The following is a 121,896-nucleotide window of genomic DNA, read 5'->3' as shown; positions in this document are numbered from 1 at the left end:
GGATGTAGCTGTAAAGAGACCTAGCTAGCTCGTTTCCGGATCTCCGAAGAGGCGGTAGGCTCTTTTCCGTATGGTAGCAAGACTGTCGCCTACCGGAGCCAGTGAAACCGGTTTCCCTCCGGGAAAGAAGCCGAGACTACTTTCCGTACAGTAGCATGGTGGCCGCCAGCGGGGGAGGCCATAGCATCACGCCCGGGGGGAAGAGGCCGCCGTAAAGGAGGCGCCGCTTCCTCTTCTTACTTCTCCCGCCTCCCACCGGCTGTCGTAAAAGGGTGAATGGAGAGCGAGTTGTTGGGGGTAGAAAGGGAGGACAGGGGGCGCGGAGTCAGAGTGGCGCAGCAAGTGGCTGCAGGTGGCGACGGTGGCGGGGGGTGGGGAGTGAGGTAGTGCAAGGGTCGCGGAGGAGGAGGCTGAGAGGGTCAAAAGAAAAACTAAAGCTGCAGTCTGGCCTACTGGCCCGGGGGCCCCCGAGCCCCCGCCCGGGGAGATGGACCTCAACCGGATCATCCAGGCGCTGAAAGGCACCATCGACCCGAAGCTGCGGATTGCAGCTGAGAATGAACTCAACCAGGTAAGGAGCAGGCCTGCGGCGCCCCCCGCCGGCTCGCCGGACTCTCCCTCCTCGGCGCCCCTGATCTCCACCCCCACCCGGGCCCCGGGCCCCGGGCCCCAGACCCCGACGCGTCTCTCGGCCGGTTCCACCCTCGCCCCAGTCCCCGCCCCGGGGTCCAGTGGCGCCGCACTCTCCGGATCTTTTTTCAACGGCTCACGCACCTGTTGGCCACCTTTGCATCTTTTCATGTCGTTTTCCTTCCCCAGTGCAGTTTGTTCAGACTGCCTGGTCCGCAAAAAGAAGCTTTAGCAAGCTTTGCTAGTGTTTTCGAGATGTGATTTCTTTTCCTTAAGTACGCTGACTTGGTGGGAAAATTCACTTAAAATTCAAATCTGAGTTCAGCTTTTCTGCAGACCCAGCTCTTTTTAGGTGTTGCTGTGGGAAACCCTGACTATCGCCTGCTTCTGTGGGGTTGGCAGGACCGTTTAGACACTGATTGGCAGAGTTTTGTTGGAGCGTTGGAGAAATGCTGTCGGGAGAGTGCTCTGGGAAGAACAGGCAATTTTTATGGTGTTAGTGCTTTGCGAAAGACTCGCCGAGTAGTAAGTGTAGGGACTTCTTATAAACGGTAAAATGTGTGAGACTTTCTTTCATTCCCCATCCTCTATTCTTACTAACTAGCCTTGACCATGTTCCAGCGATACTACCGACATTTCCAAATTTAATGATCCCAAACTCTAGCTTGTATTTTACTCCTCACCTGTAAGAATGAATCAGAGACCTCTCACTAAAAAGTACGAATTAAGGTCCACCCCCGGGATAGATTGACAGCTGTCTGAGGTTGCAGTAATCCTTAAAATGTAAAAGAATATACCTAAATTAGTGGTTCTCAAAGTGTTGCTCAGGATGAGCAACATCAACATCGTTTGGGAACTTGTTAGAAATGCAAATTATGGGGCTTCACTCTAGACTTAAAGAATTAGAAACTCTGGGGATGGGGCCCAGTTATGTTTTAATTAGCTAGCTAGGTGATTCTGTGCTTCCTAAAGTGTGAGAACGACTGTCCTAAGTATATGTTTCTGTAGGAGTTCACTTAGGTTTTCCCTGGTTGGAGTTGACTTTAAAGTGCAAATATCCATTGTGAATCTCTGAGAGGGATTATTTTAATGGGAAATCTGGGTGGAGTAAGTGTGAATCCAGGATTTCCAAGAGATAAGAGGGAGAGTGAAAACACTGACTCTGGAGGGAAGGTTGAGTTGAACTGAAGCCCAAAGGGAATGCATTGGTGCTTCAAAGAGAAAAGGATTCTCATTCAGAATAGGGGAAAATTAAAGTCAGTACCTGTCCCAGGCTTTGCAGGGTAAAAGTACTATATGTTGCTTGGCTAGAAGAGTAGTAATCCAGGCATTGGTTAGGAGGAACAAAGCAAGAGCTGAACTTGCATTCTACCAGTATGAACAGGGGAGTTAGCCTCTTTCTCTTCACAATGAGGCCAGATGTTATACTGATAGTGTTGACAGGGATTATGTCTTTGCTATCATGTTGTACTACCCTGCCTCTGTTAGCCTACCCTTGCTTTGTTTCTGAGTCATCAGTATATAAGTGCAGTTGAATTTATAGAAGTGGAAAAGGTAGGTAGGAAAGCCTACAGAACTGCAAGAGACATTTAGGATCCAATTCTACCCTTTTCTTCGTGGTATTTCAATCCAAATCCATTCCAACCTCACTCTGCCCTGCCCCATATCCACCCAACTAATCACAGACCACGATTTCCTCTGCAACTTCTAAAAGTAGCTTATTGCTATGTCACTCATTTAGCATTTATATTTAGTATAATGCTTTGGATTGTAATATGCTCTAAGTATTTTTTTGAATTATAAGTAGAAGACCAAAGTATAATGTCATATAACCTTTTAATAAAACATGGTTTTAATGTTGGATTTTGTATGTTTATCCTTTACCACCACTGTAACCTCCTTTTTTGTTGAATAAACAGGTGGGTAATCTACCATAAATGATTACGGTCCAGCTCATTTAATATTTTAGTCTAGGTCCCCCCACGATAAATATTCTCTGCATAGGAAATAGGGGCAGTTTCTATAGTGTACTGATTGATTTGTCAGTTGCCATTTAGAAGAGTAAGCAGTTTCAAAACATAATGGCCTGTGTTCCAAAGGATAAATTCTTTTGCACCTAGATTTTTTTTTTTTTCCGGTACGCGGGCCTCTCACTGCTGTGGCCTCTACCGTTGCGGGAGCACAGGCTCCGGACGCGCAGGCTCAGCGACCGTGGCTCACGGGCCCAGGTGCTTCGCGGCATGTGGGATCTTCCCGGACCGGGGCACTAACCCGTGTCCGCTGCATCAGCAGGCGGACTCTCAACCACTGCGCCACCAGGGAAGCCCCAAAGGATAAATTCTTATTTGGAACTATATTTTTCTGTAGCCAACATCTTTCTGTTACCAGTGACTGGCTCCTTGACTGCTATATCCAATATTGTTTCTCTGGAAAAATGTGTTTTCAGTTTTATTGAAGGATATTGAGAATGGATCCTGTACACATTCATCATTGTCTTTAAACCCAGCAGTCCCTTTAGTAGCAGCATAGGGAAGTAGGAATGGGTAGATATCTTTTTCCAGTAACTCATCCAGAAAGATGTCTTCTTTTAATAAATCATGGCCTCAAAAGGGAAATCAAGATATTTACTTTCATTGCCACACTTTGGAATCTCTCCTTTTCCATGCATCTGTATGTATCATTTTTATTGCCCTTTAAGAGAGTTTGCTTCTGTGAATAACATATTTATCGGGTTATTTGCAGGCACTACTACAAGACTCTGCTCTCATGGACCTTACCTTCTAGTGGGGGATACAGAAAAGTAAATAATACAATTTTAGGTTATAAGTGCTATAGAGAGTAAAGCCCTAGAGAGAGTGTTGGAATGTGTAAGTAGGGTGATCAGTCTCTGAAGAATGGCATTGAGCGGAGACCTAGATATTGTGAAGAAGTGAACCAGATGAACTGGGAGAGGAAGAAAGGGAAGAGCAAATTCAGTAAAGGCCTTCAACTTGGTGTGTTGGAGGACTGGAAAAGTTAATGTTGAGGGAGCAACGAGGCAGAGTGGGAAAACATCAGGTTTTGCTTTAAATGAATTCTCATAAAATGCAGAATTTAGCTAAGCAAGAAAGCTTTATTTTCAGAAACTGTATTTTCAGAAAACTTCACAGGTATGAACCAAAATCCTCAAGAAATCATTGAGAGATAGTATTATTATTATCTTTTAGAAACTTGAAGCCCAGGGTAGAAAATTGGATAAATATTTGTAAGGAAAGTAGTATGAGAATATATCTGAATTTACCACTGAATGTTTTAGCTGGTCAGATTAATGTTGATTGAATCAAGGCTGAAAGAAGACAAAAAGTTGCAGAAGTTCTCTGAAATGTCAAACAGTTGTAAAAAGAGGAGTTCCAAAATGTGTACAGTGGCAACAGTGTTGAAATAAAGTCTCCACTATAACTACTTCCAAATAAGTAGTATTAATCTAAGTGTAAAGGTTATTTTGTACTTATGTATAATAAGTAAACTATGTAGATTAGAACTAAACAATATATATGTTTCAATCATTGATTCACTACAGGATCTTACAGTATCTCAAAAGTTATAAACGTGAGTTGTTTTACAAGAATATAAATGTAGAAGGTGAGACTGAGCTAAATCTGTTTTAATTTTGACTCCTGTAAACTGCTATTAAAAGAAATCTGTTTTCTTAAAAACTACTTTAAATTTCTGGTGGTTTCAATTTACTTTATATACAACAGATTTAAGATTTTGAGGTTTATACAGGATGAAAGGAAGAGCAATTATAAGATAATTTAAAATTTTACTGAAGGATATGGAAAGACTTGGAAAGCATAATGTTCCTGGATGGAAAGAAGCAATGTTTTAAAGATGCCAGTTTTCTCCAAATTTTTGGTCATTTATCTTTTTTTTTTTTCATATGTATTTATTTGGTTGCACCGGGTCTTAGGTGTGGCAGGCGGGCTCCTTAGTTGCGGCACACAGGCTCCTTAGTTGTGGCATGTGAACTCTTAGTTGCAACATGCGTGTGGGATCTAATTCTCTGACCAGGGATCGAACCCCGGCCCCCTGCATTGGGAGCGTGGAGTCTTAACCACTGTGCCACCAGGGAAGTCCCTGAACATTTATCTTAATAAATGCTATTACATATAATAGGAAAGGTGATAAATTTAAAAAATGGAGTGGTATGCATAAACCTAGTGGTGTACTGAAAGGGATGCACCATAGATCCAGGCTCCTGGGAGGAGGTAAGCAGAAAAGACTCTGCGTCATGGTCTGGCTTTAGCCTCACTGAGTATGAGTCTTTTCTGGGAATGTCAGTCGGCAAGGCCAAGTGTAAGCTCTGGGAATGTGGCAGGCCTGTACTAGACAGGTACTAGGTCCAGGTACTAGACATCTGGAGGGTATATGATCAGAAGGAATAGGCTGCTCTCTCTTTTTTTTTTTTTTTTGCTTCTAAAGTTACCATGGCCAAACTCAGGAATAGGTCAAAGTAGAACATGTCTATGGGGAGAAATGGCCCAGGCAGCAGGCAGTTCATCAGCACAGGCTCACTTGGGCATTGTTAAATTTAAAAGCTGCTCTGGCAGGGAAGAGATATGGGAACATATATATATGTATAACTGATTCACTTTGTTATAAAGCAGAAACTAACACATCATTGTAAAGCAATTATACTCCAATAAAGATGTAAAAACAAACAAAAAAGATGACTAGAACATAATCAGTACTCAATAAAATTTGTTGAACAGGTAAAAAAAAAAAAAAAAAAGATGCTCTGGCAACAGAGAGCAGCTGGTGACGACAGCTCTCAACACTGTCTTGTGAAGCACACTGTTCCAGTCTGGACTGGTTCCTCTCTATAGCTCATGCACAGCCATTGTCCGTTTTCTGTGTCGGATCTCTTGTTTTCTGTAGCCCATGTTTTCCTGTTTGTCAAAAATACCGTAAACAAAATTGAAGCACAAATAAGCTGGAAACAAACACTTGCAATGTATAAGTCAAATAAAAATTTGAGATTAAATTCATAAAATAGCTCCTAGAATTTATTAAGAATAAAACAAATATTCCATTTACAAAAGGGTGAGGGGATAAAGGAATTTGTAGAAGAAAACAAATAGCCAACAAACAGGAAAAAAATTCAAGCTAGAATAAATGTAATTTAAAATATGAATAAGGTTTAAAAGTTTTGAAGGAATGATAATGCTAATCCCTATATTAGATATATAAACACACATATTCTACTCTTGGGAGTGTAAATTCCTACACCCTTTCTGGAGAGCATTTTGACAATATATGTCCAAAAAGCATAAAATTGTTCTTACTCATTTATTCATCAATTTATTCTAAGTAAATTTTTCTGACTTGGAGTATTTTAGTAATCTTCATTTGGCTTTGGAGAGTTTCTCTCACTGTAAAAGTTTTTCTTTTATTTGGACAGTAATGTATTCAGAAACAGGTGCTAACAGTTATTCATTTATATTGCCCTATTTTTTTATAAAATATTTCTTTGTAATTTCAGTCTTACAAGATTATCAATTTTGCCCCCAGTTTACTTCGGATTATACTCTCTGACCATGTGGAATTCCCAGTACGCCAGGCAGGTGAGTTGGTTTTTTTTTAATCCTTTATAAGTTTATTTATGCGTAAAAGTAGGACTAGTGTTTTATTTCATTTCTAAATATCTGCTTTCTTTGAAAACATAGGAAACACACATGAAGTATTTCTAATGGTTTAAAATCTCACTCTCTTTTTCCCTGGAAATTTAGAGGTCCATACTGAGCTCTTAAATCTACCATAGCTTTTTCTTTCCTCTTCTCCCTTCTAGCTTCTAGCTACAGTTCCTTTTCTCTGTAACCTTGCCATTTTTCCCTCTTAGCTTTCCCAGTTTTAATAGCTTTATCTCCCTAATTTTTAATGATTCCTGGTGGCCTTGCCTTTGGGCCCATAGATTAAGACCGTGAATTTGTATATATTAATTTGGTTCCATTCATGCATCAGATCATGGAGATAAGGTTTGCACAGGTGTTCTTAACCACATGATTGGGGAGCAGGACTTTTGTTATAAACATGAAACTTACTTTTGAGTCTGTGGGATCTTAGGGTAGTTCCCTGATGTGTATTATTCTTCTTTTTGCTTTTTTAATGAACTGGTAGTTAGAACCCAGAAGGTTAAAAAATGGAGAAAGTCTTAGAGTGTAATGAGTCCTGGAAAGAGAATAATTTCATGATAAAAGGGGTAAAATGATAATACCTAATTTAAAAATATGTAATTGAAGAGACTTAAAGAATTACGTGATATGTACTAATAAATAATTTAGGCAATATAGAAAAATAGAAACAAAAATGTAGAAAAAAATTACCTGACATTCATCACTCAGAAATAACCATCATTAACATTGGGTGAACGTTAGTCTTTGCATGTGTTCAGGTAGAAGGATAGATGAACAATATAGAAATGGGATTATACTATACATACTGATAAAAGTATTTAGTTCTACTTGAACATAACAGAATAAAAATGTAGGGAATCATTAAGTTTTGGAAAAATATGATTTTCTAAATGATCCATTTGTGGTTAAGAAAAAACCTATGGAAAAACATTCACGGTGGAATTATTTTTTATTTTAATAAGATTTATAAGGCTTCTATGTAAGTTTTTTGAAACCACAATTCTCAATTTAATCTTTGTTTTATAAAATAGGGCTGTTTTGAAACCACATTTTGCTAAGTGAAACCTATTTTAATAACCTAAGTGTTTATAGGGCCATTGTGAATTTCCCATAAAGCTTTGTAGAAACATTTTTAAAGATCTTAAAGCAATTTATTAAATTAATATGTCTTCTTTATATGACATATAAACATTACAAAAATACAGTTTATATTATTAGATTCCTCTTAATCCCACCCCCAAAGATACCTACCGTCAACTTTGGTGCATGGTTCTCTAATTCTTTTTTTTCTGTAGATAGGTTGGTTTTAAAAAGTAACAAAAATCTGTTTGTATTACACATGCTATTTTATAATTCCCTTTGTTTTCATTTAACCTAATACCCTTGGGGCATCATTCCATGTCAGTACATATACTTCATTCTTTGTAACAGTTATTCAATATTTCTTTGAATTAGAACTGCCATAGTTTATTTAAGCAATCTGATATTAGTGGACATTTCCTTTATTGTCCCTTTTTGTGGGTTTTTTTTTTTTTTTTTTGGTACGCGGGCCTCTCACTGCTGTGGTCTCTCCTGTTGTGGAGCACAGGCTCCGGATGCGCAGACTCAGCGGCCATGGCTCACGGGCCCAGTCGCTCCACGGCATGTGGGATCTTCCCGGACCGGGGCATGAACCCGTGTCCCCTACATCGGCAGGCGGACTCTCAACCACTGCGCCACCAGGGAAGCCCCTTTTTTGTGGTTTTTGATAGAGGCAATGCTGAAATGAACATCCTTGGACACATATCTCTGGATGCTCATGTGGATAGTTTCACAGGATAAATTTTAACAAATGGAAGTACTAGGTCAATGATATTAACAATATTAACATTTAGAATTTTGAATCTTATCACCAAGTTGCATTTACTTGCTTTTTCTATCAACAGTGCATTAGAATGCTGGGTTCCCCATGTCCTCACCAACTGTATACAACTTTAAATCTTAATAACTTAGGTAATTAAGTTTTGATATAAAATGTAAGTAGCATTTAAAGGCAATTTTTTCTTCATAGTTTATGTAGATTTCAAATCTGTTAGCCACATGACAGGGTTTGTCTTGGTGGGTGATCATGTCCTAATTTATTAGGACAACTTTCTACTTTAGAGCCTCCATTTTATTAGACAGTCTGAAATATACTGTGTAGACTTCTACATTATCACCTAAATTTAAGTGCCATTAATAAATTTTCTGTTCTATTTAATCTATTATTAAAATACAAAAGCTCCAAGAATCTGATGGTGACACCCAGACAGATAATTTATCATTTTAGCATGACATTTAAAGAAGAATGATATGATCTTTGATTAAAAAATATCAGCCTATATAAAAAATTATGCTCATATTAAGTGGAAATACTTAGTTCTGCAAAATATTCAGTGCTTGATTATTTTGTTTGTGGGAAATTCTAAAATATTCTTGCTATTATCAAGCAAGCTCATTAGTGAATGTCCTTTATTACCTTACTGTGAAGAAATAGGAAATAAATGTAATATTTTGATATTGGCAAGCCAAACAAAATAAATTTGGATGTTTGCTCCACTGTTTTCCTTTTGATTGGTAAGCTTAATAGCATTATTAAGGTTAACCTCAGTGTTCCAGAATACAAAACCTAGAAATAAGCAGAAAGTTGCCTCTGATCAGTCCAGAAGCACTTCAAGAAGCTCTTTTGTTAAAACTAATGTGTCTTATTTGTAGGATACTCAGAATCTATTTAATCTTGTTTTAGATATATAATATATACACTTTGTTACCTTATTTCCTAGCCTTTAACAGGTTAAAGTAATAACAAGGGAGAGAAGGAGAGAGGGGCTACCAAATTACTATGAAAAATGGAAAAGCTTAAAAACATCAACTTAGAAAAGCACAGCATTCTGCTTCACAGAGTTTAACGGCATCCTTTCCCCTTTGAGGTTATGGAACCCAGTTGATCTGTGTAGTGGTGGCTCTGGGTCCAGAGGATAGAGTGTGTGTGATGATTTATTGTGTTTGAGAAGGGGAGAAGCGTTTGTATGTTTTAAAACTAATTTCAAACTTAAGATGCTTGAAATTATGAGTGGATTCTGCAGAAAAGCAAATTTTAATACTTAATTTCTTCATGAATGAATTTAGATATTTGTATTTTCTTAGCTCTGGCAAATGTTAGATACTTGAATTAAATGATTAAAGGGAGATTTTTAGATTATTGGTACAGTTTCAGTTATTTTTGGTATATTTCCTTCATTATCTTTAGTAATCCATGATTATCGATGAGAGTAATTAATATTCTCTTTTCAAATTATTCATTAAGTTCAATTTTATTTTAACTAATTGCAGATTTATTCCAACATATACAAATTTGTCAGTGTGCCTTTTATATAGGCCATCTCTTGTGGTGTCCCATAATAAAAATATTTTTTAGTTATAAAATTAATAGCATTTAATGACTGAATTATGAGTAAGTCCATGATTTTACCATGTCTGTATCTTTGCTGTCTGAAAGTTGTTTTTTATTGTCAAGACTAGTTCTATAGGGATTAAAACGGTGTGTATAATATATTGATTTTTTGATTTTTCTTTTTGCAAAGATTAATCTCATGAAATCAGTCTGAACTGCTGACAGGTTGGACCATATTCTTAGATCATTTATTCATTTTTGTCAACAGTTTATGTATTTTTATTGCTGATGACTATAATATTAAAAAATAAATATACTGGGATAAACGATGGTACTTAGTCCAGAGACTGTGTGGTCTGAATTAAAAAAAGACATATAGACACATTTTCTCTCTCCCTCCCTCCCTCCCTCCCTCCCTCCCTCCCTCCCTCCCTTTCACTCTCTCAAATAATTTTTGTTTTTATCCTAAAAAATGGAAATCCTAGGTGAAATTGTCTTTTTCAGACCTGTGTTGAATCAAAACTAATGAAAGAAGACCTTGTAGGATGTCAGGTTTATAATTTCATTGGGTTTCTGTTGTATTACAGCCAATGTAGAACATATTGGTTTATTCTCTGTGGTATAATGCTTTTACGAGCCAATTTAGTTTGTTAAAATTGAGATGAAGGGAGGATTGGGTGGAGGGGAGAAGGGAGAGGAGAACTTAAGGGAAGAAAGTTATAATGCTTTGCAGATCACCTTTCTTTATTCATATATATTATGTATATGTAAGAATATGACACTATAAGTAAGTATTAATTTACATTCAGTGCTCAGCTGGGATGGTTAGAAAACTTAACACCCCCTATCAAAATTCTGTAGCAGTATGTTAGCTTCTTTTAGAAGTCTTTTGTTAAATGTTGATGATTAAAAAGAATAGGAACAGAATCATTGATTATGTGTTTTGATAGAAATAAACAGGTAAGAAATTTCCTGAGATTTTTCAAAAATATTTGAAAGCTGATGTCCTTTTCTTTATTGTTATATTTACAAGTGGTAAATATTTCAAAAGGGTTAGATAAAAATTACCAATACTATAGGTATTTCAAAATAGTAGTGCGGGATAATAGCCAGTGAAAAAAAAACAACAAAAAAAGCAGTCTCCATGAAGGACTGTAGAATTTCATGTGTTGTCAGTTCAGTATTAGGCATTATGAACAGTATGACTCTTATGGTCTCAAAGTACTTAGTAGAGTTTCATTTAGACCATCTTGTGTTTAGTCTAAGGATGCATACTTGAGTTCCTGGATCATTTTTCTGTCATGTAAACTCTGGAAGCTTGATTTAATGACATGTTTTCTGCTTAGACTTGCTTTACTAGCTAAAGAGAAACTTTCAATTCTTATCCATTTTCCCTTCCCCACTTGGCTATTTATAACTGTAAGATTTTCCATTTTTGCTGGGTATCATGTTTAGCATTGAAGGGTTTAGCCTTTCATACTCTGTAAAGCTGAATGAAAGCCATCTTTTTGATACTGCTACTTCAGCATTTTTTTTTCTCTGACTTAGCTGCCATTTACTTGAAGAACATGGTGACCCAGTACTGGCCGGACCGAGAACCTCCACCAGGAGAAGCAATATTTCCATTTAACATTCATGAAAACGATCGCCAGCAAATACGTGATAATATTGTGGAAGGAATAATTCGGTCTCCAGATTTAGTGAGGTACATTATACTGTTTCTATATGCTTAGTAGGAAGCCCAAAATATATGAATGGGGGAGGTTGGATTTAATCATCAGCCTCAAGTTTGTTTTTTAAAAGAGATAAAGTAATGAAGATGGGCACTCAAAGAATACAGTTTTAGTTACTTGTTTTTGCATTTGTAATTCTTTGCCTCAAAATATTTTGGAAAAAAAATTTAGTTTCTATAAGTTGCCACAAAAAGAGTGGAGGCAAAAATCTAACGAAAATTGTTGTATAGATCCTTGCTATGTGAATAACCTATGTTCTTAGTTATGAGCTCTTGACTTTTTACTATCTGCTTTTCTTTTCCCTGATACAGGGAAATTGACTTCTGGGGGTTTTAACCTACCAGTTTTTGTAACACTTTACCTATCTTTTTGTTTGTTTTTATGAACTGAGCTTCTTTTCCTTTGAAGAAGACAGGATAGAGAAAATATAAACTAGAAGAATTGTCTCTGGTTTTTCAAATTTAGATTAGATGCTATAAAGCAGCACTGTCCAATAGAACTTTCTGCAGTGATGGAAATGTTTTATATCCACACTGTCTGATATTTAGCCATGTGGCATAGAAGCCAACTGAGTACTTGAAATGTGGCTAGTGTAACTGAGGAACCGAATTTTTAATTTAATTTTGATTAAATTATGGTGTGTGCATGTAGCTGGTACCTGCCCTTAGTGGATAGCAGAGGTGTAGGTCAAAAAAATTATGCAATCTTAAAAGAGGAGAAACAAATACTTTTCACCATGAGCAAGTGATTAGGTTGCTTTTGAAAATGTGGGAGGGAAATAGATGAAATTGAGGTAGGGGAATGAAATCATTTAACTTCAAGAGATTAGATGTAACCTATCCCTGAGTGTATAATGTACATTGGCATAAGCAGAAGAAAGGGAAGAAAGTGTGAGGATAACAGTGAGGAAGGTGGACAAACATTGAACACCTCTTTGTGCAGTTGTTTGGGTAAGAAGAGAAAATAGGGGTATTGATGAAAGAAAATCATCATTCTCATTGGTTGCCCAAATGCCATCTGGCACTGGCTTCCCTGTGGTACCATCATGTGTCCATTTCTTGTCAAAATCTTCACATTTTCAAATCTCTCTGAATCTTGCAAGCAATGCTTCTACACTTTAATATATGAAAGGATGGCTGTTCATAAACATCCTTTGCTTGGCTTGGAATTGAGAAAGGATTAAGAGGGTCAACCTAGGGGCTTCCCTGGTGGTGCAGTGGTTGAGAGTCCGCCTGCCGATGCAGGGGACACGGGTTCGTGCCCCGGTCCGGGAAGATCCCACATGCCGCGGAGTGGCTGGGCCCGTGAGCCATGGCCGCTGAGCCTGCGTGTCCAGAGCCTATGCTCCGCAATGGGAGAGGCCACAACAGAGAGGCCCGTGTACTGCCAAAAAAAAAAAAAAAAAAAAAAAAAAGAGGGTCAACCTGAAGATGAAATTAAAAAAATGAAAAGTTTCAGTTTTATTGAATACAAATATGACCTATTTGTTGTTTAGAACAGCTGCTGGTGGCACAAGAGGTTATCTTTATCTTTATTATGAGACAGTTCTTTGTGGCTTTGCTTCTTTTATGTCCTGAAGGCTTAACTGTAACTACTCTTTTTTTCTTTTTGGTACGCGGGCCTCTCACTGTTGTGGCCTCTCTCGTTGCGGAGCACAGGCTCCAGACGCGCAGGCTCAGCGGCCATGGCTCACGGGCCCAGCCGCTCCGCGGCATGTGGGATCTTCCTGGACTGGGGCACGAACCTGCGTCCCCTGCATCAGCAGGCAGACTCTTAACCACTGCGCCACCAGGGAAGCCCTGTAACTACTCTTAAAGAAATATTCTCAAAGTTTATAAGAGTATTGCAAAGGATCTTTTGCGATTATATTTGGAAAAGATCCTTTGCAAGGAAAAGGCATTATTTGTTTGTTTCATTTCAGTGAAATCAAGTTATTGGCTGTTGAACTGAACACATATCTTTTTCTTGGCGCTGTGGAATCCTAATTTAGCTAGATTCACTCTCCATTCATTTGCAAGTGACCATGTAAGGACATACTAATAGTTGGTAGAAGAGAAATTTTTTTCCCCTCACTTTCTTTTCAATCCCAATTATAGTTGTATCCAATTGAGGAAGTGATTACTGACCTAAGTGTTATGAGATCACATCTTTCATAGCTTCACTTTGCAATTTCATTAAAGAGGTTTCTTCTTCTTTTTTTAATGTCTTTCCTGTTGCTTTTTTCTTTATTTCTTTGGAAATAGTTCTTAGCATTCCTCTTCAGGAATTACCATCTAATGCTTGTTACTTCATACAAAAATTAGGATCTCAGGAAGCTGTGATAGGTGCAAAATACTGTGTGACTGGGAACTGATGATGAATGGTTCCAGGCTTTGGCTCACAGAGATGTTTCCCACTGTTATGTAGGCCTCCATTTTACTTACTTTGACCATTTTTAGGCTAAGTTTGTCCAGTTGAAATGATAAAATACTTTTTTGGTTTTGTCTCCCCATTAGGATATAATAACCAAAATACAAAATATAACAAGCTGGGAAATTTTACAGAGCTGGGCTGGATTCATTGTCTTTTTCTTGGAAAATTTTTTATGAATTTATTTTAAGTTTTTTTTTTTTTTATGGTGTGGACCATTTTTAAAGTCTTTACTGAATTTGTTACAATATTGCCTCTGTTTTACGTTTTGGTGTTTTGGCCACAGGGCATGTGGGATCTTAGCTCCCTGACCAGGGATCAAACCCACAACCCCTGCACTGGAAGGTGAAGTCTTAACCACTGGACCACCAGGGAAGTCCCGGAATTTATTTTTAAATTCTTTATAGGACTTTATAGGTTTTTCTTTATAGGACTGCTCTTTTTCCCTCCACCCCAGATAAATATCTATATAATGTAAGTAAATAGGAATCAGATTGTTTTTAATGTACAATATTAGAGGTCTTTGAAGCCTGATATTTATAACTACTTAGATTTTGGACTTTTTTCCCCCCACTTTATAGAGTCCAGTTAACAATGTGTCTCCGTGCCATCATTAAATACGATTTCCCTGGTCACTGGCCAGCGGTAGTCGACAAGATAGACTATTACTTGCAATCACAGAGCAGTGGAAGCTGGCTTGGCAGTTTATTATGTCTGTATCAACTGGTGAAGACATATGAGTAAGTTGATTTCTATTGGCTGAAGATACCAGCCTCCTGTTACTTAGAAGAATTACATTGCATAGAGGGGTCTGCTATGGGTGTTCTACAGAATCAGGTTAGATTGGGAAATGTTGGATTAAACACAGTTAAACATGTTTATTTACTACAGTTTTTCAAAGAATCTTTAATCTGCTAATGTACTAATCTCTAAGTTAGTGCTTCTCAAACTTATTTGTTAGTTTCAGAGGACCATTTATTAACAGTTTTCCTTGGAAATTTTAACATTTATATTTAAGTAAGCACATCATTAAGTAAACATTTACCTTTTTGGATGCAAGGTAGAAAATGTTCAAGTTTCTTTGCTAGTGACTTTCTTTTCTATAAAAGTTGCTTGGGAGGTGTGGGACTAGTGTCACATTTAATAGCATTGCTTTCTAGCTTCTAAGGGGATTGCTGCTTCTGCATGCAAAGTCCTGTAGTCTTCCTTCTAAAATGATTTTTAGAGTATATTTTAGATTTATACCTGTTAAAATGACCTAAGAGCACCTAAATTTGTGAACTGTTTCAACTTCTCAAAGTAGGGTGGTAGATGGACAAATGTTTTTTCCACCACATCATTTGTTACATAATAGGAATGTCTATTTGAACTGTTTATCAACTTGTATTTTATAGCAAGAATTGTGGTATGTGAAAACTAATTTAAGTACTAGAAAAATTCATGTAGGAAAGTTGCAGAACTGTCTTGGATTTTTTTGAACTAGTCTAAATCTTTCTAGAAAGATTTTAGGTATTCTGCCTAAAACAGGGATATGCTTTTTCAAAGTTCCTTTCAAGTTTATTCTAGCAATCCAAACAGAAAAATGTAAGCTAGTGTTTGGAATGTTATAGCTTTATATAGTTTAAAAATATTATTTTTCATTCATTGTTTATAGCTCTTTTGTGGGGGGGGAGAAATTATTGTTCTCTCTTTTTGTCTTTGCTCATGTAGATATAAGAAAGCAGAGGAAAGAGAACCTCTTATAGCAGCAATGCAAATATTTCTGCCTCGTATTCAGCAACAAATCATGCAGCTCCTTTCTGATTCCTCACATTATTCTGTATTAATACAGAAGCAGATCCTGAAAATCTTTTATGCACTTGTGCAGGTAAGTTTCTATAGCAGAAGACAAATATTGTATTTCTGCCTGGTACATAGAAAGTGCTCAGTAAGTGTCAGTTATTGTTAAAAATTACATATTGTATATTCTCACATGTATTTCTTTAAAAAAATCCTTATGAGAGAACAGACTTTGAGAGGTCAACTTAATTGTCCAAGGTTATCTGAGTGGCAGAGCTGAGATTCAGTGTCCATATGCCTTTCACCCCCAGTGTCTGAAGTCTGGGTATGGAAGAAACAATGTAGTTAACTTCCCTGAAACCTGATAATTTGACTAATCTGTCCATAGCATTCTGCCTGTAGATTAGTTATGATTATAGGAGAAGAGGAAGGAAAAGAAGAAAGTTCCTTTTTTTTTTTTTTTTTTGCGGTACGTTGGCCTCTCACTGTTGTGGCCACTCCCGTTGCGGAGCACAGGCTCCTGACGTGCAGGCTCAGCAGCCATGGCTCACGGGCACAGCCGCTCCACGGCATGTGGGATCTTCCCGGACCGGGGCACGAACCCGTGTCCCCTGCATCGGCAGGCGGACTCTCAACCACTGCACCACCAGGGAAGCCCTGAGAGTTCCTTTTTTTAATTGGGAAATCATATTGATGGTAGTTTCTTTGCATTTGACCCATTTAAAGCTAACAAACAAGATTGAGTGCCTCATTTACCTTCATTTAAAATACTTCCTTTTTCTTACCTGAAAGCTATAAAGAACATTAATATGGAATGTTTTAAATATAAAAATATTTAAAATTTAATCCTCAATAGACTTGGGTAAGTTATTTCGATCTGGGTGGAGAAGAATAATTGTTGTCAGTTTAAACTGTTTGATGTTGAATGGATTAAGGCTTTATTTCATGCTTTCTAGTTAAATTAGTCACGGCAAGAGGGTAGTTTCATCAGGCTGGAGAGCCAAGATAGTTTGGTTTTGTTCTTGGCTTCTCTCTGACTTAAGTATTTTCATACTGTTCTAGAATATTTCACTTGAATAAAGATTTATATTTTTAGCCTCATCTTTTAAACTTTTAATAGAGATAGTCCAAGGCAGATTTTCCTTGTTTTTTTAGCTTAGCCTTTTTTGGGGGAGACAGAAAGGGAAAGGAGGCACATCTGAGAAAAGAGAAGAAACTAGACTACTAGGAAAACATTCCTTCATCCTCTTTTTTCTTTTTTTTAAAGTAATAAGGTAGGAAGATGTATGGTGCTTTTGTTTTTGTTTTTCTGTTCAGAAATCTTCCTCAGGAGAATCACTTTTTGGCAAATATTTTTTATTCAGTGAGATGTTTTGCCATTAGATATAGTAATATCCCATTTATTCGGAGCCAGACTTCCCTTTCCCCATTGGGAGAAGCATAGCCAGGAATCAGTAAGTGAGACAGAGGCTGACGAAATAGTGTTCTTAAAACCTCTACTTCTACTTGGTTTGCTAAGAGAACAAAAATCTAAAATTTTTTTCTCAACATGTATGTGCTAAAAACCTAAAAAACCAGAAAAAAACCCTCATCATTTTAAACCATTTTAGTAATCTATTATGTGCTAATACAGTAATATTCTTTAGTGGGAAATCCTGGAAGCAAAAATTTAGAAGGCTTTAGGAGGCACAGTTACAGTGTTTATGGAAGTAAAAAGTGATTGTCTAACAATTTGGGATGAGGCAAAAAAATTTATGTTTTAGAAAGTATGACGCAATGAAATTGATTTTGTCTAAGCATTTATTAAATATTGTGTACAGGACTGTTGAATATTCCATACATATTTCAGAACTCGTTTGTCCAGAAGTGAACTCATTGTTACTTTCCCCCAGCCCTTAGCCTGCTCCTCCTATGTTCCCCATCGTAAAGCCAACTGACTCCCCACTGCATTTAGAACAAAGTGTTAACTTTTTCCCATGGCCTATAAAACCCTTCATCTCTTGCCTCATCTTATACCATACTTAGCTTTAGCTTTGTTCTTTGCATTCCAGCCATATGGAAATTCTTTCAGCTTCATGAGCAGGTCATGTCCTCTGTCACTTCTGAGCCTTTAAGGCACTGTGTTTCTGCCTGGAGCATTCTCCTTTCCCTTTATGCCCTGGTCAATTTGTGCTCCTCCAGGTCTTGGCTTGCATATCACTTCTTCCAGGAAGTTGTCTCTGATAGTAGCAGACTGCATTAGGTGGTCCTCACGGGTGCCCTTATCAACATTATACTGCTTTTATCTGTACTATTTATCATACCATATTGTAATTCCTTGTTTAAATGTGTTCCCCCTCACCCCCCCAACTAGACTGTGAGCTTTACTTAACATTATGTCCTTAGTGTGTAGTAGGTTTTGGACTGCATGGATGCAGAGGTGCTATGCCTCATCTTCTGTAGCTCAAGGTGTAGTAGGGGTGGGGTTGCACACTGTAATACAGTGGACTGTGATTTCATGCCACAGTGTAGAGGAAAGTAATTGAAAAAATGTTTCTTGAATGTTTCATGATGTAAAGATTTTCATTAAAGTCATTAAAATGAGTTTCCACCACAAAAAAAGATAATTATGGGAGGAGAAATTAAGGAAACACCCCTATTTACAATTGCATCAAAAAGAGTAAAATACCTAGGAATAAACTTAACCAAGGAGGTAAAAAACCTATACTCTGAAAACTATAAAACATTGATGAAGGAATTTAAAAACAATACAAAGAAATGGAAAGATATTCTGTGTTCTTGGGTTGGAATAATTAATATTGTAAAAATGTTCATACTACCTAAAGCAATCTATAGATTTAATGCAATCTCTATCAAAATACTGATGACATTTTTCATAGAACTAGAACAAATAATTTACAAAAGACCCTAATTTGCCAAAGCAATCTTGAGAAAAAAGAACAAACCTGGAGGTTTCATGCTCCCTGACTTCAGACTATACTACAGAGACACAGTAATCAAAACAGCATGGTACTGGCACAAAAACAAGCATATAGATCAATGGAACGGAACAGAGAGCTCAGAAATACACCCACACACCTATGGTCAATTAATCCATGACAAAGGAGGCAAGAATATACAATGGAGAAAAGACAGGCTCTTCAGTAAGTGGTGCTGGGAAAACTGGACAGCTACATGTAAATGAATGAGATTAGAACACTTCCTCACAGCATATACAAAAATAAACTGAAAATGGATTAAGACTTGGAAACCATAAAACTCCTAGAAAAGAAAATAGGGAGAAAACTCTTTGACATAAAGCATAGCAATTGTTTTTTGATCTGTCTCCTAAGGCAAGGAAATAAAAGCAGAAATAAACAAGTGGGACCTAATTAAACTTAAAAGCTTTTGCACAGCAGAGGAAATCATTGACAAAACGAAAAAGACAACCTACTAAATGGGAGAAAATATTTGCAAAGGATATGACTAATAAGGGGTTAATATCCAAAATATATAAACAGCTCATACAACTCAATATCAAAAAAACAACCCAATTAAAAAATGGGCAGGAGACCTGAATAGACATTTATCCAAAGAAGACATACAGGTGGCCAACAGGCACATGAAAAGATGCTGAACATCACTAATTATCAGAGAAATGCAAATCAAAACCACTGGATACCACCTCATACTGGTCAGAATAGCTATCATCAAAAAGTCTACAAATAACAAATGTTGGCAAGGATGTGGAGAAAAGGGAATCCTTGTACATGTTGGTGGGAATGTAAATTGGTACAGCCATTATGGAAAGCAGTATGGAGGTTCCTGAAAAAACTAAAAACAGAACCACCACATGATCCAGCAATTCTCCTGCTAGGTGTATATCTAGAAAAAAATGAAAACACTAATTTGAAAAGATACATGCACCCCAGTGTTCATAGTGGTATTATTTACAGTAGACAAAATAAGGGAGCAACCTAAGTGTCCATCGATAGATGAATAGATAAAGAGGTGGTGTATGTATCTACATATACAGAATGGAATATTACTCAGCCATAAAAAAGAATGAAATTCTGCCATTTGCAACAATGTGGATGGACTTAGTGAAATAAGTCAGACAAAGAAAGACAAATACTCTTATCACTTATATGTGCAATCTAAAAAAATAAAACAAATGAATGTATATAACAAAACAAACAGATTTACAGTTATAGAGAACAAACTAATGGTTAACAGTGAGGAGAGGGAGGTGGGGAGGGTTGAGATAGGGGTATGGGATTAGGAGACACTAACTGCTATGTATAAAATAAATAAGTAACAAGTATGTATTGTACAGCACAGGGAAATATAGCCATTATTTTGTAATAACTTTGAATGGAGTATAGTCTATAAAAATGCTGAATCACTCATATGCCCGAAACTAATATAATATTTTAAATGAACTATACTTCAAAAATAAAAAGATAATTTTATGAGGTAATGGAAGTATTGACTAACCTTATTGTGATAGTAATTTCATAATGTATATGTGTATCAAATCGTCTTGTTCTATACCTTAAACATACATAGTATTATATATCAATTATATCTCAATAAAGGTGGAAAAATGAAAAGTTTGACACACAAAGGGGTAAATGGTAAAAAATCACTTATCTAGAATCTCATGCTGAACAAATGATGCCTTACTGTATTATTATAACTTTTTACTTAAAAAAGTAGCTTAGGGACTTCCATGGCAGTCCAGTGGTTAAGGCTCCACACTCTGAATACAGGGGGCACAGGTTCGATCCCTGGTCAAGGAACTAAGACCCCTTGTGCTGCACAGTGCGGCCAAAAAAAAAAAAGCCTAGAGAAATAATTCATGGCATGTATATTTTCTAGATTTAAAATATTTAATTTACATACATATGTTTATAGAGCTGTTTTAAGTTAAATTTTAGGTTGAACCACCTGAAATTACTAATTTCACGGTCAGGTGTTAACCGTTTCATATATTTCAACCTTTCAGTATAGATGAATTGCTGATTTTTTAGAGGGGAGGAATTATTGTCTGATGTTGTTGTCCTTTGTTTTCAGTATGCATTGCCTCTTCAGCTGGTGAATAACCAAACCATGACAGCGTGGATGGAGATCTTCCGAACTATTATTGACAGGACTGTTCCACCTGTAAGAAAGGGCTTCTGTTCCTAAGAAGAATGGGGAAAACTTGGGTTTGGGTTATTTGTGGTAGATTGATTTATTATACCAGCCTGCTATTTAGAAAAAAAAAATTACTACTGTAATAAAAGTAATTAATGATACATACTCATTTTTAGAAAGTTCAGATAAAATTAATAAAATAATAACTAATCCTACTAAAAATAACCATTTTTAAAACTTGGTATTTATTCCTCTTGTCTTTTTTTCTCTACATTTATATACAACCATATTTTTTTTCTTTCTACAAAAAATATTACAGAATCTTTATAGGAAGAAGTGATTAAAAAGGGTATGCTGACAAAATCTTATTAAAAAGTAATTTAAAAGGGTATACAGAAAAAGGAGCATTAATGAAATTTGTTAGGAGGAGCAATCATATTTTATATTTGTAAAAATGGTATAGATAGGTACTGTTTTGAAGTTCATTTTTCACTTAAAATCTATTGTAAATATTTTGTATGATTTTGAAGTTTTTTACATTGTGTCATTTTTGTTGAATGCTTCATTTGCTAGATATTTAGGTTGTTTTAGTTTTTTAGTGTTTTAACTATAAGGATGTAGTTAAATTTTTATGCACATACATGATTATTTTGTTTGGATAACCTCTTAGCAGTGTTTAAGGCTTTGACAGATCTTTAATTAATTAGTTAATCAATTAATTGAAGTATAGATATACAATATTAGTTTCAGGTGTACAGCGTAGTGATTCAGTATTTTTATAGGTTATACTCCATTAAAAGTTATTAGAATGTAATAGCTATAATTCCCTGTGCAAGACTTTGACAGACCTTGCAAATGGCTTTCCAGAAACAGTGCACTGGCTTATACTTTAATAAGCAGTGACTGAGAATGTCTGTTTTGTTAAATTCTAAGTTTGCCGGTTTGATAGGTGAAAGATGGTGTCTCATTTTTATCTGTAGTTACAGTGATACTATATTTCATCTATCAGATTAACTCAAATAATCAAATTAACTAAATTAAAATATATCAAATATTTAAAATTTTGAGCTTGTCTCCAAATGGGCAGTATTCCTTCCTTTGCCCATATCTTGGGACAAATTATGTTGAGGTTTAGTTTATACCCATAAATGCACAGAACTTAGTGAACAGTTCAGTGAATTCTGACAAACATACGCTTGTGTTACTATCACCCAGATCAAGATATAGAAATTTTCTGGCATCTCAGAGAGTTTCCTTGAGGGATATGGTATTTTGTGTTTTCTTTTCTACTTATTTGGGCCTTTTAATGATAGAAGATAAAACAACAGCACTGGTTGGTTGAAATTTGCTTTGCTTGTTTAATTCCTACCTAGCAATCTATAAAGTAAGAATTTGCATTTGTTTGGCAGTCTGAATTCACATTTAATTTTACTTAATTTGTATCAATATTTATTCTGCCTTTGTTAGTCACACAAACCTTTTCATTATGTGGGAATTTTATCTGGGTGTTTTTGTCCTCCTAGGAGACTCTGCAGATTGACGAGGATGATAGACCAGAATTAGTCTGGTGGAAGTGTAAGAAGTGGGCATTACACATTGTAGCTCGTCTCTTTGAACGGTAATTCTGGTTATTAGATTTACAATCTATGGTTGGTATTTCAGTATTGGATATAATAAAATTGAATAGGTCCCTTGATGCTCTACAGTATATGATTATTTTTCTTTAGAGCAGCAGAGGGCAAAAAGTCACCCTCTGCTTTGTTTTAAAGCAGGCTTAACTGTGATCACTGGCTTTGAGATCATAGTAAGGTGAACAGTCTTCTCTGGATCTTTCTATTCTCTGTAAAAAGGATCGAGAAATGATATTTCTGTCTGAAATTTTAAGTATGGCCTGGAGTCTAAGTACAGCTTGTCATAATTTCATTTTGGGGCTTGTGAAAAAAAGGTAAAATGTTAGTTTCTGTCCCAATAGAATACATCTTTCAACAAGTATTTAAACTGGTGAGCATGCTTTGTTTCTAAAATTTGCAGTATTTAAACATTTCTCTTTGTATTTTAAGATATGGAAGCCCAGGAAATGTCACAAAAGAATACTTTGAATTTTCCGAATTCTTTTTGAAAACTTATGCAGTGGGAATTCAGCAGGTAATAAACTTACATTTTTTAAATAGAAGGGTGGTTACTACTGAAAGTAGTTAAGTCACTTCTATCCATTTAATAGTAGTTTACAAACATGTTAATACATATTTATAGGGGGATGAAATGGCAGCTCTGGGAATCTAATACAGTGCAGTCAGTTTTAGAACCAAGTGTCCTAGGGTAGCTACTGCAAGAATGTCCCTTCTAGACTCCTAGATGCTGGACTGAAACCTTTCAAGTCTGTTGATTGATACTTGTGTAGCAGTTGCCAGTATTAGATCAGGTTCTTCAGTTAACTTCCTGATCTCACATGAGTTTCTTACCCTCTATTTGTTGGAGCCCCACCTCTTTGTTCTAAGCTTTTATATCAGAAGATTTAGGTAATAGGAATTGATCTATTTCAAGAGGAGTTGAGCTCAGAAGTTAAGACTTTCAGCTGAGAAGTTACACATATTTGTGGAAGTTTGGGAACCATTCTGTACAGTGAAAATTAGGAGTTCTTGAGAAATAATCCAAGTTGATATTAATATTTACAAACTACAAAGGATAGATGGGCGTGAAGACTATCTGTATTGCCATTTGAATCATGAAATTTTTGTTTCTATTTCAACAAGTGAAATTCAGTAGTGATTGAGCATTGGCTGTGTCAGGGCTATATTAAGGAAGCAAAGATTAATCAGACATAGTAAAAGGCTTTCATGATACAAAGGGTGTTTCTAGATTTTTATAAATCTATGCAGATTAGTCTTCTTTACTGTCAGTGATAGAAAGTTCAAGCCTGTCATCTTAGATGGAATACTTCCTTTTATGGATTATCATTTTGACTAGTATCATTTTTTGGATTATCATTTCTAAAAATTACCTTGCAACAATTCAGGAAAGCTATGGCTATAATTTTCTCACAGATTATTTTGTTGGCCCATGAGAAAGTCTGTGGGGAAAATTGGTGAGTGATGAATAAAATTATATATTCAGCCATTCATTTTGGATACTAGGATAATCAGGGAGCTGGTTAGCTCTGTCTTCTGCTCTTTCCACTGCTGTTAAACCCCAGTAAGCATCCTAAAGTTGATGCCCTCTTCTGGTGTGTTCAGTAGAGGTTTTCCAGTGTCACATAAACATGTATGTACACACACATTTAAATTTCATGCTGTTGCATCCATGTCATAAACTGTTTGAACCTTGGTCATTTAAAGTATATATTCCTGATATTTTAAAACTTTTTTTTTTTAATCAAAAACTGTTCTCTTCTTTACTATTGTGTCTCATCTGCGACCACCTCTACTTTGTGTGAACAGCAACTGTATTAGGAAGAACTGTGTTTAGTAGCATCCATTTTTAGCCTGCATTGCAGAAGGAGTTTCTAGGTGATAGTAGGACTTCTGACAAATTTTATAAACCTGAACTTTATATAACTTGAACTGAATTCATGTTCTGAATTTATAAATTCTGTACATGTTTTAAAAGAACCCCTTTTACTTATTCAGCAGTTCAGTGATAAGCTTGCTGTAGTGAAGGGCTCTGGAGATCAGGAATTGGAAGACTTGGACTGTGTTGTAGTGCAGCCTCTGACTGCGTGTCCTTGGGTCCTCACAGCTGCTTTGGGCATGGTTCTTTCCTTAGAAACAATCTTTTTTTAAAAATCAATATTAAAAAAAATAACTTCTCAGTTTTGTGGTATTTCTACAAAGACTTTCCGTGGTCTGAGATTATAAAATAAAAATTTTCCACACTCTTTTTTAGTTACTATGTGGTTTCATTTTTTGTTGCTGTTGAAATATTTCCCTATCTGGAATTTATTTAGGTGTGAAGTTTAGTTAGGGAGCCACCTTAATTTTTTTCAGAGGGCTAGTCAGCTGTCCCAGTACTGTTTTTTGGATAACTTACCGTTTCTCTTCCAGTTGAAATGCACCTTTATCAAATATTAAAATATGTTTATGGTGTCTCTTGCTCTATGGATGTTTTCAGTGTTCACTTAGTCAAATCTGTTACTATTTGACAGGAGTCTTAATTTATTTGAAGAGCTAGTATGTGGAAGAGCGTATAGACTTATTTTGAGTAGTTCCACAGGTTAGAAGCAGGATAAATGGCTGAAAATCACAGTGAGACACCCCTCAGTTCAATATCGCAAGGACCTATCTAAGAATTAAAACAGCTTGTGTGCTGTCTCACAAAATATTTACTTCTCTAAAAATCTGTTAATTTTTATCTCTTGACTTCTGCGTTGGTTTTATGTCATGCCTAAAATGCACATCCTGTTAACTTTAAAATTGTTTATGTTTTCCTATGTTTTCTCTTCCTATTTTCCTGTAGGTACTACTAAAAATTTTAGACCAGTATAGGCAGAAAGAGTATATAGCTCCCCGTGTTCTTCAGCAAGCATTCAACTATCTCAACCAAGGCGTTGTTCATTCTGTAACCTGGAAGCAGATGAAGCCGCACATACAGGTTAGTGTCAGGGAGCAGCTCTCAGAAATCATTCTCTGGTTAAATTTTCTGGACAGGGTAAGTGTTAACTAATCCCATATTTTATATTTAATATGTTTTTGTTTCCATTAATAATTTCGAATGAATGCAGTCTTATATCTGATATGAAGGACCTGGAAATTTAAGTATTTGAGAAGAGTGAAGTTTTCAAGCTGTGTGAATTGGAAGACTTGGATTTAGTTAATCTTGCTTGGAATCTTATTTAGCCTCTGTTTCTCCTCTGTTAGGTCAGATAATATTTTTCTCCCCTTCTTACCTAAAGGTTGCTAGGATCAAATGAGGTATTTTGTATGATAGCATTTTGAAAACAGTCCCCAGGGCTCTACTAAGTTAGTGTTATTTTGCAGGAAATGCAGCCTGATACATGACCATTTTCTTTTGTGGGTATGAGCAAACAAGGTTTTTATTTCTTTTTGGATTGTTAAATACTATAAAAGAGTTAAAGTTTTCAGTTTTTATATCAATTGTGTACTTAAAGGTAGAATCAGCATTTTATTAAAGAATAAATCAGAATGAAAAATTATGGACCATTAATAAATAAATTAATATTTACATACAGATAATTTTGGGTAATTCAAAGATGTTAGGAACGGGATTTTTTCCTCTCAAACTATGAATTCTTAAATTCTGTAATCTCTAAGATGGTATCTAAAAAGTAAAGCAATTCTTTTACTTTGTCTTTGGTGTCTAGGATAGAATTTGTTTAGTGTTATCTTATTATAGGTCTTACAGATATTAGATCTTTTGCATTGTTTTCTGTGGACATTTTAATAATGTTTGCCTAATTCCCTTGATCAAATAGTGATTGGTTCTTTGCAATTAATAAAGATACAGATTTCATTTTATTTTACTGTGTGCCTGTAAAGTAAGGGTGAACTGTGATAGCATTTTTTTCTACTTGATGCCTTTGGCCTTATTTTTACATGGCTGTAATGTAGGAGTAAGAAAACTCTGATTATTAGGCTGAATTTTTTTCTCTTAGAATTACTTAATTTGGAAGAAGTGATAAGAGATAATTTTGTTCTTACATATGTAATTGTTAGAGCACGGAAGGGCTTGGTAGAGCATTAGCGGCAGTGAACATAGAGGCTGTTAGATGTGATTTTTTTTTTCCCCCCACTGAAGCCTGCGCTTGTAGGGTAGGAAATTAAGTTGTTGAAAATGGAAAAAGAAGAAAATGTTAATGTTGTTGAAATATTGACATTTAGGATCAAAATGGAAATGTAAAAATGTTCACAATAAGTAATATAATAGTAAATATAACCTTGGTTTGATATTTATTTCTCTTAAAGAATCAAGGTATGTTTAGGTATGTTTAATATTGATAGTAAAACTTTTATCCCCGCTCTTGCTTCAAAGAATAGCATTCATCTCTTTCTCTGTACCTTTAATCAATTGTGGTTTAAAAACAATCTTATGGGCTTCCCTGGTGGCGCAGTGGTTGAGAGTCCGCCTGCCGATGCAGGGGACACGGGTTCGTGCCCCGGTCTGGGAAGATCCCACATGCCACGGAGTGGCTGGGCCCGTGAGCCATGGCCGCTGAGCCTGCGCGTCCGGAGCCTGTGCTCCGCAGCGGGAGAGGCCCGCGTACCACAAAAAACAAAAACAAAAAACAATCTTATGTTTAACTTCTTCTGCCCCCACCTCTACCCCTTACCCCCAAGGCTTTTGCTTTCCTTCTTTCACTTTTGCCAACGCAAACTTGACAGAAAGATTAATATAACAGTTTGGAAAACTAACTTCAGGAAGGCTTTCATTATTTGTGTTCCCCAAATGTGAATAGTCTATACCCATTTGTTGTTTTGTTTTTTTCTCTTGTTAGAATATCTCTGAAGATGTGATTTTTTCTGTGATGTGTTATAAAGATGAAGATGAAGAGCTGTGGCAGGAAGATCCATATGAGTATATAAGGATGAAATTTGGTAATGGAGATGATTTTAGTCCTCATCAGTTCCTGGCTACGTAAAGTAATAGAACTAAATTTATACTTTTAAGCAGATTTTACTACTTTGTTAAATTCCCAGAGTTCTGCTTTTCACGATAAACTCTGAAACTCGTGAGAGTTTGATGTTCTGTTGAACCGATGGACTTGAGATGAAAAGCTGCTTTATTTGTCCATCCCTCTCATGGGTGCTGAAGCAGTCATGGAACCATCTATGTATAACTCTTTCTGTTGTGATGCTGATCTGCAGGGACCATTCCTTTCTGTGCCTTTTGGGATACCTATTTGTAGATTGGGTTGTTCTCAGTCTGGGAGATCCTTTGCATTTCTGCATATTTTAGGAGCACCCCAATTTAGTTTGCATCCTTAACCTAGGGACTGAGTATTCCACAGGGGAATGAGATTACTTCTGATGACCCCACTGTGTGGCCCAGTTCTCTGTGGGTCCTTTTAGCCTTGGATCTTCCAGGAAGCTGTTGAATTGTGTAGGTTGCCTCAGTTCATTCCCTTTTGTCACCAGTTTGAATTAAGCACTTCCTGGAGTACTCAGGCACTTAGCATAGGAAGATGTTATTTGTGTACCTCTGTTCCTCCCATGGTGAAGATGCTATCTGAGGGCAGGGACTTTATCTTACTTGCTTTATTTTGTATTCTCCATCCCTTCTACACCCCTACATTCCTCTGCAAGTTCTTGGCCCTAGTCTGTCTTCAGTGAATGTTGAAACAAATAATTGATAAGACTCGCACTGCCCAAGGCATGCTGAAGGTACTGTGACCACAGTGCTTTCCCCTTGTTGGGCCATATGTCTCTAGTTACTTGAGTTAAGCCTACTAATATAGATGCTAGATTATTGGGCTATGTTGTTTTCACAGTGCTTTGATTCAGTAAGTGAGGAAGCGCCTCTTTCCTTTGGAGACAAAGTACAGGAAAAGCAAGTGAATGAGAAACAATATTTACCACTGCTTTATCCTTCCATTCTATCATTTCTATTTGAAAATCATTGTACATATGCATGATTTATTAATTCCCCTTCCTAATGCTTTTGTTTTCCTAGTTTGCTTTGACAGAGCAGAATGATTAACTGGTCTTTCTTCTGTCTTTTTTAAGGCATTTTTTTAGTGTCTAGCTTTTCTATGATACCTGTTTTATAATGTGCAGTGTATTTGTTTAACTTTCAGAAGGCTACCATTATTTTACTTATTCTTCATATCAAATAAGAAAGTATCTCAGTTTTTAGAAAATATAATAGTTAAGAGCTGTGTGTGTTGATTGATAGAATTTACATTTTATTGATTAAAAGAGCATATGGATAATTCAAGACTAGCTAAAGTGCCTTTTTTCCTTAATCATTTCCTTCTGTAGAATGCAGTGGGTATTACTTAATATGTGTATTTTAGATAACTACTGGGGAGAACAATTACGTTATTAGTTTTCTTTTATTATTTTTGTCATGTGCAGTTATTTATATTAACAGAATACCCTTGTCTAAATGTATTGACTGATATTAATAATGGTGTTTTTAGATTTGGTAAAAACTGAAGGAGCTCAGGCTTTGATGTTAAGACAGCCTGGATGTGAATGCTGGCCTGGTTGCTTACTCACTGTGTGACTGTGGGCAAATTACTTAACCTATCTGAGATGGAGTGTTTTCAGCTATAATATCTTGTGTGTGTATGGGTGTCTATATGTGTATTATCAGTTTGTTTGTTTCTCTTACTACGTAAGCTCCATGAGAACCATTTTTGTTTGATATTTGTATCCCCAGAGCTTAGAACAGTGCCTGGCACATAGTAATCACTAAATAAATTTTTATTATTTTTTGATAGAGGTAAAGCATTTTTCCTATCCTCAGTGAAACAGATATGCCTAATATGTATTGTTTGTTTTAATGTGATTATTTAAAAGGACAACCTTTTAAATAACTAAGTATTTTAATAAACATTTGATATTTATTAAAATAAACACATATTTAAATATGTGTTTATTTTAATAAATATCAAATAAAATTTAAATGTTTAATAAATAACATTTAATTTAAATATTTAATAACTATTTAAAATATTTTAAAAACATTTAAAATAAATATTGTGCATGAGAGCAGTGATGATATATCTTTAGCTTTTTTGTGCTATAAACCAGTGTTATATGTTGACTGTTTTATTTCTTGGTTTTGGAATAGTGGTCAATAAGGTTTAAAATCTATAATAAGTAGTTGTATTTTTGCTAACATGGTTTAAACTTTTAAAATCTTAGATATTTTCGAAGATTATGCTTCTCCCACCACAGCAGCCCAGACTCTCTTATATACTGCTGCAAAGAAAAGAAAAGAGGTATATAGTTATTCTTTTTAAATACAAAACTGAAGGGTGGCCTGTGTTCATTTGACACTCTAATGAATGCCCCTAGTATTTGAAAAATTATGTTAGTAGTTATAATCTGTTACTTTAAAAATATTTTTCTATCCTTGTAAGGGAAAAGGAATATTTTGTTTTCTTACTTATAATTGCTTGATAGCATACAATAAAATGGCTTTATTTTTGAAAATTTGTACATCATATTTAATACAATAGTAAGGCAGTAAAAGTTCATATAGACTAAAATGGTTTCTTCTGTTTCTTTAGGTGTTGCCAAAAATGATGGCATTCTGTTATCAAATCCTAACAGATCCGAACTTTGACCCTAGGAAGAAAGATGGAGCCCTGCATGTGATTGGTTCCCTAGCTGATATTTTATTGAAGGTTAAGCTACTCAAATTTAATTTACTTAATAACACTGTGTAGCAGAGGCAAATGAGAGAATATGAAAGTTATGGATAATTTAAAACTGGTGACTTTCTGCATAATTGAATTGACTAAATATTTTTCTTTCCTTAATTAAAAAAATGACTTTTTTTTGATAGTTCCATTTTTATTTATTTATTTATTTTTAACATCTTTATTGATGTATAATTGCTTTACAATGCTGTGTTAGTTTCTGCTGTATAACAAAGTGAATCAGCTATATGTATACATATATCCCCATATCCCCTCCCTCTTGCATCTCCCTCCCACCCTCCTTATCCCACCCCTCTAGGAGGTCACAGAGCCACTGAGCTGATCTCCCTGTGCTATGCGGCTGCTTCCCACTAGCTATCTGTTTTATATTTGGTAGTGTATATATGTCAGTGCTACTCTCTCACTTTGTCTCAGCTTACCCTTCCCCCTCCCTGTGTCCTCAAGTCCATTCTCTATGTCTGCGTCTTTATTCCTGTCCTGGTCCTAGATTCTTCAGAACCATTTTTTTTTTTTTTTAGATTCCATATATATGTGTTAGCATGTGGTATTTGTTTTTCTCTTTCTGACTTAGGTCGCTCTGTATGACAGAATCTAGGTCCATCCACCTCACTACAAATAACTCAATTTCATTTCTTTTTATGGCTGAGTAATATTCCATTGTGTATATGTGCCACATCTTCTTTATCCATTCATCTGTCGATGGACACTTAGGTTGCTTCCATATCCTGGTTATTGTAAATAGTGCTGCAGTGAACATTGTGGTACATGTTTCTTTTTGAATTATGGTTTTCTCAGGGTATATGCCCAGTAGTGGGATTGCTGGGTCATATGGTAGTTCTAAAAAAAAATGACTTTTTAATCATCACTTTTTAAATATGAAAATGTTGCTGTATAAAAAAAAATGATACAAAATGACTTGTGTTATTTATTTCTAGAAAGATCACTCAATATCAAATTATATCTAAAGTACTATTTCTGTCTTGTTTTAAAACATGCAATATGTAGGTAAAATTTTACAAAATTGTAAATAGAAGTATATTGTGTAAGTCATAACAAACGTATTTTATTAGGAAGTGATTTTTACATATGAAAAAGACATTGGTAAGTTAAACTTAATTTCTGTTTCCTAACAGAAGAGTTTATTCAAGGACCAAATGGAATTATTGTTGCAGAATCACGTATTTCCATTATTATTGTCTAACCTGGGATACCTTCGAGCCAGAGTAAGTTTTCCATATTTCCATTATAGTATCTCGAAATCTTCATTTGTAAGTTAATTATTGAACTAAATATTTTTGAATAAGTTGACCTTTTACCACATACTGAGGCGAAATGAAGGCAATTAGAATGTCTTTTATGGTCACATAAGCTGAGTAAAGAGCAAACTAGTGAATAAAGGAATTCATAGATTTTAATTCCAGCTGTTTGTTTCCCCTAGCCTCACTTGCTGCATATGCAAAACATTCAGTGAGAGGGATGATGTTACAGCAATGGTACAATGTAAATTCATAAGCTGATTAGTGTCCAAACACTAATGGAAATTATATTTTGGCTAAAAACTTGATTATGATTTCCAGTATAATAGTTAGATATGCCTTAATAAAATGGAGAAAATAATAATCCATGTAAATTTATTTGTGTTCTAAGTGTATATTATTTATAGAAATAATATATTTTATGGAGAAATAAAAATAGAACTTTAATTTAAGAGCCTAGTACTTATTTTTATAACTGTATCAACCCAACAAAATGTCTTGCTAAAACCAATATATGTTAAAATGCCTTGTACACTCTAAAGCATTTTATAAACAGAAGATAATAGTCACTAGGGAAATACTTGTGTGAATGTAGCTTAGCGATGTGGACGGCACACAAGTATTTTTATAAGTAGACTGTTATTTCTGCAGACTCTGTGAATTGTATTTCTCTTGTTAAGTCTTTAGTCATTCAAAGTAATTACTGTCAGTTGTGTTTTATGCACATAGAGAATTTAAAAAAATAATATGATTCTGTGGTCTAATAGTTTAAACTTTGGTAATTTATGCAAAGTTAAATTTCTTCGTGTCTTGTGTGAGTGAAAAAATCAAGTTTGTTAAGCCAGTTAGTGTAAAGGAAAATAATATTTCGTTCATTTGTTGTTAAGACCAGTAAATGAATATCAGCATTGGTTGGTTCGTAGTGCTTTTGCATATAAATAATAAATAAGTTATGAATTGTAATATTTATTAAAAGCATTGACATGATTTCTTTTTTCAGAGACACTTAAATTTGGCTCTGTTTTCTTTTTCCTGTGAATAATGATATTGCATAAAGGTAATTTAGAAGTAATAAAACTGCCTTTATTATAAGAAGTCTGGGAAATCCAGAAGTTAGCAACTAAGGCTAATATGCTTCTCTCCAAAAACAAATAAATAAACAAATAGCACTTGGTAGAATTAATGATATTTTACTTAGTGAGAAGTTCTTATATGTGTGACATTATTACATAATGCCATAATCCTAATAGTTTCCTACTAACTTTTTTCTTGTAACATAGTCCTGTTGGGTACTTCATGCATTCAGTTCTTTGAAATTTCATAATGAGCTCAACCTAAGAAATGCAGTTGATCTAGCAAAGAAGAGCCTGATTGAAGATAAGGAGATGCCTGTCAAGGTTGAAGCTGCCCTTGCTCTTCAGTCATTAATTTCTAACCAGACACAAGGTAAAGACAAAAATTTTAAATTTAAAAAATTTAAAATAAGAACACACCTTTTAGAGGGTGTATTTAATTTATCCTTTTGACATGGTCTTCTCAAGTAGTTTTGTTCACTTCCTGCCCTAACAAAGATGAGTCCCTAAGTCTTAAGGTTCAGGGTTTGGATTTTTGAGCTTTTGCCCCCTCAGAATTTTATAGGAGTTTATTCTTGCCACTTTTAGGAGTGTCTGTTGACTGTGGTTTCCAGAAAAATTTTAGATTAGAAAAGAAGTTGATGATCGGTAGATGGGGAATCAAGAGACCTGGGGGTCTAGTTTTGATTGTGCTACCACCTTGCCATGTAGACCTGGGCAAGGCCCATGATCTGTTAAGACTTAGATGCTGTATGTTTAAATTTAGGGGGATTGGACTAGATGGCTTTAAGATTCCTTTCAACTCTAGGATTCTATGATTCCGCTAGTTCTGAAAGTAGCAAGTAGCATTTCTAGTGAGTGATAACACATATCTCATTTGTTTGTTTAGAAGAATGTTCTGTTCAAAATTCAAATAAACCTTTGAAAGTAAATTCGGCTTTATGAAGAACATGAACCTTTACCTCTATTCAACAGTGTTCCAGTGGAAGGACAGTATTGCATAAGCACATGTCGGGAGAAGGGTGATTAGAGATGGGGTGGGGGAGGGAACAGGCACATCAGTGTTGGGCATAGTCTTTATGTACATGATTTTTTATACTTGTGTCATGATAACATACTCGTGTTTGATAAGTCATGCTGATGACAGAGCACATGTGTAATTAGAATTTCTCAGTGGGTGCTATTGGCATTTTGGGCAGGACAGTTCTTTACTGTGCTGAACTGATTATCCCTATGTTACTCATGGGAAAATTGATACATTGGTGAATATTATTTTGGTACAGCTTTGTAACTTACTCACTGTGAAGCAAATATGTTATCTAGAAGCTATTACTCTGTGTTATTTACCTTGTGACCAAGTTACTTTCCTTCACCACTTGTCAATGGCTAATTTTTTTACTGAGTTTGTTTTTTATTGCATTAGCTAAGGAATATATGAAGCCACACGTGAGGCCTATTATGCAGGAGCTGTTGCACATTGTTAGAGAGACAGAAAATGATGATGTTACTAATGTTATCCAGAAGATGATATGTGAATACAGTCAAGAGGTAGCCTCAATTGCTGTTGATATGACTCAACACTTGGTAAGACTGGGCAAAGTTTTATGTTAGTTGGTATAAAGGCTTTGAATAATCTAAATAAATTAAACTCCCAGATCTGGAGTTCAGTTTACATGTAATTGAAATGCTAATATAAAAATATTTGCTCTGATAATTCTGACAGTTAATAATTTCTATATATACTTTTAAGTTTTCCTAGATTTTGGATTTATTTATTTAATGACAACCAGAAGTTAATTATTTGCTATCTGATTATAATAGCTAATATATATTCCACTTTAGTGACTAGATAAGGGAAAAATGCCCATGTTTAAAACATGACAGATTCTATCATTGATTCACAAAGTGCATATCTTAAAGTTTGAGCAATGCTGACATTTGGATGTGTGACACTCCCCCTTTTTTTTTTTTTAAAGAATTTATGTATTTATTATTTATTTTTGGCTGTGTTGGGTCTTCATTGCTGCACATGGGCTTTCTCTAGCTGCGGCGAGTGGGGGCTACTCTTTGTTGTGGTGCGCAGGCTTCTCATTGCGGTGGCTTCTCTTGTTGCGGAGCATGGGCTCTAGGTGCGCGGGCTTCAGTAGTTGTGGCACACGGGACTCAGTAGTTGTGGCTAGGGGGCTCTAGAGTGCAGGCTCAGTAGTTGTGGCGCACGGGCTTAGTTGCTCCGCGGCAGGTGGGGTCTTCCTGGACCAGGGCTCGAACCCATGTCCCCTGCATTGGCAGGTGGATTCTTAACCACTACACCACCAGGGAAGCCCGACAATGCCCTTTTGCTAACTTATAGAGAAGGGCGGGTATAGCAGTACTAATTGTTGAATGTGTTTGCTATTTTCATAGGCTGAGATATTTGGCAAAGTTCTTCAAAGTGATGAATACGAAGAAGTCGAAGACAAAACCGTAATGGCTATGGGAATTTTACATACCATTGATACTATCTTGACAGTTGTAGAAGATCATAAAGAGGTAGGATTTCTTTGTGTTTTATTATGTCATTATAGTAACTGAAATTTATATGATCACTGGTGATGAATTTTAAAGTCTTAACCTTTAAATTGCTATTTATGTTGCTGGATTTTAAAAATTACCCTCAAATTTTAAAGAAAAGTATTAAAATGATTGAAGGGAAATATTACATGTGGTTTTAAAGTATGTAGTATATCTCTTTGTGCCAAGCTTAGTTCAGTTCATCACATCTGCTATGTGCCGGGCTAGGTTTAGGGGGATATCAAATTGAATAAGACATGAGCCCTGCTTTTTGGAATCCATAGTCTGGTCTTCTTGGCAGAGAGAGACTGCCATTCAATCATGGTGGCAAATTTTAAATAATGGAACAAAATGCTGATGTGACAAATATCTGAGAATGGAAGGGAAGAAGAGCTTAAAACATCATCTTTCCTAAACTGAGTTCCAGAACAATATTGGGATAAGAATTTGTGCAAACATTTGTTAAGTGCTCTCAAATCCGTTAGCTGATAGAATGTTACTATGTCACCCTGCCATACAGTGCGTAATGGTAGTGTCCTTTTGCAGAAGCGGAAAACAAGGTTCAGGTAGTATCAAGAGTCTGAATCATGTTCATAGAGCTAGTAAGTTGTAGATTTGGGGTTGCAGTCAGTTGATATATCCTGATAATATGTCAGTTAATCCCTACCTAAAACCTGCTGCTCTCTTCCCCAAGTATTATATATTATATAGCCTCTACTTGACTGAGATTAGATTTGTGTTCATTACTTCTGTGAGCACGGTTGACTCGTTTGGCAATGATGGCAGCTCTCATTTTGTACAGTGGGACTTAGGAAGCAGGTGCTGGTTCTTTAAATAGCATTGTTAAACCCTGTGGCTGTTGACTTATCCTGTGTTTATCACATACCAATGGACACTTACCAGGTTCTTAAAAATGGTTCAGTTTTCTTCTCCTGGGCAGGGCTTCCTTTGCCTAAAAGGCTTAGTGTGAATTTTTTTTTCCATATTCATTATTGTTTTGTTGTGTCCTTGTTGAAACAGTATGGGCCTATCAGTAAAAGTGAGATTTCCAAGTTAAGTTACATGTATACTTAAGGATTATTCTTTCACTTTATATGTAGAACTTATATTTTAAATTTGAAGAGAACTTAGACATCGCCTTGTCAAGTTTTCCCAAATATGTGTGTGTGGAGGATGGGCAGTAGTAGAATGAGCAGCAGGGTTAGTTTGAAGACAAAACAGCATTTTATCTTTTTGTTTTAATTTTTAAATTCTTGATATTAATTTTATTTTGAATTTCACGTAAAGTTAAAGGAGCATGTGACCTTATTGTGATTATCAAGGGAGGCATGGGTTAAAATTGAGATGCACTAATCAAATCCAGCTTCCTTAACCTGCAGATGAAAAAACTTAAAGCCTTCAGCTAAATGGCTTTACCAAGGTCATAGGTAACTAGAGGCAAAACAAGGACTGGAATCTTGGTCTCCTGACTACCAGTCTTATGATTTTGAACTTTGACTTACTAAAAGCAAACTTTGAAAACAAGATTTCCTTAAAAGGAATATTTACACGTGTACAAATACTTAATGTAGGAAGAGCAGAATTATAAATCTGGAACAGATGCTTAGTATTTTTATGGCTTAAGCCTTCACATTGAAATCCTAGATATATTAGGAATTAATTTTGGTATAAAATATGAGATAAGGAAGTAATTTAATTTGTAATTTTATTATGAATTTAACTGCCACTTCTATCATGAGTCTACTTTTCAGAATTTCCTGGTTATTCTTGCATGTTTAATTTTTCACGTGAAGTTTAGAATTCTCAATTTCTCTTCTCAGAAAAGTCCTGTTGGTATTTTTATTGGGATAATATTAAAGTTATAGATTAAATTAAGAGTTATGATGAATTTTAAACTAAATGTTTAAAATTTGTCTTTAGGTTACTCAGCAGTTAGAGAATATCTGTCTACGGATCATTGATCTTGTTTTACAGAAACATGTAATTGGTAAGTTCAAACATAGAATAAAAAGGTAAATTGGGACTCTTTTTTTTTTTTTTTTTTTTTGCTGTACGCGGCCTCTCACTGTTGTGGCCTCTCCCGTTGCGGAGCACAGATGCGCAGGCTCAGTGGCCATGGCTCACAGGCCCAGCTGCTCTGGGGCATGTGGGATCTTCCCGGACCGGGGCACGAACCTGTGTCCCCTGCATTGGCAGGCGGACTCTCAACCACTGCGCCACCAGGGAAGCCCTGGGACTCTTTTTAAATTTGATGAAAAATGCATTTTAGCCCTTCAAATTCAACAAGATGGACAGTTTTGAGAAAGAGAGACTTGCATTCTGTTCAATTTGTAGATATACTTTCTGATTATAGGCATCCAGATTTTCATTTAGAGGTAGGCTTAACATATCCAGTTAAGAATTTTTGGTCTTGGAGTTTTTAAAGAACGGAGTATTTAAAGTTTTTTAGAAAGGAGGAACTGGGATGAGGTTCAGGTGAGGTTACTTTAATCTGGGATTGAAAAATGTGGAATGATAGACATATATCCTATCAGAAGTGTGAATTAATTGTTGTTCTCTTATCTGTTACGGTGCCTGACTGCTGAGTAGAATCAGTAGCTAATGCTGGATGTTATACACTGATTGGAATTTGTAGAGGAGACAACTTTTTCATAGTATCCAAGCATTTTGAAGATGCCAGCCCCAAATCTTGTGGGCATGAGGGAAATGCAACCTGTGTAGTGTATAGATAGAAAGATGGAACAAAAGCATGCTACTGCCTAAGAGCAGTTGTTTCCAAACTTTTTATCATTCACACCATTAGTAAAAAATTGAGCATGTACTTCTAATGTATGTGAATAATATTTGAATACCTATTTATAGGCAATATACATGTTACTGTACTACATTTACATACATAAAAATAGAAATGTAAAAACATGAGATTAAATATAAATATATATGTATATATTCACTACGTGTTCTAATAACATTCTTCTCCCATCTCAGTGGATTATCCTGCACCCTGCCAAGGGTACTCCTTACTTTTGAAATAGTTGCTGTAAAGCAGTACTTCTAAGGCTTCGGTGTGCATAAGAATCACTGAGGATCTAGTTAAAATGAAGATTCCTGGACCATAATTCCAGAGATTCTGATACACTCAAAAAGAGTATATTCACTTATGTCCTTATTCATGGAAGAGATTGTAACTGAAAATTCTCCATTAAAAAAATTTTTTTTAAGGACTTCAAACGTGAATTTTTTAATTGATTTACAGTATTATAATAGTTTCAGTATTACAATATAGTAATTTGATATTTTTATAGAATATGCTACATACAAAGTTATAAAATATTGACTGTATTCCCTGTGCTGTGCATTACATGCTTGTAACTTATTTATTTCAGGTGAAGGGGATTAAGAGATACAGATTACTAGGTATAAAATAAATAAGTTACAAGGATGTAATCTCCATTTAAATTTAAAGTAAAGTAATCTTGAGGAAAAAACTGTAAAGTAAAGCAAAGGGAAGTAGTTTATACTAACCTTCTGTAATCTGCCTACACCAAATATTTAATTTGAGCAATTACAACATCAGGATGTTAAAAAAAGGAAAGGGGCCTATTTCTTGGGTGTGGTGGGCAGAGGAGAAAGCCATGGTTTCAGCTGCCTGTCTCTTCTAATCTCATCCCTAGTCCCAGGGTGATAGCTGATCTCTCTTATGTTTTCAGCTGTGATGCACATAATGTTAGTGGCCCTTTTTTGAACCAATATTTGGCTATGCAAGATCTCAGATTAAAAAACAATAACAACCAAACTTGTTCTGGAAGATGTCATGGGCTGAATCTGTTAATCCAGGACCCCCCGCCACAGTAGTCTGACCATGTTATGTCTGTGGGTCCAATCTCTTTCCATTGTCCCACTTCTCCCTCCCTCCTTTGCCTGTTTTCATTGCTAATTTACTCATGAAGTTGATTTATTATTAGAAGCCAGGCTTAGCTGTTACTGATTTAACTGTTCTATCTTATGCAGTAAGTCAAAGTTAGTAAAACCATCCTACCCTAATAGTCAGTCTTCTTGGTTGAGAATAAATGAAAAAACTTCTGGTCAATTTAAGCAGAAATGGAATTTAGCGGAAGGATAGTCGTAGCACACCAAAGCAGTGGGAAGGCTGGAGTTGGCCAGAGCCAGCCAGGATTCTGCTGTAATAGTGGTCTGCTTAGAAGGCCAGTGCTGCCTTTGTCAACACTGGGTCCTAGGCTGCTGCCTACCATAGTCCAGACTCCAACACAGACCCTGTCCCCCCCACCCCCGCCCCCCAAAACTGGAACAGCTTTGTGCCTTCTAGTTTCTCCCTCAAGATTCAGAGTCCTGGTCTTGAGCATCTGAGTAGCCAGGTAATGCACACATGCCATAGCTGTCACGAATGTGAAAGGAAATATTTCTACCTTTTAGGCTTCACTTTAGGGAAGAGGCATTTGCTTTCCTGAACAGAACTCTCAGAAATTTTATATTCAGACAATTGGTTGTATTTCAAGTGATTGTCTTACATAACAAATTATTTCCCAGTATCTATGATTTCCGTCTTATTTTGCTTTTGGTAAGGCATATATCTGTATTACTAGCTTTTGAATGTATTAAGTTTTAAATAGTGTTACAGAAAAAAACTTTATTCAAACTTCCAGGGTGAATATTAGTTCCTTTTAATAAGAAGGGAAAAAAATAATTAACTTTGAAATTAAACTTTTTTGTTCAGTGACATGGTAGGAATTATTTGAAATTTTTGTATTGAGGTTTGTGTTTTCTGATTGTATGTTTAGATATAATTTGCTTTTGAGTGAGGGTAATAATAATAAATATGTGTACAAATGCAAGCACATTCCCTTTGAACTCTTCTACTTTGAGTATAATTGTCTTGAGGTAAATTAAGAAATACTGTACAAATTTTACAAGCTTTGTAAATTGACGAAATACTGTCCAGTATATAGTTTGTAAAAATATGTGAGACAGACAGATATTTTCACCTAGATTAATTAAGCTCTCTGAAGAACATTATTTGTAAATTTAAAATCCTGTGTAGGAGCCACGTACAATAATCTATTCCTTCTTGTATTCATTTCTAATATAGTTTTATATATATATGTGTATATATATATAAACTATACTTTCTATATTAAAAATATAATTTTTCAGTATTATAAGTAAGTTTAGTAAAAACAAATCTTTGGCTTGTCTTATTGAGTAGGGGCAGATCTTGGTAAGAAATGAAAGGTGGCAAATAGATGTAGCTGAAGATGTGAATGCTGAGAAACAGATGCTCAAAAGTACATTAGATGTAAAACATGTGTGAGTGTATAGCCTAAATCCTCTTCTGAGTGGTCTTTGTGTTTAATTTTTGCTATTTCCTGGGATTCTAACTAGAGATTTTCTTCTTTCTAGAATTCTATGAAGAAATTCTTTCACTGGCATATAGTTTAACCTGCCATGGTATTTCTCCTCAAATGTGGCAACTTCTAGGTATATTATATGAGATTTTTCAGCAGGATTGTTTTGAATATTTTACAGGTATGACTTTGACCATGTAATAGTTTTGCTTTTCTGTGTCTAAATAGATATTATTTTCGAGTAAAGGGTGGTGCTACCATAGGAGTGTTTTTCAGCCCTAGGAATAGAGGTAGTAGGAGGGAAACCGTATTGCCTACTGTATCTTAAATTACTTTGCAGTCAGAGTATATATCCATATATTTATTAATATCTTCTGAATATAGACTATATTCCAAGTATTGTTCTAAGCTCAGCAATACATCAATGAAAAAAATAGACAGCCCTTGCCCTTTTGACACTTCCATTCTAGTGGGGGGAGGGAGAGGGTAGGAAACACACAGCCAAGTAAGTAAATATACAGTATGTCAGATGGTGATGAGTGCTATGGAAAAAAAGAAGAAAATTAATAACAATCACTATAATAAATGACGAGCATTTTAGTCTTTCTGACCCACATTTTTCTCATTTATAGAAAAGGTGGATTTAACACTTTCATTTCTAGCATTTTGTGGTTGCAAGGGAAGATAGTAATGTGTGGGTGCTACAGAAATATGCTTTCAGTGGTAATAATTTATTTCTACTTCTGTTACTCAAGTCTCACTGGGATTTTGAATTTTTTTCCAGACATGATGCCTCTTCTGCATAATTATGTGACAATAGATACAAATACTTTACTATCAAATCCAAAGCATTTAGAAATACTTTTTACAATGTGTAGAAAGGTAAGCATGTCCTAAACATTTGTCATAGTGATTCTTACTAATGGTTTACTTACTAACGTTTACTTCCTAATGTTGTATTTTACTTCAGGTACTCTCTCAATTTGTTTCTTATACATTTAGTTCTGTATTGCTTTCATCAACATATATTTGTCATTTTGTATTTTCAAATGGAGTTTGGAATTATCTGAAAATTTCATATTGTGTGTTATACTTAAGAATGTTTGCTACTTTTATAGCTGTGTACTTTATAATGCTTAGGTAAATAATTTTCTTCGTGTTTTTTCTTTCAAAAATGCAGACTTGCTCCTTGATTAAAAAAGAGTGCTAGGAAAATATCACACAGTTTGTCAATTATTGATTTTTCTTTTAATTGAATGTATATATTAGAAGACACTAGATATAGGTAATTTGAACATAAATAACATAAGACAAAAAATTGGAATAGTTGGAAAAACAGCATCATTTAGCTCAATACAGGATAACTGGTAAGCCACACAATGGCTACTGTTGTATTTATACACAAACATGATTGTCTACTGTGTTATCTTTGTCACAAGTTAGATTTGGCCCTCTTGGTTATATCTGGGAATCATTGTTGACTAATGCTTTCCTCCTCTTTTAGATGAATATATGTATCAATATATACATAAATATAAAACTGTATTGCATAGAGATGGCAGATTTTAGAAAGCTCAAATAGCCAGAAACCTAAGTTTGGCCTTGGAGTTGGGAGTAAGATAGCTAGTGTACAACCTATTTTCCTCCCTAGAAGAGATGTGTACCAGACTCTGTTAAAAGCGCTGAACTGATAATCAGTTTATCTGATGGAGGTCTCAGTTCAGTTATAAAGAGCCTGGGAGATTTTGGGAAGTCACTAAGTTTCATCACATGTAAACAGCAGGAGGAGAATCACGATTTTTGAAGACTCATATTGCTCTGTAATAACCCAGCTTGTTAAGTCATAATCACCTGGCTGTCTTCAGTTTTTTCCTAAGTTATAGAGACAGCTGCTAGTGAGGGAAAGGGGAAGAGAAAGCAAAGGTAGAAAACATAACAATCCTACATGGTCCTTTATAACTCACAGTTGCTCTGTATTATAGCAGATATAGTAAAAGTGACGTTCACAGTGATGGCCTTCTACTTGTCAAGTAGTTAAATATATTTCTTATTTCTGGTCTTATTATTGAACTCTTACTGTACACTGGTATTTCCTAAGCACTTTATACACATGAATTTATTTAATCTTTACAACATTATATCACCTTTTGTTAAAGAGGAGACAGGCATTTTGCATTGTGCCTGAGGTTTAGAAAACTGACCTAGTCACATAGATGTTATGTGTTGGAGCTAGATTTGAATCCTGGTAATCTAGCTCCAGAGCCCATTTTTTAAGCTACTGTACTATATTTTGTTCCTCTTCCTTTTGTGGGGGGACAAAACCTCAAACCAACAAAACCAGCAAACAAAGAAACCAAGTCAATGCAATTTTGGGAAAAGGGGCTGAGTTTTTTCTTTCTGTATCATATAATCCTATGACATAAGTATATTACTATATTTCTTTTTACAGCTGGGGACTAAGGTACAGAGAATAAATATTGGGTGGGCCAAAAGGTGCGTTTGGTTTTTTCCGTAAGATGGCTCTAGTAGCATTTAGTTGTCTTTAACTTCATTTGAAACAATTTTGTTAGATTGTATGTGACAGCTGTCATATCACCATGAGTTTAAAAAAAGACTTATCAAAATTGGTGAATTTTTGTGTAGCCATTTTAATATTGAGGATGGAAGAAAAAAAGCAACATTTTTGGCATATTAAACTTTATTATTTCAGGAAAGGTAAAAACGCAACTGAAATGCACAAAAAGATTTGTGCAGTGTTTGGAGAAGGTGCTGTGATTGATCAAACGTGTCAAAAGTGGTTTGCGAAGTTCCGTGCAGGAGATTTCTTGCTGGCCGATGCACCACGGTCAGGTAGACCAGTTGAAGTTGATAGTGATCAAATCAAAACAATAATTGAGAACAATCAACGTTATACCATGTGGGAAATAGCCGACATACTCAAAATATCCAAATCAAGCGTTGAAAATCATTTGCACTAGCTTGGTTATGTGAATTGCTTTGATGTTTGGGTTCCACGTAAGTTAAGTGAAGAAACCTTCTTGACCATATTTCTGCATGCGATTCTCTACTGAAACGTAATGAAACGTTCTGTTTTTAAAACAAACTGTGATGGGCAATGAAAAGTGTATACTGTACAACAATGTGGAACGGAAGAGATTGTGGGGCAAGCAAAATGAACCACCACCAACGGCACCAAAGGCTGGTCTTCATCCAAAGGAGGTGATGTGTATATGGTGGGATTGGAAGGGAGTCCTCTATTACAAATGTCCCGAACACTTTTGGCACCAGGGGACTGGTTTCGTGGAAGACTGTTTTTCCACGGACCGGGGGCAGGGTGGGGGAATGGTTTTGGGATGATTCAAGCACATTATATTTATTGTGCACTTTATTTCTATTATTATTACATTGTAATAGGTAATGAAATAATTATACAACTTACCATAATGCAGAATCAGTGGGAGCCCTGAGCTTGTTTTCACGTGCCACTCACTGATAAGGTTTTGATATGAGTCTGCAAGCAATTGATTTATTGTGGTCTCTGTGCGGACAAACCTGTCTGCTAATGATGATCTGTATTTGCAGCCGCTCCCCAGCGCTAGCATCACTGCCCCAGCTCCACCTCAGATCATCAGGCATTAGATTCTCATAAGGAGCGTGCAACCTAGATTCCTTGCGTGCGCAGTTCCCAGTAGGGTTCACGCTCCTATGAGAATCTAATGCCACCGCTGATCTGACAGGAGGCGGAGTTTAGGCGGTAATGCGAGCGATGGGGAGCGATGGGACCAGTGGACCGCTACTGGTCCGTGGCCTGGGGGTTGGGGACCCCTGCTCTATTATGATCTCCTTCCAGAAAACCAAACCATTAATTGCAACAAGTACTGCTCGCAGTTAGACCAACTGAAAGCAGCCCTCAACGAAAAGCGTCCAGAATTAGTCAACAGAAAACACATAATCTTTCATCAGGATAACGCAAGAGCACATGTTTCTTTGATGACCCGGCAAAAACTTACAGCTTGGCTGAGAAGTTCTGATTCATCTGCTGTATTCACCAGACTTTGCACCTTTGGATTTCCATTTATTTTGGTATTTACAAAATCTCTTAATGGAAAAAATTTCAATTCCCTGGACTGTAAAGGCTGTAAAAGGCACCTGGAATAGTTCTTGGCTCAAAAAGATAAAAAGTTTTGGGAAGATGGAATTATGAAGTTGCCTGAAAAATGGCAGAAGGTAGTGGAACAAAAGGGTGAATACGTTATTCAGTAAAGTTCTTGATGAAAAATGTGTCTTTTATTTTTACTTAAAAAACTGAAGACACTTTTTGGCCCACCCAATAGCGTTTCTAAAAACACAGCTTGTAAATGGTAGAACTAGGATTTAGACCAAAGCATTCTGGTTCTAGAGCCCACATGTTTAGAATCTAGATCTAGAAACACTGCTCTTGAGGTAGAATTTTAAGTTTATGTAAATAGGGTTGGTTCTTGGTTTTGCTAGCTACCTGCTTATGTTTCAGCTCACTGATCCATCTGTTTTCCAGCTTCTACAATTTTATAGCTGTTTTTTCCTTTATCTCTGTCTTTGTGGATATATGCCTCTAAAATATCTTTACCTTTATTTTAATGGCCTTTGGGAAGGGATAAAATTGAATGGCGATGTTCAATCTGTCATCTTTATCTTTTAAATTCAGTTTTCTTAAATTGTATTTGTCTAGGAAATTATCCAAGTCATCTAAGTTTTCAAATATATAAGGAATATAATATTGTTCATAGTATTTTCGTTTTTAATCTTTCCTTTATCTGTATTTATGTCTTTCATAATGTTTTAAAATTTTGCTTTCTTTGCTTTTTAAAAATAATTTTGGCAAAAGTCTACTTAAGTCTTTTTTTAATGAATCTATTTTTGATTTCTGTTTGTTTTACCTCTTTTTGTTTATATTCCTAATTTCTATCTTACTTTTATTCTCTGGGTTAAGTCTGTTCTTTTTCTTATGTCTTGTGTTTGAACCCTTATTAATTTTTCCATATTTCTTTATTTCTAATATAAGCATGCCTCTACTCTATAAATCTCTCTTCTGGGAACCTTATTATAAGGCTGCCGTATTAGGTGTATGAACATGTGCACTGTATAATTGTTCATATCAGTGAAAATACAGAATTGACATTAGGGGAACAGGCTGGTAAGCTCTGTTATACTCATCTTCTGTAATACTGTATAGTCCTAAATGGTTATAATGTCTATGGCAAGTAGTTCAAATTATGAAGTCCAAATGAGGAAATTAAAAGGTGTGTAATATTAAATTTATGGTTTCATTATGAAAAAATGGGTGCATATAGACAAGAATTCAAAAGGAACAGAAAAACACAGGGTTTATTTAATTGTTTAAGAAGAAGGTTATTTTGTTTTCTTTTGATTTCATTGTATTTTATTGTTTTGATGCATTACATAAAGGGAAGCTTCATTTGTCTAGACAGTTAACTCATATAGCCTATTTTATTAATCCAAAGTTAAATAAGTGAATTATTACACCTTATAAGGAATCAGAGTAGATGAAGAAGATAGATGAACTTCATTTTGAACTTCCTTCTTTGGGTTGGCAAGGTAAACTTATGACTCAAGCAACGCTGAGATTCTAATGGCTGAATTTTTATGTGATATTTACTTCATGTAGACTTGATTAAATTTTTTGCAATTGCTATTTACTGCTGAGTGAAATTTTAATTACTGCAGGTACTATGTGGAGATGCAGGAGAAGATGCAGAATGTCATGCAGCCAAACTTCTTGAAGTCATCATTCTTCAGTGCAAAGGAAGGGGAATTGATCAGGTAATATATGTATAGAAAACATCCTACTTGATGTTTACATTTAAAATGTGCATGTCTGATTGATGTTTATATTGTGATGGAAAATTATAAAGATAGCCTATAGTTTGTGTTTACTGGTAGAAATCCTATGACAAAAATACCCAATGCAATTTGGCATCATATTTAAGAAATCATTGCTAAATTCAAGTTCACAAAGATTTTCCTCTAAGAGTTTTATGGTTTTAGCTCTAACATTTAGGTCTTTAATTCATTTTGAGTTAATTTTTGAATATGGTTTGTGGAAGGGGTACAAATTCATTATTTTCCACGTGGATATCAAATTGTCTCAGCACCATTTGTTGGAAAAAACCTATTCTTTCCCCATTGAATTATCTTGGCACACTTTGTGAAATCAATTGACTGTAAATGTGAGGATATATTTCTGGATTCTCATTCAGATTTAATTAATTTTTTTGTCCTTAATCCAGGACTGCAGTATCTTTATTACTGTAGCTTTGTAGTAAGTTTTGAAATTAGGAAGTTTGTGTCCTCCAATTTTGTTCCTATGTAAGATTGTTTTGGCTATTATGGTCCCTTGAATTTCCATATGAATTTTAGGATCAGCTTGTCAATTTGAGCAAAGAAGCCAACTGGGATTGTGATAGGCATTGTGCTAAATCTATAGATCACTTTGGGAAGTATTGTCACTTTGAGAATATTTAGTCTTTCAATCCCTGAACATGAGATGTCTTTCCTTTTATTTAGGTCATCTTTAATTTTTTTCAAAAATGTTTTGTAGTTTTCAAGTACAAGTTTCTTTCATTAAAATCTTCATAAAATATTTCATCCTTTTTAATGCTATTATAAATGGTATTGTTTTCTTAATTTTATTTTCAAGTTGTTTATTGCCTGTGTTTAGAAATACACTTTTTCTGTATTTATGTTGTTTCTTGCAACCTTGCCGAATTGCTTTATTAGTTTTAATAGAGTTTCAGAGAATTTCTTAGGATTTTCTGTACACAAGGTCATCTCATCTGCAGATAGAGTTTTACCTTTCCAACTTGGGTGCTTTTTATTTTATTTTTCTTGCCTAACTGCCTTGGCTAGAACCTTCAGTGCAATGTTGAATGGATGTGGCAAGAGGAGACATTTTGTCTTGTTCCTGATCTTAGGGGGCGAAGTATTCCTTTCACCATTAAGTCTGATGTAAGCTGTAGGTTTTTCATAGATGTCTTTTATCAGATTGAGTGTGTTCCTGTTTATTCGTGGTCTGTTGAGTCTTTTGATCATGAAGTCGTGTTGAATTTTATCAAATACTTTTTCTGCATCTATTGAGATGATCATGTGGGTTTTGTCCTTTATTCTGTTGATACGGTGTTTTGCTTTAATTGATTTTCAGATGTTAAATCAACCTTGAATTCCTGGTGTAAATCCTTCTTGATCATGGAGTATGATCCTTTTTATATATTTCTAGATTCAGTTAGGTGGTATTTTTTTAAAACTATTTTTGTACCTGTATTTATAAGAGATATTGATCTGTAATTTTTTTTTTCTTGTGGTATCTTTGTTTGGCTTTGGAATCAGAGTTATGCTGGCCTCATGTGGAATGAGTTGGGAAGTGCTCCCTCCTCTTCTATTTTTTGGAAGAGTTTCTGAAGGTTGGTGTTTTTTAAATGTTAGAATTTAGCAGTGAAACCATCTTTGCCTGAGTTTTTTTTGTGGGTAGTTTTAAAATTACCAATTCAATCTCATTATTTGTTATAGGTCTACTTGTATTTCTATTTTTTTTTTTCTTTTTTTGTGGTACGTGGGCCTCTCACTGTTGTGGCCTCTCCCGTTGCGGAGCACAGGCTCCAGACACGCAGGCTCAGCGGCCATGGCTCACGGGCCTAGCCGCTCTGCGGCATGTGGGATCTTCCCGGACCGGGGCACGAACCCATGTCCCCTGCGTCGGCAGGCGGACTCTCAACCACTGTGCCACCAGGGAAGCCCTCTATTTCTTTTTTTTTTTTAGCGGTACGCAGGCCTCTCACTGTTGTGGCCTCTCCCGTTGTGGAGCACAGGCTCTGGACACGCAGGCTCAGCAGCCATGGCTCATGGGCCTTGCCGCTGTGCAGCATGTGGGATCTTCCCGGACCGGGGCACGAGCCCGCATCCCCTGCATTGGCAGGTGGACTCTCAACCACTGCACCACCAGGGAAGCCCAAGCCCTCTATTTCTTTTTGAGTTTATGTAGGAGTTTGCATCTTTCTAGGAAGTTGTCCATTTCATGTAAATTAACTAATTAGTTGGCATGCAATTCATAATATTTCATTATATTTCTTTTTGTTTTTGTAGGTTGGTAATAATGACCCTGTTTTGTTCCTGATTTTAGTAATTATTATCTTCTCTTTCTCTCGCTCTCTTATTTCCCCTTTTTGTTAGTTGAGGTAGAGGTTTGTCAATTTTGTTCATCTTTTCAAGGAACCAATTTATGATTTTGTTGTCTGTTTTTTTGTTTGCTATTTCATTAGTTTTTGCTCTAATCCTCATAATTTATTCCCTTCTACTTGCTTTGAGTTTAGCTTGCTCTTCTTTTTCCAGAGTCTTGAGGTGGAAGTTTAGGTTATTAGATTGAGATATTTCTTCTTTTTTAATATAGAGATTGATAGCTATAAATTTCCCTCTAACCACTGCTTTAGCTACATTCATAAGTTTTGGCATGTGTTCATATTCATTCATCTCAAAATATGTCCTTATTTCCCTTGTGCTTTATTCTGGACCCACTGGTTATTTAGGAATGTGTTGTTTATTTTCCATATGTTTGTGAATTTACCAGAATTCTTTCTGTTAATGATTTCTAATTTTACTCCATTGTAATTGGAGAACATACTTTGTGTGATTTCATTCCTTTTAAATTTATTGAGGCTTATTTTATGGCCCTGCATATAGTCTGTCCTGGAGATTGTTCCATGTGCACTTGAGAATAATATGTACTTTGCTGTTATTGGGCTGAGTGTTCTGTAGATGTTTGTTAGATCTAGTTGGTTTATAGTGTTGATTAAGTCTTTTATTTTTTGCTGATCTTCTACCTAATTGTTCTATTCGTTATCAAAAGTGAAGTATTAAATTCTCCAACTGTTACTGAATTATCTAGTTCTCCCTTTATTTCTGTCAGTTGTTGTTTCATGTATTTTAGGGCTCTGTTATGTGTATGTATGTTTATAATGGTTTTATCTTCCTGATGAATTGACCCTTTTATCATTAAAATTGTCTCTCTTTATCTCTAGTAACACTTTTTGTTTGTTTTGATGTTGTTTTTGTCTAATATTAGTATATCCATTTCAGCTTTCTTATGGTTGCTGTTTGCATGATATATCTTTTTCCATTCTTTTACTTTCAACCTATTTGTATCTTTGAATTGACCCATTCACATTTACTGTTGTTACTTTTACACATAGATTCAATCTGTCATTTTATTTTTTATTTATGTCTCATGTTTTGTTATTGTTCCCCTATTCTTTCTTTACTGCTTTCTTTTGAATTAAGTACATATTTTCTAATGTCACATTTTAATTCTTTTTAATTTTTTTTCCACTATTTTAAACATTTTTCTTAGTGGTTGCTCTAGGGCTTACCATATATACCTTACCTTATCAGAATATACTTCAGATTGAGATTAACCTAATTTTTAGTGAGATATAGATGCATTACTCTTATATAGCTCTATTCCCTCTTTCCCCTTTTTGTACTACTGCTGTCATATATATTGCATCTATATATGTTATAAATCCAACAATACACTGTTTGTAATTATTTCTATTTGTAATTTTATTTCAAAGAAGCTAAGAAAAAAGGCAACCAAGTATATATCTACAGGTATATACTTGTTATATTAGCCTTCTTATTTACCATTTCTCAGTTCTCTTTATTTGTTTGCTGTGGGTTGAAGTTACCATCTGGTGTCATTTCCTTATTCCAGTAGAATCTTGCTTCTACATCCTTTGTATTGTTAATGTTGAATATATTACATTTTATAGTTTCAACAATACAATTATAACATGTTATTTTATGTGATTGCTTTTTAAAACAGTTAAGAAAGTGAAAGAAATACTATTTTTACTATTTTTTATAATTACATAATTACCTTTACTGGAGTGTGTGTGTGTGTGTGTGTGTGTGTGTGTCTTTCTTTGTCTTTGAATTACCCTCTGGGTCACTTGCTTTCAGCCCAAAGAACTTCCTTTAGTATTTCTTGTAGGATAGGTCTGCTAGCAATGAGTTCTGTTTTTTTTTTTTTTTTTCTGAGAATGTCTTTATTTCATCTTCAGTGAGGTTGAGGTCTGAAGGTATTAGTTCTGTTCTAGGCAAGTAGCATTGGGAGTGGAAGATTAGAACAAGATTCATAGTGGGAGTCATTGCAGACATTGCATAGAAAACACCAGAAAAAATAAGACATAAGATGAGGACAGGGAGAAGCCTGTGAGCACAGGTTTACCTTGGAAAATAGATGATCTTTTTCACAGAAACAGAAAGTGTAGATACCAGGAGATGGGAATAGAGTGATATTACTCAAATGGTGACCATCTAATGGTGTCAGTCAGTAGGTGTTCATAAAAAAGTGTATTCAATGGTCTGGGGAAAACTGGATAAAACAAAATTCATTTCATTATTGCTTGAATTCTTAGTGCCTTTATCTGGAAATGTGCCTAAGGGAGTGGTTAGTATTCTGTGTTTTCCAAATTAATTAACAGTGGAATCTTTTTGTTTTCCAAACCCAAGGAACATCTATTAACTGTTGTGACAGTGCCGTTTAGATAATGCTGATATAGAGATCTGTCTTGAGGTAGAAATAAGGGATGTGGAAGCTTAAGTCCAATGGCTTTATTTTTGCAGTTAAATAGGAAGAGTTGTAGAAAATGAAAAAAGTTGAAATTTCAGTTTGGAGGAGTCTAGTAAGTAGTAAAGAAAAATTGAATAAAAGAATTGCTTTTAGCTGGATAGACTCATTTGAAGTTAGCAAGTAAGAATTTCATATGTAATGTATGTACAGTGGGTTTCTACTCCTAAAACTGGGTTGTTAGAGGGATTGGAAAGTTGGTACCCAAGCATTTCTATATCAGAAAGTTAAGTGAGTTAACTCACTGTCTAATGTTAGTGAAGTTACCATTACTGTGCTGAAGGACTGTAATGCCTTAGAATTAAATTCCTCAATATTTCCTGTAAATTGGTAGTTAGATCTAGAGATTTGGTTGGATTCAATTGTGATTTTTTGGCAAGAATACTTCATAGGTGGTGGTGTGTATTTCTACTAGGGACAGAATGGTTGTCTCTCGTCTTATGATCTTAGTGCTGTTGGTGATGATATTCTAATTCTGTCATTCCTTCTTCATTTATGAGTGGAATTACTTCTATGAAGAGAAATGTTTTCTCATCAATTATTAGATTACTCTGAGGAATAGTTTGAGTATTTGCCTTTATTTGTCATGATTGAGACAATATGTTGTTTCCTTATGCTCCATCTTTGGAGCATCCTCCAAAGATGACCAGTGAGGTGTTTTTTATGGTTTTTATTTTTTGGCTTTTTAGTAGTATTTGACCTTATAGATTCAAATTTATTTGATACACATCAAATACATTCAGTATATTTAAGGTGTACAAAGTTCTTTCAACTTAGGCCAGTGGGAGCCTCTTGAGTTTGCCATATGAGTGCTTTTGACCTGACTCTCATAGCCTTTGGAAGTTTTCTGCTATCTGGTGTGATTAGATGTTCCAGTTTCATCTTGTACATTTCCTGCCCTACCCTGGGAAATGGTATTCCAAGACTGCACAAGGGATATTCCTTGCTATTGAGTAGGTCTTTATTTCCACAAAAGAGAACCAGGAAATACATATTATATTATCTTAAGATTAATGCATCATTAGTAGACACAGATATTTCCAGTTTCGGACTACATTATTTTTACTTAACCTAATTGATCCTAATCAGTATCTCCCACACCCAAAATCCTGGTTCTCATCATAATTACTCACTTACTTTACCCCACTAATATGTATATATTATCACCAACATACGATCACTATTAACAGTTTAAGATTTTTTAGTAGCTCCTTCTATCTCAAGGGTATATTCATATGCTAGGGATATTTATAGCCAAACAAGTCAAATCATAAATTTTAAAGTAATTTAACATAATCCCTGTTTGTTTGATTATTTATTTCATTTTATTTTAACTTTTAGGGATTGCTTAAATTTTTTGTGAATATAACATATGCATAGTCTAAAGTCTAATTTACAAAACAAGGTATATTCAGGGGAATCTAGCTTCCATTCCTGTCCCCTCTACCATTACTTTCTTTCCCCATTTCTACCCTCCCCCACCCCCCAGTTTTTAGTTCATCCTTTCATTTAAAAACAAAAAGCAAATAGTTATATCCGTTCTCTCCTCACCTTCTTAAACAGTAGCATACTAAACATATTTTTTTTCCATCTTGCCTTCTTCACTTAATAATATATCTTGCAGATCACTCCATAGTGGTATATGGAGATATTCTGCATAATCAATCCCCATAATTGACTTTATTTTAATATAAACGGATAATTTTAGTTTTACTAATTTTGAAACCTCAAAGTTTCTTTGTATTCTTAATGGCTTTGCATGTAATAGTAGATATTTGTTAAAATGAAGCTTTGTTATTAAAACATATCAAAAAGTTTTTCAAACTTAGTTTACATTTTCTTTTGGCTTCATTGATTCACAATAATTATTTAACTGTAGTAATAATTTTTAATAGAGCCTATGTCCTATATATGCTCTATATCAGAATATGAGACAAAATCAGTAGAGTTAATCAGACTAGTCATTTCTTTATAAAAATCTCAATCTTAAAAGTTCCACATGTAGTCATGTGTTTTGATATTATATATTATCCTAAACAAGTCTAGTATTCTTCTGATACTAATGTACTTACAGTTTGGCTTACTAAAGGAAACATATTGAATTTGTCTTAAATTTTTACATGAAACTCTGATTATTTTTTTAATAGATTTTATTTTTCAGAGTAGTTATAGACTCTCAGAGAAATTGAGCAGAAGATATAGAGATTTCTCTTGTACCCCTTACCCCACACATGCATAGCCTTCCCCATTATCAACATCTCCGCCAGGGTGGTGCATTGGTTATAACTGATGAACATACTGACACATCATTATCACCCAGAGATCGCAGTTTACACTAGGGTGTACTCTTGGTGTACACACTTTATATGTTTGGACAAATGTATAATGACATGTATCTACCATTATAGTATCATGCAGACTAGTTTCACCACACTGCCCTAAAAACCCTCTGTATTCCACCTATTCATCCCATTCTCCCCTGAAACTTTGATTTTTGAAGTTTAATTTAAAAATGAACTTATATTAAGACCTCAGAATTTTATTTTACACAAATCATTTTAGCCCATCCCTTTTTAAAAATTGAACTATAGTTACTGTACAATATTGTATAAGTCACAGGTGTGCAATATAGTGATTCACAATTTTTAAAGGTTATACTCCATTTGTAGTTATTATAAAATATTGGTTATATTTCCCATGTTGTACAGTATATCCTTGTAGCTTATTTTATACCTAATAATTTGTACCTCTTACTCCTCTACCCCTATATTGCACCTCCCCCTTCCCTCTCCCCACTGGTAACCCCTAGTTTGTTCTCTATATCTGTGAGTCTACTTCTTTTTTGTGATATTCACTAGTTTGTTGTATTTTTTAGATTCCACATGTAAGTGATATCATACAGTTTTTATCTTTCTCTGTCTGACTGATTTCACTTAGCATAATGCCCTCCAAGTCCATCCATGTTGCTGCAAATGGCAAAATTTCATTCTTTATTATAGTTGAGTAGTATTTCATTGTGTATATATACCACATCTTCTTTTTTTACATCTTTATTGGAGTATAATTGCTTTACAATGGTGTGTTAGTTTCTGCTTTATAACAAAGTGAATCAGTTATACATATACATATGTTCCCATATCTCTTCCCTCTTGCGTCTCCCTCCCTCACACCCTCCCGATCCCGCCTCTCCAGGTGGTCACAAAGCACCGAGCTGATCTCCCTGTGCTATTCGGCTGCTTCCCACTAGCTATCTACCTTACGTTTGGTAGTGTATATATGTCCATGCCTCTCTCTCGCTTTGTCACAGCTTACCCTTCCCCCTCCCCATATCCTCAAGTCCATTCTCTAGTAGGTCTGTGTCTTTATTCCTGTCTTACCCCTAGGTTCTTCATGACATTTTTTTTTCTTAAATTCCATATATATGTGTTAGCATATGGTATTTGTCTTTCTCTTTCTGACTTACTTCACTCTGTATGACAGACTCTAGGTCTATCCACCTCATTACAAATAGCTCAATTTCGTTTCTTTTTATGGCTGAGTAATATTCCATTGTATATATGTGCCACATCTTTATCCATTCATCTGATGATGGACACTTAGGTTCTTTCCATCTACGGACTATTGTAGATAGAGCTGCAATGAACATTTTGGTACATGACTCTTTTTGAATTATGGTTTTCTCAGGGTATATGCCTAGTAGTGGGATTGCTGGGTCATATGGTAGTTCTACTTTTAGTTTTTTAAGGAACCTCCATACTGTTCTCCATAGTGGCTGTACCAATTCACATTCCCACCAGCAGTGCAAGAGTGTTCCCTTTTTTCCACACCCTCTCCAACACTTATTGTTTCTAGATTTTTTGATGATGGCCATTCTGACTGGTGTGAGAACCACATCTTCTTTATCCATTCATCTGTTGATGGACACTTAGGTTGCTTTCATATCTTGGCAATTGTAAATAATGCTGCTATGAACATTGGGGTACATGTATCTTTTTGAATTAGTGTTTTTGTTTTTGTTTTTTTGGATATATACCCAAGTGTGGAATTGCTGGGTCATATGGTAGTAGTATTTTTAGTTTTTTTGAGAAATCTCCATCTGTTTTCCACAGTTAGCCCATCCCTTTTAATTGAAAGTAACTGTTAGGAAATATTTCTAATAAAATTAAACAATATTGCACTTGAGAATTGGAGTCATAGGATTTTAATGTATGAAATCCACTATGTTTCTTCAGTCTTATACCAACAGGAATTTTCTTTTTCAAAATTTTATTGAGATATATTTGACATATAAAATTATCTTAATTTCAAGTATACAACATGATTCAGTATTTGTATATACAGTGAAATGATCATGACAATAAGTATAGTTAACATCCATCACCATACATAGTTAAAAAATTTTTTTTCTTGTGATGAGAGCTTTTAATGTCTACTCGTTCTTAGCAACTTTCAAATGTACAATACAGTATTCTTAAGTTTAGCCACCATGTCGTTCATTACATCCCTATGACTTTTTTAGGAATTTTTTTTCTCAAGAGAAATTCTGATCACATCATGCTTATTTTTAGTCTCATTTTTTTTTTACACTTGACCCTTGAACAATGCAGGAGTTAGAGGCATTGACCCTCTGCACAGTCAGAAATCCACGTATAACTTACAGTTGGCCCTGTGTATACACGTTTGCTCCCTATCCGCAGATTCAACCAACTGTGGATGGTGTAGTACTGTAGTATGCGCTATTGAAAAAACCCTGCATTTAACTGGATCCATATAGTTCAAACCTGCGTTGTTCAAGGGTCAACTGTATTTCCAATATGATTTATCAAAGAAAAATTCCACCCTAGTCATTTTAACTCAAACATGGACGTTACTAAGTCTACATTTGGATTATTGCCATCATTTGAGCGTGGACTCTTGTAGAACAATCTTCAACTAAATGTAATCTTCACATAAAATGGAAGGAGACGTTTTGGCACTACTGTAGGACCTCTTTTTGGCCATTTAAGCTCTCTAGGTTTAATAATTCTAAAAATGATTTAAACAAGCAAACGTTTCACTGTCATTAAGAGTATCTGATTTATTGATAACACTTTACCAACATTCAGCTTTCTATAAAAGTTACTTGATTTCTCTTTTTCTTTTTTCCTCTAGTGCATTCCACTCTTTGTTCAACTTGTTTTGGAGAGATTAACCCGAGGAGTCAAAACTAGTGAGCTTCGTACTATGTGTCTTCAGGTTGCAATTGCTGCCTTGTACTACAACCCTGATTTGCTGCTACATACTTTAGAACGAATTCAGTTGCCTCACAACCCTGGACCTGTAACTGTACAGTTTATAAATCAGTGGATGAATGATACAGATTGTTTTCTTGGGTATGTATGTGTCTTTTCGATTTTACACTACATTTCTATTCTGGAAAGTTGACTTATTAATATGTACATATAATAGCATATAAAGAAATAATTTTTATATCTTAAGAATTATTATTATTTTTTATTTTTGGCTGCTTCGCTGCTGCACACAGGCTTTCTCTAGTTGCCGCAAGTGGGGGCTACTCTTCGTGGCAGTGCACGGGCTTCTCGTTGCAGTGGCCTCTCTCCTTGCAGAACATGGGCTCCAGGCTCGTGGGCCTCACCAGCCATGGCTCGCGGGCTCCAGAGCACAGGCTCAGTAGTTGTGGCGCACGGGTCCAGCTGCTCCGCGGCACATGGGATCATCCTGGACCAGGGCTCGAACCCACGTCCCCTCCACTGGCAGGTGGATTCCCAACCACTGGGCCACCAGGGAAGCCCTTTAAGAACTATTTTTAGTGCATTGTTAACATAATATTAAATTCTTAGAGAATTAAGAATGTGTTTCAGCAGTATAATCTAGTGGAAAGAACGCAGGCTCTGAAAATTAGGTATAGCCATTCCCCGCTTGTTTTTGACTTATGTGTATTGCTATATCTCTAGGCAACAAGAATTAAGTGTCCACTTGGATTCCATGACTATTAAGTGTCTATGGGTAACAACATTCTAAATAGAGTCATGTTTCTAAGGAAAGTACTGGTCTGGTAAAGATATAAAGACTTCAATGGAGCCCGTTTTCAAATGTGAGGTCAGAAGATTGTTAGTTGTAGTCCTGGTCCTACCCTGGTAGGAGAGTTTGGCTTTATGTGAAGCACTCTCCTAGCTTCCCAGCATAGGAAAAGTGAGATCCTAAGTAGTAGTTATAGGCCCACCTCAAGTGACCCAACACATATAAGTGACCCTGTTGTGCTAGAATTTGAGCTAAACTGCTGATTAATTTGTTCAAAACATTAGAAATAACTAGTGTTCTTTTTAAGTTTTGTAAGATATCATTTAGAAAAAGTTACTGAGGGGAAAATAATTTCAACAGGAGTAGTCAGGACATTGCCAAGTGGTGGGGAGATGATGGAGGGGCTTGAATTAGGATGGTAGAAAAGGAATGGGGGAGCATATTTATAAGTTGCTATGTGTATTCTAATTTTTCTACTTGTAGGAGACTGGAATTTGTCCCTGATTTAGATTTCTCACTAAAGCTTTGAAAGGAAGAGCATACTTTAAAAAGAAATTGTGCTTAAAGTTATCTCTGACAAAGATTTAGAGAGTAGAGATTTAGTCATTCACAGTTATAGTTAGTAGCATCTATAAGCAATTTTCCAAAAATAGAAAATCCATCTCAGCTATTGTATAGATTGGGCATGCTTGAATTGTGCTCCCTTGGATTCTTCAGAGCCCCACTCGATAATCATCTCCTGTACTATGATCCATTTGACACCTGGTGTGCACTGCTAGTTAGAGGCTACATGGATGAGAAAGTCACCAGGTCAAGCACAGTCCCTGTTACAGTATACTATACTTTGACATTAGTAACTTGAATCAGTCAAGCAATGGAAATAATGAAGAATAATAGAAGCTAGTAATATATTTGTCATTGGATATTACTCTCATTTTGAATCCCTGCCAGTGAATTTTTTGTTCATGCCTGCAATTTTAAGTGTTATACTAATATAGAAAATCTTTTAATTCTTAGTATTTTTAGTTTTAAACAATTTAGAAGAAACATTCATACAAAAATGTGTGTAATGTATATTGGTCAAACATTTTTCCTTCAGAATTAAATTTTCCTTATCCTGTTTTACAGAACAGGACATTTAATGATTTACTTATAGCTGTTACATTCAGCTTACTAGATGCTGAGTTTGTGGAGGAACTTTTGGCACCTGGGTTAGTATACAGTGCCAAGATACCTTGTAGACCAATCCAATGAAGACAAAGTCTAAGGGACTTCTCATTTTTTCCATTGGATAGGAATTTTATGCTATCGTATACAGGTATTCTTGTTTAATAAATAAAAAGTTGTTAATAAATAATTTATTTGTTTTATTTAATAAATAAAAGTTGTTACGCTAAGGCCCAGATACAGCATTTGTATTATCATAAATTGATATTACACAAGATTCCCCATATTAATTGCAGACTCCCATAGCTCTTTGATGATGATAATTGGTTTACAAAAGTTGATTTACATAGGATTTCATATAGTACAAAATGGAGATACCTCTGTGTAACTCCAGTGAATGAACCTTAGAATACACCTTGGACATTTCTTTTTGTAATTTCTTCGGAATTTGTTCTCATTTCTCATGTGCACATTTTTTTTCGCCTTTATAATTTGTAGGCATCATGACCGGAAGATGTGTATAATAGGACTGAGTATTCTTTTGGAACTGCAAAATCGACCTCCTGGAGTAGATGCTGTGGTGGGACAGATTGTGCCCTCAATTCTTTTCCTTTTCCTTGGCCTAAAGCAGGTCTGTGCTACCAAACAACTGGTAAACCGGGAAGATCGCTCAAAAGCAGAGAAAGCTGATATGGAAGAAAATGGTAAAGTGTTCTAATTGAAATGAATGCTAGAATTGATTGTGATTTGAGTATGTGTTTTCTTTGAGTTTTAGTCTATTTGGAAACATTAAACAGGTGTACATTTCTTGGCCTGTTAACACGTTTAACAAATATTTTGGGTTTGTTTGACTTAATTATAGTAGTCCCTTCTTACCACAATTTTGGTTTCATCGTTTCATTTGTCTAAAAATACTAAATGGAAAATTCTAGGAATAAACAATTCATAACTTTATTTATCTATTTATTATTGAAGTATAGTTGATTTACAATATTATGTTAGTTTCAGGTGTACAACATACATAGTGATTCACTGTTTTTATAGATTATACTCTGTTTAAAGTTATTATAAAATGTTGGCTGTATTCTGTGTGCTGTACAATATATCCTTGTGCTTATTTATTTTATACTTAGTAGTTTGTACCTCTTAATATTCTACTGTTTTACCCCTCCCACTTCCCTCTCCCTAATGGTAACTACTAGTTTTTTCTCCGTATCTGTGAGTCTGTTTCTGTTTTGTTATATTCATTTGTTTCTTTTATTTCTTATATTCCACATATAAGTGTGACATACAGTATTTGTCTTTCTCTGACGTACTTCATTAAGCATAATATCCTCCAGGTCTATCCATGTTGTTGCAAATGGCAAGATTTCATTCTTTTTTATGGCTGAGTAATATTCCATCACATATCTCACCACATCTTCATTATCCATTCATTTGTTGATGGATATTTGGGTTGCTTCCTTATCTTGGTTTTTGTAAATAGTGCTGCTGTGAACTTTGGCATGTGTGTATCATTTTGAATTAGTGTTTTTGTTTTCTTTGAATATATATCTAGCAGTGAAATTGCTGGATCATACTTTTAGTTTTTTGAGAAATCTTCATGTCGTTTTCCGTAGTGGCTGCACCAATTTACATCCCTACCAACAGTGTGCAAGGGTTCCCTTTTCTCCATATTCTTGCCAACATTTGTTATTTGTTGATGGCCATTCTTACTAAGAGGGGTGAGATGATATCTCATTGTGGTTTTGATTTGCATATCTCTAATGATCAGCAATGTTCAACGTCTTTCATGTGCCTGTTGGCCACCTGTATGTCTTCTTTGGAAAAATGACTATTCAGGTCTTCTGCCCATTTTTTAATTGGGTCATTTAGTTTTTTGACATTGAGCTGTATGAGCTGTTTATATATTTTGGATATTAACCCCTTATTGTAGCATATCATTTGCAAATATTTTCTCCCATTTATAGGTTGTCTTTTCATTTTGTTGATGGTTTCCTTTGCTGTGCAAAAGCGTTTAAATTTAATTAGGTCCCATTTGTTTATTTTTGCTTTAGTGTCCTTTGCCTTAGGAGACCCCCCCAAAATACTGCTACAATTTATGTCAAAGTGTGTTCTGGGGCTTCCCTGATGGTGCAGTGGTTGAGAGTCCGCCTGCCAATGCAGGGGACACGGGTTTGTGCCCTGGTCTGGGAAGATCCCACATGCCGCAGAGTGGCTGGGCCCATGAGCCATGGCCACTGAGCTTGCACGTCCGGAGCCTGTGCTCTGCAACGGGAGAGGCCACAACAGTGAGAGGCCCGCATATCGCAAAAAAAAAAAAAAAAAAAAAAGAGTGTTCTGCTTTTCTTCTAGGAGTTTTATGGTTTCTGGTTATACATTTAGGTCTTTAATCCATTTTGAGTTTATTTTTGTACATGGCATGAGAAAATGTTCTAATCTCATTCTTTTGCATGTAGCTGTCCAGTTTTCCCAGCACCACTTATTATTGAAGAAACTGATATTCCCCATTGTATATTCTTGCCTCCTTTGTCATAGATGAATCAACCCTAAACGCAGGAGTTTATTTCTGGGCTGTCTATTCTGTTCCATTGATCTGTGTGTCTGTTTTTGTGCCAGTACTATACTGTTTTGATTACTGTAGCTTTGTAGCATAGTCTGAAATCAAGGAGCATGATACCTCCAGCTCTGTTCTCTTTTGTCAAGATTGCTTTGGCAATTCAGGGTCTTTTATGGTTCCATATAAATTTTAGGAAGATTTGTTCTAGTTCTGTGAAAGATATCATGGGTATTTTGATAGGCATTAAATCTATGGATTGCTTTGGGTAGTATGGATTTTTTTAGTGATATTCTTCCAATCCATGAACATGGGATATCTTTGTATCATCTTTCGTTTCTTTCATCATTGTTTTATAATTTTCAGAGTAGAGGTCTTTCACCTCCTTGGTTAAGTTTATTCCTAGGTTTTTAATTCTTTTTGATGCAATTTTAAACAGGATTGTTTTCTTTCTTTCTCTTTCTGCAACTTTACTGAATTCATTTATTAGTTCTAAAAGCTTTTCATTGGAGACTTTAGGGTTTTCTGTATATAGTATTTTGTCATCTGAAAATAGTGACAGTTTTACTTCCCTTCCAACTTGGATGCCTTTGATTTCTTTTTCTTGTCTGATGGCTGTGGCTGGAATTTCCAATAGTATGTTAAATAGAAGTGGCGAGAGTGCGTATCCTTATCTTTAGAGGAAAATCTTTTAGCTTTCACTGTTGCGTATGATGTTAGCTGTAGGTTTGTCATAAATGGCCCTTATTATGTTGAGATATGTTCCCTCTATACCCACTTGTATGAGAGTTTTTGTCATGAATGGATGTTGAATTTGGTCAACTGCTTTTTCTGTAGCTCTTGTGATGATCATGTGATTTTTATCCTTTCTTTTTTTTTTTTAATGTGGTGTATCACATTGATTGATTTGTGAATATTGAATCATCTTTGCATCCCTGGAATAAATCTCACTGGATCGTGGTGTACCATCCGTTTCTATAAATTGTTGAGTTTGGTTTGCTAATACTCTGTTCAGGATTTTTGCATCTATATTCATCAGAGATATTGGCCTGTAACTTTCTTTTTTTGTAGTGTCTTTGTCTGCTTTTGGTGGCCTCATAGGATGAACTTGGGCGTGTTCTCTTCAGTTTTTTGGAATAGTTTGAGAAGAATAGGTATTAGCTTTTCTTTATACATTTCATAGAGTTCTCATGTTAAACTGTCCAGTCCTGGACTTTTGTTTGCTGGGAGTCTTTTTATTATGAATTCAGTTTCACTGCTAGTGATCTCTTTATTCAGATTGTCTATATCTTCCTGATTGGGTCTTGGAAGATTGTATGTTTCTAAAAATGTTTTCATTCCTTCTAGGATGTCTAATTTGTTGGCATATAAATATTTGTAGTATTCACTTATGATTTTTTGGTATCTCTGTGATATCAGTTGTAATTTCTCCTCTTTCATTTCTTGTTTTATTTATTTATTTATTTATTTATTTATTGGCGGTACGCAGGCCTCTCACTGCTGCAGCCTCTCCTGCCGCAGAGCACAGGCTCTGGACACGCAGGCTCAGCGGCCATGGCCCATGGGCCCAGCCGCTCCACAGCATGTGGGATCTTCCCAGACTGGGGCACGAACCCGTGTCCCCTGCATCAGCAGGCAGACTCTCAACCACTGCACCACCAGGGAAGCCCTTTTTTTGCATTTTTTTTTAAACATCTTTATTGGAGTATAATTGCTTAACAATGGTGTGTTAGTTTCTGCTTTATAGCGAAGTTAATTAGTTATACATATATATATGTCCCCATATCTCTTCCCTCTTGCATCTCCCTCCCTCCCACCCTCCCTATCTCACCCCTCTACGTGGTCACAAAGCACCGAGCTGATCTCCCTGTGCTATGCGACTGCTTCCCACTAGCTATTTTACGTTTGGTATTGTATATATGTCCATGCCACTCTCTCACTTTGTCCCAGCTTACCCTTCCCCCTCCCTGTATCCTCAAGTCCATTCTCTAGTAGGTCTGCATCTTTATTCCCGTCTTGCCCCTAGGTTCTTCATGACCATTTTTTTTTTTTTAGATTCCATATATATGTGTGTTAGCATATGGTATTTGTTTTTCTCTTTCTGACTTACTTCACGCTGAATGACAGTCTCTAGGTGCATCCACCTCATTACAGATAACTCAGTTTTGTTCCTTTTTATGGCTGAGTAATATTCCACTGTATATATGTGCCACATCTTCTTTATCCATTCATCCGATGATGGACACTTAGGTTGCTTCCATGGCCTGGCTATTGTAAATAGAGCTGCAATGAACATTTTGGTACATGACTCTTTTTGAATTATGGTTTTCTCAGGGTATATGCCCAGTAGTGGGATTGCTGGGTCATATGGTAGTTCTATTTGTAGTTTTTTAAGCAACTTTCGTACTGTTCTCCACAGTGGCTGTATTAATTTACATTCCCACCAACAGTGCAAGAGCGATCCCTTTTCTCCACACCCTCTCTAGCATTTATTGTTTGTAGATTTTTTGATGATGGCCTTTCTGACCGGTGTGAGATACCTCATTGTAGTTTTGATTTGCATTTCTCTAATGATTATTTATGTTGAACATTCTTTCATGTGTTTGTTGGCAATCTGTATATCTTTTTTGGAGGAATGTCTATTTAGGTCTTCTGCCCATTTTCAGACTGGGTTGTTTGTTTTTTGATTCTCTTGTTTCTTGAGGTAGGCCTGAATTGCTATAAACTTCCCTATTAGAACTGCTTTTGCTGTGTCCTGTAGATTTCAGAAAGTTCTGTTTTTATTTTCATTTGTCTCAAGGTATTTTCTGATTTCCTCTTTAATTTCTTCATTCATCCATTGGTGTTTTAGTAGCATGTTGTTTAGTCTCCATATGTTTATGTTTTTCCCATTTTTCTACCTGTAATTGATTTCTAGTTTCATACTGCTGTGGTCGGAAAAAATGCTTAATATAATTTCTTTCCCCTTAAATTTGTTGAGACTAGTTTTGTGGCCTAGCATGTGTTGTCTCCTGGAGAATGTTCCATGTTCACTTGAAAGAATGTGTATTCTGCCATTTTGGGATGTAATGTCCTGTAGATACCTGTTAAGTCCAACTGGTCTGATGTGTTATTTAAGACTACTCTTTCCTTATTGATTTTTCTGTCTGGATGGTCCATGTGATTTTTCTGTCCAGTGATGTAAGTGGGTTAAAGTTTCCTCCTATTATTGTATTATTGTCAATTTCTCCCTTTATGTCTGTTAATATTTGTTTTCTATATTTAGATGCATATATGTTAACAAATGTTATATTCTCGTCTTGTATCGATCCTTTTATCATTATATAATGCCCTTTTTTGTCTTTTGTTATAGCCTTTGTTTTAAAGTCTACTTTATCTGATATGCATATTGCTACCCCTTCTTGTTGTTTCCATTGCATGAAATATATTTTTCCATCCCCTCACTTTCAGTCTGTGTGTGTCTTTAGCTCTGAAGTGAGTCTCTTGTAATTGTTTATTTTGCTAAATATATGCAGACAATCACAGAATTTTTTTCAGTATGTTGCATTCTTTATAATTTCTCGCTTTGCTCTCTAATGGGTTATAATTATTATGACTTGAGGGAAATTTTCTAGTAATTTCCCAGACTTTCTTGTTGAATTTCCTACTGAGGTGTAGGATGATTAACCAGTGAAGGTTTCTCTTGCTGTCTTTGTTATTCTACATATAATATATATATATATATGTATATGTATATATATATATTTTTTCCATATATGTGGTCAAAACTATGGTTTCTTGCATTATCCCTAAAACTACCTTGCAGTTGAATCCAGGTGCTTCAGTATGGTGCGTTTTATAGAACTAGGTTTAGATTAATATTGCCTGTTTTGGGTTTACTCCAGGTTTCTCCTCTTAGGTTGATTTCGTTCTGCATTTACTGTCTTCCGGTTATTTATAATACTGGACTAACTGCTTGGAACAGACCAGCCCTGAAAATAGAAACTGAATCTATGGGGATATACAATTCAGCTTTCAATTTTTTTAACCCACATATAGCTAATTATTTTTCCTCTGTATTTCTATATTTTTCTGTTTCTATTAGCAGAAATGACCTCTTCATTTGAGCATTTCCGAGCAGTTCATAATCAACTTAGTTAATTGCTAAGAGACTCAAATTCTCAGTGGTAGGTCATTGTTATTTAAAACACATGCACTGAATACATAATCATTTTATGTCTTTTTTGACAAAAAAGTTAATTTGGGAATCTGTGGCTAAATAGTATATATTAATGGATGTGGAGCAGCCATAGTGAAACAGTAATAATGTTCATCTTTAGAGATAGAAATTGTTTTGAGTGAGGAGGATAAAGTCATTTTCAGTTTAGCAACTACAGTAAAGATAAGGTTTATTTTTATAATTTTACATAAAATTATTTGGTCATTTTTCCATTTCTGGAATGTCATTTATTATTTTTATTTTCTTTATGGAATTTATATTTTGTCCTTACGTGTTTGATTCCTTTTAAATAAATAATGGATTCACAGAAGAGATTTCAAGTGATGAAGAGGAGACGAATGTTACTGCTCAAGCAATGCAGTCAAATAATGGAAGAGGTGAAGATGAGGAGGAAGATGATGATGACTGGGATGAAGAAGTATTGGAAGAAACTGCCCTTGAGGGATTCAGCACTCCACTGGACCTTGACAATAGTGTGGATGAATATCAATTTTTTACACAAGCCCTGCTGAGTATGTTGTTACTCCCTGAATCTTCAGATATGTTTTTCATTTCCATCTATTAGAAGTTGTTTTGGGATCTTCCCCCAAATTGGTTTAGATTCCCTTTAAATTTTTAATTTATTTTTAATTATAGAAATCCCCAAACATACACAAAATGAGAGCAAATAGCATAATGAAACATCCATCACCCAATCCCAGCAACCTTAATTGTTGTAAAGTGGCAGGGTGAGGCTGCAGGTATCCTCACAAAAGTAATTACAGGCAAGAGTAGCTGCATATATTGTGCATCCTCTAGATATGAATGGATAAGGATTTTTGCAGAATGAAGTATCTCACATATGTTGCTTAAAAATTGTGGCCATATTGGGGCTTCCCTGGTGGCGCAGTGGTTGGGAGTCCGCCTGCCAATGCAGGGGACACGGATTCGTGTCCCGGTCTGGGAGGATCCCACATGCCGCGGAGTGGCTGGGCCCGTGGGCCATGGCCGCTGGGCCTGCACGTCCGGAGCCTGTGCTTCGCAACGGGAGAGGCCACAACAGTGAGAAGCCCGCGTACTGCAAAAAAAAAAAAAAAAAATTAAAAATTGTGGGCATAAACTTATTAGCAATTCAGAATCCCCATGTGAATGAACAGAGTCCAATAGAGAGTAAAGTTTTACTACATAAGCAATTTACCAATTTGTACAGCAAAGGACACTAGAAACTCAAAGATTGGGAGAAAATATTTGTCATGTACATGTCATAGGCTTAAGACCCACAGATTACAAAGGCCTTCTATAAATGAATAAGACCAATAACTCAGTAGAAGAATGAAAGATATAAATGGAAAACTTATAGAATTAAAAATAAATAATAAGCCAATGAAAGCATTTAGAAAATTATTATAAACAAATTATAATGAAAAAATCCCACTAAATAGGTTGTTTTATAGTTACATCATATTTCTCTGGTAATACCATAATTTAGCTTATTTCCACTGATGGACATATAAGATATTTCCAGGGTTTTTCTTTTTTACAAGCAATATTAAATTGAACATCCTTGTGTATAAAATATTGTTACTAACAAGGCAATGGTAGTGTAATATATTGGCATTATTTTGTATGCCAATGTATTGGTTGTTACAAATACCATTAATGAACCACTTCTATGATTTATTGAAATTCAGCCGGAACAAGAGGTAGAGAGTACAGGGAATGATATTCCAAAGCATGAGGACGATAAGAGTGTAAATGTGGAGACTGGAATGTGGAGGGTACGCTCTAAGGCAGTTACTTCCAGACCTGGGTGTGCATCATAGGCAACAAAGAAGCTCTTAGGTCTTGAGTGGGATCTCAGCATATGTATTTTGAAAATGCTCCTCAAGAGATAGGCAGCCAGCTTTGGCTCAGTCAGCATATAGGGACCACTGCTTAAAGTCTCTGTGAAGTAGTAAAATTGTACCAGCCTTGAAATCTGGTGGTTTTTTTTTTTTCCTTTTTCTTTTTGGCCGTGCAGCATGCAGGATCTTACTTCCCTGACCAGGAATCGAACGTGTGCCCCCTGCAATGGAAGCAGGGGTCTTAACCATTGGACCGCCAGGGAAGTCCCCCAGTCTTGAATTCTGGACTGAGATTGTCTTTATCCCATTTCCCATTAGAGTGTTTTTGAATGTTTTTCTGTAAAGAGGTGACCTTGGGGATATGATAATTTCCTTCAGGGGTATATTATCTGATGATGATGTCCAAAAAGAACTGAAGGGGGCTAGACTCGGGAACCAAGCGTTAGGAAATTACTTTATTGATTTAGGAGTAATAGGGCCCTGGAGTGGGAGGATGGCATTTGATGGGACAAAGCGTATCAGTGAAAGACATCAAGAAAGCAGCACAGAATTGGATGTGGAGAGAGCATGATTAAAGATGTTAGGCATTTACAGTGGTTGACTAGGAGACTGATAGAACTAGTGATGGAAATGGGAGATAAGGAGGGTTTGGGAGGTAAAATGTTAAATTTGGTTACAGTTGTACTGAGTTTGAGGTGAGCTATCCAAAGTAAAAGACCAGGAGGCTTAGGAACAGTTTTGCCTAAAGGTACAAATTTGAGTTTTTGGCATAGAAGTGATGCTGAAGGAGCAGGTAGCATGAGAATTCCTGAGGAAAATGCTAACAAGTGAGTAAGGTGTTTCCCAAGATCTGGATTTTAGGCAGCATTCATAGTTCGTAAAAACCCAGGAAGAAGAGGAGATGGGGAGGGAGCAGAGAACTAGGCAAAACAGATTTGTGATGTCCCAACCTTCCTTTATAGCCCCACGTAGGTCGACTACTAAAGTGAGTACTCAGTAGTCCTTTGTTGGAATAAGTTTTATCACCTATTGTCTGTGATCATTTCATTGTAATCTGATTGTGTTATTAGTTATTCTCTGAAATAATAATTGTCATTGGACTCCTTTATTTTTCCTTCTCCCTCAACACACCCCCAAAATACAACAGCTGTGCAGAATCGGGATGCTGCCTGGTACCAACTGCTGATGGCACCGCTCAGTGAGGATCAGAGGAGGGCGCTACAGGAGGTGTACACACTGGCCGAGCACCGAAGGACGGTAGCAGGTCAGCCAGCATGATTTCTAGATCGGAGTGCATGTGTCAGAGTGCCCGTATTCAGCTTTTATTTTACGAGCCTGGTGGCACCTAAATACTGTTCTAAAAATTGTTAGAGGCCAACCTTTCAAGATAATAAGGAATTACCATTATTGTATGATCTTTTTAATCATCCATGATATATTAGCTCTGTGAAACACCATGTGTTAATGTGTCTTTAGTGGTGTTCTTATTCACACCCTTATCCTATTTTGGAGCCAAAGGTAAGATGTAAAGGTTGGGATGAATCTTGCTGAGGGAGAGTTAATCAGCTGGGTCACCCATCTAAACATCTAAACAACAGATGGGTCAAAAGCATTTTATGAATTCTTGCAGGGCGCTTGTATTCCTAGAAATTGAAATACCCTCCATTTCTATTTGTTGGGCTTTATGTGTTGGTGATTCTTGTTGATTTTCAGTTTTTGAGCTGGAGAAATTGTTTTACACAGACGTTGTTATGGTCACTCCTAGAAAATTAGTGGAAGATTTTGTAATTACAAAAGTATTTTAGTGGGGAACATCATGGAATAGGAATCTAGAGTTTAGAACCCAGCTTCTTCTGCTTGGATTTAGGCTTTAAGTCCTGTACAGATTCTGTATCGGCCCTCCTGATGTGAGAAGGCAGTGTGCCCTTTCAGCAATAGACACTAGCTTTGAGCCTTGTTTTTATTTTGCTCAGTTTTAGCAAATAGTCTTTCCAAGATAGAAAATATAACTACCGTCTTCCTTCGGTATCTGTGTGGGGGGGATTGTTTCCCTGACCTGCCTTGGATACCAAAATCTGAGGATGCTTGTGTCCCCTGTTAAGATGGTGTGGTGCAGTGGGCCCTCTGTATCCGTGTGTTCCATATCTGCTGGTTCCGCATCCCCAGACACCAAGACGATGGTACTTACTGACACGGGTTTATTAAAGGCTAATGTTCAATTGGGCAGAATAATTAATACCACGATTCACATTCCTTCACAGTACTAACTCTAAAGAATCTGGCCCCTTTGAGGTTATTTCCAACTTTGTCACCTTAAATACTCCTCTCTTTTCTCCCCTTTCTCTTGGCAAATGCTAGAGGCAAAGAAGAAGATTGAACAACAGGGAGGCTTCACCTTTGAAAACAAAGGAGTCCTCTCTGCATTTAACTTTGGGACTATGCCCACCAACAACTGAAAGAAGGAAGATCAACCGACCAAATGTCATCGCTACATGGTACGTCAGCCGGAAGGAGAGGGTCAAGGGGAGCCGGGGCTACTCTTTGTGCCACCTGCTGTGCCAGTTACTGCCTGGCGTCCGGCATCACCTTTCTCCACCCCTGCATCCCCTTTGACCTTTCTCACCCTGAAATATATATTTTAAGCAGCTACTGTAATGTATGAAATTAAAGAACAACAAAATCATTGGACTGCAAAGGACAACGCATATGCTCCAAAGGATGAATGACCAAGGTGGTTTTAGAGGATTGGATGGAATTGCACGTCTCAGGTTTTGCCATGCAGAATCAATGGATTTATGCTAATAACAGTGCCTTCTGTTGTACATGAATTATCTGAAAAAATTTTTTTGGAGTGCATTGCAATTTTTTTTAAGGCATAAAACATATTTCTAGATAAATGTAAACCTTGGCTATATGTTGACTTATTCTGCATTTCACTAAGTGAATTTACTGTTAGGACGTTAGCTACAAGTCACTCTGGTTTCAAAATCATCACTGCTCCCCTTGCTCTCCACTGCTGCTGGGGGTTTTCTTCAGGGGTTGTACAATATGCACTGGCTCTGGTTTTTCATAAGGTGTTTTTTCCTAAAGATGTGGCTTTCCTAAGAAGTGTCTTATTCTCTCTTCCATCATATTTTTCAGCCCTGAAAGGGGTGGTATTTCTTTTGAGTCAGCCTATATGAATATCGATTTCATTCATAACCTAATAAGTTCAGGACTCAAAAATTTCTTGGCAGCGAGTGGCAGGGACTCTTCATCACTGGAATTAACAATCAGTCCAAGTATATTCTGAATCATTCACTTAATTATGCAATTAATTGACAGTTATACTAAAGCACATTGGACTTCTATGAGAAAGGTGCTACATAAGCACACTGTCTTTCTGGATGGGGGCTTGCATTTTCAGTAACTTATCATTCCAGCTGTGTTGGACCCGGGTCCAAAACATTTTGTAACAATATTTTTTATCTAGGAAAAAGACCCAAGTAAATCTTACTTCTTGCTTTCTCACACATCTGAATTTTCTCCTATCTAATCTGTCCTAGTTTTTATTATAGCTCAGTTTGGCTTCTTATATTTTTCAAGGGTTGGGGATATCAGTCAGCTGCACTCTGACATGGTAATGATGCAAGATAGCCCATGATAAATATCGCAGATGGAGGTTACAGCTGTTTTTCTGAACTGATTCAACACCAGAACATGGGTCACAGTGTTTTCACTCAGTAAAGCAAAAGTGAATTTTCAGAATTTAATATATTTCTGGATATGATATAGTTGTCCGTTTTTGTGAAATGTTTGCGGCTTATATTTTCCATCAGTCACTGGAGGAATTTTCTCCAGGTGCTTTCTATATTACCATCCCTTGTTAATATGAACTCTTTTTAGAATTTTAGGTTATTTAAGTAGTTTTTTACAGAAGTAGCCCAAGAAGCCATGAGTTTCAGAGTTAAATGATCCCCTGCTTTCTTCTGCCCCCTCTTCCCAAGGCATTGATGCTGAATGTGCCAGCTGGCGGTTAGAAGAGAAAGATGGCATGGGGGAGACTGTAGACATCGTAAGCTTTGAAGCTCTTCTTTTTCTCCTCATGTCCCAAATGGTTTAATTTTAACATAAGTAACATGCCTTCACACTGGACTGTAAAAGGCATGTGATTTTATTTTTGTGATGTATTGTCTTCTGCAGTATTAAAGGGAAAGAAGTGTTAATGTGTATCATCCTATCTTGTTTTTGAAGCCAGGGTAGTTGTACAGTTTTGTTACCAGCAGTGCTAACCTGAATGTGATATGATTACCTTGGAAAGGCAGGAACTCATATGAATGTACTGTAAAATAAATGCGGACTGATTCCCAGGATCTTGAACTCCTCTGTGTGAAATGTTTTCTGAAATGTGGAGGTGCTAAAGCAGGTGATAAAAACCCATCAGTGTGTGTTTTCCTGACTCCTGGGGACCTGGAGCAAGGTGACCATAGGTCTGGGAGGGTAGCAAGGGCTCATCAGGAACAGCTAAAGACTGGGGAGTGGTTGGGGGCTAGAGCCCCCAACCAAGGTGTCCAAATAAGAGCTGCAGAAGCTCTGAAAAAGCAAGGTCATTCAACCACATCAGGACCTTGAAGGAAAGGAAAAAATGCCTGAGGTGGAGCCATTTTCTGATGGGCTGCCATCAAATTAGGAGTGGAATGGTAAGCGCTGGCCTTTTGATTCTCAAATGTTTACCCAGCATGACAATAAGCTCCTCCTTCCCACCTCTAATTTATGTTAAGACCACACTGAACCAGTAAATTGTTAATCAGTGAAAATTCTAAAGAAAGAAAACAATGAAATTATGTCATTTATTTAATAGAGTGAATTACAGTCCAGTTTTCTATTCAGCAGGGGAGACTGAAAATTGTAATAAATTTATGGAGGAAATCAAGGAAAACTTGGCCATGTGATCAGAGACCACCAGCATTTGTATGTATGTATGCATGTGTGTATGCATGTGTTTTATCTATAAAAAAAAAATCATTTCAGATAAGCCTTAAATGGTAAGCCTTCCTGTCCCCGTTTCACTCTCTCCATCGAGATCAGTGTACAAGTGGGTTGGAAACTTCTCAGACAGCCCACTTGTGAGTAAGGCCACAAAATCAATGAAAAAAAGGTTGGACTATGTTTTTAGGAAGAAGCATAAACGGCGCAACTGTGGCTGATCCTGTAGAGGTGTGTATGCAACAGAACTTTGAGTGGCTGGGCAGCAGGAGAGTCTGGGGCAGACAGCAGTGCTGGCAGAGGGAGGAGAGGTGTACAAGGCTCTGACATCAAGTGGGGAGGTGAGCGAATGCACATGCTCCCTGCAGGGTACCTGAGAGGAAGTTCACCTTGGAGATCACCTAATTTGAAAAAAAGATTTCACAAGTACACGGGGGCCTCTCAAGAGCTAGGAGTTGGCGGCTTCGCAGAGTGTTCGGAATATGCCTGGAGCTGAGAGCAGCTCAGGCAGGAGTGACCTTATGGAGACTTTTTTTCCAAAAGGCTTCCTTGGGCATGAAGGGAAACCCTGGGGAGGATGAGAACTACCCAGCAAGGCCTCCTGGGCACCTGTGTCCCCCACAGAGCTCTTAGTTAAGAGTGACACACCATTCTCACTGCCTAGTGAGTGAGGATGGTCCCCTCACTTCTCCCCCTTTGCAGTCATTCTCTCCTGCTGCAGCTTGACCCTCACCCCTTAACTCCGCTCTTATGCCCACCTCCCTGCCCTTACCTAGTCACAAGATAGAATGATTTTTCAAAATGCAAATCTTGGTTGTATCACTAACCTGAGAGATTAAGACCTCTCAGCGGCTCTTAGGATGCAGATAAAATCATTAACGTGGCCCCAAAGCCCCTGAGTGATTGGCTCTACCTCAACTCTCTCATCCTTTTCTCACTGCCTTCTTCCTCCAATTCACTGGGTTCTTCTCTCTCCAGGCTCACTGATGCTCTTTTCTCCTCTTCCCTTCTGTCCTTTACCTGATAAATTCCTCTTCATCTTCACTTTGGAACATAAATATTACTTCCTTATGGAAGCCTTTCTGGTCCAAGGGCCCCTAAGTCAACTTTGAATCATGTATCCCACTTATAATCAAATAATGTGCAATATAAGCTGTTAGAGCCAAATCTGTGTCTTCCTCACTCCTGAAACCCCAGAACCTAGCAGAGTGTTTTGCTTACAGTGGGTTTATCATTGGTACCAGGGCCCCCCAAAGAAGACTCTGGTAATAACTACATTGGAGAATTCAGGAGGACTCAATATATCCCACCTAAAATCTAATTATTTACTTTCCTGGCTACAGTCAAACAAATATTTTTTTTTTAATTGTTTTTTGCTGTACATGGGCCTCTCACTGTTGTGGCCTCTCCCGTTGCGGAGCACAGGCTCTGGACGCACAGGCTCAGCGGCCATGGCTCACGGGCCCAGCTGCTCCGCGGCATGTGGGATCTTCCCGGACCGGGGCATGAACCCGTGTCCCCTGCATTGGCAGGCGGACTCTCAACCACTGCGCCACCAGGGAAGCTCCGAACAAATATTTAAAGGAGGCCAATAATTTGATCTCCCCTTTAAGTATTTAAGTACTTTATTTAAATACTTTAAGTATTTGCTCTATTTATTTGGTGGAGTTGGGGAGAAACTGATTTTTTATTAATAAAAATCATATACTTCTATTTTCAAAATAAGAAACTTTATGCATTTATTACAGTTTTCCAAGCCAGATAACCTAATATTGGTCATTCCCAATAACCAAAACTACAAATTCAATTTCCTAATTTTTAGCTCCCCGCAGCTGCTGACGTCGGACAACCCTCAGCTAGGTGGTGCCAGGATTGGGGGCATTTTCACATAAATTAGAATGTTCGACATTGGTAGATGCCAGCAAGAAGTATTTATTTTTTCATGAGGGTGTTGTGTACTTTGGTGGGAACAAGACTAGTGTTCATTTCCTAGTTAAAGGAGGAGTTGTATTTGGAAAGGTTCATTGCCTGGAACCATGTTTCCTGTGTGTCCCAGTGAGGTTTCAGCCCTCCTTACAGCGGGTGCTCCAGGCCACTCCCTCTGGCCAGCCCCTTCATGGGGTTGTGGTTGGGCACTATCGCCAGAGATTCTCTGAAGGTAGAGACAAGTTAAATAAGCAGATTGTTTACTTTCCCATTGTGCCTGCTTCTGACAGGCCTTCAACCTCTCTTTTCAACCAAGATTTGAAGAATATGGTACAGCCTAAACTTTGGATCTAGAGTTGTGTGGCTCCAGTTGGATTCTTCTTTGCTTGTGGTAGCCAGCCTGCATGATGACCCCCAATGAACTTTGATATCCTTTGGGTTGTTCTTTCTCACACTGTCCCATGGTTGGACTGTGAGAACAATGGCATGTAGGAGTTACGGTATGTCACTTCCAAGATTAAGTTATGAAAATCTGTGACTTATATCTTGGGTGTGTTTTATCTCTCTCTCCTCCTTTCTCCATGTGCTCTGGTGGGAACCATGTCATGAGCAGCCCAACGGTGAGGACCACATGGTGAGGAACTGAAGCCTCCTGCCAGGAGACACATGTGTTAATTAGGAAGCAGATGCTTCAAATTTGTCAAGTTTTCCGAGGCCACAGGCCTAGCTGGCAGCTTGACTATAACCTCGTGAGGGACCCTAAATCATAATCATCCAAGTAAGCTCCTCCTGGATTCCTGACTCTCAGAAACCGTGAGACAATAAACAGTTGTTGTTTTTAGCTGCTAAGTCTGGTGACAGTTTGTTATGGTGCTGTAGGTAACTAACACACTTTACAAAAACTCTCCTATACTTTGTACTATGAATAAATAATATCCCCTGGATTGGCAGGAAATAGAATGCTGACATCTGATATGAGGCAGAACTAGGTAATCTCCAAGATTTCTCCCCACCCCAAGATTCTACAATAGGTTGAAACTGAAGACTGCCTATGATACCCAAATTTCCCTAAAATAGTCTAGATTTTCTACTTTCAAACTAAGCTATATTTAAAAACAGATATGACAAAATCTGTAGCTCAGATTCAGTTTACATCGTGTTTATAGATGTTAGGCATTTGTTCTCAAGTATTACCATTTATCTTAATTTTTAGTCAACTTTATTTTTTAACATGCAAAACTTTCTATAAATGAAAAGCCATGGTGTAATTTATAGGCTATATTTTAATTGTCATAAAGCACCATTTGAAACCATGGCTGAATTGATTTTTGACATATTCAGGCATTATCTTGAGTGACACTGACTCAGTGGGTCAGCTCTACCGAACTCATGAAATGAGCCTGCTAGAAGAACTGCTGCAGGATGACTTGGATTTTAAAATTTTTAATATTTTAGGGAACAAAAGTATTAGAAGTGTTTCTTCCTTTGGAAGCTGAAAGCTTGATAGCAGTTCAAGAACAACTTGGAAATACCAATCGTTTGGTTATCTTTATTTTTGTTTCCAAAATTGCAGATGAACTTTGTGGCCTGGGACTCTCAGAAAACTGCCAATTTCTGTTTTGATTTTTTTGAAAATCAAAGTAAAAGGAGGAACAGTAAATGACTATATTTTTGGTTTTAGAAATTATGCCAAAGTGTCATAGTAATATCTCATCAAAGAACAGTTTCACATTCCCCATTTGTTAATGGACTTAGCCATTAACACAATAATTTCTGTTTTACAGAATATTTATTGTTGTAAGTATTATTATTATTGTTAGATATTACTAATTAATTGATAGCCAAAGTTGCTCAGGCAGGAGAAGGGTAATTTTTTACACAACGTAAGTTTAGAAAATCTGAGTCTCTGCATTTAGCTCCTGATTTTCACACTGGCCTGTTAGGAGTTTCTTTATCTGTAGAACAAGGTAGAGGGAGGCCTGGCTGCCTTGGGAAATTTTGTCCTCATAACATGAGTCTGATATTTTATAAAAGGAGAATTGTCTCTCTTCTTAGTTAAAAAAATTTTTTTTTTACCTTGTAATTCAGAATTAGAAACAGAAAGGAAAAAGAGGGAACTATGTAGAAATTATTTTATACTTCATTTTAAAAACCAAGTTATGTTGTTTTCTATTTGCAAAAATGCTATATTCTTCAAAGGTAATATGGTTCTTGAAAAATAGTACAGCTGTGCCTCATATCATGCTATAAAAATTTTAGGAAACTACAATCATAGAGGAGCTAAAAGACAAGACACTTAGTAAATGCCTCTTTAAGGAGCAAAAACAAGTTGAAATTTTGAAAGTAGTTAACTGAGAAACTGCTGACTGGTTCTGGGGGTGGAGGTGGCCATAACTGTGATTTTTGATTAGGTTTTTATGTTCTTAAACCTCTATTGTCTCTTGTTGTGAATATAATTTTTCCCCCCTTCTGCTAGGCTATGAAGAGAAAAAGGAATTTTGAAGGGCAAGTGGTCCTTGCCCCTGACAGAGGGGGGGAAGCTAAAAGTTGCGAGAACTCCAGGAAATTCATATGGTTGCAGGATGGCAGCTGGGAGGTCAGGATGGGGGAGCTTGGCTGTTTCCTCTGCTCCTAGTTCTAAGATGCACTTAGGGAAAACTCTGTATAGATCTTTTCCTTCCCTAGCCCCTCTGTGTATTTGTTTGTTTCTCTTGATAATTAGTCATATGGTTCTTATCTTTGCATGCTGAGTAATTCTTATTTAATACTGGAAATTGTGTAAAAAAAAAAAAAATAGAGGCCCGGGAATTCCCTGGCGGTCCAGTGGTTAGGACTCCATGCTTCCACTGCAAGGGGCACAGTTTGATCCCTGGTCAGGGAACTAAGATCCTGCAAGGCCAAAAAAAAAAAAAAGAAAAAGAAAAAAGAGCCTCCATATGATGATGACTTTCAATGGAGAAAGTTCAAAATTTTCTTTAAGATAACAGAGTGGAAGAAGGGGGAACTCATTGTAATACAATCAGAGACTGGTCTGGGTTGAGGTTAGATTGCAGTTTGGGTAAGATTCAGTCTACTGCGTGTTTGCCCTGTACCTAGGGCTTGGCCCTTCAGAGTTTCAGTTAAGAGATCAGTAGGTCTGGGTCTCCTTAGTGCCAAGAACTATGGGAATTTCTGCCCTGCTTTTCAGTGGTTTTCAGCTTAGCTCTCTCATCTCCCACCATGCACATCTTTAGAATTAGCTGAGTGCCTTGATGGGGGAGACCAGATCTTAGGTCTCCAACTTTGGCATTCCAATCCTGAATGCCCACCCAAAGCTGTTTCTGTCTCCCCAGCAGAGACCTTCTGTCTGGACCTAGCCTAGATCCTCAGTCTTCAGCCCATGCTCAGAACTGGCAAATACCTCTTGGAATAGTCAACTGCCAATTCTCAGCAACTTTACAAATGTTCTGTCTCTCAACCTCTGGAATTTTAGTCCCTCCAGTAGTTTGCTTTTGCAGCTCTCTGATACCTTCCTAAACATGATTTAAAAAGTTTATCTGGATTTTGTAGCTCTCAGTGGGAGCATTTTCCTGCCATGAATTCCATCATATCCAGAAGCAGAAATATACCTTTTTTTTTGGTCCATTTGATCTGACCTGGACTGAGAGAAATGAAGTAAAGTCTTCCACTACTGTTTGCACCTGTTTCTCCTTGTGCCTCTATAATTTCTGCTTTTATCAATATTGTTGCTACATTGTTTAGTACAGAGGTATTCAGAGCTGTTACGTCTTCATTTTGGTTTGTATGCTTTGACACTATAAAAGTGCCTTTATTATTGCTTTTTGGCCTGATTTCTACCTTCTCTAATATTTTATTACAACAGCCACTTTCTTTTTGTTTGCTTTTTCCTGGTATGTCTTTGTTCATCTTTTTATTTTTAACTTTTCTGAATAATTTTGTTTTCAGTGTTACTCATATATAGCCTAGGAATTGGGTTTGTGACCTAGATTTGTGAGTCAATCTGAAAATCAATCTTTTTCTTTTATTAGGTAAATTAAACCTACATTTATTGGTTAATTTTAGATCTATGATATGTGTAACATTTTATTATTGTTTTTAAATGCACAGCTCCTCCTTTTTTATTTTTTATATTTATTTATTTATTTGGCTGAGCCGGGTCTTTGTTGTGGCATGTGGGATCTAGTTACCTGACCAGGGATCGAACCCGGGCCCCCGGCATTGGGAGCACAGAGTCTTAGCCGCTGGACCACCAGGGAAGTCCCTGTGTAACATTTTCAAAGTCTGTTCTATGTAGTCTCTTTCTTTCTGATAGTGACTGCATAATTATATCTTTAATACCTTTATTCTCTTTTTTCTTCAGAATAATATCTAGAATTTTCCTGATATAAGCAGCATTAAAATTGCTTGTATTCTCTTCTTTCCCTTCATCCCTTGCCCTCCATCCCACAATTTTGGTAAATAATGTTATCTTTCTTAGTGCTGACTTTTGTACTGTCAAGTATGTTTTACTTCTAAAACTTAATTTTTCAACTTAAAATGTCTCTTGTTTTCTCAGTATTATAGATGAAGCAGTCAGTGAGCTTATTCTTTTTTCAACTTTCCTTCTTATCTTTCCATAGTTTTAGGTTATCTTTTTTAAGTTGTCAGATCACATACCACATGTATTCTATTCTGTCACCCTTATTTTTCTCTTTTTTTGATCTTATATCTATGGGTAGATATATTTGCTGCCCATGAGAAGTCTTTTTACTGAGGCTTCCTCAGTCATCCCTTGACTGGCTACAGTTTTTCCTCTAGTAGTTTCCTTGAGAAGAGCTCACACAAACATTATTCCCTGAATTCTGGAATGTTCAAAGCAATTTGGTAGTATTAACTGTTGGAAGGAATGTGACTAAAAGCTCTATTTCTGGCAAGAGTATAAATTGGTACAACCACTGGAAAGCAGGTTTGCCACAACTCATAAACATTCACTACTCTAGGACTCAGAAATTTCATGTCTATTCAGGGACAACTCATGCATAGGTATACCAGGAGTCACATAGAGGGCTGTTCATAACAGCACTGTTTATAATAGTAAAAACTGAATGACCACCAAAAAACAGATAGATAAGTAAATCAAGGTATATTCCTCAAATTAAACTTTATACACCAGTCAAAATTAATAATCTATAGTTACACTCAATAGTAAAGACAAAATCTTAGCAATGTGCTGTATTTTACTAATTCTCATCTTTGTCATTTTAATATTTGTAAAATTGTGATATATCTTACAATTGATGGCATGTCATCATTTAATTAGAAGATATTATTTTTTCTTATTTTATTACGTAAAATAATGCTGTATCTTACATTTGATGGGACCTTATATTCAATGACATATGCTAATAATGTGTGACAAAATGAAGTGTCAGAAGATTACATAAATATGATGCCCTCTGTGCAAGGCTGAAACAACGAAAACTAAGCAGTTTTTATTTATGAACACATATATGACAATACTATATGTGTTCAAGGGAATAATAAAAAAGTGTCAGGATGGTGATTCCTTCTGGTGGGGGAAGTTAAATGGATGGGATAGGAAAGGTAGATGAAGGTTATTGTTTGAGTTCTCATGTTGGTTTCATGGGTATTTATGTTATTATTTAACATAATGGCTTATTTTAATAATCAATAATTAACATAAAATTACCATAAATAAAATACATATACATATAATATTGATACATAAATGAGGACATGTATGGACTAAGAATGCAGATATGTCATAAACCAAGAATTCTGACTAATTTTATACATCTTAGGTTGAAACTTTATATTAGAAGTAAAACTTGGCTGGTTCATACTGTCCTTGAGTATAAGTGTTGAAACTATCTTCTGGCATTGAATGTTGCTTTTGAGTAATCTGACATCTGCCATCATCCTGATTTCTTTTTTCTTTTTCAAATGATATAATCTTTTTGCTTGGATTTCCAAATGATTTTCTGCCTGTTTAAAGACAATGGCTTTACTAAGACATGTCTGTTTTGTTGGAGCTGGATCAAATTTCCCTGATATACAGTGTGCCTTTTCAATAGGTAGGCTTAGATCATGTATTTCAGGACTATTTTCTATAATTATATTTTCAAATACGTATTCTATTCCACTGTTTTGTCTTTCTTCTTTTGGACTCTGTGCATGTGTGGGATATAATTTACTTGTCTTCTATATCTATAATTTTGTCTCGAATCCCTTTGATTTCTTTCTCTATTTTGGTTTAATTTTGCTTGCTTTCTCCACTTCTTTCCTGCCTATCTCTTACTGTGCTTTCCATAATATCTATTTTCCTTTGTGCTTTTTAATAATTTATTCTTTATATTTGATTTTGGTTTTCTTTCCTGAGTCCTGACAGCTCCTCTTTCTCTTCTTCCTGTTATTGATCATGCCATCAACATCTGTTGTCTCTTCCTTTCTTCTCTTAGTTCTTCTATTTCTGCTTTGCTCTCTTCCTTCATAGTTGTGATTTTATTTGAATACAGTTCTTATCTGGTCTGTGACAAGTCTTTCTGGTGGATTTTCTTATTTATAGGAAAGTTTTGCTGTGCTTTCCCACATTTTCTTATTGTACAGAATTTTTATAGACACTATATCAGTTATTTTTTTAGTTTATATTTTCCTGAACTAGCTACTGGCAGGTGGTCAGGGAAGTGTAGGTAAGTAGGCGCAAGGGTTATCTCCTTTGTTGGTATAGTGAAAGACTCTTTTCTCCACGTCTCATGTCTTTTTTCAGTCCTCCTTTATCACCTTCTCTTATGTTAAATAGATATTCTGGTGTACCATTTAGAATAATACTAACTTAATTCCAATGGTATATATACATATATATATATACACACACATACATACATATATACATTTTGCTTCAATATAGCTCCCTTTGCTCCCTCCTCCCTTGCATTGTTATTAATTGTGTATTATTTTACTGTCGTCATAGTGATTACATCTTTATTAGAAGTACATCAATATAACAGTATCATTATTATTTTATACAGTTGTCTTTTAAATCAGTTAAGAGAAGAAATAAGTAAAAAATACATTTATGTTGTGTTATACGTTTACCTATGTGTGGTAGACAGAATAATGGTTCCCCAAAGATGTTCATGTCCTAATCTTCAAAACCTGTGATTATGTTTACATGACAAAGGAGAATTAAGTTTCCAGATAGAATTAAGACTGCTCAGCAGCTGGCTTTAAGACAGGGGAGGCTATCTTGGATTAGCCAGGTGGATACAATGTAATCACAATGTTTTTAAAAGTGGAAGAGGGAGGCAGAAGAGAAGATCAGAGTGATAGGGGAAGGACTCAACCCACCATTTCTGACTTTGAAGTTGTAGGAAGAGGACCACAAGTCAAGGAATGCAGGGAAATCATAGAAGCTGAAAGAGGGAATTCAGTGGATTTTCCCCTAGAACTACCAGAAAAGAATGCAGACCTGCTGACACCTTGATTTTAGCTCAGTGAGATATGTTATGGACTTCTAAACTTCATGAGATAGTATATATGCCTTGTTTTAGGCCACTAAGTCTTTGGTAATCTGTTACTGCAGCCATAGGAAACTAACCCACTATGTGAAACTAACCCACTATGTAATTATCTTTACTGTGTTCTTAATTTATTCATGTGAATTCAAGGTCTAGTTTCATTTTTTTTTTTTTCCAGCCAGAAGATTTCTTTTAGAATTTATTGTAGGGGCAGATCTGCTAGCAACAATTTTTCTCAGTCTTTTAAAAATCTCGGTATGTCTTTATTTCACCTTCATTTTTGGATAGTTTTGCTGGATATATACTTTTTAGTTGGCTTTTTCTTTTCTTTGAGCACTTTATCATCCCACTCTCTTCTGGCCTCCATTGTTTCTGATGAAGTCAGCTGTTAATCTTATTGAGGATCCTTTGTGGTGGATTGCTTTTCTCTTGCTACGTTGAAAAATTTCTTTATGTCCTTAGACAGTTTGATTATGATGTGTTTAGGTATGGATCTGTTTGAATTTATGCTACTTAGGGTTTGTTGAGCTTCTTGGCTGTGTAGATTAATGTTTTTCATCAAATGTGGGAAATTATCAGTCATTTCTATTTCAAATCTTTTTTTCTACCTCCCTCCCCCTGCCTTTTTCTCTTTAAAAACAGCACCTCTGTGTATGCCCCTCTGAACTTCACCTGGTTCAGTATGGTGTCTTCAGCCTGTTTTTGTGCTCCCCTGGTTGCTTCACCCAATGCTGTACCTACCTGAGAAGGTGATCCCTTCATTTTGATATTTGCTTTTGATATTTGCTACTCTTGATACCTCTGGGCACCTTCCCTCTTTCCCTCTCTCTCTTCCCCAGCACTTGAAAACTATTCAAAGTCAGTCCTGTCCACAGCAGGTCTCATTCAGGTGAGGTCCTCCCCTTTCACTGGTGATTTCTGAGGTCTATTCCTGCTATATCCCTCTGTGCTCTCCTGTGCTCTCTCATTTCTGCCTTCTGCTCAGCAGCTTTTTAAAACATTTCCATTTCAATTTAGACTTAGTGGGTTTTCTGTTTCCCAGTTTCATGAAAACTAAGTTTGTGGCTTTAAAAACTCTGTGTTTTTTTTTGGCTTCCCTGGTGGCGCAGTGGTTGAGAGTCCGTCTGCCGATTCAGGGAATGCGGGTTCGTGCCCCAGTCCGGGAAGATCCCACATGCCACGGAGCGGCTGGGCCTGTGAGCCATGGCCGCTGAGCCTGCGCGTCCAGAGCCTGTGCTCGGCAACGGGGGAGGCCACAGCAGTGAGAGGCCCGCGTACCACAAAAAAACCAAAAAACCAAAAACTGTGTTTTTTTCCTGTGGTTTTCAAGAGAAGTCATGGGAAGATTCATTAAGCGACCACCATATTTATACCAAATAGCCTCCAAGTATGTTAAAAAAATTTTTAGCGTATTTTCAAAATCTATTTACAGTGTTCAGAAGAAAGACAAGACAAAAACAAAGTTGGCCCAGAGTTTCAGTCAGATGTTATGTCTGTTGTTTTGTTCACTTCAGTGCACAACATTCAAGGGGGTTGGGGATCAGTGTGATGTTACAGGAGGTTGGTCACATGTCTAAGTTGAACTTTGAGCAAGTTTGGGAAAACCCCTTAATAGGACCTACATCAAACATGAAAGTATTATAGTTTCTTGGTGATTTTCTTCAATTAATCTTGGGAAAAAAACGAGATGCAAAGAAAGACAGAAGGCAATGGAATTTTGCAAACACAATAGAAGATGCAAGTGGAGATGATGCTTTGGACTAATGAGTAGGATAGAAAAAAAATGATTTCTTTCTCTGATTAGATAAGCAATCACATAAAAGTGGACAGATGGGTTTTTGATGTAAAACATAGTTTGAGAGCCTGTGATAGTCTCAGAAAATTTTCATTTTAAGTTTGTAAACGAAGAGCAAGTCAAGTTTCAATTGATAAAGCCGTATCATGTAATTCTAAGTCTTGTTATGTACGTTATACTGTGTATCTAGCTAATACACATTTTAACAGAAAAGGCATAAGTGACTGGATTAGGAACCTCGTCGTGTGTCAGTTATCCATTCCAAACTCATGGCATTTCTAGTGCCATATGCATCACCATCCACCAGATGACAGGGTCAGCTCTGCAAGTCTTGTGCTTTGGAAAAAGAACAAACAAACCTATTTAGCAGCAAAAATATCAGGACGTCTTCAAGAGCTTGGTTTCAGATATCCTAATAGAAGGTAGAGGAGATCTGCTTGTAGAAGGGGATCCTTTGCATAAGCCTCCAAGTCACAGGCTGTTTACTAACTCTCGGCTGCTGAGGCTAGTCCTAATAACTCCTGATAAACGCACCCAGACAAGATGGGGAGGCCCTACCGTGAAATGCTGGGATGGGATACAAGAGAGCGGCAGCAAGGGCTGCTGCTGTAATGTGATCTCTCCAGATGGATTCTTTCATCTCAGGTAAAGAGTTCAGTCCTACGATCTCATTCTTTTTTTTTTGCAAACATTGCAATGGTTGACTTTATTATAGGGATTAAAATCTATGATTAAAGTGATGTAGTGTCAACAATCCTTTCTTAATCCTATATTGATTCAACAACTGCTGTGTATATGCTTTGGTTCAGTTAAGTATGATGGACTAGTTTGTAGACCCCTGAATTCCAACAACAGCAACTGATATACTTACAGTGCAGCTGCTGAGCTGATAACCCTTCTTTATGATAGTGTAATAGAGTGGAATGATATTAAGTTACTCTGAATACAACAGGCATGACTCTTCATTTGTCTGTACTATATTAAAATATATTTGTATTTAAAAATCATGTAGTTTTTATTTTGAAAACACTCAAACTTTGTGTTACAGACCAGATTATTTCATGACTTTTTATGAAACTTTAAAATATAATAAATAATATAATCCACTGATGATTTGTATCAGTATTAAAAATGATTATTTCAAGGACTTTTATAATCCCTTAGTGATAAGTGATGCCTACATATGCATGCTGCTCTTGAAATGGGCTCAGAGTCATTTAAAAAAATAATAGTATGGGTGTTTCTCTTCCCTCACTGGCTAAATTCTGGATCAACACACTGAGTGGCAAAGCTGAGAGAACATAGTGGAGAAATAGTGAGTGGGTGAGAAACAGGAGTAATTCATTTAAGTGCTCTGAAGTCCTGTGATGCCTGAAAGGATTTAAAACAAAAATGTAAGAGCACCGGAGGAGTAGGTTTACACTGTGCCACACCCTCCCCTCCCACCCCACCCCCCGGCCCCTCCCCAACACAAAACACAAGCCTGTATACTTATTACTTCGGGAAATATAGCACGATAGCAGGGTTACTTGTATCATCGACTTTTCAGTCACAGCCTCTCCCCCTCATTTCCCCACCACACCCGTAGTCCTTTTCTGATGAAAATGAGGGAGCCCAGATGCCTCTGTGGGGTTTTGGGCAAAACCATATTCTATAGAGGAACTCCATAGGGGATGGTGACAAGCAGATCAATTTGATCCTTTCTTTATGATAAATATGGATTCCACAAGACATGCAGAAACAGAAACTGTATCCCAATGTTTCCTGAGATGTGGGCTGGTGCTCTGTGGGGCCTGCTGTTTAGCCAGGTCTTTGGGATCAAGAGTGACTGAACAGCCAAGGGGAAGATGAGAACCTGTGAGACCTAACATGCTCCTGAATCTTTGTGAGAGACCCTTGTCACTGAAGGTGGCCAGGCATGTCTCTTGTAATCCTGAAAAGCCAGAAACTAAGTCTCTGCTTTAGGGTCTCTGTCTGTATTCCATGTTTCTCCCCAGACCAGAGAGGGCAAGAGGTTGCAGAAAGAACAAAGAGGACATGCTTTGGAGTCCCTGGGTTCAGATTCTTGCCACTGAGCTGAATATCAGTCACCGTCAGATCATTTATTTCAGATAATCCAAATATGACTTCAATAAAGTCGTAACATATCAAACATATGAAGATTATTATTATTATTTTTGCGCGGGCCTCTCACCGTCGCGGCCTCTCCCGTTGCGGAGGACAGGCTCCAGACGCGCAGGCTCAGCAGCCGTGGCCCACGGGCCCAGCCGCTCCGCGGCATGTGGGATCTTCCCGGACCAGGGCACGAACCCGCGTCCCCTGCATTGGCAGGCGGATTCCCAACGACTGCGCCACCAGGGAAGCCCTGAAGATTTTTGAACGTTGTAAATGGTTGTAAAATCTTATTGATTATATTTCATCTCTTAGCTCATCAAATATCCTCGATATTGCCTTTTATATACCTTACCTCCCCTGGGCTCCACAGTAAGATGTGGGATCCCCAGAAGGTGTTTAATAAATGCTTGTTGCATGTATGACCATCCTAAAATGCTGACCCTTGTGGTTCATTCAGGACTGGAACCATGTTCAAGGAACAGAACAAACAGGAATTCAAATCAAATGCAGAACTCTAAGGCAGCTCTTACTAAAATCCCCTTTCCCTCCTGTTTAGCACTTTGCAACTCCCAGGCCCGTCACTGTTCCCCCACAGAAGGACCCTCTCCCTCACCCTCCCTGACCCACCCAGTAGTCTCTCTAACTCACCCCTAGCCCACCCCTCCCAGCATTGCCCTGGGCCCTCCACACCTCCACATGTGAGACTCCCCTGGGAAGTGAGGCTCCTTTTTACTGTCACTCCTGTTTTCCCTAGAATAGACCTTTCATTCTCAACTCCTTTTCCTAATTCTGCCTCCAAGAACCCAAATCTTGCTTAATCCTGCTCAGGGGAAGAGGGGGGAAGGAACTAAGCAGCAGATGGAAACAGAACCTAATTTATTTGGCAGGAAGAAGGATTGGAAACACTGTTTTTATCCCATTCCATAGATGGAGAATAACAAAGTCAGCAAGTATCTATTACGTTCCTGCTAGGAAGCTGGCTCCAGGGATGAGCCAAAAGGAGAAAGCTACACTCCCTAGTCATTGATGACTGGGTGGGGGAGAATGGGAGGGGTGTTTCTCCAGAAAACTTTATGGATGCTTGAGAAAGTGAAAAATACTGCAGCACTCAAAAAATATTCAAGCGTAATTTACATAAAATAAGTCCACTTTCTTAAGTGTCTAGTTCAGTGAATTTTTGGCAAATCTATAGTCATCTAACCATCATCCCTGCAATACTGCCTTTTCTAGAATGCTATGTAAATGGAAATATAGAGTATGTAGTCTTTTTATACATGTATTAATAATTCTTTCTTTTTATTGCTTAGTAGTATCCCATTGTACATATACATCAAATGTGTTTATCCATTCTCCAGTTGATGGGCATTTGTGTGTTTCCAGGTTTTGGTTACCAAGAATAAAGCTGTTATGAACATTCATATAGAGGCCTCTGTGTGAACGTAGATTTTTGTTTCTCGTGTGTAAATACCTAGGATTTGGATTGATGTGTTACATGGTAGGTGTATGATTACTTTTACAAGAAACTGCCCTGCTGGTTTCCAAAGTGACTGCATGAGGGTTTCAGTTGCTCCACATTCTTGCTGACACTTGATATTGTCAATTGGTTTGATTGTGGTCATTGTATTGGTATGCAGAGGTATTTTGTGGATTTAATTTTCATTTCACTGTTCATTAGTGACTTTGAGCATCTTTTCACATGCTTATTGGCCATTTATGTATCTTCTTTGATAATATATCTGTCCAAATCTTTAGCCCATTTCTAATTGGGTTGTCTTCTTATTATGAGTTGTATTTTTCCTATTCTCCTTATTGAGTAAAATTTCTGTACGTATTCTAGACACAAGTGCTTTATTGAATGTATGTTTTGCAAATATTTTCATCCACTCTGTGGCTCATTTGTCTTTTCACTTTCTTCATAGTGTATTTTTTTTTGCGGTACGCGGGCCTCTCACCATTTTGACCTCACCCGCTGTGGAGCACAGGCTCCGGACGCGCAGGCTTAGCGGCCATGGCTCACGGGCCCAGCCGCTCTGCGGCATGTGGGATCTTCCCGGACTGGGGCACGAACCCACGTCCCCTGCATCGGCAGGCGGACTCTCAACCACTGCGCCACCAGGGAAGCCCTTAATAGTGGTTTTTAAAGAGCAGAAGTATTTAATTTTGATGGCATCCAACTTATCAATTTTCTTCTTTTATAGTTTGTGAGGAATCTTTGCTTAACTAACACAAGGTCACTGTTATTGGTTGAATTGTGTCCTCCCCCTCCCACTCCCCCGGCCCCAAAATAATATGTTCAAGTCTTAACCCCGACTACCTCGGAATGTAAACTTATATGGAGATAGGGTCTCTGTAGAGGGATTCAAGGTAAAATGAGGTTATTAAGGTGGGTCCTATCCAATATGACTGGTGTCCTATAAGAAAAAGAGGAAATTTGGAGACGGACAGACAGATAGACACACACACACACACACACACACACACACACACACACAGACACATGCACACACACAGGGAGAATGCCCTGTGACCATAAGCCAGAGATTGGGGTGATGCATCCATAAACCAAAGGATGCCAAAGATGCTAGCAAAACACTAGAAGAAGAGAAAGGCATTGAACACATTCTTCCTCGCAGCCCTCAGAAGTAACTAGTCTTGCTGACACCTTGACCTTGGACTGTCAACCTCTAGAGTTGTGAGATAATACATTTCTCTTGTTTCAGCTATTCAGTTTGTGGTACTTTGTTACAGCAGTCCTAGTAAACTAATATAGTCACTAAGATTTTCTCCTACTTTTTTTCTAGAGGTCCTGTAGCACTTTTGTGAGATTAATCTGGCAGAGATATGAGAGAGTTCCTGAGTTCAAAATGATTTCAGAACGAGTTTAAGGAGCTGGATGATGCTTGTAGCAATAAAGTTTTTATAGGAATAAAGAAACTCTGCCTTGGTTTTGGCAAGCAGAGAAGAAGATTTCATCTTTGTGAAAACAAATTTCACTGAACTAAGAAGCCATAAAAGTTGGGCACTGTTTCACTATAATTTAATGAATTGGAAATATATATATTTTGGACCAGAAGCTGCAGTTTGCCAAACCATTATTCTTTTGTTCCATTCTGAGGAAATTCATTGCTTCTTCATAGGCAGTGTCCAAATCCAAGGTTTTGGAATTAAGGAGCAAAGTGCTAAGTCGGGTATTTAGTAGCTATGATAGGCAATGAGCTTGTGTTAGATTTTTCGCAGAGGCCACTCGCTGAATTGTGTCTCAGGTCTCAGCAGTGTTTGGTTACCAACCTCTATTTAATCTATCTTCTTATAAACATAGGGAATTGAAGAAATTCAACTAGAAATTATGGACGGCTCACAGTATACTCAGCATTGTCAGGATAAGTAGAAACCTATGAGTTGAAGACCCAGTGCTTCAGAAATATTCAGTGAAATGGATTCCAGCCACTGTGTTTATTAAGGACACCACTCCTGCATTCTCCTGGCTTTTTAAGGTACTCTTGGGGGATCAGTGCCCATGTTGGGACCCTCAGTAAAGAATTAGAAGAGTGCTAGATGGCAGAAGATGCCAATTTATTATAAAAAGAAGTGCTGCAGCATTCAAAGAAAACACACGATACGTGGATGAGGATGATGATATCTCATTTCTGTGAGTTAAATAGAAAGGGATATTATAATCATGTTTTACAAATGAGGAGACTGAATTAGAGACAGGCTAGAAGGACATATTCAGATATACCAGCGATATCTAGACAAGGTTTTCAATTAAAGGTTTTTTTTTTAAAGTATTATTCTGGTCACAAGTATCTTCTTTACTATTACAAAATCTTGGTTCATCAGGAATGTATGGAAGATTACTGCTCCACAAACTTCCAATCCCTCTCTTCCCCCAACCTCCGTGGGTGCTGCGCCTACCCTTCCCATCCTGCTGTGCTTGACTCTGGACTCGGCCACCTGAATTGATTTAGGCAATGGGATGTCAACAGATGTGAGCAAAGGCTTGAAATGTGCTTGCACAGGTGGGTGTGCTCTCTCAAACTCTTGACTTTCACCATGAGAGGAACATGATGTGGACACTGCTCATCTAAGGAGGATGAGAGATATGGAGCCGACCTGGACCCGGCTGACAGCTGGGAGTCAGGCCCAGCTAAGCCAGCCCACAGATGTGTGAAGTGGCAGCATGCTGAAGTTTCCAGGTTATTTGTTAAGTATCTTTGTTTGCGTAATACTACATTAATACATACTTTTGTAAAGCGCAAAATGGTTATAGGTAGCACAATGTAGCCCACTGTGAGTGTACTGCATAGACTGGAAATAGTAAGAGTTGAGGCTGAATGGTCTGAAGAACCGGCACAGGACTGGAAATCAGAAGACCCGGGTTGCAGTGGTTTTTCTACCTTTAATGATAGTAGCTTATCTTATGAAATGCTCACCAGGTGCCAGGCATTTTTCTAGCAGTTTTATTAACTCATTTAATCCTAATAACAACCTTATGAGGTACATTTATTGATATTCCTACCTTAGAGATGAGGAAACTGAGGCACAGAGAGATTAAGAAGCCACCTGAGGTCTCACAGCTAGTAAGTGGCTGGACTGAGATTGGCACCTTGACAGGCAGTGTAATGGATGCTGTCGTGCGCCACCCGGGTGCCCGGTCACAACGGAGGCACTCGTTTTCCCAGATGCTGAGAGAGTTGGCACCTGATATTTGTCAGCTGAGTCCCTCTCTGGGAGTTGTCCTTGACCAAAGGGAGCTGCCTCACTCAAGTTACACCCTTTCTTGGGGATAGCACATCCAATGTCTGGTCAATATGTGACCAAAAGCCTGGTCAAAACTTCTTTGTCTACATTAGGGACAACTTGAAGTCCCTTCCAACTCAGGAGCTCTCTGCAGATCAGACTAGTCCTTTGAAGCTACTTCATCATCTCTGCTCAATCCTGCTTCCCTCATTTCCTTACAGGAGTTGGTTTCTAAAATGCTCCCTAACAAGCCTGCATACAAATAACCATCTCAGAATCAAATTCAAGCAACCCAACCTGAGATAGCTGCATTCCAGAGTCTGAGTCTCTAGACACTATGCAGTATTGCAAGGTATCTTCTTGGAGTTTCATTATAAAGGGGGGACGATAATGCCTGTCTTATTGAGAGGGTTAAAAGTGGTAGCATTTCACATTCATTTTTCACTGCAGTGTGGCGATCTGCCTTCTGCCCCACCCTTTCCCACTCCATGGACGCTCTTACCACTATGGTCATCAATGACTTTTAATGACAGAACCCAACAGATATTGTTTATACTGGACTCTACTGCATTTGATTTTATCATCACTTGTGAACTTGGTCTTCTGACGATTGTTTTCCACAAGATTCCAACTCTCCCTTTCTTGTTCAACTATCTCCTGCGTATTCGTGACTCCCTATCCCAACTTCTTCCCCAAGCTTTGGAATAATTGTTCCACAAACAGTTGAACATGCGTTGCTACTTGTTTTCTCCAAGTTCCTCAAACTCAGCATTTCCAAAATGGAAATCATCATTTTCTCCAGCAAACCTGCCCTTCCTTCTGTAATTTGCTTTCATTGGTGATACCATCCTTCCAGGCCACCATTCAAACAAAAAGGTGTTTTTCTTTAATAGTTCCTCTTCCTCACCCCCACATTAAATTAGCCTGTCTAATTTTCTCCTTGTCCCCAAACTTCTCCACTGTGTCCCTCCACTCTATTCCTTCTGTCATTGCCCCCCTTGAGACCCTCATCAGCTCTTGTCTGAGCAATTGCAATAGCTTCCTAAGTGGTCTCCTTGCTTCCAGCCGTGCTTTCTCAAATTCAACATCCAAACCACAGTGTATATGATCTACCTAAAAGGAAAATCTGATTATGCCGTTCTTCTCCTTAAAACTCTTCAGTAGCCCCCATTTTCTACAGGATGATGCCAATAAAAAGCTCTTCATAATCAGAATCAGTGCAGTGGCCAAGATGTGGGTTTTAGAACCAGGCAGTTGGAAAAGATCCCTGGCTCCTCTGCTTATTAGTGGTGTGGCCTGGGGCAATACCTTTAACCTTGCTAACAGAATGGAGATATAATAAAGGTATCTACTTGAGGCAGTTACTCACCAATTTTTCTACGTACTATCTGATGTCTTCCAGCCTTTCTTGACATTGGGTTGGGACCATGAGATAATCTACTGGGAGTGGCATTGATGTGAGGCCTGTGACTTGCCTCCTTTTTCCTCTTTTCCTGCTGTGACAGCTTTGGAGGTCACACGTCCAGGGTGGCTCTGGACCGTGAGCTCCGTGAGGACACATAGCGCTTCACTGTGGCACCTCCAGCACTAGGACAGGGCCTTGTCCATACCAGGTGGTCAACAAATGTTTGCTGAATAAATTGACACCCACTTTGAACTTTGGAAAATGGAATATCTTTTTCTTAAAAATATGCAGAATAGATTTAAACCCTCGCATTAATCAAGTACGGCTGCCATAACAAAACACCACAGACTGGGTGGCTTAAACAACAAAAATTAATTTTCTCAGTTTTGGAGGCTAGAAGTCCAAGATCAAGGTGTTAGCAGGTTTTCCTCTGAGGCCGCTCTCCTTGGCTTGCAGATGGCCGCCTTCTTGCTGTGTCCTCACATGATCTTTCCACTGTATATGCAAGTGTCTGGTGTCTCTCTGTGTCCAAATCTATTCTTTCTATAAGGACACCAGTCATATTGAATTAGGGCCCACCCTAATGGCCTCATTTTAACTGAATTACCTCTTTAAAGTATTTATCTCCAAATATGGTTACAATTTGAGGTAGTAGGTGTTAGGACTTCAACACATGAATTTGGGGGGACACAGTACAGCCCATAAGAACCCTCATCTGTAGACTACCCTGTTCACTTTAACAGACCAGAGGATCTTTTCCTCTCAGGAGAAAAAATCTTGTAATAAGAATGATCAAGACAGGAGAAAGTAACACTTGTTGTGGATATGACATGACAGCAGCCCATACCTACTGTCCGTCCAGTCACTATGTGCAAGGTCTTATGCTAAGTTCTGTAAGTGAATTGTCTCTTTCAATCTCAAAACTGAAGTACAGGCAGATAGAGGAAATCGTCTTAGGACATACAGCTGATAAGTGGTAGAGCTAGGATTTTAGGATTTGAATCCACTTATATCGCCCTACTCCCCATCTCAGCTAATTGTCACAAGTGCCCTGTGAGAGAGTATATGCTTTTTCAAAAAAAACTGATAATAAAATAGCAAGCATTTATATACTGTTCTCTACATGACAGGTACTCTCAAGTATTTCACATGAGCTAACTCATTTATAACCTCATAATAATGCCATGAGGTGACGGCATTATTACCATCACCAGTGCCATCACTGTCGCACTGCCAGGAGTCCCAGCAAGGAGGTGACACAGGGGGATCTGAGCCTAGGAAAGTCCACCTGCCACACTCAGCTGCTGCTTGGGACTGCAGCAGGTTAAGTAACTTGGCCAAGGGCATGCCTCTTAGAAGGGAAAAGATTGGGCCTTGAATCTGGGCCTCTCTGGAGACCCCGCACTCCCTTCATTACTGTGCACCGTGCCTGCTTGCGCCTGCCTGTGCGCTGTGTTTTCCTCCACAGCCTTGGTGATGTGAACAGCTCTGCCAACACTGATGTCAAGGAGAGGGCTTTAATGCTGAAGAAAGAAGAGTTGGGGGAAATCCTCCTTTGCAGTGTTATTGGAGTAAACTCTCATTTCCCTTTGATTAGCTGTGTGTTTAATATTTCAAAATGCAATGGTCTTTAACAAATCTGACGGGATAAACCTGGAAGGGGGTGGGAATCTTTAGCAGAGTGGCAGTTGGGGCAGACTGACTTTTTATATTTATAAAAGTTGTGTCTGTCACAAGGCCTCCGAGAACACTTGCACAATTTAAAATACAAACTAGAAAAATACGTTGACATGATTGTCTGTCTTACGGAATTTTTCCATAATCACAGTCTTAACATAAAAATTCCCGCTTGGTATCCCTCCCCAGGCAGAAGTTGGAGTGTACACGAGACTTTCCTTATGCTTAGAAATTAGCCTGAAATTCTTTATCCCAACATAAGCTCATTTCAGACCAGAGCTCCCAATAGACAGCATCTCCATCCTTCCTTCTCCTTCTGCTTTTCCCCAACCTGGAGCCTGACGCTCCGCCCACTCCCCTTCCCCACCTGCAGGCATCTGTGCTGTCCCTTCTTGGAGTCTTCAGGGGTGCCTCGTGCCCACCCCTGAGGCCATAAGACCCCGTCAGGATCTGGATCCAACCAACTGCTGACCTCCTGTCGCCCCCTCCTCCCCTAGGGCCCCCGTGGTGCCCCCACGTATGCGTCTCGATCCACCGGTTACTCCCTGCTGCTGCCCGGGATCCACCGGCTGTGCTCCGGGGCCGCCAATCCGCGAGGACTCGATGGAGCCCCTGTTTTGTTTCACTAAGCCTGCGATGTTTCATCTGCAAGTTCGGGGCCCTTTTATAGAGTCCTCGCTGTTATTGGTGTTCATTTGTTGACTTCTATCTGAAAATACCAAGGAAGGCAGGGTCTGGAGTTAAAAGGACCACCTTGTCCACAGTAGGCATCAATAAAAGGAGATCGCATCTCTTCTTTTACTTACAAAAAAAAAGAAATTACCCACGTTGCCCGACTTGTCAAATGAAAGACTATAGTGAGGCAGAAATTGTTAGAGAGAAACTTGGAACAATTTTTAAAAATGTTTTTATTGTGGTAAAATACACATGACATAAAACTTACCATTTTGGCGATTTTTTAAGTATACAGTTCAATGGCATTAACTCCATTCACAACGTAGTGCGGCCATCCCCACCACCCATCTCCAGAGCCTCTTCACCTTCCCCAGCCGACACTCAAAACACCAACTCTGCACTCTCATTACCTCCCCACCAAGCCCTGGTAACCCATAGTCTCCTCTCCGCCTCTGTGAATTTGCCTCTTCTAGGCACCTCATAAAAGGGAGATCATACAATACTTGTCTTTTTGTATCTGGCTTATTTCACTTAGCATGATGTTTTCAAGGTTCTTCCATGTTGTAGCATGTGTCAGAATTCATTCCATTTTAAGGCTGAATAATAGTCCATTGTATGTATATACCACACTTTCTTTATCCATTCATCTGTAGTTGGAAAGTTAGGTTATTTGTGAACCTTGGCTGTTGTGAATCATACTGCAATGAATATGGATATGGGAGTGCAGATATCTCTGCAAGATACTGACTTTAATCCTTTTGAATATATTCCTAGAAGTAGAGTTGCGGGATCATCTGGTAAAACTATGTTTAATTTTTTGAGGAATTGTCATGGCCTCTATTTACCTCTTTACTCTGTGCTTTTCTTCATCTTCACTCTGTTCACAGGCCACCCTCTCTGTATTTCTGCCTTTTAAGTACCCCAAGAGGGAGGATAAAATTAGTTTAGAAAGCACTTGCTGGGCAGAGCATGCGAGGCAGGCCTCTGGTCGGCCAGCCTTTAGATGGAGCCTTTGGTCAAGAACCAGTATTTTTGGATGAGTTGTGTCCACATTATCAGTGTCACGTGATAAAACCACCTCTGAACAGTGGACTGTGGATATTACAACATTCCTCAAAATTAGGCCATATGTAGGCACTCCAGGAAACACTAGTTCACAGGGAAAACCCCAGAGGGAATTACAGACCAGTGAGTATTTATTCCTCCTCGAGCATAACTTACTGCCTTTCTACAGACTTGTGCCATGGTCTGTCCTTATCTTTTAGTCCAGCTCTTCACTACTTGGCAAAGTTTGGTGTCATTTGGAAACGTTGAAGACTTCATTGCGCATTTCTTCCTGAAGCTCATATCCTGAATGGATTTGTGAATCCTGAAGATTCATAAATTAAAATGTGGAGTTCAGTGTATTATGCAATACTTTAATCTTGATTTAAAGATGACTTCTCCCCCCTCCCCTCCTCACAGCCTGTAGCCTGTGCTCCTGGGAGCGTGAGGCAGTCGGTCCCTGTCTCTTTCCCGGTAATTTCATTCCAGAACATGAGAAGAAGCAGGGAAAAGGGAGGAGAAAGCTCTTACTTGAACAGTACCATCAGATGATGGCTTCGTACTCCTGGGCCTCGGAAGAAGTCTAAAACTGACTCCTGTGGGTGCCTTCCTGGTTTACTTGGTTAAAAACTCGGATTACAGCCTTCTTGACATGGGTGGTCTATTCCCTTTCTCTTCTACAATTCTCTCCCTCAGCCCCTGTTTTTCTGATAGTCTATTCTGCATAGGTTTTCACTGTTTGGATTCCCATTACCCTCTTAAGCAGTGGTCAAAGTGACTCCACTCACCCCTCTCCCTCATGGTCCATGGGAAACACTCATGCATCCCTTGCTCTGATAAATTCTGAGGCATCGGCTTGCTCCTGATGTGGCCCTCTGTTCTGTGGCCCACTTTTGCTGTCCCTCTCATGAATCAGGCACAGTCCTTTGTGCCCCCATAACTGCAGGGACACATAAACGTTCTCCAGGCATCCTGCTGAAGCTTTTAACCCTAGGCTTGAGCTGAGGGAAGAGTACCCATCCCTTCCCATAAGAGTAAGAGTCACAGGGCATCAATTGTTTTCTCCAAAGAAATATGTTGAGGGTCCTTTCAGCATCAACACACTCTCCGCTCTTTGAAATTACCACATTAGGATGGTCTGACACTCTGTTAGCATTCATTGTATTTTGGTGCCTCAGTTGAAACTTCTAATTTAACATCTTATTATACTTATTAGCTTTCCCTTTACCTGTTTTGCATCTAAAGCATTTCCCAAACCATAACAAAGCTCCCCCCACCATGCCATTATTACTGTTCTTTCCAGTTGTTTTTGAGGTGGAAACCTGCCACAGGCTTGTTGAAAATCTAAATTGTTATAGCACAGTATGTAAGCTACCTTGCACAGTGTCTAGTAGGTAGTGAGTACTCAAATGTTAGTTCCTTGTTTCCTTTGATACTAATCAAGAAATCACATACACTGATATCACCAATCTTACAAAAAAAGTCTTTGAGCATGGAAAAACTGATGATAAATACAAATAAATATGATTAATACAATTTTTCCAAAACTCGATTTTTTTTGCTTGAAAAGCTGGAATTTTATTATTGGCAACAAATACTATCAGTGATTTCCTTGAAATGATGGGCTCACTTCGTATATTTTGGAGAAACTGCCTGCCAAATACCCAAGCCTGAAAAACCATGTATCTGTCAGTAGTTCTGTCATATAAAATTGTGTTACATGAAAAAAAGTGACTAGTTCAAATGCAGTTCGAACATGTGCACAAGGGATTTTCCTTGAAACAACCATTGCTCTTTGGCTCACAGAAGTGTTTTAGAAGTGTAGTTCCTATTTTGCCACACAGAATATTAAAAAGATGTTTACTCATGGATTGAAATTTCATAAAATTAACAATTTTGGTGGGTTCAAGTGCATTGTTAAGTGAAACTGACATTTTAAAAAATTGTGGGACCTCTTGGAGAAGAATATGACAACTTGTAGTTTGGCATCGTGTCTTTGATTCATGCTAAGGTGCCAGAAGTTTTAGCCACCAGTACTTTTGCACTATCCATGCAAATCTCAACACAGTGAGAAAGGCAAATTATTTATTATTATTATTATGAAAATAGTTTTGATCTTGTGGACTCCCCAGGAATCCACAGACCACACTTTGAGAATTCCTGTTCTAGAACAGTCCGTTCCCCAGGAACAGACTGCTGTTCCCCAGTCTCATGGAACCCCAGGAATCCACAGACCACACTTTGAGAATTGCTGTTCTAGAACAGTCTCTCAATCTTTTCCTAAAAATAATCTTTGTGAGATTGACATTTTGGAAAATTCAAGTCAATTCTTTTATAAAATGTCCTACAATTTGGATTTGCTGATTGTTTCCTCACGTTTAAGATTCAGGTTAAATTTTTTTTTTTTTTTTTTTGCGGTATGCGGACCTCTCACTGTTGTGGCCTCTCCCGTTGCGGAGCACAGGCTCCGGAAACGCAGGCTCAGCGGCCATGGCTCACGGGCCCAGCCGCTCCGCGGCATGTGGGATCTTCCCGGACCGGGGCACAAACCCGTGTCCCCTGCATCGGCAGGCGGACTCTCAACCACTGCGCCACCAGGGAAGCCCCAAGTTAAATATTTTTGACAAGAATACGATGTAGGTGATGTGTTCTTCCTATACTATTGCATCAAGAAGCACTTACTGTCAGTTTGTCCCATTACTGGTGATTCTGTGTTTGATTACCTGATTAAGTGGGGGGGGGGGTGCCTGACAGATCTCTTTATAGTAAAGGTACTCTTTCCCCTTTGAAATTAGTAGAACTAAGAAACGGACACATACTCACCTGTGAAATCATTCTTGAAGACCATGTGGATATCTCGTTCTGCAAAATGGTTTTAGCATCCATTGATGATCTTTGCCTAAAACATGATTACACTGGAGATTGCAAAACGGTCATTTTTGAATTCTGTCATTCCTTTTACATTTATTAGCAGGAGTTGTTATGTAAAGAAGTGTTGTCTCTTCACTCTACCTCATTCTCTTTATAGATTCATGGATTCTTTTTTTTTTTTAACAATTCAATAAATTAATTGGGCAAATGAGAACCCTTTTAAAATGCAATTGTGTTCTTTTCACTTGTCTCCATCAGTCTTTAAGCACTTCCTTGCTTTCTGGTATACAATAGTCGAGATTCACTTTCTATTTTCCCTGCACCAATCTTGGAACCAGCCATTTGTCCCAAGAGTTTTGGTTCCTTTTAGTAGGAACAGTATTTAGAAATCAAGATCTGGGCATTATTTGTAGTCATTGTTATTAGGGGTGTCCTTGTTTTTAGACCCATGCAGTAGACAAAGCTACAGTGTATATATTTTTTAAAATAATCAATTCAGAATTACTCATACATGCAACAACATGGATACATTTCAAAAACATTACACTCAGTAAAAAAAAAGCCTCAAAAAAAGTCCTGTAGAGCCAAACCAGAAGCCTGGGGTCCAGCCTGGCCCCACTGAGCCCAACCTAGAACAGCTGAGCCACAGCACACTGTCAGATCTGTAAGTGAGAAATAAAATGGTGTTTTTTTCAAGCTACTGAAATTTTGAGATTGTTGTGCATTGTTACTGCAGCCAAAACCTGAGGTATAAGAAAGAAAGCCAAGAGAATACTATGTGTTTTGAAAGTTAAGGAAATGCTTCAAGGAGGGGTAGCAATGGATGATTTCAAATACTGCTGTTAAATCTGTTACACTGTGGGCTGGGAATGGACACTGAATTTAGCTACATGGAGTTAGCGATGAACTTAACAAGATCAGTATCAGGGACCTAGGAATGGGTGGATGGAAAGTCTGATTAGAGCAGGTCTAAGAGAGAATGGGAGATGAGGCATGAGAGACAGTGAGTTTAGAAAAATCTTGTTAGGAGTTTTGGTGAAAAGAAACAGCAGGAGAAGTACAGTTCAAAGAAAGTTTTATTTTGTTTTAAATTTAAGATGGAAGAAATAGCAGCACGTTTGTATGTTGATGGGGGCAGTCGGGAGGAGAAGTGATGGTGCTCTTAGCAAACAAAATTTGGGTCCACATGCCCACGTGTGCAATAAAGCCAATCTACTGACACTGTGTTGTGGTGAAGGAAAGGGCAACGTTTATTTCAGGGCGCCAAGCAAGGAGTCCAGGGCAGCTAGTGCTCAAAAGACCTGAGCTCCCCAAAGGCTTTCAGGGAAAGGGCTTTAAAGACAGGGTGAGACAGCTACATGTAAAAGAATAAAATTAGAATATTTCCTAACACCATACACAGAAATAAACTCAAAATGGATTAAAGACCAAATATAAGGCTGGACACTATAAAACTCTTAGAGGAAAACATAGGTAGAACACTCTTTGACATAAATTACAGCAAGATCCTTTTTGACCCACCTCCTAGAGTAATGAAAATAAAAACAAAAATAAATAAATGGGACCTAATTAAGCTTTAAAGCTTTTGCACAGCAAAAGAAACCATAAACAAGAAGAATAGACAACCCTCAGAATGGGAGAAAATATTTGCAAATGAAGCAACTGACAAAGGATTAATCTCCAAAATATACAAACAGCTCATGGAGATCAATATCAAAAAAAACCCCGAACAACCCAATCCAAAAATGGGCAGAAGACCTAAATAGACATTTCTCCAAAGAAGACATATGGATGGCCAACAAACATATGAAAGGATGCTCAACATCACTAATCATTAGAGAAATGCAAATCAAAACTACAATGAGGTATCACCTCACACCAGTCAGAATGGCCATCATGAAAAAATCTACAAACAATAAATGCTGGAGAGGGTGTGGAGAAAAGAGAACCCTCTTGCACTGTTGGTGGGAATGGATTGATAACAGCCACTGTGGAGATCAGTGTGGAAGTTCCTTAAAAAAGTAAAATTAGAACTACCATACGACCCAGCAATCCCACTATTGGGCATATACCCAGAGAAAACCATAATTCAAAAAGATACATGTACCCCAAATGTTCATTGCGGCACTATTTACAATAGCCAGGACATGCAAGCAACATAAATGTCCATCAACAGATGAATAGATAAAGAAGATGTGCTACATCTATACAATGGAATATTTTTATTAAAATTTTTTTTTTTTATTTTTGGCTGTGTTGTGTCTTCATTGCTGCATGCGGGCTTTTCTCTAGAAGCGGAGAGCGGGGTCGAATATTACTCTTCATTGCAGTGCATGGTGGAATATTTCTCAGCCATAAAAAGGAACAAAATTGAGTCATTTGTAGTGATGTGGATGGACCTAGAGTCTGTCATACAGAGTGAAGTAAGTCAGAAAGAGAAAAACAAATACCATATATTAATGCATATATATGGAATCTAGAAAAATGGTGCTGATGAACCTAGTGGCAGGGCAGGAATGGAGACCCAGACGTAGAGAATGGACTTGTGGACACAGGGGGTGAAGGGGAAGCTGGCACTAATCGAGAGAGTAGCATTAACATATATACACTACCATGTGTAAAATAGATAGCTAGTGGGAAGCTGCTGTATAGCACAGGGAGATCAGCTTGGTGCTTTGACCTAGAGGGGTGGAAAGGGGAGGGTGGGAAGGAGGCTCAAGAGGGAGGGGATATATGTGTACGTATAGCTGATTTACTTGTTGTACAGCAGAAACTAACACAACATTGTAAAGCAATTACGATCCAATAAATATGTAAAAAAAAAAAGGATGAGGAAGAGTGGTCGTGGGGTGTGTGATCAGCTCGTGGACATGCTTCTGATTGGTTGGTGGTGAGGTAATAGGAATTCAACATCATCATCCTGGTTCCAAACTGTCTGGGGTCAACATGCTTGTGGGCAGCATACAGTTAACTTCTTCCACCTGGCGGGGGTTTCAGTATCTGCCAAACAGCTCAAAGACATGGCTCAGAATATTATCTAGAGCCCTTGAGGAGGAAATAGAGGTCCTTGACTTTGTTTAATGGCTAAATTATCATTATTTTGTCTTGCTTGACTGTTTCCCTTTCTCCATGTTCTTACTTCTCTGATTAAATTTATTCTTTGACTGAATGAAGTTCTTCTACAGGCCAAAGGCAGGTGGAGGACATGGGGAGGGGTTCCTGTTCTGGGAAGGCCCCATGGGGTCCTGCTTGGTTACAGTGCCGCTGCCGGGACTGCCGGGGATCGCTGGAGTGATCTCCTGCAGCAGCGGGAGTGCATGGGCTCCTGCTTGCCAGGCTTTTCATGGGCAGACTCTAGTGAGTCACTGTCCATCCCGCATCGTCCGCAGTGCTTGTTTCTCCATGAGCTATAGCTGACTTCACTGGAGTTGAACATATTTTCAAAAAGACTGGTGAACAGCAGTATGGTACCAACATTACTGGGCCTGAAATCCAATTCAGTTGATGGCTCTCAGCTCAAAATTTGGTGCAGGTCTCATGCCTGGTAAATACTCAGCACTTTTCTCCTTAATTCCAAACCCTTCCATTTGGACCACCTATGAACAAGTGGCAAATTTCATCCAAATAGGGGGAAAAAAACAAATAAACAATGGGCCAGCAACTGCAGCTTGTAATCCATTAAATTGCAGTGGGACACACACCAAACTAGTATGGACTTTTTTAGTTCAATCAGATTTATTTCCCTCAAAATGGAATTCCTATCTCTCTGCAGAATATCTTTTCTTTTTTTTCCCAGAAAAACTTTATTACCAGGATCATCTGGCTCTCTAAAAACAATCTAAAATCACTGTGATCTGTAGCTGTTGTTTCCTACACACACACCCCCCACAGTAATCTTATGAAAGTCCCACAGCATCATTCATTCCCTCAACCATCTACAAGGATTTGGGGAGTGACTGCTTTGCACTAGGTGCTGGGCAAATTTTCTGGGTATCAACTCCTCAAGGGTGGGGTGATGCAACTTACTTCTTTCATATCATCACTGGAGCCAGATTCCCAGTAGGAAGGTGACACATGTTGACTTGAATATTCTCCATCTGGTTGTTCCATGGCATGGGACAAAAATGACAAATATATGGGTGAGTGTTCCCAGCTGAAGGAGCATTGCCAGATTTACAACAAACAATGAAAAGCAGAGTACCTCATTAAATTTGAATTTCAGATAAAGAATGATCATTTTTCAGTATACGTATGTCTTAAATATTGCATGTCTCTTGAGACTCAAATGAGCCTTCTCTTGGTAGCATTCCCCAGTTGGCTTACCCCTAGAGGACTTGCCCACTTCGAAACATCTCAGAATGTTTTAAGAATAAGTGCTCTGCCTTTGTAGTATCCAAGCTCTTGTATTTTTGGACATTAAAGGCTGAGGGATGGAATTAGATCCCCTGGTTGCAAGTGTAGGAAAAGGTATGAGTAGAAGTTTAAGTGAAAGCAAGCATAAATGGATAAAACATTAATTGTCCGCGCCCCCCTCCCCAGTCGCCCTTTATATTTTCTGCTGCAGAGATGCAAGTGTCTCAGCAGCAGAGTTATCAGCATATGTCCCCAAATATGCCACCGTGAATTCAGGGTGAGAGGAAAGTTTTGCTGGTTGTGCCCTTGCTGGTGTGCAAGCAAGGCCTCCATCACTTTTTTCTTTTCCAGAGGCACCGGAGCTGTCTCACAAGACAGGTTCTGCAAGTGCAAATGTTGTCTAGGTGGGGAGACTCATTTCCGGTGCTTCCTCCTCCACCCTCTTCCCAGAATCCTCTAGCCCTGTCTGTTTTGTTTAATTCTCAAGAGCTCAGCTGAGCTGGAGAGAGCTGAGCTTCCAGGTGTGGGAGCAGCTGACCGAGATGACAAGCCTGCATGAAAGAAACAGTCAAACCTTTAAACATTTGCTGTGATAGTATAAGCAAGAAGCTAAACCAGGGAAAGTGCCGACTCTCTCTTGCTCTATTTTCTCCATGGAAGGGCATGCTGGTGGAGGGACAGGTGGATCCCCCGGATCTCACTGCTGAGGAAGCCCTAATGAAAGTCTCCTGCCATATAATGGGGAGGGGGCAGTTGGGGAAAAGGAGAAGGGGAAGGGTTAGGAGTGGACAAGTGTTGAGTATGGAGTGGAGAAAAATGGACAAAAGATGGTGAATCTTCAGTTTTGTTAGATGGATCCAAAATAATCTGTAGCCCTTCTTGGCAGGAAGATCCATCAAAGGCAGTTTTTGTCTTGAAAAAAAAGGGGAGAAAAAGCAAGATTTTTTACCAGTAAAAAATCAGGAAGAAAAAAAGAGATAGATATAAGAACTAGGAAAATAGCATTTAAAGTAATTCTCTACTCTTGACATTTGAGAAAACTATGATAAAAACCAGCCAATAGGCTTTCCACTAGGACTTGGGTTCACGTGAATGAGTTTGTAGTTGCTGCGTAATACTTCCTGACCCATATGATTCTAGTTGTGATCAGTAAAGTCATGGTGCTTCATTAATACACTTAAAAAAAAAAAAGAAGAACGAGGGATTCATGATATTCAACATCCAGATACACCCATCCCTCAGAGAGGCCATTCACTGTCGACACAGGGACTTAGTGTGTGTTATTTTGCTACCCTCTTTTCTCTGGAGCTACTATTCATCACCCAGTCCTCATTTCCACATCACTCCACAGGAAAATCTGACTGTCCAGGCCACTCAGGTCCACTGATTATATGCTCTTTAGGGACCAGGGTGCTCTTTATGACATCAGAGAGCACGGCTGTAATCCTACATTGGTTTTGTGATTACTTGTTTAATACCTATCTCCTCCTCTGGACTGTAAGCTCCATGAAGATAAAGGCAGTATCTTTTTTCTTCTCATTGTTCAATTCTTGGTGCCCACAGAGTGTCTAGTACATAACAGACATTCAAAAATATTTATTGAGTTTGTTCATGAATTTATGGTTGTATGGCTTTAAAAATAGAGATAAATAATAACAGCTTCTACGGAAGGTGATTCACCTGCTTTGAAGGATTGTTATCAAGACTAAACGTATCCACACGGGGATGACAAGCTACATGGTGCACAAATGCTAGTCTTTAGTTATTATACAGATCACCAAGGATAAGATAATTCCACAGAAAATCTTTAGCTTAGAGGTGAGCTAAAAAATAATCATACCATTTCAAAGGGAAATTTAAGATAGATAGTTTATCTGTGAAAAGCTTCCACAAGAGAGAATAATATACCAATTGACAATATCAAGACTACTCAGTCTTTCCAATGTGCAAATTTATGAATTATTTATGTCACTTCTTTTTCTACTTCTGAGTCCAAACACAACTTCAAAGAGTGGCTTTCTTGAAGTGCTTTCTCCCACTTGCTGTGGATGGCGGACAACAGGCGATAGCATTCAAGGCACCCAGTCTCCTCTGACACAATGTGATTGTTGTCTTTTCAGCTTCTTTCATCTGATTCATCACTGTCAAAACCTGAGCCTGCAAAACCACCCTGACCTTGGCTTAGAAGGCACTTGGTTATTAGTTTATCAAATAAGGCATCCTTGAATAGTGGCATTGGAAAAATTCCTTAGGAACAATACATTACACTACAATGTATATGTTATATACATGCCATATATATATATAATTTTTTATCCTGACAAAAACTTTCAGTATCTATTTAGTGACACATAGGGCTGTATGTACCACAGTTTACAGTTGTGTGCTTGTGTGCGTGTGTGTGAGTGACTAGCAATGATGGCCAAAAGGAACCCACAGAAATAGCTTGAGCTTTTAAATGAAAAGTTGACTAAATATGTCAAATCATGACCCAGAGCCACAGTACCAAATAAATTTTTATACTTTTCACACAACAGTGTGTTTGTAAGAAAAGTTTCATTGATTACATTTCTAATGAGAAGGAAGAGCTTATTTAAAGAGATTTTTCATGAGATAAAACATTTTTTTGTGACTTGGCAAATGGATCTAACATGAGTGGCATATTAATATTTATAAAATAGATATACTACAGATATTCTGGTTCCTTTTTGAAGGTTACCAAAACCTCCCGATGTCACAAGTCATACCTATTTCCCCAGTCCCAGTCCCTTTTTCCTTTTGTTCCATTTTTTTGGTGGTCTTTTACTCGCCAGTGGCAAATGGGGTTCCCCGTGAGGAGCAGAAGAGCTGCAGCTTCCTGTGAATCTGCAGGGTCTCTTCACCCACCACTGTGGTGACATAGTGCACCCGAGATGGGTAATATCACCTCTTTGTGTGCCACCTGCATCACATTTCATTTTTTAAAAGGTACATTTCCAAAAGGTCTAAATTTAGAATTAGGGAGGACTGTCCACGGATTGAGTCTTGTGCCAACATAGGCTTTGAGATTATGTGAAGAAAAAGGTAAAGGAAAATGTCATGATGTCTCCCTCTGTGTATAGGGAAGGACGCCTCCCTCTATTGAGCTACAAATAGGGATGTTCCCAACAAAGAGGATGAATGGATTCTGCCCTCTGCACAGTCTCTCACCTACCGCCATTGTTAAAGTTGCTAATACCCATCATGGAACTAATTCCAGCTTTGGGTTTATTAACCCCATGTTCTAACCAGTCAGTAGTTAGGATATCATTTATAATATTTTGTATGTTATTTATTTTTAGATTTTGGTATAATTGACATATAACATTAGATTACTTTCATGATTCAATATTTGTATATATTGTGAAACGATCACCACAATAAGTCTAGTTAACATCCGTCACCACACACAGTTACAAATTATTTTGTGTGTGATGAGAACTTTTTCTTTCTTTTTTTTTTTTCTTTTTTTTTTTTTGCGGTACGCGGGCCTCTCACTGTTGTGGCCTCTCCCGTTGCGGAGCACAGGCTCCGGACGTGCAGGCTCAGCGGCCATGGCTCACAGGCCTAGCTTCTCCATGGCATGTGGGATCTTCCCCGACCGGGGCACGGACCCATGTCCCCTGCATCGGCAGGCGGACTCTCAACCACTGCACCACCAGGGAAGACCTGATGAGAACTTTTAAGATTTACTTTCAGCAATTTCAAATATGTAATACAGTATTATATAGTATTATTAACTATACCTTGCATATAATGTATATTATATATTATTAACAATAGTCACCATGCTGTACATTACTGCTCCATGACTTATGTATTTTATAGCTGGAAGTTTGACTTCCTTCACCCATTTTACCAGCCTGGCCCTCCCTCCCTGGCAACTACCATTCTGTTCTCTATATCTATGAGCTCGTTTTTTTGTTTGTTTGTTTTTGTTTTTTTTAAGATTTCACATGTAAGTGAGATAATATGGTGTTTGTCTCTCTCTGTCTGACTTATTTCTCTTAGCATAAAGCCCTCAGGGTCTATCCACATGGTTGAAAAATGGCAAGATTTCTTTCTTTCTTATGGCTGAGTAGTCTTCCATTGTGTATATATATCACACCTTTATCTGTTCATCCATTGATGGACACTTAGGTTGTTTCCATATCTTGGCTATTGTAAACAATGCTGCAGTGAACAAGGGGATGCATGTATATTATTCTTCTTGATAAAGAAAATCGATACTATCCAAATAGATGAAATTAACTAATACCCTAAGAACACATCTCATCCAATTAATTTTTAATTAAAAAGTTGATGGGCAATGCTGAGGTCTCTGAACAATTTGCAAAGTGAATTTATCATTTGTACCATTTTTTGGCCATTATGTTCTTCCTCAGTGATCTGTAGAGTCTCTCCAGGTTTGCCATGGTCACCTGGGGATGACGTGGGCTGTTTGATGGCCTGTTGATAATGGGCCACTGCCTTCTCTGGATCCCCTCTAACCTCTTATGGGTTAGTAAGAGCAAAACAGCCCTTATTTATAAAACTTTTGAGTTCTTTACTGTCTTTTTTGACACATCATTCTCCTCATTATTAAAGTCATACCATCAATTATTTGTAAATTAGCTTCCTTTAAAAATTTTTCTCCTTGCCACTGCCTACCTTTAGACCATTTTTCTAGTTACTTCTATCCTCAAAGAAATTAACAAGAAAGCAACAACAATGAAGACAATAATTTTTGTGTAGAATAAAATTGCATATACAATAATATAATAATCAAGAAAAATTAAAACTAATCTCTTTTGCTTTTCGAGGTGTTTTAGTAAAAAATTTTTAATGGCCAACATCTTAGCTAATATGACATTTTTGAGATTATCAGTAACTCATTTATTCAAATACAGTATCTGTATCCTATTAATATGAAGAAAACCATCCTGAAGCAATTTCTAAGGGGCTTTCTTAATTTCTACATTGGAACACAGCAGTTGAAGATACTGCTTTAAGTAAGTATGTGCCAATTAAAGCCTGAACGTTTCTTTTAAGGCTACAATTTTATTTTAAAAGTATTTACTTAAGACTTTTAACCATATAATTATAACAATGTTACTTTTCATATGTCTAGAGCAGCATATAGATTAAAACATTTGTGTATATGATCTCATATGATTCTAGCAAATTAAAAAAAAATCATTTGGCTACCTAAAACCCCTTTGAGTTATAAGAGATAAACCCAGATAGATGAAATTACTTTTTACAGATACAGAAGCTAAAGCATAAAGAGGTTTAGAATCTTGAAAAAGATCCCAGGGCAAGAGGAGTTCAGAGCGGGAAGTAGAATCAGGTCTCTCTATTCTAGGCAACTTTCTCCAAAGTAGCTTCCTAGAGTGATTTCTGAACTTGGATAACTGAACTTGGTATACATTTTCCCTATTGGAATGGTGATTCTTTGCATAGTAATTTTTTCAGATGGGCTGCCTTAGAATGCAAATTTGACTGGAAAGAGACAAGAGACACCCCACAGACAAATCTATATGCAGTAGGTGGCATATGTAGCAGGGCAGGAATTTCATAAACATGAAAACACAAAGCAAAGAGTCAGTATATTTTTGGTAAGATAAATAGAGTGGATAGTGAGTTGACTTGAAAGTTTGATTGTTGTTGAAATAGAAAGACTATTCTCTTGAGGTCTATTCTGGTTTTTAATTTCTTAATGTGTGTAACTCCTAATTTGTATTATGTTGCTTATAGTTGAGTAGTAAGAATATCTAGCAATTTTATACACAAGAATAAAAATAGATTTCTTGGGCAGGTCAGTTTTAAATTAATTCATAATATAATTATGTTCTAGAAAACAGAGAAGTTTCAGATGTACCAGAAAATAAAAACTTCTTTGAACTTGTCCTGTTGAAGAAAAATAATTAATGCTGAATTTTACTGCAGGCAGCCAGTCTATTAGTTAATGAGAATGAAATAATGTTCTTGCATTAAATTCAGCACCTTTCTTTTCATTATTTATAAGTATTCATTACATGCCGACAATATATGGAGCTCTGCACAGATCATAAAAGATAGAATCCTTGCCCAATTATATTTTACATTAAATAAGATGCAGTTAGTGTATTTTATATAGCATCTGCCATACAAAAGCATGCTATCAACTATCATATTGCTTGTATAAAGTATATTAATAAGGAAAGAGAAAAAGTACTGAAGGTTTGTATCATCTTTGGAAAACTAGTGCCTACCATGTACTGGGACTAGATTTAAATACAGGTTGGGCAGCGTTGTTGAGGTGCATTGCAAGACTGTGGATTTAAAAATTTGTATAAACGATGTTAAGAGCAGACCTCTCCTTAAATCATCAAGACCACTTCCCAGATTCTGCAGAGTTTTGCTTAAAGATATGATTAGAACAGCTGGGCACATTTTACTGGGCTGAACTTGAGGATTTAGAGCAGTCACAGTCCAGAGGTACAATGTGATGGTCAAGAGTGCTCATTGTGACTGCCCAGCCAGTGAGGTTTATTTCTGGGACATTATTTGGGTCACTGCCCTTTTCTTGATAGAAAGACCTAATCAGCAACAGGTACTCCTTATTCTCACTTACGAGGCTTGGCTAACAAAACCCTGTGTTTGTTGTGTAAATCTGAGCTTTCTAGACAGTTCTTTACTCCAGCCGGATAAATTGCCTCAGCTTTCTAAACTTGCTCTTTACAATAGAATAACAAAGAAAATGCAGGAAGGGTTAAAAAAATCAAGAATAAAATCAATTCTACTGGGGGAGGAAGGGTCAAATGGGAGAAAAATTAACCCTTACTGAGCACCTACTGTATACCAGGTTCTGTGATAATCACTTTACATGCTTTGGTTGCATTTATGTCGACATTAACCATAAAAACATCTATAGTTCATATTCATGTTTACTAGCTTTAAATTCAGGTATTAAAATGTTTAGAGTCATTTTCCAACAAATGTCTTGAGAATGGATAATGTACTGCACATGCAAAATGAACTGCTTACCAGTTATCTTTTTTTCACTCACACATCTATTTCACTGCACAACTAGAGGAAAAAGAGCAGCACAGAGCTAATTTCTCAAAGACCTGGGCACAAAATCATCTCCCTAGAAGCTGTGACCATCCCTGTAAGACAACCTTATAAAGTATCAGGAAGGGAAAAGGAAAGAGACTGTTGTAAGGCTTGGGCCAAACCTAAGGCATCCAGTAAAGCAGTTGCTGTCACTTGCACTTCAGCAATGTCTGGGAGGAAGAATTTTCCTCTACCCTTCTAGGTTCCTCTGGCTGGTCTAAGAATTAAATTGACATGAGACATGTAAAAGTATGAAATTAGATCACTCCCTAACACCATACACAAAAATAAGCTCAAAATGGATTAAAGACCTAAATGTAAGGCCAGAAACTATCAAACTCTTAGAGGAAAACATAGGCAGAACACTCTATGACATAAATCACAGCAAGATCCTTTTTGACCCACCTCCTAGATAAATGGAAATAAAAACAAAAATAAACAAATGGGACCTAATGAAACTTCAAAGCTTTTGCACAGCAAAGGAAACCATAAACAAGACCAAAAGACAACCCGCAGAATGGGAGAAAATATTTGCAGATGAAACAACTGACAAAGGATTAATATCCAAAATTTATAAGCAGTTCATGCAGCTCAATACAAAAAAACAAACAACCCAATCCAAAAATGGGCAGAAGACCTAAATAGACATTTCTCCAAAGAAGATATACAGACTGCAGACAAACACATGAAAGAATGCTCAACATCACTAATCATTAGAGAAATGCAAATCAAAACTACAATAAGATATCATCTCACACCAGTCAGGGGTAAGACAGGAATAAAGACACAGACCTACTAGAGAATGGACTTGAGGATATGGGGAGAGGGAAGGGTAAGTTGTGACAAAGCAAGAGAGAGGCATGGACATATATACACTACCAAACGTAAGGTAGATAGCTAGTGGGAAGCAGCCGAATAGCACAGGGAGATCAGCTTGGTGCTTTGTGACCACCTAGAGGGGTGGGATAGGGAAGGTGGGAGGGAGGGAGACACAAGAGGGAAGAGATATGGGAAGATGTGTATATGTGTAAGCGATTCACTTTGTTATAGAGTGAAAGCTAACACACCATTGTAGAGCAATTATACTCCAATAAAGATGTAAAAAAAAAAATTGACATGAGACAGATTAGCAGAAGAAAATCAAACAAAAGTTTAATAATATGTATACATGAGAGAGACCTAGGAAAACTGAGTAACTCACCAAATTGGCCAAAACCCTCTCCTTTAATACCACAAAAGAGGTTGTGGAGGGTAGTGGTTTGGGACTTCAAAGGGGAGGAAGGCAATTTACATGCAGATGGAAAAGCAAATGTTTGATAAACAAACGTTTGCTTGGCTGTGCTAGAGGCAGTGGGACACAGAGAGAAATGTTAAGAAACAGACCTTGCTATGTTCCTCCCTGCCCACACACCTAGATCACACTGTAGTTACCTATGGTGATGGCTTCCTTTTTGGAACAGGTCCTGTATGTTCTTTTTTTTTTTTTTTAAAGAAGATGTTGGGGGTAGGTGTTTATTAATTAATTTATTTATTTTTGGCTGTGTTGGGTCTTTGTTTCTGTGCGAGGGCTTTCTCTAGTTGCGGCAAGCGGGGGCCACTCTTCATCGCGGTGCGCTGGCCTCTCACTATCACGGCCTCTCTTGTTGCGGAGCACAGGCTCCAGACGCGCAGGCTCAGTAGTTGTGGCTCACGGGCCTAGCTGCTCCGCGGCATGTGGGATCCTCCCAGACCAGGGCTCGAACCCGTGTCCCCTGCATTAGCAGGCAGATTCTCAACCACTGCGCCACCAGGGAAGCCCCTGTATGTTCTTTTTAGCAATTAGTGGGGTCCTCTATCTACATTCTTTTAAGCAGTTAGTGGGGAGGTCAAAGTTTTTTCCTGAGTCCTTTGGGCCTTGATTGTTTTCAGCTCCTAATAATCCACTTTCCAGAGATATTTTGGGGTGGCAAGTTTTGCTCCCCTACTGTGAGCTTATTGAAGCTCCCTCCTCCCCAAGGGCTGCCATATTTTCTCTTAAGCTCTATACACTGCAAGTCCATTACACGCTTTGTGTCATGAAGATTTACCTGGCCTCGCAAATACACAGTTGAAGTCCTGGAGAGGACCTAGTGCACATGTTGTAGAGCAGCAGTCAGAGTAATGTCGTGCTCAGAGAGTGAGGCCGACAAGCTTCGGTTTAGTGCACAAGGACACCTGGCTCTCTGGAAGATTTGGACCTCAATGAGCACACCTCTTTAAGAAAGGAAGGGGCGGGCTTCCCTGGTGGCGCAGTGGTTGAGAGTCCGCCTGCCGATGCAGGGGACGCGGGTTCGTGCCCTGGTCCGGGAAGATCCCACATGCCACGGAGTGGTTGGGCCCGTGAGCCATGGCCGCTGAGCCTGCGCGTCCGGAGCCTGTGCTGCGCAACGGGAGAGGCCACAACAGCGAGAGGCCCGCGTACCGCAAAAAAAAAAAAAAAAAAAAAGGAAGGGGCAACAAACTTATGGTAACCAAAGGGGAAAGGGGAAGGAGGGATAAATTAGGAGTTTAGGATTAATAGATACACACTAATATATACAAAATAGGTAAACAACAAGGACCTACTATATAGCACAGGGAAGCATATTCAATATCTTGTAGTAACCTATAATGGAAAAGAATCTGAAAAAGAATATATATATACACACACATACACATCTGAATCACTTTGCTGTATACCTGAAACTAACACACAACATTCTACATCAACTATACATCAATGAAATTTTAAAAAAAAAGATAGGAAGGGGCTTAATGTATTTGGCTGAAAGGGCTACCCTCTAAGATGTGCGAGGCTTTTCTTTGCAGCCCTGTAGCTCCTGGATGCAGATGGGTGCCTGCCTTTGCAACAGCGGCAGCTCCACTAGGAGTTTTAAGGACCACCAGTACCTAAAGCTGCTTTTTCAGAGTTTAAAATTTTCAAATTCTCTTTTAACTTACATGGCACAATTCGTCTGGGAGGTGTTGTGTATGTATGGGGGTTCCTGCACATTCCTTACTGGGACATTTCCGGAGCCTGAAGCTGGTGGCACATGAACTAACTGCACTCACAAAAACCAGCCTGTGCTTTCCCGATCTGGGCAGGACCCATGTCCCTCCTGACCCACTGCTCAATCCCACCTTCAGGGCCTGGATCAATGCCTCCTCCTCGGTGGACTGTTCCTTGTGGCCCCCACTGAAGGTCTCTGGAACCTCTACGCACTCTGGGTGTGATCACTTGATCACTTTCTAGTTCGTGTAACACAGGGGGCCCCAACCCCTGGGCCATGGATGGGTACTGGTCAGTGGCCTGTTAGGAACCGGGCCGCACAGCAGGAGGTGAGTGGTGGGCGAGTGAATGAAGCTTCATCAGTATTTACAGTCGCTCCCCACGCTCACATTACCGCCCGAGCTCCGCCTCCTGTCAGATGAGCAGCGTCATTAGATTCTCATAGGAAAGCGAACCGTACTGTGAACTGCGCATGCGAGGGATCTAGGTTGCACGCTCCTTATGAGAATCTAATGCCTGATGACTTGAGGTGGAGCTGCGGCGGTGATGCTAGCGCTGGGAGCGGCTGCAAACACAGATTATCATTAGCAGAGAGGTTTGCCTGCACAGAGACCATAATAAATCAACTGCTTGCAGACTCATATCAGAACCCTATCAGTGAGAGGCAAGTGACAATTAAGCTGCATCTGGTGGCAGGCTTTATAGTGGCAAGTACTTCAATTGTACGGCTGCATCTGGTGGCAGGCTTTCAGTCAGAATCCGACACTTATTTTAGTCCTTGCTTGGCCCGCCCATTATTTTATTTACCGCTTCTGTCCGCGCCTCTTTCCTGCACTGTGCACTTGTCTCAGTCACAGTTTTGGTAAGCCCACAAGGGAATCCTAGCCAAAATGAGTAAAAAACAGACGTCGCTGGAGAGCTTCTTTGAAAAGGGGGAAAGACACAATGATGTGACGGCAGAAGCCTCCAAGACTGCCAACAAAAAGAAAACTGCATTTAAAGAAAATACCAAGAGTCCTACTTAAATTATGGGTTCATTGTAACAGGTGATTCACGTCCTCCAAGCCCGCTGTGTATAACATGTGGCGACCGGCTATCCAATGAAGCCATGAAACCTTCAAAATTGCTTCGCCACATGGTGACCAAGCACCCTGCATTAAAAGACAAGCCTTTGGAGTTTTTCAAAAGAAAATAACATGAACACAAAGAACACAAGCAATTATTGAAGGCCACCACCCCATCAAATGTGTCTGCGTTGAGAGCATCATTCTTAGTGGCTAACCGCATTGCTAAAGCTGAGAAGCCCTTAGTATTGGTGAAGAGTTGATCCTGCCTGCTGCTAAGGACATTTGTCGTGATCTTTTAGGAGAGGCTGCAGTTCAAAAGGTGGCACGTGTTCCTCTTTCGGCTAGCACCATAACTAGACAAATTAATGAAATAGCAGAGGATACTGAGGCGCAGTTGTTGGAGAGGACTAATGAGTCACCATGGTATGCAATCCAGGCTGACGAGTCTACCGATGTTGACAACAAGGCAACAATACTCACTTTTGTGCGATATGTTTTTCAGGAGGACGTGCATGAGGATATGTTATGTGCACTTTTGTTGCCAGCCAACACCACAGCAGCAGAACTATTCAAGTCTTTGAATGATTCATATCAGGAAAACTGAATTGGTCATTTTGTGTCGGTACATGCACAGACAGAGCGGCTGCCATGACTGGATGGCTTTCTGGTTTCTGGCTTACTCAGGTCAAAGAGGTCACTTCTGAATGTAAGTCTACACACTGTGTCATCCATAGGGAAATGCTGGCTAGCCGAAAAATGTCACCTGAAGTTAACAACATTTTGCAGGATGTGATTAAAATTATCAACCATATTAAACTACACACCCTTAGCTCTCGTCTGTTTGCGCAGCTCTGTGAGGAGATGGGTGCAGAGCACACACGTCTTCTCCGATACACAGAAGTGAGATGGCTTTCTGAAGGTAGATTACTGGCCAGAGTTTTTGAGTTATGAGAGCTGCTCCAGAGATTTCTTTTAGAAAAACAGTCACTGCTGGAAGCACATTTCAGTGACACAGAATGGGTCGCAAAACTTGCTTACTTGGGTGACATATTCAACCTGCTCAATGAACTCAATCTGTCACTTCAGGGGAGAATGACAACTGTGTTCAAGTCGGCAGATAAAGTGGCTGCATTCAAAGCCAAACTGGAATTATGGGGGCGACAAGTGAACATTAGGATTTTTGACATGTTTCAAACATTAGCAGAGATTTTGAAAGAGACTGAGCCAGGGCCTTTTTTCTCCCAGCTGGGGCATGATCACCTATCTCATCTTTCAGAAGAGTTTGAGCGTTACTTCCCAACCACAAAAGACCCTCGAACTGAGAAGGAATGGATCCACGACCCATTTGTGAATAATCGACTTTGTCTGTGCTAGAAGATGATCAACTGCTTGAGATCGCAAATGATGGTGGCCTTAAAAGTATGTGTGTGAGGGGCTTCCCTGGTGGCGCAGTGGTTGAGAGCCCGCCTGCCGATGCAGGGGACACGGGTTCGTGCCCCGGTCTGGGAAGATCCCACATGCCGCGGAGCGGCTGGGCCCGTGAGCCACGGCCGCTGAGCCTGCGCATCCGGAGCCTGTGCTCCGCAACGGGAGAGGCCACAACAGTGAGAGGCCCGCGTACCGTAAAAAAAAAAAAAAAGTATGTGTGAGACTTCAAATCTCCATACGTTCTGGATTGACGTCAAAGTGGAATATCTTGAGATTGCCACAAAAGCACTGCAAAGCCTGCTTCTATTTCCAACATCCTGTCTTTCTGAAGCAGGGTTTTCTGCAGTGATGGCGACCTGAAAATGAGATTACAGAGTAGATTGAACATAAGCAACACACTTGGGTGTCACTGTCTCCCATCACCCCGAGATGGGACCATCAAGTTGCAGGAAGACAGGCTCAGGGCTCCCACTGATTCTGCATCATGGTGAGGTGTATAAGTATTTCATTATATATTACAATGTAATAATAATAGAAATAAAGTGCACAATAAATGTAATACAATTGAATCATCCCAAAACCATCCCTGCCCCCCGTCCGTGGAAAAACTGTCTTCCATGAAACTGGTCCCTGGTGCCAAAAAATGTTGGGGATAGCCGGAATAACAGGTATTGATGTTCTCTCTACCAGGAGAGAATCATGCCCCACACCTCCTAGACCAGGGAGTGCACACAACAATAAATATAGCATGTTTGGTTTGGGCCACAGAATGAATGGACATTTTAACATTAGTCACAAAAATTGAGAAATTTTACACAAAATTCTAGCCTTTTGATTATTCTTGAAAACCTGGAAGATCTGACATCTCAAAATTCCCATCCCTTTAATAGACACACTTAGCAATGAGGCATATGCCCTTCATTTAACTTAAAGCACCTGCCTGCGGGTGTTAGATTGCATTAGTCCTTGTTCAGGCAGCTTTGCACAAGGTACCCCAACCCCATTGTTGAATGGACTAGGCAAACAACAAAGCAAGCTCATCTTCTCCTTTCCCAAGGCTCCATGTTCACTTCCAGTACCTACCCCTTGGTGTAGGGCTTTTGAACAGCCTGAATAAACATTTGTCAATGCTAAATCTCTTTCCCTCCTCATTCAATTAATTTGTGTAGACCCTCACACATCAGAGGATGTGTCCCCTGCTGCTAATTCGTTTCAGTCACAGTCCTGCTGGGATGAACAGCAGCCTATTAACTTTCACAGTCATTTTTAACCACATCCTCTGGGTTTCTCTCTGTTCATTCATTCACTTTTGTGGGGAAGTTTTGAGTCCATTAAAGTGAGGCATTTTAAATAATCCTGATTTAACCAAGTGCTTGGCAATCTCATGCACACAGCTCTGCTCTTGTAGCCTCACTGTGGCAGGACAGTGTCAGGTGCAGGCGACAGACCAGGGCCAGTAAGCCACAGCTCCATGAATGTCCTGGGGCCACTCAAGACCACCACCTCTTACACTTACACCACATACCTGCAACCCAGGTCAGGGTGGAACCAGGTGTCCTGAAGAGGTCTACATTAGTTTTTCTTCAAAGAAAACTATGCCCTGTGTGGATGAGGTGCAGCTTCTCACACTGGACCATGCTTCACTCATATCCACTGGTTAAATATATTATAAGAACCCTTATTGTATAAGCTTTTAGATTTCAAACTACTCATTTTTCACAACTAAGGTCATGTCATCAGATTTTTTCACCTCTACATGAGAGCTGAATTAATTGAATTTAATTAATTGAATTAACTAAAACTACTGAGGTTCAACCATGATGAAACAATTTCATGACTTCATAGCACAACTCTGAAGGGCAGGTAGAAGTTGGTGACCCAGCATAAAGCCCAAGGCAATATTTTCTTTAAGATGCTCTGAGTATGGACATTGTCTATAACTTGAGGCCAACTTGCTACTACTGAATATTCAACAAGAAAAATGAAAAGGGAATGCAGAGTGATAATTAAATTAACAATTTCACAGACATAACACCTTTAGCTTGTGAATAAAAATGTGTTAGAAATTGGCATCAAGCTCTGTGATGATCCAAATGTCATCCCATCTTACTACACCTGTTATCACTAACCCTAGCAACACATGTAATGTAAGATGTGCTTAAAAAAATTCCATGGAAACCTTAGATTTCAAAAGCATCATTAGGCCAAATTCTGTTTCCTGAAAAGCTACATTAAAATCAATTCCCTCACACTGTAACAGTAAATATAACAGTAAACAACAGTTTCCAAGGACAATTTCAGGCTTTAATTTTCCTTTCCCCCACTTTTTTTTGCTGATTAAATAGGCAAAAAGCTCACATTTTTCACCTAAAATGTTTTGCTTCTTTTCTGGATTTCTGAGCTGGATTCCAATTTTGAAGTCCTGAAAGGTAACAAGGGATCCCAAATGATCATTCATAACAAGAGTCTCAAAATTCTGGTTCAACGGAAAGTGTTTTCCGCAGCCTGCTTTCTTTTTCTTTCATGATTCTAAATTTCAAGGAGTGATTAAAGCTCTACTTATAAACTATATGAATGGGAGCCACTGTAGAAGGAAAATACCTGATATGCATCTTATAGTTTATTTTTGTATTCTCTGGGAAGGCAATGCATTATTTTTAATAGTCTAAGTGTCTAGTTTTTAAGCCTTTTTGAATAGTCTAGAAATATTTAAGTAGTCAATTTCAAGCAGTTCATCTTCCGTTTAATTCATAAAGTTAGAAGGTTGTGTACCAAGCCTGCCCATTTGTGTTCTCTATCAACATTTTGAGTTCAGGAGGAAAAGAAAGTACATCTGGGACATCTTGAATTAAAAATGTATATATATATGTATAACTGAGTCACTTTGCTGAACAGCAGAAACTGGCACAACATTGTAAATCGACTATACTTCAATTAAGAAAAGATGAAAAAAAAAAAACTTAAGAAAAAAAACGCATGTGATCTCCAGAACAGTCCTGACAGCCATGCTGTCTGCTGTTCACCAGGGTCTCCGAACTGTCACTGCTTCACACGAGTTAGCCTTGTGGGTAGAAAGTCCAGGAGTAGCATTCTGCCATGGGCTCCTCTCCAGGGATCAGAAACCTTCACAGTGGCGTGAAGATGAAAGTGAGCCATGGGGAGGGAACAGAACATAGGACACATGACCTTCTTATGTTGTAATCACCCACTCTGCCATGGTTTTATCTTGAGGAAGAAAAAGTGAAAAGTAGATCTTCTGAAGAAGGTAAAGGACTCTTGAAAATTATTTTCTTTCTTGGCATAACTGATACAGTTGGAAAACTTTCCTTGTGATTCGAGTAGCAAGAGCTTGGAGGAGAAATGGGCATTTACTTAATGGATTGTGTATAATAAGGTATGCCTACAGTACAGAAGCAATAGGGTGTGGGATTCCAAGCTAATGAAGGGGAGATGGGCTTGTGGGCCACCACCCCTGGAAACTTTCCTCGTGTCCCCACATCATGGTCATGTGTCTGAACCATCTTCTGGAAATCCTTCCACTCTGGTCCCTGATGTGAGCCCAGAGTCCTGAGTCAGGCCCCCCCAACAACCAACTGATTTTCAAAGTACCACAATGCTAGGAAGTTGAGGACCAGGAAATTTAGGTTTATGCTAATTATTTTTTCTAAGAAACATGCCATTCAAGTCCTACCAATTGAAACAATAAAGCAGAGATACCTTTTCTTTTATGCTCTCTACAAAACAGTTCTCCCACTCATCTGTCACCAATATGGACATTTTACGAGAAATACTTTTTGGTATTTGCTCACTAGTTCATCTTTCATGTACAGTTGAAATGAATAATTTAATCTGGCATTCTCCTCACCCACCTACCCAACAAATGTTTTTTTCCTAATCTGAGTGTTTCTCAGCACCCAGCAGAGTGTGGTCAACACAACACAGTGACAATTTAAGCAGAAGAGAAATATCACTTTAAAGAGGAAATGCCAAGAATTGTAAAAGTTAAAAAAAAAGTGTGACATGAGCCATGAGCCACAGACACAGAGGTATAGCCCTTTCAGGAAACCATGGAAATGGAGCCGTTGAAAGGGCAGAATAAAAAGAAAAACAAACCATGTGACAGGTAATTGCAGCTTCCTATTTTTCCAGACCCATACTCAGACAGGTTTGCTTTCATTTTCTATACTTCCAGGAACACTGACCCTCTTTCTGTTCCTGGAATCCATAAAGCCAAACACACTTTATTTTGACTTGCCCACTCAGAGAGCAGCACGATCCTCTGAAAATACCCAAGGGGTTGTACTTGCAGAAGAAGAGAAATTGACCCTGGATACTTCAGTCTAGGTCTATACTGCGGACTTAGATTTTATCGGTCCAGCTTTCATTTTATTTTTGTGTTGGGTGAAGTCATAGACCAAAATTCATGAAAGGAAAATATTTGATTGCATGTACTATTAAGTTAATTAACCTAGGTTATTATTATTATTTTTTTAATAGTTCACATGCCTGAGGCTAGTAATTTATACGTGGTCAGAGTCATAAAAATTTTTGATTTTTTTTTTCTTTTACTGCTGATGACTATCACCTGGGGCAGAGCTAGGCAGCTTATAATGTTTGTGGGCTTGTAAATATTTAAAAGTCTATCTGTGAAGCTGGGTAATAGCCGGTTCTCATTGCTGAAGGAGGATCAGAGAAGAATCCGTTGGCGGGGGGCCACCCCTTTTCTAAATCCAAGAGTTTATCTTCCTTTCTCAGTTTTTTGGATTTCTTTGCTGCTTTTTGACACAGTGGTGCTTTCTGTTTGGGAAAGTTTTAGTCTCTAATTTCTAAGGCAATGTTCTTTCATTAGTCTCTTTTATGACCTCCCTTTCTCTTCCCTTCCCCGCACCCCACCAGCCTCATTACTTGTTATTATATGACCTTGAGCAAACCATTTAATTCTGTGCACCTCATCTATAAAATGAGAAGTTACAAAATGTTCCTTTAAAGTTCATCTTCCAAAATTATTCTTCACTTTTATTCACTTCCTTGGAGAATTTCTGTTTAATTTTATTTGTTATTTGTATATGAAAAAGTCCTAAATCTATATTCACAAACTCAATTTCTCTCACTCTCGGTTGTTCATATGCTATTACAATATATATGTCCCATTAGCATTCAAGAGTTCAGTGTTGAACTCTGCTGGTGGAAGTGAAACTTCCTCTTTTGGAAGCAAATTAATAATATGTCTTAAGAGTCATGAAATATATTCATATATGCTAACCCAGGAATTCTACTTCTAGGAATGCATAATAAGAAATAAATCAAGGGCTTCCCTGGTGGCGTAGTGGTTGAGAGTCCGCCTGCCGATGCAGGGGACACGGGTTCGTGCCCTGGTCCGGGAAGATCCCACATGCCGCGGAGCGGCTGGGCCCGTGAGCCACGGCCGCTGAGCCTGCGCGTCCGGAGCCTATGCTCTGCAACAGGAGAGACCACAACAGTGAGAGGCCCGCGTACTGCAAAAAAAAAAAAATAAAAAAAAAGAAATCAAGATATATTTTTAGAAAGTATGTTCATTGCTCTCCCTTCTCCAAATTGAAAGGAATCTGAATAACCAATAGAAAGGGAATTAAGTAACTTATGATACATTAACTTGATAAATACTAAAAGAAACTATTAAAATGGTTTACTTCCTTATAGCCACTTTGAAAATGTGTGTAATATTATATATAATGTAATTTAATATAATAACATGTGAACTGAGCCATCTACAAAGTTCCTTCAGGAGATATACCAAAACGATAATAATTGTGTGTTCAGATGGCAGATCAGATGTGAATTTTTATTTTGTTTTCTCTTTTTCCAAGCTTGCAATTATATTTTTTACCACTCTTGTAATTGAAAAAAAATCAATGTTGATCTTATTTCTTTTCTTCCTAAAATTTGCTTCTCCCCAGCTTCCCCACAGCTATGAGTATCTTCTCAAGTCCCCTGGGTGCTCTGCTCTGGAGTTCTTAATTTTGTAATTCTCTTCTCCTTTTACCTCTCATACTCAAACTATCCCCAAGTGCAGTGGAATCTTCTTCAACAACAGATTTTGTCCATTACCACCCTCTGCCCAAATCCAAGCTCTCAGCCACTATAGCCAGAATGTATTTAACAGCCCCCAATACCCTACGTAGTTCCTCTCCTTGCAAACCTACTTTTGCTCCCTATTATCTACCAATACCAAATTGGACTCCAATGTTGATCTTACTACCCTTTTCTATACAGTCTCTGTTCAACTTCTTACTTTGTTTTTATATACCCCTATCTGAAATTCTCTACTATGGCCAGTAGGCTCTCTGAATTCCACTTTCATATTTTGTACCCATCAATGTTTTTGCTTTTTCCTTCAAAATTCACTCTCAAGTCCATATTATCTACCCTCTCCACATTTGGGGGTATGTTACTCCACGTATTCTCAATCCTTACAAACATGGACTTTCTAAGTATCCTATTGAGATCCAAGTGTGTTAAAATATTTGAAATGTAGTACACAAATATTAGGTAATATGTTGTTAGAGTATAGCCTAATCTTTAGAGTATTATAGTTAATGGCTAATATTTTTTTCTAATTTAAAAAATGTTTGAAAAATTGGATCTAGAAATAATAGACAGGCGACTATAATATCAGTCACAGAAAAACACTAGGAAGGTGTATGACACCCATGGTTTTGTTGTCACTGAGGACAAGAAATGGCAGTCAGTAGAAGCAATAAGAACAGGGCATTCTAGACTCATTTTGATAGAATTCATTAGCCTCGATCAGAGGAATGCTTTCATCACAGTATTTGACAAAGTATCTTTGACAACCTTGTGGACAAGCCTAAGAAATGTGAGCTGGAAGATAATTACTTGGGTAAAGTCATAGCAAGTAGAAAAACTATACCAAGAATCTTGATCAAGATAGAGATCAACTTGGAAAGAGGGTACTAAGCTGTCTGGTTCTGATCTCTTCAGGATTTTTATCAATGACTTAATGAATAATCAGAAAATATTCACAGCAAATTTGCTCAATTAAAATAGCTAGAGAGTATTGTTTATACAATGAATGTCAGAAAAAAAAAAAAAAGGAAAAACAAGTCCCCAAAAGTCTAAAATTTCAGACTAATGTCAGGAAGATGAAATAAAGTACAGATAAGTATGAATCCTTCAATTCAGGCTTAAGAAATTGGCTACACAACTGCCAGATGGGTGAGACCTGATTTAACGAAAGTTCCCGTGAATACAAATCCCCAGAGGTTTCAGTTGATTTCATCCCCAATGTAAGCCAAAGTTGTATGGAGGCAAAACGAACAAACAAAAAAGCCATTTTGGGGTAGAAAAACAATATAGGGTCCAGAGCAAGGGAAGAAAATATTTTAACTTTACCCTGAATTTACTGAACCTGAA

The 121,896-nt window shown here is 37.8% G+C and overlaps 1 protein-coding gene across 3 annotated transcripts; it reads left to right on the top strand.

Annotated features, from left to right (window-relative positions):
* Positions 1–263: 263 nt before the first annotated feature.
* IPO8 (importin 8) lies at positions 264–71,155 on the top strand. Of its 3 annotated transcripts, none has more exons than XM_004270881.3 (25): positions 264–571; positions 6,152–6,233; positions 11,263–11,419; positions 14,438–14,596; positions 15,567–15,723; positions 20,691–20,780; positions 22,277–22,371; positions 22,814–22,898; positions 25,206–25,340; positions 27,202–27,301; positions 29,576–29,652; positions 29,944–30,060; positions 31,230–31,319; positions 32,633–32,798; positions 33,849–34,009; positions 34,829–34,954; positions 36,896–36,962; positions 40,394–40,519; positions 41,123–41,220; positions 46,063–46,158; positions 56,168–56,388; positions 58,703–58,908; positions 65,289–65,492; positions 67,951–68,067; positions 69,162–71,155. In XM_004270881.3, the coding sequence occupies exons 1-25, from the start codon at positions 488–490 to the stop codon at positions 69,257–69,259; spliced, it is 3,114 nt and encodes a 1,037-aa protein (XP_004270929.1). In that variant the 5' UTR covers positions 264–487; the 3' UTR covers positions 69,260–71,155. The 3 variants fall into 3 exon arrangements, with proteins under 3 accessions (XP_004270929.1, XP_033286049.1, XP_033286050.1); XM_033430158.2 differs by having other exon boundaries at positions 270–571; positions 6,181–6,233; XM_033430159.2 differs by lacking the exon at positions 14,438–14,596 and having other exon boundaries at positions 276–571.
* The last annotated feature ends 50,741 nt before the right edge of the window (positions 71,156–121,896 follow it).

The sequence above is a fragment of the Orcinus orca genome, chromosome 11, assembly GCF_937001465.1.
Source record: "Orcinus orca chromosome 11, mOrcOrc1.1, whole genome shotgun sequence".
NCBI classification, from domain to species: Eukaryota; Metazoa; Chordata; class Mammalia; order Artiodactyla; family Delphinidae; genus Orcinus; species Orcinus orca.
The sequence above is the reverse complement of the archived record's forward strand: the minus strand, read 5'-3'. Positions and strand labels throughout refer to the sequence as shown.

What these genes read in the sequence shown, in the direction of transcription:
- IPO8 (XM_004270881.3), top strand. Translation starts at nt 488, where the DNA reads ATGGACCTCAACCGGATCATCCAGGCGCTGAAAGGCACCATCGACCCG. An exon ending in TGGGATACCTTCGAGCCAGA is followed by an intron (nt 31,320 to 32,632) that starts GTAAGTTTTCCA and finishes CTTGTAACATAG; the next exon opens with TCCTGTTGGGTACTTCATGC. An exon ending in TTGTAGAAGATCATAAAGAG is followed by an intron (nt 34,955 to 36,895) that starts GTAGGATTTCTT and finishes ATTTGTCTTTAG; the next exon opens with GTTACTCAGCAGTTAGAGAA.